This window comes from Microtus pennsylvanicus, chromosome 18 (assembly GCF_037038515.1).
Source record: "Microtus pennsylvanicus isolate mMicPen1 chromosome 18, mMicPen1.hap1, whole genome shotgun sequence".
Lineage (NCBI taxonomy): Eukaryota > Metazoa > Chordata > Mammalia > Rodentia > Cricetidae > Microtus > Microtus pennsylvanicus.
The window spans coordinates 34,379,270-34,523,448 of NC_134596.1; the positions used below are offsets into that span (position 1 = coordinate 34,379,270).

Genomic DNA, 144,179 nt, shown 5'->3' on the forward strand with positions numbered 1-144,179 from the left:
TTTGTGAGCCTAGTGACGATGAGATGGTAGGGAGCGGCAGGGGTCCCTTGAACTTGCTGGCCATGTAGCCTACTTGAAATGGCCTTTGCAAAATTGGGGAAGCTTTGAAAGTTATGGTCGCTTATCTGGTCTCAGTCTGCCCTGTGATGCCTTTTATAATAGGGACTTGCATGTTTCATTTAAAGCTGATACTTGTGACAAGGTTTTTTCTTATGCCCTGAAAAGTTAACAATAAATTGCAATCCAACTCTGAGGTTTTCCTAGACTAGGAACCTGGGCTAAATGGTAACAACATATAAAAATCTTGTCATAGCTGGGTGGTGGTGACTCGGGAGGCAGAGGCAGGCGGATCTCTGTGAGTTCGAAGCCAGACTGGACTACAAGAGCTAGTTTTAGCCTTTCAAACTTGGGCCTTTAGTGTACGGGAAAGTGTGACAGTCAGTCACTTGGTTTTTGTCTGCTCCTTTGCGTCTTGTGCTAATTTACTCCAGCAAACTAGAGAAGCAGAACTCAGCTGATGAAGAGAGTCCCAGTTTCTGAGAAAGTTGGAGAAAGGAGTTGGGGAGGGGACAACAATGACTGACTGGGTGTTTTCTTGGGCCTGTCTCATTGATTCTTTGTATTGTTTTCTTTGTTTCTATTTTGTTGATTTCAGCTCTCGATTTGATTATTTCCTGCCATGTAGTTCTCTTAGGTGAGTTTGCTTCTTTTTGTTCTAAAGTTTTCAAATGTTCTGTTAATTCACTAGTGTGGGATTTTTCCACCTTCCTTATGTAGGCATTTAGTACTATGAACTTGTCTCTTAACACTGCTTTCATTGTGTCCCATAAATTTGGATATGTTGTATGGTCATTTTAATTGAATTTTAGGAAGTCTTTAATTTCCCCTTTTATTTCTTCCTTGACCATTGATGATTCAGGTGAGCATTGTTTAATTTCCATGTGTTTGTGGGTTTTCTGAAATTAGTATTGCTGTTGACTTCTAGTGTTAAAGCATGGTGATCTGATAAGGAACATTGGGTTATTCCAATTTTTTCTATTTGTTGAGGTTTGTTTTGTTACTGAGTATGTGGTCAATTTTTGAGAAGGTTCCATGAGGTGCTGAAAAGAAGGTATATTCTTTTCTGTTTGGATGGAATATTCTATAGATGTCTGTTAAATCCATTTGATTCATAACATCTGTTAGTTCTTTTATTTCTCTGTTCATTTTTTTGTCTGATTGACTTGTCCAGTGGTGAGAAGGGAATGTTGACGTCTCCTACTATTAGTGTGTAGGGTTTAATATAGTCTCTCTGAGGTCCCAGACTCGTGCCTGGCCCCGCCGAGATCTCTGGTTCCTGCCTATTCCTTTGGAAGAACCAGGTTCACTCATGCCCAGGCTGACAGAGATCCTGGCTCTGGCTTTGGGAGGTTCTAGACCCACCAGGGTGTTGGCTTAGGTTTACTCCCTTGAAGGTCCCAGATTCACGTCCGGACCCTCAGCAGTCTCTGGCTCTGGCTCACTTGCTCAGCAGTTACTCCACCTGTTCTGGTGGAGATCCTTGACTCTGGATCTGGTCACTAGCTTAATCCTGATCCGCCCGTGTCCCAGGACTGGGTTTGCTCCTTGTGGAGCTTGTTCTCTCTGTGTCTTAGGTAACTGGTTCAGCCCCACTCTGGCTCCGGTGCAGGTCGCAGACTCTGAGTCAGGTCGTTGGCTCAGTCCTGGTCTGCCAGTGTCCCAGGACTGGGTTGGCTCCCAGGGCTGGATTTGCTCCTGGCTTCTGCTCCCAGTGGAGCTTGTTTCTTCTGTTTGTTTTTTATACAGCTCAGGATTTGTAGGGTTTCTTTTTCTTTTCTTTTTCTTGTTTGTTTTTCGAGACAGGGTTTCTCGCTGTAGCTTTAGTGCCTGTCCTGGAACTCACTCTATAGACCAGGCTGGCCTCACACTCACAGAGATCCACCTGCCTCTGCCTCCCAAGTGCTGGGATTAAAGGTGTGTGCCACCACTGCTGGCTTTGTGGGTTTTTCAAACTAGTAACATTTTGCTTTGCTGTTTAAACCAACCAAGTCAACTAAAGCAGCCCTGAATTGAATCAGTCCAATTTATCCAGCTGCAAGTCTGCAATCACTCTCCAATTCTCAAACTTGAAAGCCCCACCAGCCATGGCACCGTGGGTGGTGTAATGTCTGGAGTTCTAGTCGCTGTCCATCTGAATGAAGATGTGCATAGGCATACATGGGAAAAAGATGACATGCAGGGTCCCTTTGCGACCACACACGGTCAGCTTTTTCATTTCCAGGTGGATGTCTCGGACCCTAGTTTTTCTGTAAGCAGTATTAGAAGTCAAATACTTCTGGATGCTCTTCAGGTTCTCCACGGCTTCCTGTTCCTCTTCCATTCTTTGGTTCAAGTAAACAAATATAACCCGGGTTCTGCCAATATCTATGCCAAACCCTGGGAATGTTTGCTCTTTGCCATTTTTGCTCTTAGTGGCAGAGCTGTCTCTCAGGCCCCTCAGTTACCTTTCTAACTTCTGAGCTTTTTTTCTCTTTGCTACCCCCGTCTCTCCCTGTCTCCCTTTCTTCTTTCCTTCCAGATTCTTCTCTGTTGCAATTCTTTTTTCCCATTGATTTGTTCAACTCTTCCCACATTGCATTAGCCTATTTCTTATAGCTTTTTAATACCCACCAGGCAGTGGTGGCACACACCTTTAATCTCAGCACTCAGGAGGCAGAGACAGGTGGATCTCTGAGTTGGAGGTCAGCCAGGTCTACAGAGTGAAGTCCAGGAAAAAAGCTAGAGCTGTTACCCAGACAAACCCTGTCTTGAAAAGAAATCCTTGTATATTAACTTAACTTCTAAATTAATATCCTTATATGTTCATTTAACTTTTATCTACTATTATTGATTTTGTTTTTCTTCCAATTTGGGGTCACATTGCCTCTTTATGTCTTTTTTTCTTTTTCTTTTTGTTGATATTTTTGAGATAGGGACTTTCTACAGCAGCTCTGGCTGTCCAGGAATTTGCTTTATAGACCAAATTGGCTTCACAGAGATTCACCTGCCTCTGCCTCCTGAGTGCTGGGATTAAAGGTGTGTGCCACCATGCCTGGCATGTCTTCTTTTTTTAAGATTCGTTTTTTATTTGAATTATGTGTCTATCTCTGTATGTATATGTGTACTGTGTGTGTATTATGTGTCTATGTATGTATATGTGCACTGTGTGTGTATTATGTGTCTATGTATGTATATGTGCACTGTGTGTGTATTATGTGTCTCTGTATGTATATGTGCACCGTGTGTGTATTATGTGTCTATCTCTGTATGTATATGTGCACTGTGTGTGTATTATGTGTCTATGTATGTATATGTGCACCGTGTGTGTATTATGTGTCTATGTATGTATATGTGCACTGTGTGTGTATTATGTGTCTATGTATGTATATGTGCACCGTGTGTGTATTATGTGTCTCTGTATGTATATGTGCACCGTGTGTGTATTATGTGTCTATCTCTGTATGTATATGTGCACTGTGTGTGTATTATGTGTCTATGTATGTATATGTGCACCGTGTGTGTATTATGTGTCTATCTCTGTATGTATATGTGCACCGTGTGTGTATTATGTGTCTATGTATGTATATGTGTACCGTGTATTGTATTATGTGTCTATGTATGTATATGTGCACCGTGTGTGTGTTATGTGTCTATATCTGTATGTATATGTGCACTGTGTATGTATTATGTGTCTATGTATGTATATGTGCACTGTGTGTGTATTATGTGTCTATGTATGTATATGTGTACCGTGTGTGTATTATGTGTCTATGTATGTATATGTGCACCGTGTGTGTATTATGTGTCTATGTATGTATATGTGCACTGTGTGTGTATTATGTGTCTATGTATGTATATGTGCACTGTGTGTGTATTATGTGTCTATGTATGTATATGTGCACCGTGTGTGTATTATGTGTCTATCTATGTATGTATATGTGCACTGTGTGTGTATTATGTGTCTATCTCTGTATGTATATGTGCACCGTGTGTGTATTATGTGTCTATGTATGTATATGTGCACTGTGTGTTGTATTATGTGTCTATGTATGTATATGTGCACTGTGTGTGTATTATGTGTCTATGTATGTATATGTGTACCGTGTGTGTATTATGTGTCTATGTATGTATATGTGTACCGTGTGTTGTATTATGTGTCTATGTATGTATATGTGCACCGTGTGTGTATTATGTGTCTATGTATGTATATGTGCACCGTGTGTGTATTATGTGTCTATGTATGTATATGTGCACTGTGTGTGTATTATGTGTCTATGTATGTATATGTGCACCGTGTGTGTATTATGTGTCTATCTCTGTATGTATATGTGCACCGTGTGTGTATTATGTGTCTATCTCTGTATGTATATGTGCACTGTGTGTTGTATTATGTGTCTATGTATGTATACGTGCACCGTGTGTGTATTATGTGTCTATGTATGTATATGTGTACTGTGTGTGTATTATGTGTCTATGTATGTATATTTGTACCGTGTTTTGTATTATGTGTCTATGTATGTATATGTGCACTGTGTGTGTATTATGTGTCTATGTATGTATATGTGCACCGTGTGTGTTTTATGTGTCTATGTATGTATATGTGTACTGTGTGTTGTATTATGTGTCTATGTATGTATATGTGCACTGTGTGTGTATTATGTGTCTATGTATGTATATGAGTACTGTGTGTGTATTATGTGTCTATGTATGTATATGTGTACCGTGTGTTGTATTATGTGTCTATGTATGTATATGTGCACTGTGTGTGTATTATGTGTCTATGTATGTATATGTGCACCGTGTGTGTATTATGTGTCTATGTATGTATATGTGTACCGTGTGTTGTATTATGTGTCTATGTATGTATACGTGCACCGTGTGTGTATTATGTGTCTATGTATGTATATGTGTACTGTGTGTGTATTATGTGTCTATGTATGTATATGTGTACCGTGTGTTGTATTATGTGTCTATGTATGTATACGTGCACCGTGTGTGTATTATGTGTCTATGTATGTATATGTGTACCGTGTGTTGTATTATGTGTCTATGTATGTATATGTGCACTGTGTGTGTATTATGTGTCTATGTATGTATATGTGCACCGTGTGTGTATTATGTGTCTATGTATGTATATGTGTACCGTGTGTTGTATTATGTGTCTATGTATGTATATGTGCACCGTGTGTGTATTATGTGTCTATCTCTGTATGTATATGTGCACCGTGTGGGTATTATGTGTCTATGTATGTATATGTGTACTGTGTGTGTATTATGTGTCTATGTATGTATATGTGCACTGTGTGTGTATTATGTGTCTATGTATGTATATGTGCACCGTGTGTTGTATTATGTGTCTATGTATGTATATGTGCACTGTGTGTGTATTATGTGTCTATGTATGTATATGTGCACCGTGTGTGTATTATGTGTCTATCTCTGTATGTATATGTGCACCGTGTGTGTATTATGTGTCTATGTATGTATATGTGCACCGTGTGTTGTATTATGTGTCTATCTCTGTATGTATACGTGCACCGTGTGTGTATTATGTGTCTATGTATGTATATGTGTACTGTGTGTGTATTATGTGTCTATGTATGTATATGTGTACTGTGTGTATTATGTGTCTATGTATGTATATGTGCACTGTGTGTGTATTATGTGTCTATGTATGTATATGTGTACTGTGTGTGTATTATGTGTCTATGTATGTATATGTGCACCGTGTGTGTATTATGTGTCTATGTATGTATATGTGTACCGTGTGTGTATTATGTGTCTATGTATGTATATGTGTACTGTGTGTGTATTATGTGTCTATGTATGTATATGTGCACTGTGTGTGTATTATGTGTCTATCTCTGTATGTATATGTGCACTGTGTGTGTATTATGTGTCTATGTATGTATATGTGCACTGTGTGTGTATTATGTGTCTATGTATGTATATGTGCACCGTGTGTGTATTATGTGTCTATGTATGTATATGTGCACTGTGTGTGTATTATGTGTCTATGTATGTATATGTGCACCGTGTGTGTATTATGTGTCTATCTCTGTATGTATATGTGCACCGTGTGTGTATTATGTGTCTATCTCTGTATGTATATGTGCACTGTGTGTTGTATTATGTGTCTATGTATGTATACGTGCACCGTGTGTGTATTATGTGTCTATGTATGTATATGTGTACTGTGTGTGTATTATGTGTCTATGTATGTATATTTGTACCGTGTTTTGTATTATGTGTCTATGTATGTATATGTGCACTGTGTGTGTATTATGTGTCTATGTATGTATATGTGCACCGTGTGTGTTTTATGTGTCTATGTATGTATATGTGTACTGTGTGTTGTATTATGTGTCTATGTATGTATATGTGCACTGTGTGTGTATTATGTGTCTATGTATGTATATGAGTACTGTGTGTGTATTATGTGTCTATGTATGTATATGTGTACCGTGTGTTGTATTATGTGTCTATGTATGTATATGTGCACTGTGTGTGTATTATGTGTCTATGTATGTATATGTGCACCGTGTGTGTATTATGTGTCTATGTATGTATATGTGTACCGTGTGTTGTATTATGTGTCTATGTATGTATACGTGCACCGTGTGTGTATTATGTGTCTATGTATGTATATGTGTACTGTGTGTGTATTATGTGTCTATGTATGTATATGTGTACCGTGTGTTGTATTATGTGTCTATGTATGTATACGTGCACCGTGTGTGTATTATGTGTCTATGTATGTATATGTGTACCGTGTGTTGTATTATGTGTCTATGTATGTATATGTGCACTGTGTGTGTATTATGTGTCTATGTATGTATATGTGCACCGTGTGTGTATTATGTGTCTATGTATGTATATGTGTACCGTGTGTTGTATTATGTGTCTATGTATGTATATGTGCACCGTGTGTGTATTATGTGTCTATCTCTGTATGTATATGTGCACCGTGTGGGTATTATGTGTCTATGTATGTATATGTGTACTGTGTGTGTATTATGTGTCTATGTATGTATATGTGCACTGTGTGTGTATTATGTGTCTATGTATGTATATGTGCACCGTGTGTTGTATTATGTGTCTATGTATGTATATGTGCACTGTGTGTGTATTATGTGTCTATGTATGTATATGTGCACCGTGTGTGTATTATGTGTCTATCTCTGTATGTATATGTGCACCGTGTGTGTATTATGTGTCTATGTATGTATATGTGCACCGTGTGTTGTATTATGTGTCTATCTCTGTATGTATACGTGCACCGTGTGTGTATTATGTGTCTATGTATGTATATGTGTACTGTGTGTGTATTATGTGTCTATGTATGTATATGTGTACTGTGTGTATTATGTGTCTATGTATGTATATGTGCACTGTGTGTGTATTATGTGTCTATGTATGTATATGTGTACTGTGTGTGTATTATGTGTCTATGTATGTATATGTGCACCGTGTGTGTATTATGTGTCTATGTATGTATATGTGTACCGTGTGTGTATTATGTGTCTATGTATGTATATGTGTACTGTGTGTGTATTATGTGTCTATGTATGTATATGTGCACTGTGTGTGTATTATGTGTCTATCTCTGTATGTATATGTGCACTGTGTGTGTATTATGTGTCTATGTATGTATATGTGCACTGTGTGTGTATTATGTGTCTATGTATGTATATGTGCACTCTGTGTGTATTATGTGTCTCTGTATGTATATGTGCACCGTGTGTGTATTATGTGTCTATCTCTGTATGTGTATGTGCACTGTGTGTTGGTTCTGCAGGAGGGCAGAAGAGGGTTTTGGACCCTTTGTAGCTGGAGTTACAGGCAGTTGTAAGCTGCCTGACATAGGTCCTGGGAACCAAATTTGGGTCTTCCAGTTTAGCAGCAAGTGCTCTTAACTGCTGGGCCATCTCTCTAGTCCCTCATCATGTCTTTTAATATTTAGTTGATGGCTTCTGGACCTATCTTAAACAGCCAATGAGACTGGCAACTTAGCCTCACATAGTCTGTCCTGTGACGGAACTTACCATTTAATTCAATTAGTGAACTTAATTTGTCAAAGACAAGTGAATCTTAACCTTTGTTTCACCTGTGAACTCAAATGCTTTGAAGGATAGTTTCTGTGTATAATAGGGGTCTCTTCTGCCATCATGTTGAGGGATAGGTGCCTAAGATGCTGGCTTTGCCATGTGTCTAATCTTCAGTATTATGCTCCGCTATGGCAAAGATGCTACTGGTTGGGGCTGGAGCTGCGGCTTAGCTGGGAGAGCAATTGCTTAGTATGCATGAGGCCCTGAGTTCCATCCCCAGCACCCCAGAAAAACAGAACCAACCCTGCAAGTGGATCTTTCCATCTCCCATGATGACTGGATGTGCACTGGGAAAGGCACCTTGGGCTGTCACACTTACCAGGCTCATGCAGCCTGGAGTCAGGGACAAGGCCTAGCTCACCCTGTCACCAACCCCTTGCTGCTGCTAGTGTCTTGTGTCTTTCTCCTTCCAATACTGCCTTAAAGGCCAAATACATACATGTTTATCCAATAGGGGGCTGATTTGTGGCAATCTCTGTTTTTACCAGTCCCATGAGACCACAGCTAATTCTCACTCCCATCCCCTTCAGCTGAATGTTTTCGGACAAGAGTTTATTTCGTGGGATGCAAATACCCAGGGGCATAACTGTGAGAATGTTTAGATCTGTGGTAGATTAAATCACAAGTGCTTCGGGAATTCTCTTTAGTGGGATTCTGTATTTTGTCCTTATCATATAATCTCCTTGTTAGAGGACCATTCTCCCCTCTTCCCAAATATTGACACGTTTGGCCTTGGAATTTGTTTTGGACAAAGATACATGGATCAGCCGGTTGTGGTGGCGCACGCCGGTAGGATTTGCTGAAGGAGGCAGAGGCAGGAGGATCACGAGTTCGAGGCCAGCCTGGGCTACACATTAAAAAAAAAGAAAAAGATACATGGATCAAAGCAACACAAATGTCAGGTCAAGACCTGGAGGGCCATCTTATACTTCCACTTAATTTTTGAACTCCCCTGACTCTTTATGAGAAAAACAAGTCCCACATAGCCACTGGTCCAAGGAGTATGAGGAAATCTGTGGAGCACACCTGAACCTAATCAGCAGCCTGGAGTCGAGCCCATCTGATTCTAGCCCAGCCCAGCAGAACCACTGCAACCCACAAACCCAGAGAAGAAGAAACGTTGGTTATAAAGCCCTGAGAGTTTGAAGTTTATTGATAAGCAGCAAAACCCATTTCAAGGCCATGGTTACCATGAAAGTTTCTTTAAAAAGTTGATGCTGACTTGGCTTTATGGGTTCTGTAATTCTTCAGTGGACTGACTAGGTAGCTTGTCTCTCTACTGCCTGGTTGAAGTGGACATGTTTGAAGAATTACCTTTGCTTAGCTCCACAATTATCATCATTCCAATAAAAGGATCGAAAGTGATTCAGGCAGTGGTAGCACACACCTTTAATCCCGGGGAGACAGAGGCAGGAAAATCTGACTTTAAGGCCAGCCTGGTCTACAGAGCTAGTTCCAGGGTGGCCAGGGCTCACAGAGAAACTCTGTCTTGAAAAACAAAACAAAACAAATACTTAAAGTGATCTCAATAATAAGGAGCTTTACATCTTGTGTACTTAACCCTAAGACAGTTTAATAAGAATAAAAGATTTTCCTTTGCCTTATACTTTTCTGATGGTTAAAATTGCTTCTAAAGTAGCAATTTTTATCTCTGTGTAGAAAGGACCTATGTGAGCCAGGCGGTGGTGGTGCATGCCTTTAATCCCAGCACTTAGGAGACAGAGGCAGACAGATCTCTGTGAGTTCAACACCAGCTTGGTCTACAAGAGTTAGTCCCAGGACAGGCTCCAAAGCCACAGAGAAAACTGTGGTCTCGAAAAACCAAAAAAGAAAGAGAGAGAGAGAGAGAGAGAGAGAGAGAGAGAGAGAGAGAGAGAGAGAAAGGACCTATGTGAATTTTTTATTGAACACTGCCACACATATGGAAAGCATGCGCGTGTGCGCACACGCATAGGTGTGTATGTATGTGCATGCACATGTGTTTACTCTGTCTTTAAAAACAAACTTAACTTTTTTTTAGATTTCATACAGTTTTATTAATTTTGAATTTTCTAAATGCTAATGAGAAAGGAATGACAGCTGCCCAAAGACACTGGATAATAGGGAAAAAACTACAGAATAAATCAGCTGCTATACTTTCAAGATGTGTTGACCTCAGAATGGAAACCAGGACATGTGTTACGATGGGCAAGGAGTTTTGTTTTTATTTTCACAGGAGAAGAAAAAGCTATGGATACCATCAAAATTGATAAAGACTCAATTTGAACAAGAGAGACTTCTTAATTAGAAGAGATGATAGTTCATCAAACAACATGACCATTTAATCTAAACTAACCTATACAACTAACAAATGCTTTTCATTTGATCCAATATAACTTTAGGAAAATAAAAACAACCATCTTAAGGAATTTAAAGACCTTTGCACAAATAAGCATCCAAAGAAGAAGGGAGAACTACCTGGAAAAAAATACCAAGAAAAGGAATAATCTGACCTAATATGATCTCTGAAGTATTCAAAAAGACAATGGAATCCCACAATGATGATTTCAGCTGTACGATGATAACACCACTAAGCTGAAAAACGTCAACTAAAGATTGGCTTTGGACTACAAGCTGCTCAGGACAATTTCAAGGTTGCCAGCTGAGATGATCCAGTCTTATGGACTACTCTAGCCAGGGCTTGAGACAAGCCCTACACTTTCCCCTTACTCAAAGACTGGCCAAAAAATGATACAGCTACCTCTCCCAGGACTTATTAACCCAAATTTTTCTTTTCAGGATCCCCCTAAAGATGCCATTGCCCCTAGACAACAAAACAAACTTAACTTTTGATCAGTTAATACTTTTATAAGGTAGACTTTTCAAAGGCAAACAACAATGTCAACAGCAATGAGGAAAAAGTAACAGGATATTTTTCTCACTGCCTGGTCTAGAGGTAACTGTTACTAGTTTTGCTTTCTTTTTTTAAATTTTCTTAAAATATTTTTTGATTAATTGAATGTGTCTGGGTGCTCTACCTGCATGTATGCTTGGGCACCATGTATGTGCCTGGTATCCTCAGAGGTCAGGACAGGGTGCTGAATTTCCTAAGGCTGGAGTGAAAAAACGCGTGGTCCCCTGGAAGAACAGCCAGTGCTTTTTACAGCTGAGTCATTTCTCCAGTTCCTAATGACTTTTTTGTTGGCTTGTTTGCTTTCTAAATATACTCTTACAATAATGTTACAACACATTTATTTACCAGTTTTTGTGTATGATTTTAATATTATATGGATATTTTAAAATAATGTTATTTATATGTCCTTTGATTCTTTTTTTTTTTTGAGACAGGTTTTCTCTACATAGCCCTAGTTGTCTTGGCAGTCACTACGTAGATTAGGCTGGCCTCAGACTCACAGAGAGCCATGCTTCTGCTCTCTGAGGACTGGAACTGTCCCACTGCGCCCAACTCCTTCCCTGATTTTTGAAAGTGATACTGGGACTGTATCCAACACCCAGGGTTGTATGCCCTTTCCCCCAGCTAGCAATAAGTCTTAGAAATTCTTCTAGAATAGCACACAAAGCGCTTCTTTTTATTTTATGGTTGTTTTGTTTCTTTGCTTTCAAGACAGGGTTTCTCTGTGTATCCTTGGCTGTCCTGGAACTCACTCTGTAGACCAGGCTGAACTTAAACTCAGAGATCTGCCTGCCTCTGACTCCTGAGCTCTGTGATTGAAGACATGCACCACCAAGAACTTCTTAAATCTTAAAAAAAAAAGACACATAGCATTCCAATGTAATAGTTCTCAGAATGACAGGAGACCTGTAAGTCAGAATTATTTTCGCAAGAACTCTAAGTTATTTAACCTTTCTCTCTCCCTCACCACTGTGCACAGCTTGGCTGTGTTAACTGCAGTACAGGAAAAGCAGAAGTGGCTCTGGGAACTCAGCTGGCTTTTATTAAGCTAAACGTGAAAGAGATTTGCAAAAAACCAAAATCTGGGCAGCGGTGGCATGTATGCCTAAGAGGCAGGCAGATCTCAGTTCCAGGATAACTAGTGCTATGCTGAGAAGCCCTGTCCTAGTAATCCGGGGCAAATGAGAAACAAACAAAACTATGAGATGTTTCTTATTGATTTTTCTTGATCGTTTAGATTTGTTTTGTTTTGTTTTGTTTTGTTTTTGAGACAGGGTCTCACTATGTATCCTAGGCTTGCCTCCAACTCACAGAGTTCTGTCTGCCTGAGCCTCTCAAGTGCTGGGCCAAGTACAGTTTTTAAAAACAACATTTTTTTATATTAACATTCTAAATATTTATCACTTTTGTTTATTTTATTTTACATAAAGAGTGTTTTTGCCAAAATTTATGTCCTTGTACTTGCATGCCTGGTACCCATGGAGGTCAAAAGAGGGAGCTGGATCTCTTGAAACTGGAGTTAGGGATGTTTGTGAGCTACCATGTGGGTGCTGGGGATGAAATCCATGTCCTTTGTAAGAGCAACAAGTGTTTTTAACTGCTGAGCCATCTCTCCAGCCCTATTGTTCTAAGTTAACAAACATTTTCTGATGTTTAATTTTCAAAATGGTAAGCATTAGCAAAAGCAATCTATATAACTTAAAGCTATTTGGAGTTCTTAATAATGTTTAAGTGTAACACTGTCCTGAAACCAAAGGGCTTGACAGCCACAATTCAGTTGCATAACTTAAATTGTTCCTTACTAGCTGATGGTTACTTGATGTCAACTTGTTTTTACTTTAAATCATACTGAATGAATACGTTTATGTTTATGTGCATTTTATTTCTCATGTTTTTAATTAATTTTTTTTTTAAGCTTGAGGACCAATTTATTGAAGTGTGAGGGGAAAACTACTGAGACGGCAAGATGTAAATCCTGGCAGCACTTAGGAGGAGGGAGAAAGAGAGGAGAAACAGATAGCGTCACTTGTGAATCAGGGTCTGCGAAAGCAAACAAAACTAGCAGTGGAAGTCTTCAAGCAGCTGAGGAAAGTAGGAATTGCAAAACAGGGAGAAAGTCCGCAGTGTCAGGAAAGCAAGCTCAGGGCTTCAACTGGTATTCAAAGAAGAGGTGGAATGGGAAAAATACATGTTAGGCTTTTGGAGTTAAAACTTGAAAACCAGCCGGGCGGTCGTGGCACACGCCTTTAATTTCAGCACTCGGGAGGCAAACACAGGCAGATCTCTGTGAGTTCGAGGCCAGCCTGGTCTACAGAGCTAGTTCCAGGACAGGTTCCAAAGCTACAGAGAAACCCTCTCTTGAAAAACAAAACCAAAACAAAATAAAACTTGCAAACCAGGCAAGCTTAGCAACATGCTAACAATGGCCACAGTCTGTGTTACAGTGTTGGAAGTGGAGTTGTGGGTTCAAATACACTATTTCATCCCATCTTTTTAACACGTTATGAAAGTTATTTTCACATACTAGAAAGCAAACCTGACAGAAGTCAAACAACGCTTATTGATGAAGCTTGGAAGCTATGTTGTAGAAACTCTGTTCTTTGATGGAACTCTGAGCTAAGTATTCTTCATGCATCCCTCTCATCAGCAGTTTCATTCACTTACCTAAGGGGCTTTATTCTCGACTGCGTCTAGGTTATTTCCTGGGACGTCCAGGAAAGGGGTGAGTGAACTCAACCCCTCAAGCGAAGACTCGCTATTAGAAATAATAAGAGTGCTAACAAAGTTGTTTTACTGTGACGACTCATAATAATTTCAGCCCTCCAAACAAATTGAGAGGTAGATTTTACTTTTTAAAATTGATGATATGTATGCGTATTTTTCTTGCACATATGTACACACACCATGGCATGTTTGGTGCCCTCAGAGGCCAAAAGAGGGCATCAGATCCCCTGAAACTGGAGCTGGATATTTGTATGCTGCCTGGTGCGGGTAAGGTGCCTTGCGAGTGTTGGAAATTGAACTCTGGTTCTCTGGAAGAGCAGCCAGGGCTCTTAACCACCAAGCCATCTCTCCAGCCCTTGATTTTAGAATCCACTAGAGTTAAAACCAAATCACAAAATTTCTGGAATAAACTATCTGTGTAACTGTTGTGTAACAGTTTCCTCTGAGAGGGAAACATTCCATCTTACAGGGAAGCTCCTGAAGCAAAAAGGTAAACAACTCAAAACAGCTTCAGGAAGTCCCTGAAACTGACAAGATCTACTAAATCCTTCCCTGACAGAGTAAGTAACTGTTGAGCTGTCTGCAGGCTGTGCAGGGTGCTCCAGGTTCCCAGCTTTTCCTACATATCCCAGGGTGGCTATTTGGTAACGTAGTTCTCTAGAATTATTTCTGCTCCTTCAAGTAACCACCAAAACTCATTGGTTCACCAAGTCGGACTTTGGGGGTATCTGTTCTTTGGTCTGTTGTGGGATGAGCAAATTAGTGTGTTGAGTCTCCCCAGGAAAAGTTTTGTCATACAACAATAATCAAATCATGTTGAAATATATTTGACAAAGAGACCAAAAGACAGCACAAACCACGTTAGCCATTTGAAAAACAAACAACAACCACACACAAATATATTTTGATATGTCACCTGCCTCTGTCTCCTGGGTGCTGGGATTAAAAGCATACACCAACACTGCCCAGCCATATATATCTTTTTGTTAACTCATGAAGCTTACACTGTACTGCTGCTGCTTGTGACTTTTGCACACAAAAGAGATAATCCTAAGAATATGTCAAAAATATAACATGGACGTATTAAAGATGTAGCTTGGCAGTGCCATATTTGCTTAGCATGTTTGAAACCCCGGATTTGATGCCCAGCATTGGCGAGATAGAGAGAAGAAGGTAGGGAGGGGAGGAGGAAGGCAAGAGGGAAAGAGAATGGGGGAAGAGAGAGAATATATTTACCAAACCAAGGATCTTCTTTATTTCTCTTCCTTCCTTCCTTCCTTCCTTCCTTCCTTCCTTCCTTCCTTCCTTCCTTTCTTTCTTTCTTTCTTTCTTTCTTTCTTTCTTTCTTTCTTTCGTTTTTGAGACAGGGTTTCTCTGTGTAGCTTTGGAGCCTGTCCTGGAATTAGCTCTTGTAGACCAGGCTGGCCTCAAACTCACACAGATCCGCCTGACTCTGCCTCCATAGTGCTGGGATTAAAGGCGTGTGCTACCACCACCAGGCCTGGAATTATTTTAAATTAATTATTATTATTATTATTATTATTATTGGATTTTTCGTGACAGGGTTTCTCTGTAGCTTTTGGTTCCTGTCCTGGAACTAGCTCTTGTAGACCAGGCTGGCCTCGAACTCACAGAGATCCGCCTGCCTCTGCCTCCTGAGTGCTGGGATTAAGGCGTGCACCACCACCGCCCGGCTTTAAATTAATTATTTTAAAAAATAAAGTAAAAAAATAAAACAGTGAGGAACATGGTGTCACATGCCTTTAATCCCAGCAGAGGCATGCAAAACTCTGTGAGTAGAGTATAGCCTGGCCTACCTAGAGTGTTCTAGGTTAGCCCGGAATACAGTGAAACCTTCTCTCAAACAAAACAAAACACACAAAACACTCCAAACTGTCAAAAGAAACCCTAGCTCCTCAAACTCCAAAAGGCAGTCCAAATATCCAGAAATAGGCTCAATCTGGTCTAAAGAAGGATTTCTGCCCGTTAGATAAAAGCATCCCTCAGGAGCTTGTGAAGTCAGTCCCTCTCTACCAAAAGGGGTTATTATTCCCCTTGTCACGGGCAGAAGGGAGCGGTGGCTACCCGAGGCACCTATCAGCATATCAAAGCGCATGCTGAGTACCACAAGTACCTGCTACACATTTCAAAGTCTGCGCTAGCACCCTGCCCTTCTCACCTCCTCTCGCTACTCATTCTTTTCTAACCCTGCTACTCTTGCTACAGCTACAGAGTTTTCTCTCTTCTCCCTCTCTGCTGTCTGCTCCTGCTTCTCTGTTTTCTCTATGTCTATTCCCTGCTCATTCCCCTTTCTCGCAGATACTCCTGGTCATGTTTAGTCTGCTGGTCATTTTCCATTTTCTTTCTTTGGACTCTACCAGACGCCTCTGGCTGTTCTCTTATATATACAATAAAAACCTTTCCCTTAACCATGCCATGGAGTGTGGTCATGTCATCAGTTTATGCAAAAAGAACTAACTCTCTCTCTCTAGAGAGAGAAACTGAATATTTTTCCATAGCGCCTCATAGCTCACTCGAGCCCTGCCAAAGTAAATTGTTTGCTTTGTATATTTTGAAAACAGATCATAGAAACCTAAGATATTTTCCCGTATTTCTCAGAATCTGTATTTATTTTCTATTATTTTTTTGATTTTCAAAATAGGGTTTCTTTGTGTAACCTTCACTGTCCTGGAACAATCTCCGTAGACCCACCTGCCTCTGCCTCTCAAGAGCTGGGGTAAAGGTGTGTGCCTCACTACCGCTCGGTCAGATACTGTTTTTTGTTTACTTCTTTTGTTGTTGTTTTGTGATGTTTGTTTCTGCATCACGCTAGTTGTCCTGGAATTTACACTGTAGACTAGTCTGACTTCGAACTCAGCGATCAGACTGTTTCTACTTCCTGCGTGCGGGCATTAAATGCACGCTTGGTTTTTGCGGCTGTAACTTGGCTGGCCTCGAATTCATAGAGTTCTACCTTGCTCTGCCTCCTGAGTGCTGGTATTAAAAGATAGAGCCTGAATACAGGCTCAGACACTGTATTCTAATGCCATTTAGAAGTGCAGTCGATTAAGATAAAAGTTATTAGGCTCAGGGCTGGGTGTTGCTATTATGAATACCCTTCCCAAAACGTGAGCGACTTCGTCAAAATATTTCCAACTCCTTGGCGAGCGCGTTGCTCACACAGCACCTCTTAATCAAAGCATTTTCCAGGGAGACTCAACTCCTGCAAGGCTTCCTAGGTGTTTTTACGAGTGAAGCTGCGTGCAGGAGTTCCTCCCTCCCTTCTGGGTTCCGGGTAGGCCAGGCACCTCCTCCCTCGCCTCGAAGCCGAGGGACAGCTGGCCGGGCGAGCCCCGCCCAGGCTCCCGGGAGCACCTGAGACTGGGGCGGCGGGCCGGCCGGGGAGTGGAGGCCGGGGCTCCAGCAGCTCAGTCCAGCCCCGCCCGGCGGCAGGCGAAGGATGATTGACGGGGCCGCCCAAGGGTGGGAGGAGTGCAGAGGCGGGACGGAAGGGGCCCGGTGGAGCTTGGTGCAACCGGTTGGGCCGGTCCTGGAGAACAGCCGTCCTCTATTGGCTTCCCTGGGCGGGTTGTTATGGTAACACATGACCGAACAGTCGCTTACGAACTGGCCAATGAGAGCCGGCCGTCCTCGGCGCCACGCCTCCGAGCGGGAGGGGCGGCGACAGCCCGGTCGGGGCCGAGGAAGAAGGAGGCGCCAGGACGTCCTGCGGAAGAGCCGGGGGCGGGGCCCGTGACGCGCGCGCGGGCCAGCCAATCGCGCCGGGTGTTCCCAACGGCCCCGCCCCTTGACCGCATCTTCTCCCCGCCCCTAGCTCATTTCGCACGACGCAGCGGTTGGGCCCCCAGACATTTTCGGAGCTGGAGCCGCCGCCGCCGCCGCCATCTTGTGTGCGTGGAGAAAGAAGCCCCGGCGGCGGCTGGACGCGGACGGAGGTTCCCCCCCCGTGAGGCGGCGGCGGCGTTTCTTCCCCGAGGTTCCCCCTGGGTCGTCCCCCATCCCCCCTCCCTCCGCGGTCAGCATGTGGTGAAGCCGCAGCCGCCCGCCGGAGACCCGGGGAGCGAGGCCGAGGCGTCGCAGGCGAGCGAGCGAGCGAGGAAGGAAGGAAGCAAGGCAGGGAGGCGGGGTGTCGAGCGGCTGCGGCGGCGGCGGACCTCGGAGGGGGGCCGCGGCGCAATGTCAGAGCCGACGCCGGCCGAGGCCGGGGCTGCGGGGGCCCGGGAGGACGCCTGTCGGGATTATCAGTCGTCGCTGGAAGACCTGACCTTCAATAGCAAACCGCACATCAATATGCTGACCATTCTAGCCGAGGAGAACCTGCCCTTCGCCAAGGAGATCGTCTCTCTCATCGAGGCCCAAACCGCCAAGGTTTTTATACACCCCGCAGCCTCCTATTCTTCTCATACTCCTTGATTTTTAGGGTCAGCCTCATCCCAGGTCTCGCTTCCATCCGAAGGGGACGGACGGACGGAGTTTCCTCCTCTCCGACCTCCCCCCCACCCCACCCCCGACTCGGCTCGGTCTTTGGCCCCGGGCTGGGGAGCGTGGGCCTCTTTTTTTTCGGGGAGGGAGCGGGGAGGATGCAGGGTGGAGCCCCGTTTCCGCTCACCAACTCCCTATTTAGGCCACCTCGGAGGACGTCCCCACGCTCGCACGCTTCGGGGACAGCCCTTTCGGATCGGGGCGGGGGGGGAAGACTTAGAGGCAGTTTTGTGGTCTTGGGAGCGTGAGAGTTAAAACCAACCCTCTGAAGCCCCCGGGAAGGTGGGGAGGGGCCTCTCCCTCAGTGCCCTTTTGGGGAATTGTGCTCTGCGGGTTGGAAGGAGGTGAAGGGGGACCTGGGAGCGAGCTGTCTGGTGGGTTGGGTGTAGGGAATTGGCCCCGAGTGGAGCAGCGGCCTGTTAGCTCAACATGGCGCCTGCAAAGCACATGATGCGAAAGGGAAGAGCGGAGAATCCATTCCCTGCCAGCCAGGCAGCTGCTCACACCCGTCAGCCCCATTTTGGGGGTGGGGGATGTTAGATCAAACTTTTATTCTCCTCTCGGAGGGTCTGATTCGCCCCAGTGGTAGGGAAATTGGGCCGACGGTGGGGTTTGGATGTGTGTGTGGGGGGGGAAGATCTTATCCAACCTGTAGGTTGAGAATTGTCCCAGTGGGTAACAAATACTTGGAGGTTTTTTGTTTTATTTTGTTTTTTTTTAAATTTCAGCCCCTCCTTGTTCTTTCTCTTTTTTCTCCCTTCCCTGCTAGTGAAGGCTTTCTTTTCTTCACCCCTTGGCCGAAGTGGTCTTTGGCCACCTTCTGTTGCCCTCTTGTCTTTCTCTTCTGTGGATTCATGTGGGAGCGATATGTCATTTAAGCAAAGTTACTGTTAAACTTAGTTATAATGAGTCTTAGCCGCTTCCCAATTAATACGTTTTAAGTTACTTTTCAAATTTGTACTTAAGGTTTAGGTTTTTTTTTCCTAGTTGTTAGTGATTGCAGTTATCAGGATGAGCCTCCTTTTAGCAGAGTGAACCCCTTTTAAAAGGCCACTTTAACAACAACCACCAATACATTGTTTAGAGACGGTTTCTGTCTAGTGTAAAACTCAGTGGTCTGACTCTAATAAATGGTTTTGAAATGTGTGACTGGTATTATAAAATTTGTGAATAAAACATATAAAATATGTATTTGTCTTTTTTATTTACATTTGTAAGGTGTAGAATCTGTTTCCAAGAATTTTTACTTACGTGGTTGTGTGTTTTAAACAAAAGTCTTTAAGTGACTTGGGTTCATTCTTCTTTAGGTCCATCCACTCTTTTGGGTAAATCAGTTCACAAGATGCACGGTTTCACGTGGTCCTTTCAAACCTTTATTTAAAGAGGGGGAAAAGAGGTTTTTGTTTTTTAAGGGCTCAGCAGGTTTATCATGCGCATTTTGACAGCTAAACAACTCTCCATTCGCCTTTCCCACTGAGGCTGTGAAGCAGCTGCTCTTAAAGGGTGGGCTATAAGAAGACCTGGCTTAGCTCTTCGTTGACAACCATGCCTGTTGTCGGAGGAGAGGTAGCTTTGCCTTGTTGAAGACTTAAATACCTTTTTAAAGAGAACTGCACTTGGACTTCTGAGAACCAAAGTTTTCAAGCTATGTTTTGGGTATTGGTATTCACAGCACCTAATACTTAGCAGCTCAGATTGCCACTCAAAGGAGACAGCTTCCTTGCTGGTTTTTAATGGATCTACAAGACCTTGGAGAACTGAACTTTATGCAGAATATATTGACCACATAAAACTTGTATTTGTGTATTTGGTTACACAAAGTGGTGAAAATAGATGGAGTATTTGCTGGTAAAAGACAGCTCAAAGTTTTGGGCACATGCTTCCTGGTTATTTTTGTAAAGCCAGACTAGAAGTCACTTTGGGGGAAGAACCTTAACCTGGGTTGGGGGTGAGGGGAGGGTTTGCTGTCATTTGGTAGCAACTGGCTTGGTTTTTGTATTTCTGGAAGTGTATGCTTGTGTCCTTATTCTTTAGCAATACTAAACTAATGGACTCACAGTTTCGCCCTTCCCGTAAGATAGCAGTAGCAAAAAAGAGTCTCACATAGAAGGACTTCACTTGTACAACAAAACTAGCATATGGACAGATTGTGGTGTTAAAAGAGCCCATTTATCTTCCTAAGGAACAATAATTACTTAAATGGTATAAAACAAGACATGATAAGGTGAAGACACAGCAATAAAGCCTTTGACGAGTTGGTACTAAATAGTTTGCCCACACACAGTGGCTGTGTGACCCCTTTTAGTAGCACCTAAGTTTTTCATAGAGTTATCCAAACATTTCTTTAGTCAACTTTGGTTGTAAAGGTGTTATCAGAAGCAAGAGCATTTCCACACACTTGTCAGGGCAGTTGGTTTTGTGAAGCATGGCATTGCATACCCCAGGAGTATGAGCCTGCTCTAGCTACAGGTAGCTGTGGGTAACTGTCCAGTTAGGTTCATGTACACATGGGGTGGGTAGTTGGGGATTCACTTAATCAGTTTTGTTTTCTGAAGTCGTGGGTACGTGTGGAGTCAGAGTTAACAGCTTATGGCAAGTCTTAGTGCTCCTCAACAAGTCTGTGAACCTGCTGATGCTTTCTGGAAGCTTGCTGTGCCTTCTAAAAGCCAGTGGTGGGTAGGCTTTGCAGTTCACCCGGGGCGACTTTGCCTTGGGAGGGCTGCTACCTTTATCAGCGGCAGCACACTGGCTCAGCACAAACTTAGAATCCCTGGTTTGTGCATGTAAGAGGAGACGTATTTCGGCGACAGTCCATGCTGTGAAGAAAATCTCCAGGACATCCAGGTTTCCAGTCAAGTTGAACCTGACTTACATGACTCAGCGGCTCCTCTATCCAGTTTTTCTTGTATCAATAACAGGCTTGCACTTCTGCGTGTTCATGTGCAAGTTCTAAGCATCTTGCCATTGTCTTTGTATGTGAAGTGTGTTTAATTTCATTCTTAATTTGGATTATAGGAAAGTAACCAATGATTTTGTAGGTAACAGAGTTTCAAAGTCTTGAACATACAAAGTTAACCAGGGAAACCAGAGAGAGTACTTCGAGCGGAGGCACAACATAAGCACAGATCTCAAAGCTGACCCTTGGATTACAGAAACTATTTTCCCTCCCCTTTGAACACAGGCCTTTTTATTACATGCACCTGAAATCAGGTTGAGTATTAAGCACTAGAGGTTATGGTTGTTCTTGATAACAGCTTTTTTTTTTTTTTAAGTGCACAGCTTAAAACATTGTAAAAAGCAAGTACTTGATCGAACACTTAGGCTTATAAACTTAATCAAAAGCATTTTGTACCAACAAAGCTAGAGGTCTGTATTGTAGGTTTAAAAACACTTTTTAAACTAATTTCTTGGTGGCAATTTCCTATACTAAACTTCTCAGTTTCTTTTCATACTTAGGCTCCTTCTTCAGAGAAGCTTCCTGTTATGTACCTTATGGATTCTATCGTGAAAAACGTTGGAAGAGAGTATCTCACTGCCTTTACTAAAAACCTAGTTGCAACATTTATTTGTGTGTTTGAAAAGGTACATATATATATACATATATATTTAGAAACATTGAATTTTTATAACGTTCCAGATGAAATAAATACTTGTCTTGTGTTGGGTTTTCTTGGGTGGTGGAATGTTTCATTTTCCTGGACATTGATTGTCAAGTGCCTTTTCAAGGAAAGTGGCAAATGTTAGGTTTTTCTATTAGAGCCTTAAAACAGATGCTGCTTAATCACTCAAGATGCGAATATACTTTGATTAGCTTTTAGAATTGTGTATTTTCAAAATGTGAGTATGGGTCTCGTGAAGTTGTTTATAATGTGGGCAAAAAGTTGCAGCTTGCAGAGCATTCATCTAGATTTTGTGTTGTTGCAATGTCTAGTGCTGGGGAGCGGGAGGCATATTCCTCCAGGGTGCCTCAGTCTATGGTTCCTACTATTCATTCCCCCAAATGCCCTTTGGACATTGTTACATTGTTGAAGTGTAAGTTAACAGGGATGTGTGCTTGGTGGACCAGTTCATTGCTTTAGGTTCTTATGGAAATACTTCTATTCTTGTCTGGTGCTTGGGAGAAATGCTTGTTAGTGGCCATACCTAGAAATTGTATATACCGTTGTGACCATATAATTGGTAGTTTGGTTAAACAGGAGGGCTTTTCTGAGGTAATTCCATCACATTGAGCAGAAGGGCCCTTGAGGTATTTAGGTTTAAAGATTCTTTTCTGACAATCGCTTATAGTTTATGTTATGTTTTATTAGACACACTTCTTATAGGACATATTTTAACAGCTGCCTGAGTGCTAGAATTAGGCAGCAGTTTTTCTTTTAGTAAAAAAGCCACAATTAGATCTTGGGATAGAAATACATAGGAATAGTTTGGAGAGCTGTATTTCGGATATTACTAAAAAAGTATCAGCCCACTGTGCAGTAAGTAATTTAGAGCAACTTAACCTGGTTTCAATTTTGGCATGTTCCCATTATTTGGGGGTTTGGTATTATTTTTACTGAATCTAAATTTAGCTTTTTTTTTTGTTTTTGTTTTTTTGTTTTTTCGAGACAGGGCTTCTCTGTGGTTTTGTGAGCCTGTCCTGGAACTAGCTCTTGTAGACCAGGCTGGTCTCGAACTCACAGAGATCCGCCTGCCTCTGCCTCCCAAGTGCTGGGATTAAAGGTGTGCGCCACCACCGCCCGGCTAATTTTAGTTTTATTATATTTTATAAAAATTACCTTGTAAATACATTCTCTAAAGATATGAATATAGATAAGAAGATTGAAATTAAAAACTTGCCTTACTAAGTCCTGGGCTTTTCTGTTTTCTAAAAAATAATTTTATCCATTAAAATATGAGTAGGCAAGTTATATAATGCCCATCCTTGGCTAGGATTTTGTCAATTAAAATATGAGGGTGTTTTCTGTCCCAAAGTATAGCATTTCTTAGATAAAATAGTCATAGTGTGTTGTGTTAGATTGGCTAGATAATTTTATCTTTTATGACTGTATGTTACTAGCAAGTAACTTTAAGACATTGGCCATCAGGTAAACCATTTCTGGTTTTATGTTTATCCAGGGAGTTTATTAGAAATACTATATTAAGCCCTACTATATGGAGACTTTTTAAAAATGCAAAAAGTTGCTTGGGTTGCTTGCTTGAAGTCTGTTAGATAAGTACTTTTCTGATTTTTTTTTTTGAGGAGTAGCTTTATTAACTTTAATAATCAAATGTTTGATATTAATGTACAAATGGATACTATGTGTGAATTGGCAGGTAGCTTTCTACTTAGTATATGAAACATTCTATAGTAACTTAACAAGCCAGAGAATTGTTCTGTTGTTCTAGGTGGATGAAAATACTAGAAAAAGTTTATTTAAATTACGTTCCACATGGGATGAAATATTCCCTTTGAAGAAACTTTATGCTTTGGATGTCAGAGTCAATTCATTAGATCCTGCTTGGCCTATTAAACCTCTGCCCCCTAATGTGAATACATCTAGCATCCATGTGAATCCAAAATTTTTAAATAAATCGGTAAGTCTTTATATGAATGGCTTATATGCTAAACAATTTGACTATCAAGCGCTAACTTCTGTAAACTTTTCAAAAAGTAAAACTAGAATCATTTTGATTTGAAAAAGTAATACATGTATATAGTAATAAATGACTTACTATGTAACATTTGCCATTTTAAATGCCTAAGCATTTTTGTGTGTGTGTACTTTTAAGTGTGATTGAAGATTTGTGACTTTGAATAATAGTAAGGTAAAGTTGATAATTTTTAGTTTTAGCTATGATATGTTTTGCTTAAAAAGTATTTTTTTCTTATAGCCTGAGGAGTCTTCAACACCTGGCCCAGTGGTCAGTTCCCCCAGTATCTCCACTCCTCCAATTGTACCTGAAATACAAAAGAATCTTACTCAAGAACAACTAATAAGGCAGCAGTTACTCGCAAAACAAAAACAGTTATTAGAGCTTCAGCAGAAAAAGCTGGAGCTTGAGTTAGAACAAGCTAAGGCACAACTGGTAAGTAAGGGAGATTTGATGTTTAAATCTTTAAACATTCTAATAGGGAAGTAGTTATTTTGTATATGAATATTTTATTGATGTTTTTCCTACTTATTTTAAAAATTGTATTAAGCCAAAATTTTATAATCTTACTATAAAACACTTGGTTGTGAACTGTATTTTGTTCTCAGTATTTTCTACTAGATTGCTATCTTAGGATGTAAAATATATATATGGCTAGGCTAGTATTGGGTTCTCCTGTATAACAGCCAACCAGGTTTGATGGCACAAGTCTCTAATCTGCACTTGGGAACAAGAGGCAGGAGAATCAGAAGCTCAAGGTCATCCTTAGTCACACAGCAAGTTTGAGGCCAGCCAGGCAGAATGTCTCAAAACACTAGGGAAACAAACATTTATTTTATTTTTTTTTTAATATTTATTTATTATGTATACAATATTCTGTGTTTATGCCTGCAGGCCAGAAGGGAGCACCAGACCCCATTACAGATGGTTGTGAGCCACCATGTGGTTGCTGGGAATTGAACTCAGGACCTTTGGAAGAGCAGGCAATGCTCTTAACCTCTGAGCCATCTCTCCAGCCCCCAAACATTTATTCTTATCGAGGTAGCACTGTAGTTTGTTTCCCATTATCTTCATGGAGATTTAATATTTTAGTCCTAAGATAGTAAGTATATTGTAGTGAATGTCTTTAACATTCAGGAACAAATCATGTTTCTAAAAGTCTACAAAAGCTACAAATATAGAGACCCGAGAGTGTATGTATCTGTACTCATCAAACACTCTATTTTTTACTTAGCATCTAAGTTTGAGATTGAGGTATAGAAAGACGGAGTTTTTATGTAAGTTCATTAATGTTTTGAGAAACGCTTTTATGACGAAGTTTAATTAGAATCACCCTGTCTTTAGTACAGAGCAGTTGGAGTTTAGTCATGTAATTGTTTTTGAGTAACAGCATGGTTTACAATATTGGATAGTTTTGAAGAATTATTGTAGTAGAAATTATATTCTAAAATACAGGTTAAAGGCCTGGTAAGAAGCAAGATCGTTTAAGTGCTTGTACTCTCTCTCCTTGCATTTATTTTACCTTAGAAGTGTAGAGTATTGCCATGCTTGATGATGCTTGCCTTTAGTTCCAGCACTGGGAGCTAGAGATAGGCAAACGTCTATGTGACAAGTCCAGTCTGATCTGGGTTATATTGTTAAGACCCTTACCCTCTTTCTTTTCCCTCCCAAAAAAGTGTGTAGTGTTAATAATGCACTATCAAGCGAATAGATTTAGTGAAAATGTTCTAATTTTTACTATAGTCTATGTAATGACAAGGAAATAAAATAGTGTTCATGGGTTATAGTATTAACATGAACATTTTGTATTTCAGGCAGTATCTCTTAGCGTTCAACAAGAGACAGCCAACTTGGGTCCTGGATCAGGAACATCTAAGTTACATGTTTCACAGATTCCCACTATGACTGTTAAAACTCCACATCAGGTTCCTGTGCAATCTGACAAGAGCCGACCAGGTTCATCCTTACAAATTCAAGACTTGAAAGGAACTAACCGGGATCCTCGTCTTAACAGGATGAGCCAACATTCATCCCATGGCAAAGAACAGAGTCATAGGAAAGAATTTGTAATGAACACATTAAATCAGTCTGATATTAAAACAAGTAAAACTATACCCTCTGAAAAACTAAATTCCTCCAAGCAAGAAAAAAGTAAATCAAGTGAAAGAATAACCAAGAAGGAACTTGACCAATTAGATTCTAAATCTAAATCTAAATCACCATCACCTTTGAAAAACAAATTATCACACCCAAAAGACTTGAAAAATCAAGACTCTGAAAGTATGAGGTTGTCTGATATGAACAAGAGAGATCCACGATTAAAAAAGCATCTTCAGGATAAAACTGAGGGCAAAGATGAGGATGTAAAAGAAAAAAGAAAAACCACAGAAAAGAAGGATAAAGATGACCACATGAAATCATCTGAACACAGACTGATGGGAAGTAGAAATAAAATCATAAATGGCATTGTCCAAAAACCGGACATGGTTACAGAAGAATTGGATAAACAGGGGACAAAACCAGGGAGATCAAGTACTCGAAAGAGATCCAGATCAAGGTCACCTAAGTCTCGATCACCAATTATACATTCCCCAAAGAGAAGAGATAGACGGTCACCCAAACGAAGGCAAAGAAGTAGTATGTCTCCAACTTTGGCCCCCAAAGCTGGAAAGATGCGTCAGTCAGGACTTAAACAGTCACATATGGAAGAGTTCCCACCATCTTCCAGAGAAGAAAGAAATATTAAGAGAAGTACTAAGCAGGATGTTCGAGATCCCAGACGACTGAAAAAGATGGATGAGGAACGGCCGCAAGAAACTGCAAGTCAACATTCTATGAAGTCAGGTGCTGAGCCAAAGGAGAATATAGAGAATTGGCAAAGCTCTAAGTCTGCCAAAAGATGGAAATCTGGTTGGGAAGAAAATAAAAGGTATGTTGCTGATGTTTTTGGTAAAGTATGATTTTTATTTTGATGTTTTTACTTTATTAAGGCAAGGTTCTCACACTTTTATTCAGGCTAGCCTGAACTCACTGAGTAGCATAGGCTGACCTCCATCTCATGGCAGTTTTCCCACCTTCGCCACCCGAATGCTGGGATTATAGGTAGGATCCATTATTCCTGGCTTTAGAATATGCATTTTAAAGGTAGTTTAATTTAACATCAGAAGATACTAATTGAATGTTGTAATTGTTTTTCTAGTTGTGAAAAACAACCCAGTGGGTTAGATACTTCCTATTTCATAGAGACATGAAAGTTTAGAAAGGTTTCCTAATCTACTTGGTTTTATGTTTATGTAAGAAACAAAGTTACTTGGTTTTATTTTTGTTTTTAATTGATGTTCACAGGGTCGAGCTATGTAGTCCCACCTGGCCTGGAACATGCTTGCTAGCCCACTTTGTCCTTGAATTCATCATTTTATCCCATCAGCTTGTTTTCCTTTTTGACGGGGTTAGGGTGAGGATGGAATGGGGGTGGTGCTGCTATTGCTGCTGCCAGGGGTCAAACCTGGGATCTTGCACATACCAAACAGCCAACCATTCCCCCGAATCAAATCTTCAGCCTTTAAAAATCAGAATTCTTACTCTATTTGGCTTTTTCAAAAAAATTTTATGTACTTTTTTTTTTTTTTAAATCAGATCTTTAAAGCATTCTTAAGTACAGCCTGGGAGTTTTGTTTTTTAAATAAATACTTTGAAGTAACACTGCTTTTGTGGTTTTAGCTTACAGCAGGGTGATGAACATAGTAAACCTCCTCATCTAAGGCATAGGGAGAGCTGGTCAAGCACTAAAGGAATCTTGTCACCTCGAACCCCAAAGCAGCAACATCGATTAAGTGTTGATGCCAATCTTCAGATTCCTAAAGAGTTAACCGTTGCAAGCAAAAGAGAATTACTTCAAAAGGTAGTGACTATGTTTAATCTCATCTAGTCATTATGTTCTTTTGCCCATGTTTTTGTATTTTTAATATTTAAAATATTTCATTTCATTTTATCATCCCTATGCAGACGAGTGAACGTTTAGCTTCTGGTGAAATTACACAGGATGAGTTCCTTGTTGTTGTACATCAAATTCGACAGCTATTTCAGTATCAAGAAGGTAAACATAGATGCAATGTACGGGATAGTCCTACAGAAGAAAATAAAGGTGGATTAAAAAAGAAACCTCTCTTATCTGATGCTGAATTAACCTACTATGAACATAAAGCAAAACTGAAAAGGACACAGGTTCAGCATTCATTTCCAAGACTTGATCTCTTAGATCCTGATCTTTTTGACTACCCTTTGACTGATGCCTTGTTGTCTGGAATAGAATGTGAGCCATCCAAAAGTAAACATGCAAGTAGGAATAGTGGAGCACAGTTTGACAGAAAAGAACAATTTAGTGAAAGAACAAGACGTCTTTCTCCTGTATCTGGGAGTCGTACTTATGCTGAGAATCTTTCACCCCATGAGGGCCGGAGAAGACATGACGAGCAAGTCTCTGCTAAAGGTAGAAAAAGTTAAATGAGATTATGCCTATTGAATCACACAGCAGTGAAGGGAAAATGAACAAGCTAAGTGGGGCTGAATCTTACCACTGTTCAGACTTCTGTGTGTGTGTGTGTATGTGTGTGTGTATCTCTGTTTTGTCTTTCCTTCACGCTCCCATGGAAAGGGAAGGGACCTAATTTTTTTATATGTATATTTAATTTGATTAAGCCCCCACAAAACCCAAGCAAATATGTATTCTAATTTTACGACTAGGAAACAAAACTAGAGATGTTAAGTAACTTGCTCTCGAAGTCCTATGACAAGTACCTTGACAGGATGGGATTTTTTTTAACCCCAGGTATATCTGAATCAGAAGGGCATCTTCTTAACCTACTGTTGCTGTTTGTCCCTTCCCTACCCACTAATGTAATGAGATAATACATCTTTGGATAAGTTTTTAGATAACTATAAAAAGGAGTAATTTGATGTAAATTCAATTGTAGTGAAGATATATATTTTTCTTTTTAAAAGGTGTACGAGAGGAGCAGAGATCTCCATTCAATGATCGTTTTCCACTTAAGCGACCTAGATATGAAGATTCAGATAAAACATTTGTAGATGGCCCAACATCAAGATTTGCTGGCCTTGATACAAATCAGCGGCTTACAGCTTTAGCTGAAGACCGGCCATTATTTGATGGACCTGGTAGGCCATCTGTGACGAGAGATGGCCCGAGCAAGATGATTTTTGAAGGACCTAATAAATTAAGCCCTAGAATTGATGGACCTCCTGCACCAGGTTCTCTTCGGTTTGATGGGTCACCAGGACAAATGGGGGGAGGAGGCCCTATGAGGTTTGAAGGACCACAAGGTCAGTTAGGAGGTGGGTGCCCTTTGAGATTTGAAGGTCCTCCAGGACCAGTAGGAACACCTCTGCGGTTTGAAGGGCCAATTGGTCAAGGAGGAGGAGGTGGCTTTCGATTTGATGGTTCACCTAGTCTGAGGTTTGAGGGATCTGCAGGTGGTTTGCGATTTGAAGGGCCAGGGGGTCAGCCTGTGGGTGGTCTCAGGTTTGAAGGACATCGTGGTCAACCTGTGGGTGGTCTGAGGTTTGAGGGACCTCATGGACAGCCTGTGGGCAGTCTTAGATTTGAAAATCCTAGAGGTCAGCCTGTAGGCGGACTTAGATTTGAGGGGGGTCATGGGCCATCAGGGTCTGCAATTAGGTTTGATGGGCCTCATGGTCAGCCAGGTAGTGGTATCAGATTTGAGGGCCCTTTGCTGCAGCAAGGAGTTGGAATGAGGTTTGAGGGTCCCCATGGTCAGTCTGTAGCTGGTCTGAGATTTGAAGGACATAATCAACTAAGTGGGAACCTTAGGTTTGAGGGACCACATGGTCAGCCGGGGGTTGGCATCAGGTTTGAAGGACCTTTAGTTCAACAAGGAGGTGGAATGAGGTTTGAGGGTCCTGTACCAGGAGGTGGCATGAGAATTGAAGGGCCTCTGGGTCAAGGTGGTCCTAGATTCGAAGGTTGTCACTCTTTAAGGTTTGATGGACAGCCAGGTCAGCCATCCCTTTTACCAAGATTTGATGGATTACATGGCCAACCAGGTCCTAGATTTGAAAGAACTGGTCAGCCAGGTCCACAGAGATTTGATGGGCCACCTGGACAGCAGGTTCAACCAAGGTTTGATGGTGTACCTCAAAGATTTGATGGGCCACAACACCAGCAAGCATCAAGATTTGATATTCCTCTTGGCCTGCAAGGCAACCGATTTGACAATCATCCTTCACAAAGGCTTGAATCTGTACCTTTCAATCAGACTGGCCCATATAATGATCCACCTGGCAATGCTTTTAATGTTCCATCTCAAGGATTACAGTTCCAAAGACATGAGCAAATATTTGATACACCCCAAGGACCAAATTTTAATGGACCTCATGGCCCTGGAAACCAGAATTTCCCAAATCCCCTTAACAGAGCTTCGGGACACTATTTTGAGGAAAAGAATCTTCAGAGTTCTCAGTTTGGAAACTTTGGCAATTTACCTACTTCGATGTCAGCAGGAAATATCCAGACATCTCAACAGGTAAGCTATTTAGTTATTCTGAAATTATGTGGTAATTATATGTAGGTAAATAAATTTATTTTTGAGACAAAGTTCTGTAGTTCAGGCTACTCTCAAATTCTCTGTGTAGTCAAGGTTGAGTTAACTTTTTTCTTTTTAATTGTTTCTAGTATTTGGGAAAAGCTTTAAGAGTAATTTATGATGGGTTTTTGTTTTTATTTTATTTTTTTACGAGAGAGGGTTTCTCTGTAGCTTTTGGTGTACGTCCTCAAACTAGCTCTTGTAGACCAGGCTGGCCTTGAACTCACAGAGATCCTGCCTTCTGAATGCTGGGATTAAAGGCCTGTGCCACCACCGCCCAGCCTAGTGTGTACATTCTTAATGTACTTCCAACAATGTGTATATTAGGAAGTGGGATGAGAGGTTTTTTTGGGGTTGACATTTGCTACTCTTCAAGACACTGGGCCATTGCAGTCTTCCTCTTTATTTCTTCCTTTCTTCTCAGTGTACATGTACACTTATTTTGTTTTAAAAAGATTGTGTTTTAATTTATGTGTATGTTTGTGTGTATGTTTGCAAGTGTTTGTGACTGCCTGCAAAGGCTAAACACAGAACATTGGGGCACTGTGGACTGCTGGGAACTGAACTCAGGTCCTCTGGAACAACAGAGCAGGAAGTACTTCAAACCACTAAACTATCTCTCTAGGCCATTTTATTTTATTTTATTTAATTTTTTGTGACAAGGTCTCATTTCGCCTTGGCTGGTGTTGAGCTCTGTAGCAGGAGGAGACTTTGAACTTGCTTCTCCTGTCTCCACTTGTGGGGGGCTGGGGTTATAGCCATGCTCATTGTTTTCACTGCTGGGGATTCACACACAAGGGCTTCGTGTGTGATAGGCAAGTGCTCTACCTGCTACTGAACTATTTTTTACTTTTTTTAAAAAGGAAAAAAAAGCATTATTTTGTGTGTTTGTGGAAGTGGGAGGAAAAGTTATGAGACTCACTTCTCTCCTACCCCTGTGGGCACCAGGTCATTAGGCTCCCTGGCAAGCACCATTACCAGTGAGCCATCTTGCTGGCCTTACTGCACTTTTGTGGAGTTATTTTTTGTTTTTTAATGCTAATAATGTTTTTATAGACCTCCGTTACCTTGAACAGCATATTGAACTCTGTTTAAATGAACCCAGTAGAGCGGATTTTCTTGGACTGTTTTTTGACTGATATTTTCCTTAGTGTGAGATAAGAAATAAAGTTCTCCATACTTTTATTATTATTTTCTGTTTTCAGCACTCTCTTTAGCTAACTGGTTGCATACGATGAGTGGCATGACATTAATGTAAACAGAGCCAGCTTGTTGCTTGCCTTCTATTGTCATGTCAGTGTCTCCAGTCAGCCGCCCATTGACTGTGCGGTCTTCTTACTGCTCTGTGCAGCCTTCTCGTAGGTCAGCCTAGCTGGAGCTTACTGTGGAGTAGCTCAGGTTTGCCTTAAATTCTGCCTCTTTTTTTTTTGGGGGGGGGGGGGACACGTTTCTCTGTGTAGTCCTGGCTCTCCTGGAATTTGCTCTGTATTCCAGGCTGGCCTTGAACTCACAGAGATCTGCCTGCCTGCCTCTGCCTCCTCAGTGCTGTAAATTCTGTGAATTAAGTGTGCTCCAGTAGCCCACGCTTTGTTTTCGAGATCTGCAGCTCAACAAGACTGAGCTCATCTCAGATCCACTTGCCTCTGCCTCTCAGGAGCTGGGAGTCATGAGCCACCACACCCAGCTTCTGCACACATTTTAAAAAATGTGTATTAAAGTAGTGGGTTCATGGGATATTTTTAGTCTGTTGATTTCTGACTGCTTATATTTGCTTGTTGAACTTATCCTTGGTTAAATTTACTTTTCCAGTTGCTGATCCTTTACTAGGATAGATTCATTTTTACAGTAGTTGGATTACATTGAAAGAGATGGAAAAGAAGAATTTTTAAAGCATATTCCAAATTTGATTGCAAGTCTTCTGTTCATTTCCAATAATTTGGTTAAAAATATTTGTCCTGCCTGTTAAATTTGTACTTCCTTAAAAGAAATACTATTATTACCAGATTTTGTATAATTGTATTTTGTTTAATCTTTTTTCTGTGACGTTACTTTATTTGTGTGTGTGTGTGTGTGTGTGTTGTTTACACTATTAAGAAGTCACATGGATAGCGAACAAGATTTATTAATGAATATTTGTTTACGTAACGAAATCCCAAACACCAAGTTTGTATGTTAGTACAGTACTTATTTCATAACTTTATTGCAATCTTTATCTTTTATGGTTCTGAAGCTTGAACTGAGGGTTTCTCAGCAGATGATGTACCACTAAACCATATTTAACCCATGTAGCCCCTGCAGTCTTCCTCATTTTGTTCTTTTAGGTAGGGTCTTAATGCTAGTCCAGGCTGCCCCAGAACTCAAAATTGTAGAGTCAGAACAGTAGACCTGTCTTAATCTCTCAAGTGCTGGGATTACTGGTAGGAGCTACCATTACCAGCTGGTTTTTTCTTTGTTCTTTGGTTTTGTTTGCTTGTTTATAATTCTCTTTGACTTTTGTAATCTACTTTGAACTCAGCTATAACCTTATCCAAAAATGATGGCAAAGAAGGATAACTTCAAGTTCATGTTGTAATAAAAGTTTTTCTTTGCTTTTTTTCAAGAGTCTTGCTAGCATAGCTCAGGATTTTTAAATTTTCAGTCCTCCTGCCTCCGCCCCCAGGTTGCTAGTAGTGGGATTATAGTTGTGCCAACATACCTGGTTGAAACACTTCAGACTGGAAAAAGGCCAAGGTTAGGAATTCTGTCTTCAACCTTGCTAACTAGTCCCTGTTATTGTGTAAAGGTTTTATCTCTCTGTATGCCTATTCTATTTGTAAAATAAAGCACCCTTAGGGCCAAGTGATTTGTATAGCATAGGTCAGTCACACAGCTGGTTTGTGGGTCTTATATTTGCATGCTTTTTTTATTTTAAATACTTTTAAGGAAGTATCTCTCCCATCCCCTATAGGATTTCTCCATGCAGCTCTGACTGTCCTGGAATTCTCTTGTAGACCAGGCTGGCATTGAACTCACTTTTAAAGGAAGTTTTAACCTATTCTCCGATCCTTGTGACTCTGAAACAGATAGGAGAAGGCGTTCTAGTTTGTGGAAGTAAACCAGTTGTTACTCTCAAAATCTTTATTATCACAGACCTTAGACCTTAAGACATTTGTGAAAATTTGTATATGATTGATTAGAATGTTAAAATTGTACTTACAGAAAGATGTTCTTAAAATTAACAAACATTTTTATCTTAAAGGTTCTGACTGGCGTTGCTCAGCCAGTAGCGTTTGGCCAAGGACAACAATTTTTACCAGTTCATCCACAGAATCCTGGAGCTTTTATTCAAAATCCTTCAGGTATGTCCTTCTGAATTGTGATATTTTCAAAAGACATATAACTTTTGTTTTGTTGAATAGGTGTTGGTGTGGAAAATGGCATTTTTGAGAGATTGTGTTCAAGTTGTAGAAATGTAATCTGGCTGGAGAGTGTTTATCCTCCTTGTTTATGTTGTTTGGCAGATGGTCATGCAAACCTCATCTTACGGCTAGAGATGATTAGGCTGGCCATCAGGGAAGGAAACCTATTGAATAGAGGTTGGAAGTGGCTAGAGGAATGATAATATTGTTCTGATAAGCTGTTTATCATTTAGGAAGCAATAAATTGCAGAAATTTTGTAGCTTTTTTTTTTTTGGTTTTCCTCAATACTGTTGTGATACTTGTTTTAATTTCTAAATCATAAGGCCTAGGGATATAATATGGCTCGGTGTTAGAGCACACCAGGTACCTAGCATGAATGAAGCCCTGGATTCAAGTGTGAGCACTGCCAAACAAACATTTCTAAGCTTCTTCAAATATGTACTTGTGGCTGGGCAGTGGTGGCGCACGCCTTTAATCCCAGCACTCGGGAGGCAGAGGCAGGCGGATCTCTGTGAGTTCGAGGCCAGCCTGGTCTACAAGAGCTAGTTCCAGGACAGGAACCTAAAAAAACTACAGAGAAACCCTGTCTCGAAAAATCCAAAAAAAAAAAAAAAAAAAAATGTGGAGCTTAAATGTGGTTTTGGTCACTTGTGTGGCAAGTACAAAGCCAAGAGTTCCGTCCCAAGTACCCTATCACACACAAAAACATCCCAAACTAAAACCATAACTCCCCCAGGACAAAACAACAAACCCCCTCCAAACAAATGGTACTTTTAACATAGTATTGTTACTTACTTCACAAATTTTTAAAGAATTTTTCATAACTTACAAACTAGGGAGGTTTTCATGAAACTACATTTTATGAAGTTCTTAAAATTGTGTCAGTTTGAATTTATTACATAGTCTTTTAATTTCTAGATGGACAATTAGGATTAGGTAGTTTTTGTCGTCCCCCCCCGCCCCCCATTGTATAGTTGTGGTTGGGCCAGTCATAAACAAGTGTTGTTCCGACTATTCAGGTTATTTTCCTCTATAAAAAAGAGATAGTATCAGTATTTCTTGGAATTTTTCTTAAAAGAAAATAAAATGAGCAGAGGCAGGCGGATCTCTGTGAGTTCGAGACCAGCCTGGTCTACAAGAGCTAGTTCCAGGACAGGCTCCAAAACCACAGAGAAACCCTGTCTCAAAAAAACCAAAAAAAAAAAAAAAAAAAAGAAAAAGAAAATGAGGTGTGCAAAAGTACTTTGTAACTTTTAAATGTCATATGAATATATTTTTCTTTAGAAACTAGTTTTTCTTGTTGAATAAAGGATTTGTTGGGGCTGGAGAGATGGCTCAGCGGGCGGTTAAGAAACTGACTCCTCTTCCAGAGGACCTGGGTTCAATTCCCAGCACTCACATGGCAGTTCACAACTGTCTGAAAATCCAGTTCCAGGGGATCTGACACCTTCACACCAATGCACATAAAATTAAGTTAAATAAATCATAAAAAATTAAAAGAAAAGAATTTGTTGTGAGTCAGGTGGTGGTGGCCCAGACCATTAATCCCAGCACTTGGGGAGGTAGAGGCAGGCAAATCTCTATGTGTTCAAGGTCAGCCTGGTCTACAAATGCTAGTTCCAGGACAGGCTCCAAAGCTACAGAGAAATCCTATCTTGAAAAACAAAACAAAACCACAAAAGAATTTTTTTGTGGATAGAAATTTGTTGTGGATAGAAAGATGGCTTAGAATTTACGAATGCATTTTGACTTTGTGGAAGACCCAGGTTCAGTTCCCAGTACCCTCAGTTAGGCAGCTCATAACCACCTGTAGTGTTCAGCGATATCCAGTGCCTCTGGCCTCTGTGGACATTTGCACACAGGTATACACACACACACACACACACACACACATTCATTAGGAAAAGTTTGTTATACTGAGGTTAATGACATGTAAAAACTATGGCTTTTCTTCTGGCTTTCAGAGAGCTGTGGTATACATACAGTCAAGGGAGAGCAATGTTGCAGAGGAAATAATGCTTTGTTCCCCTGGGTTGGGAATACTGAATGAGGCATATGTGTATTCTTCTTAAGTTGTACTTGTTCTTGTTCTTTTAAGAAGCATGAACTATTATTAGGAAGCTGTCTCTCAGGTTTCTTTAATTGAAAGAAAAAGTGCCCTTTCCCTTTAGTTCTATTCTTACTTATTTGCTGCAGAAAGGCATTATGTATGCTAGGAGGAAGTTAGTAAGCTTCATCCTTGAAAGAACTTTTAAGTGTGGCAGATCTGCTGTATCCCCCATCCTCTGCCTCCACACCCTTGAATACTGTATACTGTGCCAAATAGTACCTCATTGCCTTACAAATAGTATTTATTTTAACTTCATATCAACCTTTGGCAGGTACTATTCTTTTATAAGCAGTAGAAATTTAGGCAGCCGTAAGCTCACGTCTCACCAATCCCAGGAGTTGGTATCAGAATGTTCTTTATCACTGCTGACCTCGGATACGTCCGACCAAGTCCATAGCTAATTCTCTCTCTTAGACATATAAATAGCTCCTTCTAATAGAATACAAATGTTGAACTAGTATGTAAATGCTATTGTAATTGATTAATTATTGAGATGGATTTATTCCTGCATTCAGATATTTGAGTAGACAGCTAAATACATATATATTTATAAAAGCACTGGGACGGGCATATATAACAGTTAAGGGTAGACTATATGCATTATGGATATGGATACAAATTGATTCCGCCATTAAGAAGAATGGAGGTATAGGCAGATGGGTAACAGTGGTAAACACTAAACATTTATTTATATAATTTATTTTGAAATGGGGTCTCACCATGTAGCCATGGCTGGCCTACAGCTTGCTGTGTAAGACCAGGCTGGCCTCAAACTAACAGATCTGCCTGCCTCTGAGTGCTGGGATTAAGGGGTGTGCCAACATGCCTGATAATAAATCTAGGGCTGTCGAGCATGCTAGGCAAGTACTCTGCTGCTGAGCTGCTGTCCTGTTTTTACAGTTGAGTTAAAGGATTAGTTTTTAAAATAGTGCTAGCAAAATAATGGGGGTGGTTTTAAGGAGAAAATTGCTGTCTTATTCAAATAAAAATAAAGCCTTGGTAAAGTTCATAGTACTTAGCAGTGGTTTGAATTCCTTTTCAAGTTCAATTCAACAAACATCAGAGGGGCAGGTGTTTTCTGGGCTGTAGGTCTCATACTCCTGTATCATCAGTTCCTGTGGTTGATCATGCTTGGGAACAATGCACTCAGCAGTACCACTGCTTTGACTTGAGTCTTTGTTTGTTTGTGTGTTTGTTTTTCGAGACAGGGTTTCTCTGTGTAACAGTCCTGACTGTCCAGGAACTCCCTTTGTAGACCAGGCTGGCCTCAAACTCACTGACATCTGCCTGCCTCTGCTTCCCGAATGCTGGTGTAAAGAGGTGTTTCGCTACTGCTTCATCCTTGGAGAGTTACTTTCTTGAGGTGGTTAGATCAGGACTAGCAGATTAGAAAGGTGGAAGTGGGAGTTAGGCATGATGTTACATGCATAAAAAGGATCATAAGGCTTATTGTCCTTTGTAGCCTGCTTTTATCTGGAGCAAAAGTAACTAGACAAGTAATTGACAAGCAATAACCTTTTCTTTAAATACATATAAATATTAAATATTTATATTTTAGAAGTTTTTCAAGTAATGATTTGTTAAAAAGAAAACTTGAGCTTTTCAAATAATTAAGCCCATAATTAAAAAGATTTATTGTTGGTGGAATATCTTGAAGAAAGCTTCAATTTTGAAAAAATGCTTAATATGAATCTTTATGTTCCCTTTAAAAAGTTTTTTTTTTTTAAAGGAGGTCTGCCTAAGTCATATCCTGATAATCATCTCAGTCAGGTGGATGTAAATGAATTGTTTTCAAAACTACTAAAAACAGGAATTATCAAATTGTCACAGCCTGATTCAGCTACAACACGTGAGTACGGTTGTATATTTCATATACAGCAAGCTTAATTTAGAGATACATTATAGGATATAATAAGTTATGGCAAATTTCCATACTTGAAATTTTAGGCATGTGGTATTGTTTGAAAACCAAATGTAATTTGGGTTATAATGAAAATTTTAACCATTTCTAAAGATTGGTCTGTCTTCATGGCCACAGTTGTTTTAGTTAAGATTACTACAAATATTATGTGTAATGGTCTATCTTTATTAGCTTGGGGTTTGAAAATAATTTGAATGTTGAAGAAACAAAATTTTAAGAATTTTTATTAAGTACCTCGGCCATTAAGCTTCATATCAAATGTACTTAATATCAGATAGATTTCTCTGTATATGCTTGTAACCAGTGTTTTGCTATAAAGAACACACGGAATGTAGTATTGAGAAACTTATCTTCTCAACTGCAGAGGTAAATGAGGCTGTTGCTCAACCTCCTCCTGAAGAAGAGGAGGATCAGAATGAAGATCAGGATGTTCCAGATCTTACGAATTTCACAATTGAGGAATTGAAACAGTATGTAATGTTTTTAAATTTTTACTATAAATGTGCATGTGTTTGTATAGATATATAATGTATATGTGTAAGAGTGGAGGTACATGCATGCCACAGTGTTTGTGCAGGTTAGAAGGTGACTCTTTGGGAGTTGGTTCTCCCTTCCACTGTGGGTTGTGGGGATTGAACTCAAACCATCTGTCTTGTGTGGTAAGTATCTCTTTATCTGTGAGCTGTCACACAGGTCTTTTAATCTAATATTGGAGTCAGTTATTTAGATAACAGTGGCTTGAATCCCACCTTTTAAATATATCTGCTGCTCAAGTTAAATGTTAGGCACTAATAATTATTCATATATTTATTTTATGTTTTTAATCTTTATTTTCTGTTATCATTTTCTTCTTTTTTTGAGATGTCTCTAGCTTAAGCTGACCTTGAACTCTTGCGTGTTGGGATTATGGGAGCCATAATGCTCTACTATCAGATAGCAAGGAAACAAATGTAAATAAATAAGAATGTAAACATTAGGGCCTGGAGAGATGACTCTCAGTGGTTTAGAGCACATACTGCTTTTCCAAAGTTCCTGAGTTGATTCCAGGTACCCACATCAGGTGGTTCATAACCTGAATCTCCATGGAATCTGATGTCCATGGCACTTGCACCCATGTGCACATATTTACATACACATTAAAAACAATAAACTTAAAAATTACAATTTTCTACTTTTTATGCATATATTATTACTTACGATTTAAACTAAAGTGGAACATTTGAATTATTCGGAACATTGAAATTGTAGGGAGCTGAAATTTCTTGCCATAACGCTACTGTCATGCCTTCTCCATAGTGACTCCACACTAAGCAGATGAATAGCTATTGCCTGTTAGTTAGCCTATAGTGCTATTCCATTTTTACCAAAATAAGGGGCCAGGTTTATAAGAAAGTAGGCTCTATGTTTCATCACCCTTAACCAGAGTTAAAGTCAAAAGGGTCAGGAACACATTAATCTCCACTTAAATCTTTCTCTTTGATTCCTGTTTAGATATGGAAAACTTAAGTATTTGTTATTTATTTTTAACCATTGCCATGTTTCAAAATTGACTTTGTTTTTCAAATAGACGTTATGACAGTGTTATAAACCGGCTGTACACTGGGATTCAGTGTTACTCCTGTGGAATGAGGTTTACGACGTCCCAGACAGATGTTTATGCAGATCACTTGGACTGGCATTATCGGCAAAATAGAACTGAGAAAGATGTTAGCAGAAAAGTCACTCACAGACGCTGGTACTACAGTTTAACAGTAAGTAACCCATGCTTCTGAGTTACCTAGATGTCAGCTATATTCTGAAGTAGATCAGTTTAGATAATTGCTGTAAAATTTGATCCATAGTGTAGGGTGGTTTTTTTTATATAGATTATTATTTTGTGTATGAGCATCTTGCCTGCACCTCCAGCTCCATGGATCTGACACCTCTAGCTTCCTTTGGTGCTGCACCCGTGTGCACATACACATTATTAAAAACAATAAACCTTTAGGAAGTGTATTTTTCTAATTTTTCCTTGTAATGCATACTATTATTACTAAGAGCTTTTAACTGTTTCTTAAACTGGAGTGGGACATGTTTACATGGTGTGCACTACATGCATGTAGTGCTTGAGGAAGGCCAAAAAAGGGTGTTAGAACCCATGGAACTGGAATTAACAGATGAACATGAGCTACCATGTTAGTGCTGAGAACTGAGTCCTAGTCCTGCAAAAGCAACAAATGCTCTGAGTCATCTCTTATACATGAAGTTTATCTTAAGTTAGTGGTGCCTATAGAATTAATAGGACATTATCATTAAGATCTCAGTCATATCCTGGTTTGGTGGCATATGGCTATAATCTTAGTAATTGGGAGGCTAAAGCAGGAGAATTGCCAATAGGCCAAGCATTGCTGTATGATTGAAGGCCAGTTTAGGCTATACATTAAGACCCTGTCGCAAAAAAAAAAAAGTTACAAGTCTTATAAAAAAGCATATTAAAATAACATCAGTGCATATTTGTATGAAAGTGTTCCCTTAACTTTTAGATGGATTACAGTGGAGACAAAATAGTAAAAGCTTGAACATTAATGAACATAATCTTTTATATTAATTCCTCTTAAGGACTGGATAGAATTTGAAGAAATAGCTGATCTGGAAGAACGTGCAAAAAGCCAGTTTTTTGAAAAGGTTCATGAAGAGGTTGTTCTTAAAACTCAGGAGGCAGCTAAAGAAAAGGAGTTCCAAAGTGTACCTGCTGGACCAGCTGGAGCAGTTGAGGTAATAGAATGGTATCTGAATTCCCTGGCAGTGTTCCTCTTCCTTTACATACATTTATTAATTCACCTATGGGAGCACAGAGGGTCAGGTGTTCAAGACCAGGCCCAGCATATGGAATTGGATGCCAGTCTGGGCTACATGAAACATTATATATATTTATATGTATGTATGTGTATATATATACACAAATATATTTGTTTAAAACAGAAATTTAAAGGAAAAAAACAACAAAAAACCAAAACCACTCATGACTGTTTCATGACCAATTTGGAGTAGATGCCATCGGTGACTAACAGTGGTTAAGATGATATTAACCTTTTATGTGGAAGGCTTGTATAATCCACAATCTCCATTAGCTGTTGAGCATTGCTTAAAATTCTCTTATTTTAAATTTCTTACTGAACTTAAAAGGTTTTTATTTTAATGGACAAATGTACATTTCAATTTTATATGATTTTATTTTAGAGTTGTGAAATTTGTCAAGAACAGTTTGAACAATACTGGGATGAAGAGGAGGAAGAATGGCACTTAAAAAATGCTATTAGAGTAGACGGAAAGGTAATTATTTTATATGGAAAGGTTAAGTTCATGTTTTGTTAGAGTAAACTCACCATTTTGAAGATGATGCATATATAAATTGTCCAGCTGAGGCAGGGCCTTTAGCTGCCATTTGGTTAATAAATACATTTTAGTATTTGCATTTCCTACTGCCTGCACAGTTTCAGGTGCTTGTTGTGTGGAAGTTCTGTAGATGAGTGCAAATTTAACAAAATGAAATTGTATGTGTAAAAATGTACGATTTTTGGTTAGTAAAAATGATACTGGACTTTAAAGTTAGAATGTTTCCTTTGGAGGTATCCTAGCAACCATATGCTTCTATGCTTACCCTTACATAGCAGGCCGTGAGTCTGATGCTAGACTTAGAAGTAGATTTCTGCCTAACCGCATTTCACCATTAAAACCATTATTCTCTTGAATACAAGGCTAGACATTTTGAGTGCACAAAGCCACGTTTAAAGAGAAATAATTTTTCATACTCAAATTAGATAAGTTTAAAATTTATGTTCTTATTTTTTTACCAAATGGTTTTTTCATCCTTCAATTTAAAATTTAAAGGAAAAATCACTTTAGAATAATGTATTAGAATTGAACATGCATGTGAACAGCTGCTTTTTTTTCTTTAGATTTATCATCCATCGTGTTATGAAGATTATCAAAATGTAAGTTCTTTTTGGATATTGTATATATTTATTTGTATTAAGAAATTTTAATACATATATTTTAAGAGGGTGTTCATTAACTATTGGCATTAGACAGGTTATGATGTACATTATTTATCACTAATATAAATACAAAAAATTAAAATTTGTTTGATGTTTACTTGAATCTTCATAATTTTTATTGGCCCGTCAGAGAATTGTTGAACTAAAGATGAGAAGGATCACAATGGCAGTAAATTTCTAGGGCTCTAGGAAGAATTTCCTGTTTTTTGTTTTTTTTTTTAATGTATTGTCTAGTCACCATATAGAGGAATGATACTTCAAGATTTATTGAATTGTTTACTGCTATGTTAGGTGTGGTGGCACATGCCTTTAATCCTAGCACTTGAGAGGCATAAGTAGGAGAATCTTTTGAATTTGAGGCCAGCCTGGTCTTGATAATGAGTTCCATGATAGCCAGGACCATATAGACACCACCTCAAAATTAAAAAAAAAAAAAAAAACAGCAAAATTTGTGTGTCTGCACATTCATGTATTTGAATGGTAGTCACACATTATGTGGAGGTCAGAGGACAGCCTTGGGTGTTAAGTCTCCGGCCTTCCTTGAGTCTTGTTTTTTTTTATTATACCAGGCTAGCTGGTCTACAGGTTCCTGATAATTCTCTTGTGTATCCAAATTTTATGTGTTGTGGAGATTTGAACTCAGGTTGCTTCCATCCATTGAGTCATCTCTTCTAAGCTCTAGTTATCTAAATGACCACATATAAAACTGTAAGCATAGCAGTCTAGTAGCCTTAGAAATTGAAATTGTTCCATTTGTAACTTGACTTTTCTAAACCAGTGGGGCATGTTGCCTGCTGATACTGGGTTTGATAGAGATTAGAGTATGCATTTAGATCACTAGATCAGTGCTTCCTAGGGTATATTTTTGATTTAAAAATTTCTTAAAATCCCCATGAGTATTTAAAATTAAATCTAGACACACAAAATCACAAAGTTCATCCAGGGTTGTCCTCTGTAGCAGTTCAATACTGAAGCCTGTCTAACTTTATGTTAATGTACTTCGTTGTTGAGTGCATACTGATCAATGTTATTAACTTGTGGGAAGCAAGCAATGTAGTTGAATGTGGCATGTTTCTTGTCTGAATAAAACTTAATGTTTGAACCTTCATTAGTACTTAATAGGGATTTTCATTTTGTAGACATCTTCTTTTGATTGTACACCATCTCCCAGCAAGACACCAGTTGAAAACCCTTTGAACATTATGTTGAACATTGTCAAAAATGAATTACAAGAACCCTGTGAAAGTCCCAAAGTTAAGGAAGAGCAAATTGATGCCCCACCAGCTTGCTCGGAAGAAAGTGTAGCAACACCCACTGAAATTAAAACAGAAAATGATACAGTTGAGTCAGTTTAAATAAAATGAGAAAGGTATGGTTTTCTTTTTTTAACACAAGCTGCTGTTGGATGTAGAAGGTGAAGTTTTTATGTATATAGAGACATATATCTATATAAATTGTCCAGCTGAGGCAGGGCCTTCAGCTGCCATTTGGTTAATAAATACATTTTAGTATTTGCATTTCCTACTGCCTGCACAGTTTCAGGTGCTTGTTGTGTGAAAGTTCTGTAGATGAGTGCAAATTTAACAAAATGAAATTGTATGTGTAAAAATGTACGATTTTTCACTTGTGAACTGTAAATTATAAATAAAAAATATTTTTGCTATCCATGGAGTGTAATATTTATGCACACCATCAAATAAAGACAGTGTTTCTATACTTGTATTGGGTAAGAATGGAACTCAACAGCATCCTTAATGTGAGATTTTTTTTCTAGTAGCTTCCCAGGACTTGAAACAAAGTTCAAACTTAGTTTTTCTCAAATAGAAAAGCCAAATTAAAAAAAAGGACATACGTGTTTACACATAGATATGTATCTCCAACTAGAATCATCCACCTATCCATTTTTTTGGAAAGTACGTAATGAAACAGTAATACTTACTTTTGAACTTGGACACTGATACCATCAAGCAGTTAACAAATATATTCAAGTACTAAAAGTGATTTTTTTCTTTAGAAAATATTTTTCGGATTGTCAATTTAATGCAAATGAACATATTTCAATTTTAAGTTACAGGGATTCTGTGTAAGAATGTTCATATGAAAAACATGGTTAACTTTTTCCTTTGTTGGTTTTGATTGAATTAGATGGATACCACGAGATGTTAATATTCATACATGTAATAAACTAAATGATGAAGAATCTTGGTTTGTATTTCTTGAGTGACTTTAGAATGTGACCCTTTCATGTGTTTTAAAACATGAGTGCAGTGCCACACTCCTAGATACAATATTTTACCATTTCTAGAATATAGGGACATAGGGGGCCGGAGAGATGTTTCAGTGGTTGAGAGCACTGGCTGTTCTTCCAGAGGATCTGGGCTCAGTTCCCAGTACCCACAGGGCAGCTCACAACTACCTGTGACTCTACCTTCAGGGGATTCTACACCCTCACACTGACAGGCATGCAGGCAAATAACAATGCACATGAAATAAAGTCATTGTTTAAAAAAAAGATTTGTTTTGTGGTCAGAATTGGCGGGCGTTCTTTGTATGATTTCTTTAGTTATAGCACCAAAGGTTACTCTTAATTTATGACTACAATTTAGCTACTCCAAAAGTACAGTGTGAAACCTGATTCTGTCTTACTTTATAACCAAAGTAGATAAAACTACCAAACATTGTTCAGGAATAGAATAGTTTAGAAGTGGCCTCAGAGGACAGCTAAGGATGGAATGCACAGAAATAGGGCCATAGCTGGAGCGTTCGGTTGGAAAATTACCTTTTCATAAATCTGTGTACGTGGTGTCCAAGGAGGCTAGACAAGGGCAGTAAACCCCTTGGAACTTAAGTTGCAGCCAGCTGTAAGCTGCTGTATGGATACTGGGACCCACACTGGGTTTTCTGCAAGAGCAGCCTGTGCTCTTAAACTTTTGCACACTCTGTCCAGCCCCTATTTCTTTTTTTCAAAATATTATACATGGCTAAACCACAGTATTCTTTTTTTGAGACTAAAAAGGCACACATGGTACATTTTCATGCAAGCAGACAAAACACCCATACACATTTAAAGAACAACAAAAAGGGCACAAAACCCTCAAATCTCCAGTTAAAAGCAAAATATAAGTGCATTATAGGACAGCACAAGTGATGCTATACATGAACTTTGCCATGAAAGAATTGTACTGTCCAATAACGAAGGCCATGTTTCCTGCTGCACATTCTTTTTTCTTGTAAGGTCACTGATAGCTACTACCAAATAATTATAAATAAGAAAATACTGGTAGGTAGGAAGATGATAAAGAATTACCAAAATGGAAAAATGCTGGTAAATTAAATTACAAAAATATAGTATGATTAAGACAGTACATGAGCCAGACATCATGTACACCCTTAATCCCAGTACTTGGAGGTGCCTGGAGGATCTCTATGAATGCAAGGCCAGCTGGGCGGTGGTAGCGCACGCCTTTAATCCCAGCACTAGGGAGGCAGAGGCAGGCGGATCTCTGTGAGTTCCAGACACAGCCTGGTCTACAAGAACTAGTTCCAGGACAGGCTCCAAAGCTACAGAGAAACCCAGTTTCGGAAAAAAAACAAAAAAACCTTCAAGGCCAGTAGGGACCACACAGTGAGGCACAACTAGTAAGTGGACATAGAGCTAATATGGGTGCTAGGTGCAACTGCTAGTATGGACAGGTGTAATATTAGAGGGCTGACACTGGAATCAAACTGAGCGGACAAATGGGTTTAAAACAAAGCCAATGAATGGTCAGAGACATTACTGCTGAGACCTAGGTTTTTTCTGGGATGACGAATGGTATTCACATTTTGGACTGTCAGTTTCTACTCTCTCTTTGTAAGAGGCCAAACGTGACATAGTGGGTCTTATTCAAGGCCATCTAATAAAAACCTCCAAGTTGACTCTTAGGAATGACCAGAATTAAGACTTCAGCTCCCAAAGATAGAAAATGTCTACCCTCAGCTTTGGAGGAAAAAGTATCAACTACTCTGCAAAACAACCACAATAAAACTAAAGCTTCAGAAGACTTTCTGAATTAAAAGTTTTGGGGGCTAGAGATGGTTTAGCCTTTAAGAGCACTTGGTGTTCCTGCAGAGAACCTGGGTTCATATCCCAGCACCCTCAATGAGTGGATGACAACTTCTGTAATCCAATTCTTGGGGATGTGATTCTTCTGGCCTCTGCAGACAACAGGCAGATATATGGTACACACATAATGGAGGCAATCACATAAGTTCCTTAAAAAGTTGAAATTTTTGAGACCACAGAAAAATAGTTCATCTCCTAAAGTGAGGTTTCAGGTTGACTTTACAATGTTAATTTTCCTATGTAAAAATTTTGAAGTTTGCTCTGGAAACTACAATCACTAAATCCTTTAAGCTACTCACTATACATACACACACACACTCATAGTGAATGCCTCAAAGAGAATTATATTCTACGTAATTTCTCATTGAGTAGCTGGCATTATAGCTGTATCAAAAAAAGAGGCTACTAAAAATTACTGAGGAAATTCTAAGGAAACTTCTAAGTATGGCTGCAAAGAGATAAACTGACCAGGTGTGGTATAATTCCAGTCCTTCTAAGACAGAGTTGGGAAGTTCAAAAGTTAAAGGCCAGTCTAAACTACATAAACTCATTATTGGATAGGGGCTGAGACTACACAGTGGTACAACATTTTTATACATGTAAGGCCCTGTGTTTGAGCTACAAAAAGAGAAAATGGGCAGGGAGAGGAATAGAAAATTAGCAGACTATTGTCAAGAATAGCTTCAATTTGTGGACCAGCGAGATGATCAGTAGGTAAAGGTGCTGCCAACCAAGTCTTAAGAGCTAGGTTTAAATACTAAAAAACCCATGTAATAGAAGGACTCCCACAAGTCCTCTGACTTCCACATGAGCACAGCAGCATGTATGATCCTCTACTACATTCACAGAAATAACGTGAAATTGAGAAAAAAAATGGTGGTCTCAATTCGGATGATGGTATCAGGTTAATAATTCAAAACAGGGTCAGTTCCTAGAGGTAGAATGTTATTCAAGAAACAAAGAGTAAACCAAGAGCCCAAAATTATCCATGGTACGTCCAAGGCAAGGACATGGTAGAGGGCATTAGGGAGAGGTGTCTAAGGGGAGTGCATAGGCACAGCAGGGTGTAATGGCAGGGTCTTCGCTACTTGGGAGACCAAGACAAAAAACCATCTGAGCCCAGAGAGTTTGGGCAAAATAGTGAAACTTCCTTAATTTTAAATAAACAAGTTGCCGGGCGGTGGTGGCACACGCCTTTAATCCCAGCACTCGGGAGGCAGAGGCAGGCGGATCTCTGTGAGTTCGAGACCAGCCTGGTCTACAGAGCTAGTTCCAGGACAGGCTCCAAAGCCACAGAGAAACCCTGTCTCGAAAAACCAAAAAAAAAAAAAAAAAGAATAAAATAAAATAAACAAGTTTATGGAGTGCATGAGGACAAAGGTATAGAGATAGTTGTCAACACCAAACTGCCCTAAGCTGGCCCTGCTCTGGAATAATGCCCAGAGCTGATTTGTGGGAGATTCGCATGTCTCATCACCTTACCATGTACACTGTGACACACAAAAATCCCACAAAGTTTTAAAAAGAAACCAATTAAAAACAAGCCAGGTGTGGACACCTAATAGTCATTAACTAGAGCTATAGTTTCCTATCTGAAAATAATTTCTATTCTCTGGAATGTTCCTATGTCCATTCTAGTAGGAATTTGCCTTGCTTCAATTGAGAAACTGATTTTACTGTCAACTTACCTTAAAATCCTATGCAATCCGATTTTGTATCTTGATGGTTTTATTAAAACTGCTGATGACTGCCAAAACCAGTGTGCTTTTCCTTAGCTTGTGAACCATTACCTTTAAAACTATCTTCCACTTTATATGTGGTACATGCTTTTATTTGCTTATTTTTCATCCTAAAGACTTGAATAACAAGTATAAAGATATTCCCTTCCATGCCACCCTTTTGTGGTCTATAATTAATCACTTGTTATAGGTTCTTTCCAAACTTAAAATTCCCTTAAGATTAATTTTTAAAAACGAAGTGAGATTACATGCACTTGCTCTATTTGTTCTCCATTGCGTCATAACATGAATTAATGCCTGTAGACCACATGTCTGCTATTTATTGTCTTTTCTATCCCTTTAATTAAAAAACCAAGCTCTGAGTGTGTGTTTACATCATGTGTGAATGCGTGTGTATGTGCCACAGCAAGTGTGCAGAGGGCACAGGACAACTTGCAGTAATCAGTTCTCTCCCACCATTCTGTGGGTTTGCAGGGCTCCAACACAGGTCATCAAGGACTTTTTACACGCTGAGTCACCTTCTTGTCTCTGTATACCGTCTTATAAATGTCCTTTAATTGTCAAGGGTTCCAGTGACTACAGTTATCTATCTGAGCAGTGCATTTAGAAGACTTTACATAGTCACTGTAATTTATATTTAAATTCTGAATTATGGGTATGTTAGCTTCATATCTGCCAAGGATAGATTACTTTGAGATATTCTTTTATGATTATATAGTTCTTGACTCAAGTTTTGGATATTTGTATTTTCCTAAAGTATCCAAGTCAATTTGCCAAATTATTAGTATATGTTATGTCAAATAATCATTTTCTTGATTTTTTTTTTAAAAAAGACCTCTATATCTATAACATGCTCCCCTTGTTTCCAAGACAGTTTTTTCTTCTCTTTCTCAGATTTGCGGTGTCCATTGTGTAGGTTTATCTATTCTATATAGCATAGCCCAGAAATTCAGCCTTTGCTATTTGAAGTAGCTAAAAGCACTCTGTTAGAGTTAGTTATAGTAGGTTCCAAATCCCCAACTCCTACTAATGTCATCCTGATCATATGTGACCTGTTTCTTCATCTGTAAGAAATAAACACAATACAGGTTAGGGTTAAAATCATTTGCAAATCAGTTCTCACAGGTACTGGTTTCTCAGTAAATACCTGTCCCACAAAAGGTTGCAACTGCCCCTGTTCTAAAAGGAAAAAGAAAACAAATTAGACTGGTACGAATAATTCCATATCCCCTTCCAACAGTGAAAAAGTCTGTCCGCAGCCATCAGTTCACTCACCCCACACCCTCACCAACACACTAGCGACCGCGCAGCCCTTCTCTTGAAGCAAATGTCCTAGGTACTGTTGCAGATAGACAGCTTACCTTCCAGAAGGTTCACCGCCTCTGGGAGGGGATGATAAAACCAAATGCTGAGTTGATTACAATGTCTGGTATTGTCTAAGAAAGGCTTAGAGAAATCAGGTTTTGAGAGGAATGTGCAAAAACAAACCAAGGATGTGGAAGGAATCCTAATGCAGGTACTTACTCCTTACTGTGTATCCTCAAGTAATTAACTTTGATGCTTCTTAAATTAAGTAGAATGACAAAAACGGCCAGGGTTTAGTAACGGAAATATGAATACAAAGTTAGACTGGTCATAAAAACTCGAGAAATGTCAGTTATTACTATTTAAAAAGCTATGTCAAAGAAAATCAATTTACCTCAAGAGAGAAGGTACATGGCCAGGAATTTTCCAAACGTTCAGGGAACATAACCATGGTGAGGGCAGAATAATTTCTGGAGGGCAAACAACATATTCAGAGACAGAGAAATGGAAAAATTTGCTTAGAGGGCCCCAACTCATTACTCTTGACAGGAGAACGCATGTGCACACAAAAATCCAACTGAGAAGTGCAAGCAAGTTGGATGAAGCTTACAGTTTGTATAGTCTCAGCGGCTAGCACAAAACTCGCTGACATTCCTAAAGCTGAAGTGGAGGAGTACACGTTGAGCAACGTTGTTGGAAAGGTTTGGTTCAGTTCAACACAATGTCACAGTGAAAGAAACGCTGCATTTAAAGTAGAAGGACCGGAGTCGTCTTTTGAGCCACCACTGCTGTTTTTAGAACTTACCCGCTATTTGGCTTGAGGAAACTACTGGCATCTTGATTGTCGACCTGTAAACTGGGTGAAGCCACCTAACAAGCGAACATCAAAGAACCCGACACCAAGCACGCACTCAATAATGGCCGGGGCTGCCCCTGCTATCGCCCCCGTTGCTCTCTTTGCGAAGCCAGAGGGTAAAAATGGGTTTTCCTGCAAACCAACACTGAAGTAGTACATCCGGCTTGCCAAGGACGAGGAGGCCCCGCAGGCGCGGCACCCAGGTCGGCCACGCGAACCGCAGTCCTGAGACCTCCACGTGGGGGCGAGGTCCAAGACAGGGAATTCCAGAGCCAGGTCCCGAAGGGCTCTTGGGAGACCGAGCAAACCAAACCAAACCAAAGAACACAAAAATCCACCAAAATAGACTCGGTACTAGCGTCCCGCGACTTCCCGCAAGCGAAGCCTCGGAAAAAAAAAAAAAAAGGTGAAAGGAAGGAAGGAAGCAGGAAGTGACGCCGGCATAAAGGATACGGAAGTGACCGCATGCCGGAAGTGTACTTGTTTCCAAGGCGACGGCTCCGCCAGCTCCCTCCGGGCTGCAGGAACGGAGACGCTGGCCAACGACTCCGAGCCGAGCGTTCCCGCGGACGGCGGCCGTCGCCACAGCCACCCGCTGCTCCCGGAGACCGAAGACGGCGGCCTCCGCGCCTCCCGCCGCGCGTGTGCGACCCGCACCCCGCACTGCTCCGGGGAGAGGGTGGTGGAAGAGCAGGCAGCCTGTCGCCTCCGCCACAGAGAAGGAAGCCTCGAAGAAGGTGACCGCCGCTCCAGGGCCTCCTCGTTCCGAGTCGGCGAGGACGGCGGCTTTTCCCGCAGGGACTCGAGAAGAGTCGGTGAAGACCTAGGCCAGCCCCGCAGTGTGTTTCAGGAGAGAGCCCGGGGACACGATGGTCCCCGGCCGAGCAGCCCATGGCTGGCCGTGAGAGGCGACTCGAGGGGAGCTGTCAGCGAAGACGCTTGGGGCGGCGTCCCCGAAGCCCGAGGGTCCCGAACCAGCGACTCGGGGGATCGAGGCAGTGACGGCCGCAGCGGTTCGAGCGAAGGAGCAAGCGTCGATGGCAGCCACTGCCCCAGTAGTTCTTGGGGAGGCGTAAGTGATGACCTGGGCTACGAGGCCAGTGACTCCTCCAGGGTGAGCATCCGCGAAGACGCCAGCCGTCGCCTCAGTGGCTTCTGGGAGAGAGAAAGCGAAGATTCCCGCTTCAGGGGCTCTTGGCAGAGAAGGGAGGATCAGGGGCCCAGCGCCAGCGACAAGGAATCCAGTTGCTGCAGCAGCAGTGACCCATGCGTGGGAGCTAGTGAAGACCGACGCAGCAGCAGGGGCCTGGGATCCACTCCTCCCCAGAGCCCAAGTCCGAGGGAGAAGGACCGTACCATGCCTGGTGTGGCCAATTCAGGCCCCTCCAAGTCCTCTAGGGAGGCTGCAGACTCATGTGAGTCTCTTGTTGTCATCCCTTGTCGTGGCCACAACACTTTTCCTACTTGAGGGACATCAGCCTTGCTGACATGTTCATGCATCCATTCCCCTTTATTTTCACCGATTGCCTCTATCCCCTTATTTGAGCTTTCCTTATGTCTACCTCACATGTCTGACGGACATCTTACTCAGATCAAACATCATTTCTGAAATATTAGGATTTTTGTAAGTTCTTTTCTGCAGTATTTGATACTGTGGAGATGACAAATTAGATCTACCTAGTTTTCTAATTTTCATTCTGTGGGAACTTCCTTTATGACCTGTTCTTTTCCCTCCTCCTTTTTGCGAGGATGGGTGTTGTGTGGTAAACCTTTTCCTGGGGATACGCAACACATGTCTACTCACCCCAGACAGGGCTCCCACAACAGACCCAAGTGCTGGATAACACCACACTCCAGCTTCGTGAACCAGTGCGTTTTATTGGGGTTACGTACAGGAATATGGGTGAGAAGTTACAGGAGCCGAAAAGACTCAGAGACAGTTGCATCACCAACCTCCCTCCCCAGCACAGGTGACTGTTCAGAAAAATCTGGGAAACTTGGAGAGCCCTGCACAGCCTGCAGGCAGCTCAGTAGGTTAGAGACTATGGCTTCCCAGAGACGCTGGTCTGAACCTCTTCTCCAGGCTGCTGGTCCCAGAGGCTTTGCAGGTTTTTCCTCTTAGAGTCTTTTTTCAGCTCAGATTGTCTGAGAATCTTCTTTGCGGCTCAGCTCCCTTCGGTCTGAGAGGGACTCTCAACTTTGTTTAACAGGGAGAAGCCCAGTGAGTCTGGTCAGTTTTAGGGACTTCCTAAAATGATATAAAAAAAAATTAAAGCTATTGTGAGTTGTGTGCCTTCCTGCTTAAGGAGCTTCCTGTAGGATGAAATCTTTCAATCTCTCACTCCATCCTCTACTTCTTAGGTTCTTTCCATACCCTCTTTCCCAGTGATCCCTGAACCTTGGGAGGGTGACTGTTAGATATATACCTCTGATTAAGAAAAAGGCTACTCTGCCAGAGTAACAGTTGCCTGTTCAGGAGCTTTACCAGCGGTTATGAGGTGAGGCTGACAACCACGATCTACGGGCACAAACATGTTGAGAGGACAATTTGACAGGCACATCACATCCATCTAGAAAAACCAAAGAAGTTTCTTCTCCTTTTGGACATGACCTGCCAAGCCATAGGTTTTGTCCTGGCTTGCAGTACCAGACACTAACTCCCTCTTGGGGAATGGGCCTTAAATCCAGCTGGAAGGCTGTTGGTTTTGCCCATGATAGCAGAGCTGCTATTTCATATGCAGGCACACCCTGCCTTGGGTATCAGTATTTTAACATCCAGGATTCCTAGCCAAGCAGGAAGGTGGGTAGCAGGTCTCTGTCAGCAGCCTGCCTGGCCGCCTCTGGCCCTCCGAAAGCCAGCATCAGGGTGGGAGTTTTTCAGTTCAGCCTAAGCTTTGTTTCTCTGCATCCGACAGTAAAAGCATGCACATGCTGTGCCTTCAGCAATGGGGTCTTCTTGTCTAGTTCTGGCAAACAGCCAATAGCAATAGCAATAGCCTTTATGGTTTATGGAGCCTCAGGGGCTTCCCTGGACAACAACTCCCTAGGAGGTTCCCCAACCCAGGCACTGGAGTTTTTATTTAATAATTTTATTGCTTCTGGGAATGCCCTTTCTCACCCATTTAGGGTATACCTTTTGGACTTAAACTCTACAGCTGTTATTCTAACAACCCACTTTTCCTTTAAATTCACTCAGCCCCAGCATGATGGTAAGGTGGGTGGAAGTACCATTGTACATGGTTGTCTCTCCAGTGGCTTTCTGTAAAACGTGCAGAGTTAGCACTACGTATGTATACAAAACCTTTCCAGGGGACAGGCAGGGCAAGGCAACCTCTGCCTCATACCAAAGATAACCTTGGTGAAGCGCTCTGAAAGTCTCTGTTCTCAGGGGTCATGTGATCCCAGAAATTAACAAGTCAAACACAAACAAGGTCCAATACAGCACGGAAAGACCCCATCACTTGTACTAGTGTTCAGTTGAACAATGTTTAGCACAACTGCATGGATAGGGAGAGCTACCTCATATAATTCTCAGTCATTCTCAAGGAGCAAGCTGGCTTCTTTACAGGCCACATTGGGCTCTTAAAATGCCTTGATCTCTACCCTCTCTAATTCTCTAAAGGTTTTTGTAACTTCACCGTGGCCCCTGGGCAGTCCCCCTGGGTGTCTGGCCTCCACCACCCTCAAGAGTGGGCTAATTTCCATGTTGCCGTCTGGCCTGACTACACATGACTGGTCTTCACTGTGTGGACTCTTGGGTAATACTCCCCCAGAGTGTTATACCCGGCAATGCATCCATCCCCAGAATGTTCTCTTGCAGTGGCGAAATACACGCCCTATACTCATGGGAGGAATAACTCCCTGCCAAGAATTAGCTCAATCCCTTTTCTCTGTACTGTCTTATTACCACATCTATCTACTGTTGCCCAAATCTCCCTTATGCTTTTGGGGATTGCCGTGAATTAAGGTAAACTGAACTCTAGTACCCACCAAATCCCCCAAGTAATATGAACTTTACTGGGGGACCAATAGATCATAGCTCCACGTGAGGCCTCTGGTCATTACACATGGTCCTCACTTGTAGGTAACCTTGGCCTCTCCATCAGAGGAGTGGCTTGGTGGCTCACCCTCTGAGACACCTTTTTAATAAGAGGTACTGTGGGGACCTTCTGTACTTCCCTGTCTTTTGTTTTTAACCCTTTGGTGGACTGCTAGTCAGGCTTGTTTAAGGCAGTGGGTCTCACCTGTCCTAATGCTGTGCCCCTTTAATACAGGTCCTCATGTCGTAGTGACCCACAACCATAAGACTATATTTGTTCTACTTCCTAAGTGTAATTGAAATGTAAATGTCTGTGTTTTCCAGTGGTCTTAGGTGATCCCTGTGAAAGGGGCATTAGACCTTTAAAGGGGTTGCGACCCATAGATTGAGAACCACTGCTGTAAGGCCCTTCAAAGACTCACAAGTATAGCAAGTTGACTTGTTATCAATATTTTCCCTAGGAACTCTGGCTTGACACATCTGCTTTGGGTGATTCAGACTGGACCCTGCCTGTTCACTCTTCTCACCTCCTCCTACACAGTGGTCTAGATTGCCAGGTGCCAAAGCCTCTCCTTCAGAAAGATTCTGTCCCACCATGGGACCCAGCAAATCCACTATGTTCCATTAGGATAAACACAGTTCTGTCTGGCCTAGAATTGAGGTCCATGCACGGCTTCTCTCGTTCCTACTTTTCTCAGCAGTGCCTGTCTGGACATTTCTGGGGACTTCAGCTGGAGATAGCCAAATGTTCCTAATGGCTCTGATAAGCCAGTCTGTTAGGGGTGATTTCCCTTGTACTGCCTCAGGCTATGCCGTTTTTCCCTTAGGAGGGATAGGGGAGTTATGGTCTTCAGTTTTTCTGCCTCCACAGCGGTCAGACTGATGGGTTCACTCCCATGTCCCACAGCCTCACAGTTCAGGCTGCGACAGGCACTTTCATTGCTTGTAAGAGTTTTCCCCAATTCCAGCGGCTTAGGCACAGAATAATTCCCTGATTACCATAGTTTCTTGCACTAGACCATTATTGAAACCCCTCTCTTCATGCTATACTATAGATTTCCCCTTTTATTCTAATAGAGATGGAACCCGTGCATTATCTTCTATTGCTTTTACCATCTTTTCCTCACTCTTGGAATCTTCCCATGGGTTCCATGTTCACGGAGCCCACAAAGGGCCTTTGAGCACAGATCTAACTTGTACTCTTTTCCTTCCGGCTCCCAAACCTGAAGAGGCAAGCCAATACCTCTATCGCATCTTCATGTTTATTTCTTTTACATGCCAAATCAGAGCCTAACATGGAGGGTGCTAGCTGCATCCCCCTTTCTTGTGGCAATCGCTCCTTTACACAAACAAGTCCCTGCTTGGCCACCACCACCCCACAGAGGCCAGGAAACCTCCGCTGCTGCTGCTGGCAATCTTGACCCTTGTGCTTGGGTGCTAATCTCAAAAATGGCAAAATTCCCTCTAAACCTTTAGCTGTTTTTTAGAGCATCTCCACATCCCTCATCAAGCAGGCTTGCTGCCCCACGGCACATAGACAAAGGCTGCAGCCCTAGGATTTCTCCCACAGACACTCTCAATCCTGATGGCTCAGCCATAACTGTGTGTCTCACTACCTATTGCAAGAACCGTGTAACTGCTCTCACAGCATAAAGACATACTGATACACACATACAGGAAAGGACAACTCTCGGAATTTCCTCCAAGATGCTGTCCCGCCCAGGCTTCTCAGCCTTAGTTGCATTCCTTGGTGCCCATAGCCAGGATCATGTACTCTCTCTTCTCCAACTCATCTTTGGTTCTTTTGTGTCCCTGTTCCGGTGCTGGTTCTTTGCAACTTGGCTTTTTGTTGTTGTTGGAGAGCGACTTCCCTTCATGGTGGGTTGTGACTGGGACATGTAAACTGAAATAAGTCCTTTCCTTCCCAAGTTGCTTTTGCTTATGGTATTTCATCACAGTAATGGGAACCCTAACTATGATACTGAGCCTGGGCAAGTCGTCAGAATTATCTTTCAAGTGTAAGCTGAACTCAATTCTATTTCTCTGTATATGCTCGTTTCTCTAGATTTAGAATGCCAGTTTTTCCTGACATTTAAGTTGTCTGTTAGGACCAAGAAAGGCTAATTCTTCCCTCCCTCCCTCCCTCCCTGACAGAGTCTTACTATATAGCCTTGGCTGGTTTGGAGCTCACTTTATAGACCAAACTGACCTCAGATTTATAGAGACATGCCTGCCTCTGTCTCCCAAGTGTCTCCCATCGTGGCTGTATTGAATTTTTGATATAGCCAGCTCCTTTGTTGGAAGGATGGTGGGTCAGTGGTCATGCTGTATAACTCAGGACTAGCACCTAATGTCTGATTAAGATATACTTAGTTGGTTTCAATTTTTAGTTTATACAAACGGTGCTTAGTAAATGTTTCATATAGATCTTATTCTTGAGATGTATACCAGGGCAACTGGGATTTCTCATGTTTCAAGGCTGCATGGTTATATTGGTGGCTATGATCTTTCCCTAGTCACAAAGCTCTCTGTCTTATCTAGCTCCAACACACATGCATATAAACATTTTTCTGTGAACATGGCTGTTTGTATGATTTGGTTTTTCTTTACTCTAGTTTAGATTAATCTAAATTTTGTAGTAAATTATTCAGAAGCTAAAGTGATATGCTTTCTTTTGGTTCAATGCTGTAATCTTTTTTTCGCAGTTTTGTAAGATTTGTGAAGAAACGTGATTTTCCCGTAGGTTCCAGGAAGAAGGTGCATTTTGGTAGCATACACGATGCGGTGCGGGCTGGGGATGTTAAGCAGCTTTCAGACATAGTGGAACGCGGTGCCAACCTTAACGAAGCAGACGCTCTCCATCAGTTCACCCCTCTACACTGGGCAGCGCATTCTGGGAGTCTGGAGGTAAGAAACTCTAACTGCTTTTAAAGTAAAATAATTGACAATGATAGTTTTATAAGTTTAGTAGATAGGGATAAGACTTCATGCTTGACACTCAAAATAATCTTCTTTTCAGTTTCATCTGTTACCTGAGTGCTTTTTAGGAGGGCTTACTAATGAATTACCCCAAACTGTAGTGTTGTAAAGTAGCCATTTTTAATGCTTGTGAGTGAACTAAGACGCTGAGTGGCGGTGACAGCTTGTCTTTGCTCCATGACGTCTGGGGTTTTCGTTAGAAGACTTGAAGACTGCACAGGGGATTTAGCTCAATGGTAGAGTCCCTGCCTCGTGTTCGTGAGACCCTGGGTTCAGTCTCCAGCATTGAGCTAGTGTGCCGAGGCTAGACTCCCCTGAGGTCTCATTCACTCAGATAGCTAGTGGTCCATGCTAGATGTAGACTGAGTACCTTATTTCCTAGTAGATGTTTTGCTGACTTCTCTCTGCTGGGACTAGTTTGTGCTTCTTTACAATGTGGTGACTAGGTTCTAAAGACAAGCAGAGAAGCTAACCTGTAGAGTGTGACAATGACACCATGCTCATGTTTTGCATAAAAATTAAAGTCCTGCAGAACACTTAGGATCATTCCTCTCCAGAAAGTTAAATATTGTACAGGTTTGGCATTTATTAAGCTCATTAATGTTTTAGGGAATTATTGTACATCAGTATGCATTTGCTTTGACTGCTATACAGATACCACATTCTGTGGGTATCATCCCTCCATTTTGCTCCAACAATTCGCTTTTGAGATTGATGTGCTTTCATACATGTATTCTAGCCCATTTGTTTCAGTCTTATGGTAATGGCTCACTCTTAGAGTAATAGAATTTATTCACTTTCCATAATTCTTAGTTGGTTTCAATTTTTAATTTGTACAAACAATGCTAAGTGAATATCTTCTACAGGTCTTATTCTTGGGATCTGTTCAGGGGCAACTGGAGTTTCTCATGTTTCAAGGTTGTATGCTCACTTAGCTCTAATCTTTTACTGTCTGTAGGCTCTAGCAGGTCCAATTATAAATCTCTCTGCTAATGGGCAAACGTTAATAGCCATTTTCTCAGAGAGAATGTGCGAATGGATGGCAATTGAGCCTTGTGAAAGGTTCAGCATCATTAGCCACTAGAGAAACCCAATTAAAATCACAGTGAGAAGCTACCGGTACATAATAGCTATGAATGAGACAGTAAGAAAGTCTCCAGATGACAGTACCTTGGCTAAGAATGTGGAGAACCAGAGACACTCATGCATTTCTGGGGAGAAGGTAAAATAAAATAGACACTCCAGCCGACATTTGGGTACTTTGTGATAATGTAAAACATGCGTTCTTCCTGTGCTACAGCAGTTTCATTACATTTTTATCCAGAGATGCTGAAGCACCATGTGGGGGGGGGAGCTCTAATTTCGAGGTGCTAACAGTGCTAACACAGAGGGGTTTCTCCACAGATATTTGCTGAGTGAATGAATGACTTGTGAAGCTCAGTCAGGTTGAGCTTCTTAAAAGAAATGGGCCAGCAAGAGGGCTCAGCAAGTCAAGGTGCCCGTTGCCAAACGTGGCAGTCTGAGTTGGAGCCCTGGAGCCCACGCGGTGGAAGGGAAGAGCTAGTTCCCACACTTGTCCTTGACTTCCGTGTGGGGGCATGTGAGAACCATGCAGACAAAATAATAAATAGAATAAAAAACAACAAAAAAGAGAGTGGTGACCAAAACACCCACACTTTTCTAAATAAACATGTAAAAGGTGACAAACATTTTGTTGGTCATTAATTTTGGTGGTAGACAAATGATACCTAAATGATAATAAGTCTTTTAGCAAATGACAGGTCATGAGTGGTGTAGAAACGAGTCATGGGCAGTCAATTCTGTTAAGAAGAAGACGTTTCTTAGACATAAAGGGGCAAAGATCAGTCTTTAAAGATTAAACACCAGATGCAGCACAGACTCCAGGTGCAGTAGGAAAGTGAGGTTTTGGTTGGTTTAAAAAGGCTCAGGTCTCATTTCACTGGCTGCCCTTCCTTTTTAAAAGTCCCTAGTAGCTGTATTTTAGAGATACTATCAGAGTAACAGTGTTTGCTTCCATACAGAAGTTTCTGGATCCATTTAAATATTTGTGGTAGAAGTTAGGCATAGTGTTGGGGTTAGCATGTCCTCCCAGCTACTCAGAAGAACAAGGCGGGGAATCATTTGAATCCAGGAGTTTAAGGCTGTCTTGGAGAACATCGCAATATCACAACTCTTAAAAAAATATTTATTTTAATTAGATGTGTGTGTGTGTGTGTGTGTGTGTGTGTGTATGTGCATGTCTGAGGCCAGAAGAGAATGTTGGATTCTCCTGGAGATGCAGATAGAGGTTGTGAGCTACCTGACATTGGTGGTGGGAACTGAACTCCTGTCTCTAGGAAGAGCAGCAAGTTCTCTTAACTGCTGAGCCATTTCTAGCTCTAGAAGAGAAGAACAGAAAAGATAGTAGCAACAGCAGACCGGCAGCTCTTGAGGAAACTCGGCTCGCAGATTAGTTTTGCTTGGCATGTACAATATTCGCCAAGTAGTATATTTATTGGGCTAGCATTTATTTAACTCACAGCAAGAAATGCCTGCAGTTTTTCATGCTACAGTGGGAGTCTCATGATAGCAGACTAAATTTAGAAATTATAAAAACACTGAAAGTGTCTACTGTACTACCCATTAATGCTATTATCCTCTTAGTGCCTTCACTGGCTACTCTGGCATGGCGCTGATACCACACAAGGAACTCCAAGAGGATGGACCCCGGCTCACATAGCTGCAATCCGGGGCCAGGATGCCTGTATGCAGGTAATAATTTTGGTTACTGTTTTTTCTTTTTAATTAAGTGAGTTCAGTTATTTTAACACAGTTCTGTTGGAGTCTTGCCATTATTCTATCTGATCCAACATATACGGTTATATGCTGTAAAGAAGGAATGACAGATACCAGCTAACCACATGAATATGTGGCTGGAGACTGTTTAGTCTCTGAAGTAGTTGGGTTGTCTTGAGTGAGATCACAGTCGTGCCCAGAGTGTCTTCTTTGTAGTTCAGGCTGTGGTGTAGATGTCTGTATTGGGCTAATATAAGTCTTTTCAAATCTTAACTCTCAAAGTGATGGGTGCTACCTTGAGAAGTAGGCAATAAAAGGGAAGAGAAATACAGTAGTAACTTTTGGGGAAGTTGGGTCAAGAGAAGCTTTACCCATGTGTTCCTCCAACAAGCATTAGTTCAAGCTGCTCCTCGGACCTTGATTCTCTTCCCTGCCCCACAGTGGTCTCTTCCTTCTTAGAGTTTTTATGCTGCATATTTTGGTACTATGCTGTCTGCTTGCTCCTCATCAAGGTCTTCTTTGTGTAGATGATTACCTGTCCCCACAAATGTCCCGATTCCCTGAGTTGATAAGTTTTATTATTGTTGTTGTGATCCTTAAGGCACAGTAAGTACTCAGCATATCATTTATGACTGTTATTAACTGGTTAGATTAGACAAGGTCATGAAGATGATTCTTTTTAAAGCCCTAGATAGGTATTATGACTGAGTAATCCTTTGCTAAGGTACTGGTGGAGACTGGCCAATGTTGAGTGAGAAATAACAATTAAAAACATTGACTAGGAGGGAGTGGGGGTGTAGCTGCATGGCACAGGGCAGGGGTAGCATGGCCAAGGTTCCGTCTGGGTCCAGTCCTCAGTGCCAAGAAAGAAAAAGGTACAAGTTCATTTGTAAAAACAGATTTTAACTTGTGGAACTGTTGTAGGTTCAGCAACATTGAGCAGAAGGTACACAGATTTCAAATTGTTAGATTGTTTTCCCACCAGTGAATCTCCGGTGGTACAGCATAATCACCTGACACCTGCGGATTGTACTGGGGTTCACGCCTGGTGTTGTACAGACTGCGTTTTGAGCAGGTGTATAACCACACAGTGCTTGACTTGTTTGCTTGTTTTAGTGATAATGTCTTGAACTTGTGATCCTCCTGCTTCAGCCTCCCAAGTTCTAGGATTAGAGACCCTAGCATACCTGAATATCACTAACTTTTTCATTCTTCTCTCATGTATTACATCCTGACTGCAGTTTCCCCTCCTCCCCACCCCAGCCTCTCCTGCTACTTCCCTCTTCTCCAGACTCCCACTGTTGGGAGTCTCACAAGAACACGGAGCTCTTTAGCCATGATGTATATGCAGAGGACCTAGGTCAGCCCGCTAAGGCTCCCCAATCTCTTTGAGCCCCCACGAGGCCTGGTCCCTTGATTCTGGATCGCTCACCATCTCCTTGTCTGAGTGTTTGTTAGTCTCACCCACTCAAGGGCTCTACTGTTTCCAGTCCCGGCCATGCGAGTGAAGCTGGTAAACGTTCAGCTAGGTTTTCATCGGACGGAAGTTTTCACTTTTGTTAGGTGTTTACCTAATACCAAGGAGCGTATGATTGTTGCATTACGGTAAGATATGCTTTAGCCTCATAGGAGGCTCTGCCCTCCTGTCTTCTGAAGTACTCTGGTTCCTCATCTTTGTCGGCTTTTGTGTTGTTAGTGCTCTGGGTTTTGACCATTCTAATAGGTAGATAGTGGCATTTTACTGTTGTTTAAATTTGCATTTTTCTGGTGGCCTTTGATACAGAGTGACTTTTCATATGGTTATCTTCTCTGGTCAGTGTTGCTCTGAGCACTCTTTGGTAGTAGAGGACACTGGTCTCAGGGTCTGCTGCAGGTTAAGAAACTTACCACTGAGTTACAGCTACACTCTGACCAATGTTTACATTGATTTTTTTCTCATTGTTTAGGGAATTTGTTTTGTATCTTGGGTAATAGTCCCTTATCGAGTATGTCTTTAACAAATATTTTCTCTGTGTGTGAACTATCTTTTATATTCTCTTTCTCTTTCTAGTATCTCTTTAGAGTAGCGGTGTTTAATTTCAGTGAAGCCTAGTTTATCAACTCTTTCTTTCACAGTTTGTACATTTGGTATTGTATCTAAAACACTGTAGCCTATCTCGCAGCCCCTAGTTTTCTAGATTTTTCGTCTAGGGGTTTTATAGTTTTATATTTCCTATGTGTGATTCGGTACATCTCTCTCTCTCTCTCTCTCTCTCTCTCTCTTTTGAGACAGAGTCTCTCTATAGAGCCCTGGCTGTCCTGGAACTCACTGTGTAGACCAGGCTTGCATCAAACTCACAGAGTTCCTCTACTTCTGCTTCCCAAATGCTGGGATTAGAGGTGTGTACCACCATTCCTGGCCTAGTTAATGTTTTGTCGGTGTTTGTAAGGTTTGTGCTTAGTTCAGTGTTTTTACATGTGAATCCCCCGTTGTTTGAGCACCTGTATGTTGAAAGGACAAATCTTCATTGTACTGTCTTTTCTCCTTTGTTAGTGGTGATTGTGTTTATGCGGATCTATTCCCACATGCTCTCCTCAGTTTCATTGCAATGTCTGTCTGTTCTTTGGTCAATGCCAGTTTGTCTTGCTTTCTGAAGTGAGTCTTGAAGTAGGATAGTGTCTGCCCTCCAACTTCGTTCTTCTCTTTTAATATCGTCTTGGTTATTCTGGTTCTTTTGCCTCTCTGTAAACTTTGAAATCTGTTTGTTGATATCCAGAAAGCACATCATGGGTTTTGAATGGGACTGATAGATTTGTGAAATTAATTCTCTGTCTGTTATGTAGGAAGAAATCCTATAGCCCATAACCTATATGGACATTGGCTCAGTTGCACATTGGACGAAACCGTCTTAGAAGATTGACCAGGAATTTAGAGCTAGGCAATTAAGGTCTCACAGGCAATGTTAAAGAAGACCTCAGCCCCATTTCGGGTTACCTAAGGAATGTATCATATTTTGCCTGTAGGTCATACATAGTAGTTTTGTCATAGGTTAACTAACTGCTTACCTTTACTCTGTATTGGAATTCGTCGTTTAACACCTGTTCTCATGCACGCTTATTCCCATTTGTCTTTCTAGGCTCTTATAATCAACGGAGCCAACCTGGCCGCTCGGGATGACCGTGGATGCACCCCTGTACACCTCGCTGCCACTCACGGGCACTCTTTTACTTTACAGATAATGCTGCGAAGTGGAGTGGTGAGGGACTCCTCTTACCTAGTGGTCGTGTGTGATCATGTAGATGGACTAGAACTTGGTAGTCTGGTTGTTTCGCCCCAACTCTTAAAATCCTTCCTATGACTTGGGGAAGTATTTTTTTCCTTTAGCTTTCCCATTTTTAAACATGGGTGCAGTAATTGAGACTTATCTCCCAAATGAACAGTAATACAAACTGTTTCAGAGGGTTTGTGTTTGGCTGCTGGTTCAGAGCTTAACTGGGAAGACTCTGAAGCTCTTAAACAAATCTTCACCAGGTAACTATGCCTTTATGAATTTGTGTGTATCTATAAAATGCTTAAAAAACCCTTTTTATTTTGTACATCAGTTTAGGAAGTGATTGATTTTTCCAGGTTTTAATTTATTTATCCTCTGGTTAACATTTTTAAAAAATATTTTTAAACTATATGTATGTGCATATGACTACAGGAGCTGGCAGAGGCCAGAGACCTCAGATTCTCACAGACATCTCCCTGCCTATACTTCCTGCTTGGCTACTGACCAATCAGCATTTTATTAAACCAATACAACTGACAAGGCTTTGCAGGGTACAAGACCATTGTCCCATAGCAAGGTCCTCTCTGTGTTTAACTGCTGAGCCAAACCTCCAGTTCCATAATGTTTATTTTTGATAGTGCTCACTGGTTGTATAACTTTGTAAAGAGCAGAGCTTCTACTGAGTATGATAGCTCCTGCCTGTAATCTCAGTCTTTGAGAGGCTGAGACAAGAACACGCCTGAGGCCAGCCTGGGCTACAGTGTTTCAACATCCCTCCAAAGAGAGGGCTGAGGGAAGAAACACACTGTCAATAAGGAAGATATTATAGTAAGAATGTTTTCTAGGAAATAGAAACACGAAACACTTTTTCTTTTGGTTAATTCTTTATGTGTGCAGTGATGAGACATCATTTAAAGCCATCCCTGTCCTTTTGATTTCGTGGAGTGGGACTGTGAGACAGTTCCTTTACTTTCTTTGAAAGCATTGCTTCAGCTAGGTGGTGGTGGTGCACGCCTTTAATCCCAGCACTCGGGAGGCAGAGGCACGAGAATCTCTGTGAGTTCGAGGCCAGCCTGGTCTACAAGAGCTAGTTCCAGGACAGACACCAAAGCTACAGAGAAACCCTGTCTTGAAAAAAACCAATAAATAAATATAAAAAAAAGCATTGCTTCATGCGATTGTAGTTTTCTTTTTAAAATGCTGTTTTATCACAGTTCATTGAAACCTTCATTGCTTCTGTGTTCAGGTCAGTGGGTGCAGCCAAGGTTTTGTTAGATTGAATGTTTGCTGTTTAATTTTAAGAACAGCTTCTAATTTCCAGTTGCAGAATCAAGCTTCTAGACTTACTGCTTTTCTTACAAAATGGCAAGAAACTGAGCTCTTGCGAATTTCACTGTAGGATCCCAGTGTGACTGACAAGAGAGAGTGGAGACCTGTGCATTATGCAGCTTTTCACGGGCGCCTGGGCTGTCTGCAGCTGCTGGTCAAATGGGGGTGTGGCATAGAAGATGTGGACTACAATGGGAACCTTCCAGGTATTGAGCTAAAGTGAACATTCTAGTCTTTCAGTGATAAAATGTTTAATACATTTAAGAAACTTAAACTGTTGCTTCCTCACGAAGTTAAATAGTGATCACCTGATCCTCTTTACTGTCGTGCCTGTTTTATACATCCATTATGATTTCTTTTCCAGAGCCATCCCAGCAGTAGAGAAACTGGCTCCTTCTTCTCTTTTGCCTCTCTCTCCTTCCCTTCTTCAGTATTCGTGTGGGATCCAGCAGAGGCCCTTAAGTTAAGCAGGTGCCTGGTCACTGGGCTACATCCCCAGGGTTTGTGCTTTCAACTATGTTACTATTTAGGTAGCAGACCAGGCTGGCCTCCAGCTCACAGAGATCCACCTGCCTCTGCTTCTCAATTTCTGTGCAAAATTACCACTGACTAAAGTTATTTCCAAAATAGTTTTAGACATTGTCTCTCTATGCAGTCACAGGCTGGCCTGGAACTCACTACACAGCCCAAGATGGCCTGGAAATCAGCAATCCTTTTGCCTCTCCCATTAGGAGTTCTTGTATTAGAACCAGGTGCCCCGACACCCAGCTTTTTGAGGTATCGTATTATGATTTTGGGTCTAACGCCACCTGTTTTGTCCTCTCTACAGTTCACTTAGCTGCCATGGAAGGCCACCTTCATTGTTTTAAATTCCTACTGAGTCGAATGACCCGTGGAACACAAGCTTTAAAAGCCTTCAACGATAATGGAGAAAATGTATTGGACCTAGCCCAGCGCTTCTTGAAGCAGAACATCTTACAGTTTATCCAGGGGGCTGAGTATGAAGGAAGCAATCCAGATGATCGGGACAGTAAGTAATTAACCCCACATGCTTTGGCAGAGAATGATAATATTAAATGGAACCCAAAGACAAAGACTTTGTATTCAAATGTTACATCAAAATCTATAGATTACTATCCAAATGCATCCAGATTCTTTATTATGAAACATTTTGGACAAATCACGTAGACAGTAGCATAAAGGACACTGCGGCTGTGCTGGCTAGTCTTGTCATCTTGACACAGGCATGTCATTAGACAGGAGGGAGCCTCCGCTGAGAAAATGCCTCTATAAAATCTGACTGTAGGAAGCCTGTAAGGTATCTTTTTTTAATAATTTATTTATTTTTATTTTATTTGCATTGATGTTTTGCCTGCATGTATGTCTATCTGAGGATGTCAGATCTTGGAGTTACAGACAGCTGTTAACTGCCATGTGGGTGGTAGGAATTGAACCTGGGTCCTCTGGAAGAGCAGTCAGCACTCTTAACCACTGAGCCATCTCTCCAGCCCCAGGCATTTTTTTTTTAAAATTAGTGATCACCGCCCAGCCATATTGCTTCCTGATTGTACAGACCTCCAGGCCTGTAGGAGAGAAAGTGATAAGGCAGGAGGAGACAGGAGCTCCCTCTCTTTGCACCTGGGAAATTGAGTAGGTAGGTGGCTGTGGTTTGCTCCTTCGTCTCTCTGGTCTCTCAGCATTTCCCCCTATATTCAACTCTGGACTTTTAGACCTCTTAGAGCTCATACTTCAAGTAACCCTCACGAAGACAGTGACATCGAACTTAAGAACAAAATACTACAGAGCTGAAGCTTTCTCTCTCTTTCCTCGAGGGGGTTGTCCTAGGGTTACCACTGCTGTGATGAAACTCCACGAACAAAAGCAGTTTGGGAGGAAAGGATTTTGCTTTACACTTCCAAAGTCAGTGCAGGAACTCAAACAGGGGAGGAACATGAAGTCGAGCTAATGCTGAGGCTATGGAGGGGTAGTGCTTACAGACTTATAGAACCCAGGGCCGCAGCCTACAGATGGTCCCACCCACAATGTGCTGAACTCTCCCGCATCAATAACAAATTAATTAAGAAAATGCTATCAATAACAAATTAATTAAGAAAATGCTCTGCAGGCTTGCCTACAGCCTGATCTTATAGGAGATTTTCTCAGTTGAGATTCCCTCCTCTCAGATGACTTTAGTTTATGACAAGTTGACATAAATAATAGCTAGGACAAGGGAATGATGTTCTTTGGGATTTATCGGTCCATTCTATGGTTTTGTATCTTAGTTACAATTCTGTATATATATATATATAATGCATTCACAAACTATATAAAACTATATTGTGTATTTGTTATAGTAAGAAATTATTGCAGCATATAGTAATATGTCTGTCTTCCCCAGGCCTTTAAGTTGTTTGTGGTTTCTTGCTAAAACTGTGGCCATGTAATAAATATGTTTGTACGCGTCTCCCTGTGTACATGGTCAGAGTTTCTTTAGAGAATCGACTCCTTGTCTATGTTGTACGTAGCCCACTCTGAATGTGAACACTGTCCTGCACTCTGGCATCATTGGATAAAGGCTAAGGAGCTTAACGAGCTGCCTGTTCGTCTGGGCCACCTGGCTAGCTTAGCCTCGAAATAACCACAAAGAGACTGTATTAATTAAGTCACTGCTTGGCCCATTAGCTCTAGTTTCTTATTGGCTCATTCTTACATCTTAATTTAACCCATTTTTATTAATCTGTGTATTGCCATGTGGCAGTGGCTTACCGGGTAAAATTCCCAGTGTCTGTCTCCTGTGAATCCATGGTATCTCTCCAACTCTGCCCTTCTTTCTCCCAGCATTTAGTTCTGTCTTCCCTGCCTACCTAAGTTCTGCCTTATCAACATGCCCAAAGCAGTTTCTTTATTAACCAATGAAAGCAACACAAAGACAGAAGGACCTCCTACACCATTAAGGTCTTGGCCATTCTGGGAAAACTCATAACTAGCAGGTTCTGCTTGTGGGGACATGGTGCTATGTATGTGCTCTGTGTTCCTATGGATAGATACATATGCGACATATGCCTATATTTCCCCTCTTGAAAATTGCACTTCATTTCTCTTTCTAATTTGAATTCTCTGTATTTTTGGTATGAATCATTTATTTTTATCATATATAATTTTCTCTCACAAGTGGGTTGTTCTTTCTCTTTGATTATGATTCCCTTAAATATCAGTTTTTAATTTACTTCAGTTAGAGTGCATTCAAATATATATACAATTTTATGATTTTTTAATTTATGTATGCACTCTGATCCCATCCTAACAATTAAGATACAGACATTTCCATCACACCTGGGTTTCCCAGACTTCTTCCAGCCTGCTGCTCCTTTCACTCTGTCCCCATGCAGTCACTGACATGCTTTGTGTTAATACAGATTAGCTTGCCATGTCTAGAGCTTTGTGTATTGAGTCATTTTGAGAATCCGTACATGTTATGTGTATTTATAGTTTATTTCTTTTTATTGCTATGTCACATTCTGTGAAGAATTGAGTAGAGGTGAGCATTTGGATTGCTTTCAGTTTGGATTTGTCTATCAATAAGAGTAGCTAATATGTTTACGTAGACCATGATTCTCAACCTTTCTGATGCCGCAACCCTTTGTTACAGTTCCTACTATTATGACTAGGTGACCCCTAATCATAAAATTATTGTTATTGCTACTTTGTAACTGTAATTTTGCTACTGTTATGAATCATAATGTAAATATTGGATATGCAGGGTATGTAATATGCGTCCCTTAATAAAGAGCCCTTCAACCCTCAAAGGGGTCAGAATCCACAGGTTGAGAACCACTGGCATAGCTATCTGTTTCTGTCCCTCTTTGGTAAGTACTTAGGCGTGAAACATATGATGGCACATGTCTAGCTTCAGGAGCTACCTTTCAAACTCTTTTCCAAAGTGCTCTGTATCCTTGTCAACACAGGTCATCACCAGTCTGTTCTGTTGTAGCCATTTTAATGGTGTGATGTTTGCTTGAGCATCTTTTCCTGCACTGGCCATTTATATCACTCCTGTAGTGAAATGTCTTTTTAGTTTCTGACATCTTAAAGATAAAGCTTTTCTAATTTTTTTTCTTTTTTTGATTTTTGAGACAGGGTGTCTCTGTAGTTTTTGGTGCCTGTCCTGGAACTTGTTCTTGTAGACCAAGCTGGCCTCGAACTCACAGAGACTGGCCTGCCTCTGCCTCCCGAGTGCTGGGATTAAAGGTGTGTGACACTACCACCCAGCGCTTTTCTAATTTTTGGATGCTTGAGATGTTTTACAGATTCTGGACGTCATCTATCGGGTGTGAATTGCCAACACTTTCTCCCACTCACAGTCTTGTTTTCAAAAAGCAAAAAAATTAAATTTTATTTAGTTATAATTTGTAATTGTCTCTTTTAGATAGTGAAGTACATTTAGTAGTATTGTATTTTATAATTCTTTTTGTCAGTATGTCAGTTGAACTCACCTGAGTAGCATCATACTTGAGATAATATTGAAATCTGAATTATATGACAGCTTGAGGTAGGGAAAAGAACAAATCCCTGTGTTTACTAAAATGCTGACTTCTTGTTTAGATTTAGCGTTTCCAGGTCATGTGGCTGCCTTTAATGGTGATTTAGAAGTGCTTAAGAAATTGATCGGAGATGGAGTAATCAATCTGAATGAGCGTGATGATAATGGATCGACTCCTATGCACAAAGGTGAGCTTGCTTCGTTTTTACAGTTTCTCGTGAGTTATTCAGCTTTTAAAGCAGTTATGTTTTTTTTTTTTTTGGTTTTTTGAGACAGGGTTTCTCTGTAGCTTTGGTGCCTGTCCCGGAACTAGCTCTTGTAGACAGGGCTGGCCTGGAACTCCCAGAGATCCGCCTGCTTCTGCCTCCCTAGTGCTGGGATTAAAGGCGTGCGCCACCACCGCCCAGCTGTTAAAGCAGTTATGGATCAGAATTCTTCCCTAGTGGGTATTAGTGAGTGGTGTGTGAATATACAGTGCCTGATTCCTAATTCAAGTGCCCTTTACGAGGCCAGATTGTATACCTGTGAGGGTAATGCCAGTCAGGTTTCTTGGTGACATTGCGCTTATGGTAACGCGTGAAATACACTGCTGAGAAAACCTCTTACAACAATGTTTTAAAGAGATTTATATTATTTATTCATTGATTTGTTTTGTTTTTCAAGACAGAGCTTCTTTGTGTAGGCCTGGCTGTCCTGGAACTAGCTCTTGTAGACCAGGGTGGCCTTGAACTCACAGAAGTCCACCTGCCTCTGCTTCCTGAGTGCTGGGATTAAAGCCATGTGCCAACACCACCTGGAAGATTTATGTTATTTTTCCTCTTTCTTTCATTTTTACTTTTATTTTGGGAAAAGGATCCCTGGCTATATATGTAAAGCAGGCTGGCCTCGAACTCTGAGATCCACCTGGCTCTGTTCTGTCCTGGCTGCTGGGATTAAAGGCGTGTACCACCATGCCCTGCTCTTTTCTCTTTCTTTAAAAAATACTCATTTTATTTAATGTGCATGAGTGTTTGCCGGCATGTATGGATATGCACCATGTGCATGCCTGGTACCTGAACGAACTCGAGGAGAGCATCAGATCCCGATACTGGACTTACAGATGGTTGTGAGCTGCCATGTGGTGCTGGGAACTGCATTCAGCTCCTCCTGCTAGAGCAAATGCTCTTAATGGCTGAGCTCTCCCTCTAGCTCAGAATACTTGCCTTATATTCTATTTTAGATAAATTATTTATCCTTCCTCTTCCCTGTATATTGCCTGTGATAGAAATATCAGGCTAAACTAATTATTTTCAACCATACCATTATTCATGATCATAAATAATATTTTTGATCACATTTAAGAACAGAATATGTTACTGTGTTTGTCTAATGAGTATTTACTTACAGAGCTTTGGCCAATCCTGTAGCATTTTTTTTTTTTTTGGTCAGCTGGTTCTGGGTAGAAGAGAGAGAAAGAAGGAAAGGGAGTAGGAATTGGGGGAACAGAACAAGTTGCTAAAGACCAAAGTGATGCTGTGTTTATGGGCCTTAGTAGCCGTCATATATTTATGACACTTAACAGTACCTATCTCCCAGTACATTCATTGAGTATTGAGACCCCGTCTGTCTGTCTGTCTACCTACGCTACAGTATGATTGTGTGTGTGTGTGTGGGGGGGTGTCAGTGATACTGTTCAGTGGGTAAAGGTACTTGCTGCCAAACCTGCTGATGTGAGTCTAGAATCTACATGATAGATGCACCTGGAAGTTGTCCTTTGCCCTCCACTTTGACACTGTTCAGGCATAAATGTGTGCAGGTACAGACATAAAGTAAATGAAAAGATGTAAAATTTTTGAGAAGAGATTTGTTTTGTGTGTGATTTTCATGTGCAGTAAGTAGGCATAGAATAAGATTTTGATATCCCTGAGGCCCTTGTGTTGGATTGTACAATGTTGTTTGGTGTGTGGCACGAGACTTCTACTTAGGAGTTATGCAGTATGACATAGCACTTGGGTAGGGGTGGAAAGAATGGATCCTAGTTTTAAATCTGTGACTTGCTTGTTTGAATTGTGAGCTCCAATTTTTATATCTGTACCCAAAATTATCTGAACACAACAGATGTTTGATTTATTGTCTAATAAATGTACAAGTGAAAAAGAAAATATTTGCACAGCCTACTTTTATTAGTTACTACAATATCAAAAATTCAGAAAGCTGTTTCCAATAACCTCTTTCTCTATACGTGTTATGTGTTTTCTTGTTTTTTTCTTTTTAAAAAGCTGCTGGACAAGGCCACCTAGAGTGTTTGCAGTGGTTAATTGAGATGGGAGCCAACAGCAATATTACCAACAAGGCAGGAGAGAGACCCAGCGATGTGGCTAAGAGGTATAAACTCCTGTCTGCTGTGCTCCTGACTTGGACTTTAAGGCTGTGCATTTGCTTTCCTGTGCTTCGAAATTTCTGATATTTTAACACAAGTTTGGGGGACTCACTGAGATGCTGATGGAATCACAGTTTTTAAGTTGATCTGCGTTCTTTAAAGCAATTATTATCAGCTGTACGGTCATGTTAGTTCTCTCTCCTCTGGGGAAGGGACATTTAGAAATAAGAGCAAAAGTCATAAGGAGGTCAGGTTGAGGACTCCTAGGCCTTCTGCAGTACTCTAATAGTGTGCACAATGCATTCCTTCACCCAGATATCCTTGATACTTTGTGGAGAAACACTGGCAAAAAGCAAAAATCACAGTGATAATAGAGAAGTAATTCTAAGGGGTTTAAATCATATTTAGAAATTTATGTGAGAAATGAATGTAGCCTTATCACGAAACTCTATGAGCTCCTTCAGGTCAGGCCCTCGAGGAATAGTTACTGTGTATCTGTGTTCTCATTTGATTGTTGTTTATTTAGTGGGTTCTGTGTAGTTGCTATGGTCCAGGTACTGTGACTGTAAATCTAGGAATACACAGTGTCTGCCAACAAGGAGCTTATGATCATGGGAGCCCTAGAAGCTTATACTTCAAAGAAAATGAATATATAAACAAAAGTCCTTAATAATTATAATCATTGTTCCACCCATATTACATGCTATCTATAAATAAGGAAAACTCCCTACTCTTTCTCTTCATCAATGGTGTGGGTTTGGAAATGGTATAGATGATAGTAAGAGATATAAAAGAAATCACAGCCGATAGAATTTGGATGGTTGTCAAGAACATTTTCTGAAGAAGCAGTATTTAAATTGATGCTTGGAGGAGATGCTGTAACATATCTTACATTTTAGTTGTTCAGAACTGCTTGAATTTATATCATGAGTATGGGCTACAGTGGCCCATGAGGCTTGATTTGATGTCTGGCTGGGCCCAGTCACCCACTTAACTTCGTGTGTAGCTCAGGATCGCCATCAACTTGCATTCCTGTCTCAGCCTTCCTGGTGCTGGCATTAGAGGTCTATGCCACACTATCCTCAGTTTGGATTGTTTTCTTTTTGTTGAGTTTTAAGGACTCTTTATATATTTTAGAATAGCTCTTTCTCAGAAAATAACCTTTGTAAGATTTTTGTCTCACTTTGAGATATTTTTCATCCCCTTAAAATATCTTTGGAAGTGAGTCTCAACCAAGTTTTCCTTTTTTGAATTGTGCTTTTGGTGTTTGATCTTGAAATTTTTTTCACTCTATATTTTCTTCTAGAAGTTGTATAGTTTTTGGCTGTGATGTCCATGGTCCTCTGTGATTTCATTTTTGTGTTATATTAGGTGTGCAACCAAGTTCATTCTTTTGCATATAGATATCAATTATAGTATTATTTATTGAAAATGTTATACTTTCTTCATTCTTTTGTGACTTTGTCAAGAACAACTTTATTTGCTTGTTTGAGACAGGGTCTTTCTCCATATTCCAGGCTGGCTTTAAGTTGCCATATAATCCAAACTAGCCTGCAATCTGCCTGTATCAACTTCCTACGTGCCAGGATTGTGGGCATGTGCCATCATAACCTAAGCTAATACTTAAACATAGTAAAATACAAAAAAGAAAATAAGAAATATATCCCCAAGAAGAATAAAAAGGGACAAATAAAGTAATTTATAGGGTAAATTAGGATATTAAATTTTAATTCAGGTAAAATACTAGTAAAATGAGTAATATGGATAAGGGAAAAGCAGCAGGAAGATAGGCAAGAGAGGAAAGGTATGTGTAATTAAGGGTTAGGAAGTAACAGGGAAAAGAAAATAAAGCAGTTAAAAAAACAAAGATGGGCATAGCAGACATGCCCACTGTTCTGAAGGCAAGGATGGGAAACGTGTAGAGCTCGAGACCAGCTGTTCTATTCCATGTAGTTCATAGTGTAAGGTACAATGTTTCTGGATCTGACCTGATCACTAACTGTTGCACACACCTGCAGCCACACCCCGTGTTCAATCTGGTACAGATACAGGAGTGTTCTGGCTGTCTCCAGTCTCCCATAGTCCCTTGCTCTCTCCTTTGGTCAGCTGCACAACTCTATATAGACTCATCACCTGGGTACTTGTACATGCTAGGCAAGTGCGGTGCCACCCAGCCATATTGATATGGTGTTAATAATGTGCTTGCTGTACCTGATAAAAATAAGAATGTAATATGCATAAATATGTAGTTTAAAATATGAGTATATTATTATTATTGTTGTTGTTATTTGCATTGCTGTAACCAAAATACATAACCAACAACTTGAGAGGAGAAAAATTTATTTGGCTCATGGTTTCAGAGAATTTCAGCTGATCCCAGGGAAGGCTTGGCAGCCAAGGCATGGTAGTGAGAGTATGTGATAGTTATACACATGCTGGAAAGAAGGAAGCAGACAGTTCTGCCTCTCCAGGGGTGGATATAATCTACAAAGCCTTATCCCAAGCAGCCTATTTCTGTCAGCCAGGCTTCATCTGCTCAAGGCCTTCCACACAGCACCACAAGCTGGGGATCTGACCTGGTGTTCAAAATACGAGTGTATGGAAAAATTGGAACAACTATAACAATGTGGAAAATAGTGTTTGGCGTTTGGTGATTCTTTATGTCCTAGAAGAAAGTGTTACATATTTCAGTTAACAGCATTGTGGGGAAATATGCTTGTTTTATTTATTCACAACAGAAAAATCTCTAAGAGAAACAATTTATTAGTAGAGGCTTAATGAAATGTGAGAAAGAACAAAGAGAATAGAAAACAGAAGGAAAGGGCATTAATTGTTTCTTTAAATTTCGAAACTGAGCTAGGTGCTTTGGATTGAAGGACGAAGAGTAAGTATGGTAAGAAGTACAGTTAACTGAATCAATGTATGGTAAGAAGTACAGTTAACTGAATCAATGTATGGTAAGAAGTATAGTTAACTGAATCAATGTATGGTAAGAAGTACAGTTAACTGAATCAATGTATGGTAAGAAGTACAGTTAACTGAATCAATGTATGGTAAGAAGTATAGTTAACTGAATCAATGTATGGTAAGAAGTATAGTTAACTGAATCAATGTATGGTAAGAAGTATAGTTAACTGAATCAATGTATGGTAAGAAGTATAGTTAACTGAATCAATGTATGGTAAGAAGTATAGTTAACTGAATCAATGTATGGTAAGAAGTATAGTTAACTGAATCAATGTATGGTAAGAAGTACAGTTAACTGAATCAATGTATGGTAAGAAGTATAGTTAACTGAATCAATGTATGGTAAGAAGTATAGTTAACTGAATCAATGTATGGTAAGAAGTATAGTTAACTGAATCAATGTATGGTAAGAAGTATAGTTAACTGAATCAATGTATGGTAAGAAGTATAGTTAACTGAATCAATGTATGGTAAGAAGTATAGTTAACTGAATCAATGTATGGTAAGAAGTATAGTTAACTGAATCAATGTATGGTAAGAAGTATAGTTAACTGAATCAATGTATGGTAAGAAGTATAGTTAACTGAATCAATGAAACAAAAAGCTGGTTCTTGGAGAAAATCAACAAGATTGACAAACCCCTATCCAAACTAATTAAACGACAGAGAGAGAACACGCAAATAAATAAGATCAGAAATGAAAAGGGGGACATAACCACAGACACAGAGGAAATTCAGAGAATCATTAGACCTTACTACAAAAGCCTGTATAACACAAAACTGGAAAATGTAAAAGAAATGGACACTTTTTTAGATAAATACCATATACCAAAGTTAAACCAGGACCAGGTGAACAATCTAAACAGACCTGTTGGTCGCGAAGAATTAGAAGCTGTTATCAAAAACCTCCCTACCAAGAAAAGCCCAGGACCAGATGGTTTCAATGCGGAATTCTACCAGAACTTCCAAGAAGAGCTAATACCTATACTCCTTAATGTATTCCACAATATAGAAACAGAAGGGTCATTACCAAATTCCTTTTATGAAGCTACAGTTACTCTGATACCAAAACCACACAAAGACTCAACCAGGAAAGAGAATTACAGGCCAATCTCACTCATGAACATCGACGCAAAAATCCTCAACAAAATACTGGCAAACCGAATCCAAGAACACATTAGAAAAATTATCCATTATGATCAAGTAGGCTTCATCCCAGAGATGCAGGGCTGGTTCAACATACACAAATCTATCAATGTAATCCACCATATAAATAAACTGAAAGAAAAAAACCATATGATCATTTCATTAGATGCTGAAAAAGCATTCGACAAAATTCAACACCCCTTTATGATAAAGGTCTTGGAGAGAGTAGGGATACAAGGGTCCTACCTAAATATAATAAAAGCTATTTACAGCAAGCCGACAGCTAACATTAAATTGAATGGAGAAAAACTCAAAGCCATCCCACTAAAATCAGGAACACGACAAGGATGTCCACTCTCTCCATACCTCTTCAATATAGTGCTTGAAGTTCTAGCAATAGCAATAAGACAACAAAAGGAGATCAAGGGGATTCGAATTGGAAAGGAAGAAGTTAAGCTTTCGTTATTTGCAGATGATATGATAGTATACATAAGTGACCCCAAAAATTCTACCAAAGAACTCCTACAGCTGATAAACACCTTTAGTAATGTGGCAGGATACAAGATCAACTCCAAAAAATCAGTTGCCTTCCTTTACACTAAGGATAAGGAAGCAGAGAGGGAAATCAGAGAAGCATCACCTTTCACAATAGCCACAAATAGCATAAAATATCTTGGGGTAACCCTGACCAAGGAAGTGAAAGATCTATTTGACAAGAACTATAAGTCTTTGAAGAAAGAAATTGAAGAAGACACCAGAAAATGGAAGGATCTCCCTTGCTCTTGGATTGGGAGGATCAACATAGTAAAAATGGCAATTCTACCAAAAGCAATCTATAGATTCAATGCAATCCCCATCAAAATCCCATCAAAACTCTTCACAGATCTGGAGAAGACAATAATCAACTTTATATGGAAGAACAAAAAACCCAGGATAGCCAGAACAATCTTATACAATAAAGGATTGTCTGGAGGCATTACCATCCCTGACTTCAAACTCTATTACAGAGCTACAGTATTGAAAACAGCTTGGTATTGGCATAAAAACAGAGAAGTCGACCAATGGAATTGAATAGAAGACCCTGACTTTAACCCACAAACCTATGAACACCTGATTTTCGATAAAGGAGCTAAAAGTATACAATGGAAAAAAGAGAGCATCTTCAACAAATTGTGCTGGCAAAACTGGATGTCAATCTGTAGAAGAATGAAAATAGATCCATATCTATCACCATGCACAAAACTCAAGTCCAAGTGGATTAAAGACCTCAATATCAGTCCGAACACTGAACCTGATAGAAGAGAAAGCAGGAAGTACTCTACAACACATGGGCACAGGAGACCACTTCCTACGTATAACCCCAGCAGCACAGACACTAAGGGCATGATTGAATAAATGGGACCTCCTGAGACTGAGAAGCTTCTGTAAAGCAAAGGACACTGTCACTAAGACACAAAGGCAACCCACTTACTGGGAGAAGATTTTCACCAACCCCGCAACTGACAAAGGTCTGATCTCCAAAATATATAAAGAAATCAAGAAACTAGACCGTAAAAGGCTAATCAACCCAATTATAAAATGGGGCACTGAGCTGAATAGAGAATTCTCAACAGAAGAACTTCAAATGGCCAAAAGACACTTAAGGTCATGCTCAACTTCCTTAGCGATCAGGGAAATGCAAATCAAAACAACTTTAAGATACCATCTTACACCTGTCAGAATGGCTAAAATAAAAAACACCAATGATAGCCTTTGCTGGAGAGGTTGTGGAGAAAGGGGTACACTCATCCATTGCTGGTGAGAATGCAAACTTGTGCAACCACTCTGGGAAGCAATGTTTCGGTTTCTCAGGAAATTCGGGATCAACCTACCCCTGGATCCAGCAATACCACTCTTGGGAATATACCCAAGAGAGGCCCTATCATACAACAAAAGTATATGCTCAACTATGTTCATAGCAGCATTGTGTGTAATAGCCAGAACCTGGAAACAACCTAGATGCCCCTCAATGGAAGAATGGATGAAGAAAGTATGGAATATATACATATTAGAGTATTACTCAGCAGTAAAAAACAAGGACTTCTTGAATTTTGCATACAAATGGATGGAAATAGAAAACACTATCCTGAGTGAGGTAAGCCAGACCCAAAAAGAGGAACATGGGATGTACTCACTCATATTTGGTTTCTAGCCATAAATCAAGGACATTGAGCTTATAATTCATGTTCCTAGAGAAGCTAAATAAGAAGGTGAATCCAAAGACAAACACATAGGCATCCTCATGAATATTAACCTTCATCAGGCGATGAAAGGAGACAGAGACAGAGACCCACACTGGAGCACCGGACAGAAATCTCAAGGTCCAAATCAGGAGCAGAAGGAGACGGAGCACGAGCAAGGAACTCAGGACCGCGAGGGGTGCACCCACACACTGAGACAATGGGGATGTTCTATCGGGAACTCACTAAGGCCAGCTGGCCTGGGTCTGAAAAAGCATGGGATAAATCCGGACTAGCTGAACATAGCGGACAATGAGGAAGAATGGGAACTCAAGAACAATCGCAGTGGGTTTTTGATCCTACTGCACGTACTGGCTTTGGGGGAGCCTAGACAGTTTGGATGCTCACCTTATGAGACCTGGATAGAGGTGGGCGGTCCTTGGGCTTCCCACAGGTCAGGGAACCCTGATTGCTCTTCGAGCAGAGGAGGGAGGGGGACTTGATCGGGGGAGGGGGAGGGAAATAGGAGGCGGTGGCGGGGAGGAGGCAGAAATCCTTAATAAATAAATAAATTAAAAAAAAAGTAACAGCCAATGGCTGGCTGCTTTGCTTTTCTGGTCTTCAGGTTGAATCCCCCCTCCCCCCCCAAAAAATATAGTTAACTGTAAAACTGGAACCACACTCAATTCACCTGTCTCGGGCTAACAAAAGGCGATAGAATAGGGAATCAAGAAGGATGGTTCTAGGTTCTATATTCACTAGAGTGATTCTGTTTGAAGGCGATCTATGCGATTTCTTCTCCCAGTGGAGTTTTAGCAATCCTTCACAGCGGTCAGTAACGGAGATTCCCACAGAGCTGAGTGTGCGTCAGATTTCCCTGCCCTTCAGGGACAGGTTCGCATCCTCGCTTGCTGGTGGGTTACTAGAAGTGCATATATGGCGAAGTTTTCGAAATTCAGTATGAAACTGAAGTTTAACTATATGGAAGTTTGTGGGTCCAGTTGATTATTAATTCCTTTTTACAGATTTGCCCATTTGGCAGCAGTGAAGCTGCTAGAGGGGCTGCAGAAATACGAGATGGATGACGAGGTTGGAATTGACGACAGTCACACACAGTTCTTCATAAGGCATGGTGTTGAGGGCAGCACCGATGCCAAGAGTGACTTGTGTCTTAGTGATGCAGACAAAGCAAACGCCAGAAGTGAGTATGCTGTCTCTGTCATGAACTAGCCATTCAGAAACGCTGTGTCCATGAGCTGGGGAGATGACTCGGTGGGGGAGAGCACGTGCTGTGCACTGGTGAGGACCTGAGTTTAATCCCTAGCACTCATATGAAGGTGGCATAGCGGCATGCTTCAGTAATCACAGTGCTCTCAAGGCATGATGGGAGGAAAGTCAGGAGAAATCCTTGAAGCTCGAGGACCAGATAACCTGGAGTGTGCATCCATGCACAACGAAGAGATCATGTCTCAAGTAAGGTGGAAAGCAAGGACCAACCCCAGAGTTGTCCTTTGAACTCCAAACATGTGTTATAGCATATGCTTGCCTGAGTGCACATAAAAGATCATGTGAACATATGATTGTGTGCACACAGACAACACATATCATACGCACACACTGCCAAAAAAGAAAGAAAGAAAAAAAATCCACTGGGGCTGGTGAGATGGCTCTTGCTGCTCATTTAGAGGCTGATTTCCCAGCACCGCTTCTAGTGTAACCCCAGCTCCAGGGGACGCCTCTCCCAACAGACACAGACATAAAAATGAACAGGAAGGCCTACACTTTGCTATAAGTTTGGAAATTATTCAAATGACACTGTCTACAGAGAAAAGTAATTTGGTATTTTTGTCCTAAGAGTTATTGATAATATAAACAAGAACATGATGCGGCCTTTGGAATGGAAGAATGCAATATGGAAGCTCAAGAGGTTAAGTGAGACAGACATACTTAAGTGGATCACAAACATGGGAAAGGACAACTCAGGAGTGCTAAGCCTAGTGCTTGGGGCTGGGTAGGGGGACGACAAGTTTGAGGCTAGTCCAGACTATAGAGTGAGCTCAGAGCAAGCATGGGCTACATAGAAAGACTGCAACTCCTTCCTGCTCCAGCGTGAGCACACACACGCATACACACACACATGCATGCACACACATGCACGCACACACACATCACATGCACACACACACACATGCACGCACATGCACGCACACACACATGCCTCTCAGTGATTTCTAAGGTGTGTTGGTAATGATATTTTTAAAGACTTATTTTAATATGCATGGGAGTTTTGCTTGTATACATGTCTGTGCACTGCATGCATGCCTGCTGTTCACAGAGTCCAGAAGGAGTCAGCATATCCTCAGGAGCTACTGTTAGGCACCACATGGTACTGGGAATCAAACCTCAAGAACTACTTTTAACCACTGAGCCATCTCTCCAGCACCAGTAATTATTTTATTTTTGAGATTATAATTACAACATTTCTCCTTTTCTTTCCTCCCTCTAAACCCTCCTATATACTCCTTCCCATTCTCTTTTAAATTCATGGCAGATTCTTTTTGTCACTAATTGTTATTGCATATATTCTCAAAGTTTACCGATAGTCTACTGAGCTGTCAGTTGTTGTTATTGGAGAAAGTGGATCAATTCAAAGGAACCTCTGGTGATGGCAGTCAAGGGGAGGATAATAAACAATTGGTAAGAAAACAGGAGTATAAGGAAAATGAAGTGGTGGTATAGGTAACGGTTAGGACTCTGTGGTGACATTCCAGAAGAGACCTGAGTGATGAGAAGGAACTGTACCGAGATCTTAGGAGAAAATCCTGAACAGCATGTGCAAAGGCTGAGAGGACTCACTAGGGAGAAGTTAACAAGACGGTTGAGAGCTGAGTGGGCCCAGTAGGAATCATATGAAGAATTTAGCTTTAGGTTTTCTTCCAAGCCATTGGGGGAGTTTGGGGCAGAGGTGATGTTATTTGAGTTATGTGAAAGACTATTATTCTACTACTGGGGATGTAACAGACAAACTCTGAGGAGAGTATGCCAGTTCAGATGGGTCGTTAATTAGGAGAGATGGTTTCTAATGTAAGAATGTGTCAAGGACACTCATTTAGAATTGTGCAAGATGTGGTAGTATCTGTGTAGTTCCCTGGCCTACATTCTGTGAAGGAGGCCCGTGACTACCAGAGATACATGGCCTACATTCTGTGAAGGAGGCCTGTGACTACCAGAGATACATGGCCTACATTCTGTGAAGGAGACCCGTGACTACCAGAGACACATGGTCCTACAGTCTGTGATGGAGGCCTGTGACTACCAGAGACACATGGTCCTACATTCTGTGAAGGAGGCCCATGACTACCAGAGACACATGGCCTACATTCTGTGAAGGAGGCCCATGACTACCAGAGATACATGGCCTACATTCTGTGAAGGAGGCCCGTGACTACCAGAGACACATGGTCCTACATTCTGTAAAGGGGGCCCGTGACTACCAGAGACACATGGCCTACATTCTGTGAAGGAGGCCGTGACTACCAGAGATACATGGCCTACATTCTGTGAAGGAGGCCTGTGACTACCAGAGACACATGGTCCTACATTCTGTAAAGGGGGCCGTGACTACCAGAGACACATGGCCTACATTCTGTGAAGGAGGCCCATGACTACCAGAGACACATGGCCTACATTCTGTGAAGGAGGCCTGTGACTACCAGAGATACATGGCCTACATTCTGTGAAGGAGGCCCATGACTACCAGAGACACATGGTCCTACATTCTGTGAAGGAGGCCCATGACTACCAGAGACACATGGTCCTACATTCTGTGAAGGAGGCCCATGACTACCAGAGACACATGGCCTACATTCTGTGAAGGAGGCCCATAACTACCAGAGACACATGGTCCTACATTCTGTGAAGGGGGCCCGTGACTACCAGAGACACATGGTCCTACATTCTGTGAAGGGGGCCCGTGACTACCAGAGACACATGGTCCTACATTCTGTGAAGGAGGCCCATGACTACCAGAGACACATGGCCTACATTCTGTGAAGGAGGCCCGTGACTACCAGAGACACATGGTCCTACATTCTGTGAAGGAGGCCTGTGACTACCAGAGACACATGGCCTACATTCTGTGAAGGAGGCCCGTGACTACCAGAGACACATGGTCCTACATTCTGTGAAGGAGGCCCGTGACTACCAGAGACACATGGCCTACATTCTGTGAAGGAGGCCCGTGACTACCAGAGACACATGGCCTACATTCTGTGAAGGAGGCCTGTGACTACCAGAGACACATGGCCTACATTCTGTGAAGGAGGCCTGTGACTACCAGAGACACATGGCCTACATTCTGTGAAGGAGGCCTGTGACTACCAGAGACACATGGTCCTACATTCTGTGAAGGAGGCCCATGACTACCAGAGACACATGGCCTACATTCTGTGAAGGAGGCCTGTGACTACCAGAGACACATGGCCTACATTCTGTGAAGGAGGTCTGTGACTACCAGAGACACATGGCCTACATTCTGTGAAGGAGGCCTGTGACTACCAGAGACACATGGCCTACATTCTGTGAAGGAGGCCTGTGACTACCAGAGACACATGGCCTACATTCTGTGAAGGAGGCCCATGACTACCAGAGACACATGGCCTACATTCTGTGAAGGAGGCCTGTGACTACCAGAGACACATGGCCTACATTCTGTGAAGGAGGCCTGTGACTACCAGAGACACATGGCCTACATTCTGTGAAGGAGGCCTGTGACTACCAGAGACACATGGCCTACATTCTGTGAAGGAGGCCTGTGACTACCAGAGACACATGGCCTACATTCTGTGAAGGAGGCCTGTGACTACCAGAGACACATTCTTGTTTTGCTCCAGGCTCTTTGTACTAGAAATTTTCACTCCAGCAGACCTTGCATTAGTACTATGCTTTTCCCATTAAGATATTACACACACACACACACACACACACACACACACACACACACACACACACACATTTTGAGGTTTTAACCAGATAGCAGGAGTAAGGCCATACAGTGTCTAGAGGTTGGCTGTGGAGAAAACCAGTATCTGACCAGTTCTGCTTGTTTATGTATCTAGATTTCCAGAGAGTAGAAAGGCCATTTCTCTGAAGTCAACATAGCACTACGAGATGTTCCTGAGACTGGTTTCTCAGATTCTCTTCTATCATCCAGCATGGTTTCCTGAATAATTTGGTGTCAGGCTGTGTATAAGCACTAGAGTTACACTGATGAACATAAACCATTCTCCTTGCTTTGGAACTGATTTTTCTATAACCATGGAAGTGTTTGTCATTTTCTTTCAAGAATATTTTTATTTTCTATTTTAAGTTATGTGTGTATGTAGTGTGTATGTATGTGTGTGTGTGTGCATGTGTGTGTGCATGTGTGTGTCTGTGCACATGAGTACAGGTGTCCTTGGAAGCCTTTGGAGGTGGAGTTGCAGGTTGTGAGCCACTAAATGTGGGTGCTGGGATCCGAACTTGAATCCTCTGGAAGAGCAGCAAGTGCTCCTAACAGCTGAGAGCATGTATTAATTACTTTTCTGTTGCTAAATACCCCGACCAAACATTTCAGAGAAGGAGTGGGAATGTTTATCCTGGTAGGGTGTAGTTAGAGTAGCAAGCTGCAAGCCAAGCGTGGCAGCCGGAGCAGGAAGCTGAGAGCGCATGTCATCAAACCCAAGCAAGGAGAGCAAGCGCAAACTCAACGTGATGGGAGGCTTTTTGCTCTCAAGAGTCCAACTCAAGTGAATTCCTCCAGCAAGGATACACAGCTGGATTTCTTCAAGCAACAATTAGGGACCTTGTGTTCAAATACCAGAGCCTCCTAGGGACACTGTCATTTAAACCATGGCAACCATGCTAATTGGTTTGTGGTTAAAGACTATCTTTCTCACTACTGGGGATATAGTAGACTGGAGGATGAGAAAGAATATAACATTCCTAGCCTCTCAGTTATTTTCATGATGACCACTTGGAGGATAATCTGATTCCATTTAATGATGTCTTAATGTGCTCAGGCCGTTGTAATTAAACACGAGAAAGTTAAACAACAGAAATTTATCTCTTACCATTAGGGACTGGATCCTAGATCAAAGTCTAACATGACTGTTTTATGGAGAAGGGTCCACTTTGACTTTGATGTGACTGTGTACTCAAAGTGGAAGAGTGAGGAGCATCTAGAGAACATGGATGCGATTGAAGCCCTAAAGTGTTTTTCTCTAGTGATATCAATCTCATGAGAACAGTACCCTTGCTTGTAGTAGTAGTATGATGTTTTTGCTCTTTTAGGCTCTTGTGGGTCACCACCCAGCTCCCAAATGATTCACAAAAAAGGCTCATTCTTACTTAGAAACGCCTGGCCTTAGCCTGGCTTGTGTCCAGCCGGCTTTCTTACATTATCCCGCTACCTTTTGCCTCTGGGCTTTCCCCATTCTCTTCCTTCTGTAAATCCTACTCTGGATTGCTGTGTGGCTGGAGGGCTGGCCCCCTGATGTCCTCCTCCTTTTCTGGCTACTTCTCCTTTTCTCCCAGATTTTCCTCTCTATTCTCTCTACCTGCTGGCCTGCCTCTTCCTTTCTCCTGCCTGCCTCTCTATTGACCGTTCAGCTCTTTATTAGACCAGATGTTCTAGATAGGCAAAGAATCACAGCTTTACAGAGTTAAACAAATGCAGCATAAACAAACGCAACACACCTTAACATAATATTCCCTAACACTTGCTGTCATGCCCTTTAACCCCAGCACCTTCTAAAGCCCTGTCTCCACGTAACATCACACTGGAGTACAGAGCTTGAACGTGAGTTTGAGAGAGACTCAGTCTCTAGCAAATGGATAACTACTCAAACATTCTAAGTTAGGTTAGAGTGCCCCTTCCTCCCGCAGAATACATGTTGGTACAAATAGACACCCAGAGGCCAATGGGGCTGTGGTTTCTATTGGTGCTATGCTTTAAAAAAATTGAATTAAACCGAAGTCTGGTAATTAGAGCAAATTGTGTTTCTGTGGCATTTCTGCTGATGGTATAGAACTCTTCTGCCAGAAATTTGACTCCAGTGAAAGGTTTGCATTTCTGTAGAACTTTACAGTTATTGATCACAGTAAGTGTATGGGAATGATAATATCTGTGTTCTCTCTTAAGAAACACTAATAGACTATCATATTATCTGATTTATAAAACGGCCTGGGTTTAGAGATGCTAAGTTACTTGTCTAAAGCCACCTGGTAAGTGGACATAAGGCTTTAGACTTTTTTTTTCTTTTGGTTTTTCGAGACAGGGTTTCTCTGTGGTTTTGGAGCCTGTCCTGGAACTAGCTCTGTAGACCAGGCTGGTTTCGAACTCACAGAGATCCGCCTGCCTCTGCCTCCCGAGTGCTGGGATTAAAGGCCTGCGCCACCACCGCCCGGCCTAGACTTTTTTTATATAACACCCTTGTCACCACACCCATTGATTACTGTAGAGAGTATTTCATGTGATGTAACCTTGATGTCTGTGTTTGGTCAGGGAGCGGTCGTTTGTTCTAGTGAAGGAGACAGATGCTTTCTGTGGCTCTCTGAATGTTTGAGTTGAGACCAATCGAAGCACAAGCAGCCATGGAGGGCGTGAACAGTAGGTCTTAGGCAGGGAATTCAAACACTAGAGCTTCACCACTTTTAGCTCTCTCTGTTGCTCTCAGAGCTTAAGCTTAGTTTCCTCATCTAGGAAAATCAACAACGTTGCCATTGCTACCCCTACAGAATTGTTATAAGGCTTAATTTCATACACTAAAGAATAGGAGCTGCCTAGCTTGTGGCAGAGGCTCAGAAAAATGTCAGTTCCCCTTTCTTTTGATCTTTGGAGGGCGCTTTTGTTATTTTGGTTGGAATATATAATTGTGCTTAAACTATTTTCTAAGAAAAATTTGAAATTCATGTCTAGATTTATTTTTTCCTTTAAAAAGATTTAAAACCTTCCAGTACAGTCTTAGGCTTATTTTCCAGGGACCTGTGAGATCCTTCCATTGTGAATTCAACTAAGAGAGAGCCTAAAGATCCTGGCATTGGTTTTCTCCAATTTTTGAACATGCAGTGGATAATGCATAGTCTGGTACTTTTCATCTTAAAACACTGGTAAGCTTCTTTAAGCCATCTTGCCTATAGCATCAGTATCAGCATCTGATGCATGTTCTAATGGCAGGTAAAGAATCCTCCCACTGGCACTTCATTGCTTGAATCACTGATATTCATTCACCCTTGTACATATGTATGGCACTCCCATCAGTTCCCTCCATAAACAGCAGAAGTAAATAGGGCTGAAGAGATGGAGATGGCTCAATGGTTAAGAGCACTTTTTGCTCTTGAAGAGGACCTGGGTTTGGTTCCTAGCATCCACACAGTGGCTCTCAACCATCTGTTCTCTAGTTCTGGGGTGTCCAAGGCCCTCTTCTGACCTCCATAGGTACCGGGCACAAATGTGGTCCATAGACATACATGCAGGCAACACACTCATATACATAAAAGAAAATTAATAGCTATTTTATAAGGCTGTTGCACACAAAAAGGAAGCAGATGTTGGGAGGGAGTCACCATCCTGTAAGCATATATCCTGTCATCTAAATTCAGTTCCTACTCAACTGTCTTTCAGTGAGAGCCCACAAGAAGATTGTGGAATTGAGACAACTTCTGGAGATCGCGGAGAGCAACTTCAAACACTTGGGTGGGATAACAGAGGAGGATCTCCAGCAGAAGAAAGAACAGCTGGAGTCTGAGAAGTAATGTCCTTAAACCCGTGCTTTGTATTTCAGCACCTGTGAATTCCACGTGAGGCTTTCTGCCTGGAAATATGCGCGTCCATCCTGCCATAGAGTTAGGTCCCATCCTCTCCCCCCCTAAATCCTTTGAGATGTTTTCAAGTCGTGAAATCATAGACTTCACATACCATCAGCCAAGTGTTGAACACACTCAGGCCATTGTGATTCCAGTCTTCTAGACTATTTTCATCTTGTAAAGTTGACTTTATTTCTGGAGTTTTTGACACCACAGCTATTTTAAATCATTTAGCCAGTATAGGTAACATGATCTGTAAATATTCTTATTAGACTGAACTTCCCACTCAGAAAATGATGAAATTCATTTCTTTGTTCACTAAATTATAGGCCCAGCATGGCTACCACTGTGCAGTCCTCACCGTTGAGTTACAGAGACAAAATCTCTAGCTCTAGCCACAGCACTGTTATCTGGATAGCTGTCATGTTTTCTTCATAGCTCTCTCAGCCTGCTGACCCTGCTCTTACCCATATTCCTTACCCTGTAGTTTGTTCTTAACTCAGCATCAGAAAAATTATTCGGAAGCTTAAATGAGACCATGATGGTGCAGTGTATGCCCTGTCCTGGCCGCCTGCTTTACTCCTAAAAGCCGTCTTTCCTATGACCGATGGGGCTGTCTGTTCTGGCTCTCTTTACCGCTAATGTACATCACTGTCTTACTCAACTGTTCCAGTCATGCTGGCCCAGTAGAGTCTCTGCTTCTTTCAGAAACTTTACAGATCACCCTACACCTCTCAGAATTCTTCCTTCTGAACTCCCACAACAGCTCACGAAGCTTTTAGTACTTAGAGCCTAAAGTTCCAGAAACTTCCACGATCCTCCCAAGAACAACATGGCCAGGTCTGTCACAGTGCTGTGGGTCCAAGGCTCTGAGTCAACCCAAGCAGACACAGGTTCTGCAGAGCAAGATTTACTGTGGGCAGTACTAGACGTGGGATCTACTGTGTTCCCCATGGTCATTTCAGCAAGTACTTAAGAGACATCTGTGCCAAAATACAGTTCATTTTCCCACCAATCGGGATTCAAAGATTAGGGGTTTTCCCTTCGTGTTCCATCATTGTCAAGCAATGTAGAATGTAAGCTTTTCAGTCCAACCAATCAGATTCACTTGTTCCTTCTGTTAGGAACAGCTATAACGTGTCTAGAGCACTAAAGATGCATAACAGAATGTTTCTATTGTTTAAGGAGGAGATGGGTCATCTTTTGGAAGGTCCCCAGCTCCCCTAGGGGTGGGGAAGGGGGACTTCGTTTTACCCTGCAGGTAAAATGGAATATGAAACCAAAATGGCAGCACTGGGGACAAGGCACTCTTGCCTGTTGCCAACAGCAGCGACAGTCAGTGTCTGGTACCATTTTCTGTCCTAGTTGGCCTTTCTGTTGCTGTGGTGAAACATTGACCAGAACCAGTCTGGGGGACTTCCAAGCACACCTGTCTTTACGTCAGGGCAAGAATTCATGGCAAGAACCCAGAGCAGGAACTGAAGCTGCTTCCTGACTGGCTTTTCATAGCTCGCTCAACCAGTTTCCTTATTCCCTAAGGACCATCTGTCGGTGACTCTGGCTGGGCCTTCCCATACCATTCATTTTAATCAGGAAAAAATGTCCCATAGGCATGTCCCCAGGTCAGTCTAGTGGGAGGACTTTCTCATTTGGGACTCCCTCCTCCCACGTGACTCTAGCTTGTGTCAAATTGACAAAAACTAACCAGCACAGACGTGTTAATCACCTGCTTCACATTTTATATTACTGTTTCCTGCTTTATTTTATTTCCCTCTTAGTACTTGTTACCTTCCTGCATACCATGTGTTTTGCTTATTTATTTGTTGGTCGCTATTTGTCCCTAGTACTTAAATTACTGCTGATTCTTATAAGACCCTAAATACAGTTTACAAATAAATAATTTTATTTTCTTTAAAGTATAGATGCTTCCCACAGTTAACTCAAATAGTTCTTAGGTATATGGGGATTGACTGAAGAAACATTTTTGATAGGACCATCAAAGAGCTGCAGGACCAGCTGGCCTATGAGCGACTCCGCAGAGAAAAGTTAGAGTGTCAGCTGGACGAATGTCGAGCAGAGATGGATCAACTCAAGGAAACACTGGAGAAAGTCCAGGTCCCCACTGTCGTGGTTACGGTGGGTGTTCTTAATACATTCATCCTTGTTGATAAATAGTGTTATCATTTATAAAGATATGGTGGGGGACCCATGTGTCCTGGCGGGTGGCCTGAGGCCTCTGCGGGAGAGGGACAGATACCCGTGCTGAGGGAAAGTTTGGGTATAGAGTTTATTTAGTGGGTAATGGAGGGGAAAGTGAAGGAGAAGGAGAGAAGGGGGGAAAGGGGAAGGGAGAGGGGATAGAGGCAGAAGTTGCCTCTCCAAAAGAAGGGGTCGGGGAGGACTGAAGAGAGATTTGCTTGCCTGGGGGTGGGGAAGGTGGGAAGTTGGGAGTGGGCAGAGCTTGTCTATTAAAAGGGACAGGGTACCCAGGTGACAGACCAGGCCAGGAGATTACAACAAATAGAACATAGAAAAGGCTGAGATTGTCAGCTTTGGGTTGGGGCTGAATTTGAATCTTGTCTATAATCTTTTTTGATGTGGGTAAGCTTTTGGCCTATTAGAGCTTGTGTTGCAAACTAGAGCTAATAATGCTTTCTAGAACTCCCATCAAGATTGTGAATTTGACATTCTTTGCCACTGTGAATAAGCATTATTTTTTACTTTCTGGAGCTGTATTTTGAGTTTCAAATATATACATTTTTGTTATGAAAAAAAAGCCAAAATCAAAAGGACAAGAATCTAAATAGTGATTCCACCCAGTGTTAGTTTTTCTAGTAGAAGAAACAACCTCCCAACAAAACCCATATCAGCAACACAAGAAACATAGGATGAGAACAAAAAAATAGTTTCTCTGTCAGCAGGGGACTTAGAGCCATTCAGTCTCATGAGACTAGACTTGGACTCCCAGTCTTCCGTAAGAAAAGACGCTGTGACCTGGGCGAGGTGGCGCATGTCTTTAATCCCAGCACTTGGGAGGCAGAGGCAGGCAGATCTATGAGTCTGAGTCCAGGCTGGTCTACAGAGTGAGTTCCAGAACAGCTAAGGCTACACAGAGAAGCCGTGTCTCAAAAACCACTGTGATGTGGCCCTGGGGACAGCTTATCCTGACATCATGTGGACTGAGAAACATTAACATTTTCATCTTTTAGAGTTTCTGTCTTCAGTCATCATGGATAAATTGTTTCAGACTTCTGCTACCTTGTCTGATCTATAACAAAACTCCCTGGCTTTTTATTTTATCCAAACTAATCGTTAGCCCCTTAATCACTTCAGAGAATATGACACAATATTGCAAAATGTTGAAACCAGATAAATGTTCTCCAGATGAAGCCTACCAACATGAGCTAAACTACCAACAGTTTAGTTCATGAGACATAGAAACATTTCCACTTATCTATGAATACGTCTCCGTATGTGTCTTCCTCCCTCTTCTCCCCTTTATTCTTTCCTTGAGACCGGGTCTTAGAGCACAAACCTGAAGTGCACTGGGTAGACCGGGTCTTAGAGCACAAACCTGAAGTGACTGGGTAGCCCAGGCTGCTGTCGTTCAGTTTCCAGCCTCAGTCTTCCGTGTGTTGTGCCCGCAGGTCTGTGCCACAGTGTCAGGCCAGGTTGAGTGGTGTGTTGGTCACACAGCTGGAGTGAAGCGGGGACAAACTCAGACCCTGCCGTGTGGCCGCAGCTCTAGTTCTGTAGACAAAGACTCTAACTGGTACTTTTAGTATAATGCTAGGGCTCCTTTCTTTGTTCTGATGAATATTTCTACCTGAAATTCCCAGCAGTGTCTAACTCAAAACTGAATGAAACCAAAATTAACATCAAGATTTTTATCCCCAGATCTTGTTTCTTAACTGCCTAGTTTTGGGTTCTTTTCTTTTTCTTCTTTTGCTACAGGTTCTCTCTGTAGCCTTGGCAGGCCCAGGACTCATTAGATAGATCAGACTGGTCCCTGCCTCCCAGGTGCTGGGATAAAGGTGGACCTTATGCCTGGCCAGTTTGGGATTCTTGAGGCTTTCCTTACATAACTTTCCCTCCAACCATGAACTGTGGCTCACCAGCATGGTCTACCTTTTGCTGCTGCCCTGAAACATGAACTCTTAGTACAGCATTTACGTATCCAGTCCAGTCCATTTGAGTGACCAGTCAGCTTGGTTTCCTGTCATTTCTTCTTCTGAAAATCTTTGCCTGAACGAAGTGGATTCCTCAGTGTGGATTCAGTTCTAACTTTCCTATCAGCCCTGCATCTGTTAGTGCTTATGTAGGCGAGCCTTCTCAAACCTCGTGCACTTTCCTGCACCAAGCCTTTGTTCATTTCATGTATATCACAGGGTCCCCCATCAAATCCTCCTGCTCCAGGGTATTAGGCCCTTCCTTCTGCTTTGAGGGAGTCTTTCTTCCTGAGGTTGATGCTTTACCCACAGTACTGAAGTTTGAATTTCATGAGATCATTTAACACACTTTGAGATCTTGGGCATCATCAATATTAGGCATTATTACTTGCTTAAATATTAGGCTTAAGGTCAAGGCTTTTTGTTTCGCATACACTTTCATAAACAGTAACTGAGAAACACAGCGCCAGATAAGTTTGTAGTTATAGCAGTTTGTTAGAGGTGTGATTTTAATCTGCCCAGCTCCAAATCCACCACACACCATCACTGTTCTTGCCTTTAGAAGCCATTAGCTCTCATTTTCTTATTGAACTTGTGAGAAATTCTGACAAACTCTACCTTGAAGAACTTGTATGATTCCAAGTTGAGTTTCAGAAACAGAGCAGAGGGAAGGGTGTGGGGCCATGGTTTTGTTTTTCCAGACTGTATTAGATAGTAGCAGCTTCCATTTCATGTGCTGGGTAAAAGAGTTAACTCTTGAGCACATGAGCAATGGCAGGGCAGGAATGCCTTTGGAAGTAACTCTGGCCATGAGCTCTCCCTAAGGACACATGCCGGAAGACTGTTTTAGGAACACCTGTGTTCATATTTGTCTTGCCTAAATAAGGCATTTTCTTTTTTAAACTTCATTTAAAAATTTTTATGCATTTTGGTCATATTCTTCCCCACGCCCCAACTCTTTCCAGACCTCCCCCTTCTTCATATGAACCAAACACACATCACACATACGCACACACCCCCAAAACCAGGCAAACAAAGAATAAGACAAAAAAAGAGACAAAACCAAAACATGGAGTCTGTTTAGCGCTGGCCAACTATTCCTGAGCATGCAGCCTGCCCAGGGCAAATGGCACGCACAGCATTTTTTTTTACTAGAATTATTCTGCAGTGATTAACATCGAGTGAACACCTGTTGTGCTCCTGTCTCCTCCTCTGCTCCTTCCTATCTGCTTGTTGGTTCTTCTGTGTTAGGTCTTGTGAATACCAAGATGATGAGAAAGTCAGGAACAGTGGAGAAAGGCACCGTGGAAAATGAAAAATGTCGTAAAGAATACTGCACACACAAACTCAGGAATGGAGAAGTCAACAGAAATCCTAGCTCTGTGGGGCTCCCAAAACAGTACAAACGACGTCATATTAGCACATTCTACCCTGCAGTGATGTATGGAATGTTAGCCAAGATAGAGGCAGGAGTGACAAGTTGTTCCCTTTGAGGTTGTATCAAGCAGAGATGGCACTGAATGACTTTCCAGGGTGTCGCCCAGCCGTATGATCCGGCACAACACGAAGCACACATAGTTTGGATCTGGGGATGTGGTTATACAAAGTCCTAAAGGAATTTAATCAGAGAGGAAAGTACTTAGCATGGCTTGTTTGTCCTTCATGGACACTGTAGAAGAATGTTAGCAGGCTTTGACTCTTCTCCTCTGTGTTTCTAGGAAGACACCTGCTGTGAGTCCAACAGAGAGCCCAGGAGAGCAAGAAAGAAAGGGTCTCCTGGGGGCGCGTTTGTGAGAAGGTGCTAGTCCATGCAGGAAGGTCAGATAAACGCTTGATTTCCTTTACTTAAACATGATATAAATGTAAATCTATAGAGCTCCTTCCATTCTGAAGGTGAAAGGGATTATAAAAAAAACATGGACTCAGGATACTTTTTATATACATATACATGCAAGCCATCATTTATGAGTAATAATTTCACAAGTATTCATGTAACCTGTTAAATTTAAGATGGTACAATCTAATAGTCAAAGGAAATCCAATTCTAGATAATAAAATTATTAAAATGACACTATGGCTTCACAATAAAGTTGTATTTCTTCTCTCTCTCTCTCTCTCTCTCTCTCTCTCTCTCTCTCTCTCTCTCTCTCTCTCTCTCTCTGTTTTTCAAGACAGGGTTTCTTTATTTACCAGCCCTGGGAGCAACAAACAAACAGAATTGTTGTGGACTATTCCTTTACACTGTAAAGAGGTTTCACTCTGATTGGTTAATACAGAGCTGAATGGCCATAAGCTGGACAGGAAGAGGGTAGGAGGGACTTCTGGGGTCAGAGAGGACTCGGAGAGGAAAACAGCAGGGGTGCCAGCCAACTGGGAGAAGAAGCAGGGTGGGCAGTACAGAGTCAAGGTTAACCGAGCCACGTAAAAGAGTGTACATTCAAAGATAGGGCTTAATTTAAGTTCTAAGAACTAGTTAGGGACAAGTGTAAGCTAAGGCCAAGCGTTCATAATTAATAATAAGTCTGTATCATTTTTTGTGAAAGGAGGCCCAAAGAAAAATCTGTCTACACAAAACAAAACACAAAAACCCACCCCTCAAACTGCTGTACATATGTGAAAAGTTAAAAAAGGCATATACATAAAAATCAGAGTATCTCTATATATTTCATATTAAATATAACACATTTGTAATAGGGTACACATTTTAAAATTTATTATTCACTACAAAAAAACTCCACTTACATAGGAAGTTACTTAGAAAATCCAACCAACTTCACTGTAGTCTTTTATTTTATATAAAAAAACTAACTGCAATAATCAGCAGGGACATAAAATCCAGTAAGTATGTAGAATATAGAATTGTTTTCAAGTATGCAATCTGATAACAAATCCTACTTCATTTGCAAAGCTGCAAAACTCAAATGTAAAAACTGTTTCTGTTGCTGTAGTTACCAAAAGGACAAAATGTTCTTCTATCTCAAACCAGGCTTTGGGAGACAGCTCTTCAATACGATAACGTCATACAACACAAAAATAAAATACCAAAATCCTGCTATTTAGTCCATAGGCACTTTGAAGAATTTGTAGTGGTACACGCTAAGGCGGGATGGGCGGCAACAGCAGGGGCGTCGGTTTTACTTCCAGAATCTATAAAACCCCAATGCTATTGCCAAGCAAGTGAACACTGAGGCTGTGGAAGAAGAGAAGCTATGTTACAAGTTATAGTTTAATTAATTTCAGGTCATAAAATAATAATTAAATAAACAGAAACAAAATCAGATTTATAGCCCATGTTCTTTATTCCCTAGAAAACTAAACTAAGTATAAAAGGCATTTGTAAAGCAAGATTTATATCAATAGCCTCCTGTATTACAGAGAGTAAAAATAAAAATAATTTTAAAATATAGTTATGTGAGCAGTACTTCAAAGTTGCTAGCGTTGTGTCTTAGGGTTTCTACTGCTGTGATAAACACTATAGCTAAGCAGCCTGGGGAGGAAAGGGTCTATGTTATCTTACACTCTGAGGTCACACTCCATTACTGAGGGAGGTCAGGACATGCAGCAGGCACTGAAGCAGAACCAGCTTGCTCACTGGCATACTCGGCCTGCCTTCAGCCTGCCCAGAGGTCAGGGGTACCCACCCACAGTGGGCTGAGCTCTCTCACATCAAACATCAAAATATGCGAACAGATTTATTGGCCAATTCTTAGCTTAGCTCATCTTCATGAGTCTGATTACATATTCAGGGTTTCTCTTAAGGGTCCATAGAATCCAACTCCAGAAGTGTACACGATGGGGCTATTCCACACACCGTATCTTAAGGAATTCACCCACACTGCTGATAGCCTGCCCAAGACTTCCCTTCAAGGACTGGCACTTTAAATTTACATAGGGAAGGCGAATGTCCTGGACCAGTCCTCACACTGCCATCATTGCCAGGGAGTCCCATGCCTACCACACAACAATTAATATTTGTCATTATAGAATGCAGTTATAATAAAGTCTTTCTAAAATGGATCTCAACCACCAAAAAAAAAAAAAAATCCCTACAGGCTTGGCTGACCTTATGGAGGTATTTTCTCAGTCAAGGTTGAGGTTTCTGGGCACAGACTTGTGCCCCATACTTCCAGATACTTGGGAGGCTAAGCCAAGAAGTTTTGGGCAAATTGACAGCCAAATCCTACAGTGTTTGTGAACCTTCAGTAAATGGGACCTTATTGTTTTATTAGCAACATCTCAGGTATTCTAGGGAAACTAGGTCCACTTATGCCGTATCTTCCTACTTATTTAAAAATACGTAATTGTGGCTTCCTAAAATGCTTGCCAGTAACAACAGTACTAAGACATATTTAAAGAAGGAAGGAGAAAATGCCTCAGTATTACTGATTTCAAATCCTCAGTGAAGAAAACAAAGGAAGAATGACCAGGAGAGTCTTTATTTTCGTGTGTATGTGTATTTTACATGTATGGCTGTGAACCATGTGTGTCTTTATTTTTGTGTGTATGTGTATTTTACATGTATGGCTGTGAACCATGTGTGTGACCTGTGCCTATCGAGACCAGAAAAGAACACAGCATCCCCTAGGACTGGAGTTACAGAAGGTTGTGAGCCACCATGTGGGTATTGGGAATCAAACCCTGGTCCTTGAAAAGAACAACCAATGCCCTTAACCACTGAGCCTTCTCTCTAGACCCAGGAAAATCTTTTTTAAAACAATTGCTAATTTGCCTTTCTCTTTTGCTACCACTAAGCATATTAGATTTACCCTGGAGATCTAAACTGCTAAATGAAAGCTTTTTAGAAAATGTCACCATCTTCAACTTGGAGGGTAAAAGGGGATTTGTTTTTAACTGTGGTATTCTGTAAGTAAATATGCAAGAGACTACTGGAAAATGCCAGCTCCAATCGAAACCACTCCTTTGTTGCTGGGACTGATTTTGGAAGAGGATGAGCATCCCAAAGACTGTTTGGAATTAGATAGCATTACAGTTAAGCTCAAGGCCTTTGGTTTTTCTAGAGTAGGGGTCTTCAAAGCCTAGCTTTAGAATTATTATTATTGTTTTTTGGAGACAGGGTTTCTCTGCATAACAGCCCTGGCTGTCATGGAACTCAATTTTTTTAGGCCAGGCTGGCCTCGAACTCACAGAGATCCGCCTGCCTCTGCCTCCCGAGTGCCACCACTGCTGTCTTAGAACTATTTTTTAATCTGAATTTTAAGAAGGAACCTAATGTTAAGGAGATAAAAAAAAACAGAGCTCTCATAGTTAAGAAAGAAGTTGCTGGGCTGGAGAGATGACTCAGTGGTTAAGAGCACGGACTGCTCTTCCAGAGGACCCAGATTCAATTCCTAACACCCACATGGCAGCTCAAAATTGTCTGTAACTCCAGTTCCAGGGGTCCCAACACCCATGGCAAAACATCAGTGCACATAAAATAAAAATAAAATTAAAAAAAATTAAGAAGAAAGAAAGAAGGTGCTTTTTAAAAAATTTTTAATTTTAAAAACTTAGAAGAAACATCAGCTGAGGGCTGACTCCATCCTCTAACTGGTGACATCACCACAGTCAGGGGCTGGCTGGAAAACCACTATGATCAGGGTTTTTATAGTAATTTGTTAATGCACACATTTAAAACAGGTGTATCTTCTGACTCCAAGTTTTTAAGCGTATAGCAACAAGGGTATAGCAGTATGTGTCCTCAGAAAGCATGCACATACATGGATGTGCAGACTAGACTGCTCTTCAGGACGAAGAATTGAAAGCAACGTTGTTGGGGAAATTATAACATTTTGAACAACAGAAATACTATCTTATATAATAAAAAGATGTGTGTTAATGTTAAAATATACTTAAGACATTTAGTTACATTTGAACACACAGAGTTAATTATAATGTGTAATTCCTTTCTATAAGTAGACATATAACTTGTATATAGCAGACAAGATATAAACTGCAAATAGTAAATAAAGAAGGTGAGGGAATTTTCATTGCTCTTGAATTATATGGATAATTTAAATAAAAACACACTGCTTTTATGAAAAAGGAGAAAGACAAGTAATACGTAACCAGTGCATTCTCCTATTACACGGGGCCGTGAAATCTTAGGTCAGATTGAAGCTGTGGAGCTCAAAAGGAGACAATCTAATTTTGGGATGGTATCTGTGTGCTCAGTTGGTTTGGGGTAAGATGTTTCCGGACCCTCCACTCCTCTCTGCTGTGTTTTTTTTTTTTTTAACAGCCTGCAACTACTTCAGTGATCTTTCTAATGCCATTCAAACTATAAAATTATTTTTTTTCCACTGTGGAACTTACCCAATTAATTTTACCACTTTGTTCTTGGGTTTATTTTCTCAATAGCCAGACACCCTTTTCTCTAACTGAATTGCCCAGTTGCCTGATAAACTTCAATCTTGAAACTGAAACCTTCTTCAAGCAAAGCAGGGTATCAATCAGTAAAGAGTATTTTGGCTCCTTTTTCTCTCTCCCGGAATGGTTATCCAGACACATAGGAACCAACAGATCCAAAAACTGTCAGCAGCAGTTCCTTTCTGACAGACTTACCTGCAAGATAACGAATGGTCTCAAGTTTGTTCGATTCCATCAGTGTTTTTAAGGAAGCAATTTCAGTGTCAATTTTATTACTGGTCTCTGAAATAATACTTTTGGTTTGGGTATCCTATAGCAAATCAGAATAAACAGAATTATATTTTTGTCCCTATGTAATATGAACAAAACATTTATATTAAAACCTTCAATTGTGTGCTAACTGTGCATCTAATAAAGTCTTAATAGTAAATGAAAACTGCCAAGTAACAAAAAATTCCTCTAATTTCGTATCTGAAGGTAATTTCCTCGAATTATTCAATCCTGGGCATAGCCTACTAAAAATCTCCTAAGATATTTGAGACTTAAATATATACGATAAACTAAGAAGTAAACATTTTAGTCACACCTATTGTTTTATAGGTAAAGTCCTTGGAATATTATTAATACTTTAAACATAAGGACATATTTTAAATACATCTTGCCAAAAAATCATCCAAGTTTATAATATGAACGGAAATGAATATACAAGGAACTGGCATACACCTGGTGGGTAACTTCTGCAGTACAGGGAACAGCGCTCAGAAATTAGCTGAGAGAATTTGCTCATTTTCTTAATTATCTACTTTCTTTGGCTAAGAAGTGCAAGAAAACGGATTCTTGAAAGAGCACAGGTGATCTTTCCTTCTCCCAAGTTCCGAGCAAGAGAACTTTTAAAGAAAAGGATGAGGCTAAATCAGAAGGCTACAGTTTACTTATTGTTTAATTAATATATTCAGGATTAATGAGAATGTAAACAGACCTCCAAGTATAGGGTTCAGAGTCTGGATTCTTTATTTGAGACAGGATATTGCATAGTAATCTAGCCTGGCTTCAAACTCATGGCAGTCCTGAATTCTGGGATTACATACCACACCTGGATTAGAATCTGAGTTCTTTTTTTTTTTTAAATTATTTGTATTTCATGTGCATTAGTGTTTTGCCTGTATATGTCTGTACAAGGGTGTCAGGTCCCCTGGAACTGGAGTTACAGACAGTTGTAAGCTGCCACGTGGGTACTTGGAATTGAACTTGGGTTCTGGAAGAGAAGCCTGTGCTCTTAACTCCAGCACCATGTTCTTTTCTCAACTCTATCAACGACTGGCTGTGCGATTTTAACCTTTTCGTGAACGGTTTTCCAAACTGTAAAGTAGAAATAATACTCAATATAGAGGCTGGCCTGAAGATTAAATGCGTAGCAGACACAAGTATATGTATAATGGCAGCTAGTATATAATAAATAGCAAATATTTACTATGAGTTAAAATTTTTAAAGATAATTGTTTATTTAAATCTAGACATTTACTTAAACAATAATGAATTTCTTTTTATAAAAGTAGCTATTGTCTATATAAAAAGTTAAAATTTGAAAAGTATGTCATGAAAAAGTTAATTCTTTGGGAGGGGGCATTATTTTCAGAACAGAGTTGCACTGTGTAGCTCTGGTTGACCTTGACTTGGCTATGTAGAGATCAGGCTAGCCTTGAACTCACAGAAATCCACCTCTGTCTCCCAAGTGTTGAGATTAAAAGCAGTGCTACCATGCCCAATCCGTACTTCAGTTTTCAAAGTATTTGTTTTATTTTAGATTGCGTCTGTGTGGATATGTGATCCCCTGGAACAGGAAGTACAGGTGGTTGTGAGTGCTGGGAACCAAACTCTAGTCCCTGCGAGTGTAGCATGCTGAGGGGCCGCTGTAGCCCTGGGAGGCTTTCATTCTTACTCCAAGGGTGCAGCTCATGTAGCCCCGCTTTAGAGGGCAGCTTCCCCAGAGGCTGGCGGGCTGAAAGAGCTGCGATGAAACCAGATCCTACAGGCTCGGTATGTGAAGTCCAAGCTTACAAACTGATGCACACCAAAGTGTCACACAAACAAGGAACATGACATAAGGGGAGGGGAACTTCTGCATATTAACCTTACCTTTTTGGTAAATTCATTGGTTGCTTCCATAAGTTGCTTTTCTTGATCTGTGAACTAAAGGATATAGAGGCAGAAGGTTAAAAGAAAGAGGGGCAGCAAGATGTCGCAGTGGGGAGAGACACTTGCCACACAGGCCTGCAACCCGAGGGTCCCGGGAGCCCACAGGCGGGTGAAGGACAGACTGACTCTGTGACGTCATCCCTCACCTTCCATGTGTCACAACGACAGCAGGAAAAGGTTACACATAATTTAAAAGGGTAAAAAATAAAAAATTCATTTAAAAGCACATTGTTGGAGGTGCTGGGAGGATGACTCAGTCATCAAGAGTGCTTGCTGCTTTTCCTGGGGACTTCAGTTTGATCTCTGGCACCCTCATGGTGCAGTTGACAGCCGTTCTAACAGCAGCTCCAGGGGACCTGACACTTGTGGCCTCCTAGGGTATCTGCACTCACGCAGACAGCCACATGTGGTCACACAACATCCTCACATCTACGCATAACTAAAAAAATATTAAAAAGCAAAACAAAACAAAAGCACATTACTGGGCTGGTGAGATGGTGGCTCAGTAGCTAAAGACACCTGCCACCAAGCCTGACAACCTGAGTTCTATCCCTAGGATCTACATGATGGAAGGAGAAACCTAACTCCTGAGTTCTATCCCTAGGATCCACATGGTGGAAGGAGAAACCTAACTCCTGAGTTCTATCCCTAGGATCCACATGGTGGAAGGAGAAACCTAACTCCTGAGTTCTATCCCTAGGATCCACATGGTGGAAGGAGAAACCTGAGTTCTATCCCTAGGATCCACATGGTGGAAGGAGAAACCTAACTCCCATAAGTCAGTCTTCTGACCTTCACCAGTGTGCCCACACAAATCACATACACAAAATGAATAAAATGTAATTAATTTTTTAAAAAGCACATTACCATGTCTGTTACTCGGCTCCTTTCCAGGTTGATGTCCAGCTTATTGTCTGCTCTGATCCGACTGGTTTCATGCTTTAAATAAAAATCAGTATTTTTAACAATTATCTTGTAGTGGGTATTTGTTATAAAACCAGTGAAATAAATTTCACTTACGGTCAGCTGCTGCTTAACTTGATCTAATTCAATTTTCATTTTCTAGGTGTAAAAGAGGTGACAATTAGCATCAATCCAAAAGTCCCGAGTGTTACTTTAAAAGTTTGAAAACTAATATAAAGGAATACATATTACATTTGTATTTTGGGGTCTGAGTTACCTCACTCGGGATTATTTTCTCTGGCTCCACCCATTTGCCTATAAATTTTATGATTTCCTTTTTTTTTAAATGCTGAGAATATTCCTTTGTATAAATTTACCCCATTTCTGTCTATTTGTCTGTTGATGAACATCTAGGCTGTTTTTAATTTCTAGCAATTATAAATAAAGCAGCAATAAACATGAAAAAAAGTTTGAAAACTTAGATTAGCAGAATTTGTACCTCTATGGATTTTTAATACAGGATTATGATTTAAAAAGCAAAGCACTAACAGATGACTGTAGTCATTAAATAAACATCAGGTAGAAAACATTTAGTCCTGGTATTAGATTCTACCTTTAAAATGATTTGCTTTTTTAAAAAAAAGATTTATTTTATGTACATTGGTGTTTTGCGCGAGCGCGTGTACACACACACACAGGCTGCCATGTGGCTACTGAAAATTGAACCTGGGTCCTCTGGAAGAACAGCCAGTGCTCTTAACCTCTCAGCCATTTCTCCAACCCCATGTTGTTTTCAATTCTAAAATATTTAAGCTAGGGCTGGAGACGTGGCTCAGTGGTTAAGACTGCACGCTCCTAGTTCAGAGGACTGAGTTTAAAGTTCTCAACACCAACGTCTGATAGGGGCCAGCTGACTGTAACTCTGATACCCTCTTCTGACCTCTGTAGGTATCATAGGGTATATCTCTCTCTACGGTCCCCCTCCTCTTCCCTCCCAACCCTCTCCAAATTGATCTTAAACTTTGGCTAGTAAAGAACTCAATTTCTGACTTAAGCACAGAGATACATTTGGGGTCTACAGAGACGGCTAGTGGTAGCTTGGTTTCTAGCAATCAAGCCCAGTTGCTCACAACTGCCCGTTACTCCAACTCCACAGCATCTGATGCCCTCTTCTGGCGCCTGCACCCATACACATACAACCACATACATAAAAACAGAATTTAAAAATAATAAATATTTAAAATACATTTTTCTCATGCTGTCAAACAACAGCATTAAATAAAATGGAGAATATCATAGTACTTTCAGTTTAAAGAACAATATACGATAAGCTATACTAGAAAATTTATATTGGCGCTCAAATTTTTCTCCTTTTATAAAAACAACTTATAATATGTATGCAAAAAATGGTTTACAGATAAAGATTAGCTAAGGTTAAACAGTGAATTTTGTTTTTGGTTTCTGTGACAGGATCTCACTTTGTAGCCCTAGCTGGCCTAGAATGTGCTATGTAGACCAGGCTGGCCTAAACCACACGGAGATCCCCCTGCCTCTGCCACCTAAGGGCTGGAATTAAAGGTGTGCATCACCATGGCCAGCTTTAAACAGTGAAATTTTAATCTAAAAACTTGTAGTACATAATATTTTTGGGTCTTTCTATTTAATAAAGTAGCATAATTGTGAGATCAGTTACTTTTTTTATCACTAGTAGTAAGTTAAAAGTTCTATCACCTCATTCTCTGCTCTCAGATTCGCGAATTCACTCTTCTCTAGGATGACCATGTCTTTCCTGATGGAATCCAAGTGAGCCATTAGCTGCTGGACTGTTATTTCCTAGAACATAAAATGAAAACAATGTATGGAATGGCGGCATCCTTCTATTTTTGAATTGCCTTATGGAACTGTAAAAGAGTATGCCAACATGCAAACATGTAATTACTACACATGGAACCCACCTGTCTGAAGTGGCAAAGGAAAAATGAGGAAAGTCAAGGAAAAAACTCACTTTCTTGCAGTGAAGAGCAGTACCTATGTCTTTTCATGAAGAGAATCCTAAGAAAAGTGCTTACATTCCTCAACAAATGGTGTTTCACGGATGTTTTAGGTTAACTTATGTGTTTTATGTATATGAGTGCTCCGTCTCCATGCAGGCCAGAGGCAGAAATCAGATCCCATCACAGATGGTTGTGAGCCACCATGTGGGAGCTGGGAATTGAACTCAGGTCCTCTGGAAGAACAGCCAGTGCTCTTAACTGCTGAGCCATCTCTCCAGCCCCTTGGTTCTGTTTTTTTTTAATATTTGTTGTTTTGATTTTGAGAGACTTTTCTACCACATGAAAATACTAAGATATCAAACAGGAGTCAGAGGTATGGTTTTAAAGAAAATTAAGCTATATATTTCCCTTTATCAGGACAGCATATTTAGTTTTGTTTAAATTTCCTGGACTCTCCTATATTTGACACTACAGAGAAAATATGAAAGAAAAGGTAACTCCTACAGGAAAGAATCATATGCATTTGCTTTATAAAGAACTTTAAATGTGATTTTTGGAGAAAAGGTCCTGCTCTACGTAACTTTAAAAAATACTTAGAGAATACTTTATTAGTTTCTATAATAAACCCTGTACAAATGGGTAAAATTAAGTTTAACATTTTCAAATTACAATTTAAAAAAACCCAAAACATTAACATATCCTGACCAATTGCTTAAAATGGTGTCAGGTTGTTTTACTATCAAAAAGCTAGGTGACCACCTTCTGTGTGACAGGTGCAAATTGTGACTGCCACACAATATAAAAATATGGCTGTATAATTCGGTCCCTACAAGCTAGTTCCAGATAGGCACCAAAACTACACAGAGAAATCCTGTCTGGAAAAACAAACAAACAAAAATTTCAACTTCATATCCACTCAGATTTAAACATTTTAGCCAGGTAATTTATAAAGTCTTTTCTAGCAATGTTAGTCCCTCCTAGCTTTCGAAGTTTGTGAAGATTAGCCACGCATACATAAAAACAGTAAATGTGTCACGTAAAAAGGTTAGCTCTTCTATTTTGGAGGGTTTTCCAAAGGAAAAGGTGTTTCACCATCTCCTGACTGAAACACTACATTTATCTCGCTCAAGGGAAGATGGCCAGATTCCACACTTGGTACACCGTACTCTTGTGAGGGACACTCCAGTCCTGTTTCTAGACAGACTGTGAAAGGCCTTTCCAATTCTTCCTTTCCTCCTTCCCTGGAAACGGCAGGAGCGATAAGACAAAGAATGTATTACCTGCTGGGCTTTAGTCACCATCTCTTTATAGATGGTGTCCAGGCTGACATTCGATAGCGTACTTAGGACCGACACAATCGTCTGCGCCTGCATCTTGTCAAACCCTGTATACAAGGAAACCTACAATTTAAACATGGCATGACTAGCAGAAGAGATAGCTAACACCCTTTCAGCACCCCAACTGTTATACTTAAAGCAGTTACAGTGGAAATATGACAGACGATGCTATCTTATCTAATAGTGCTCTAGTTCCCAACAGAGCTAGATCGACAGCAAAACCGAGCATGTCTAGTCTCTTTTGATAGATTATATAACTGGCAATACGTGGTATGACTTTCATTTGTACTTTGTGGATGGTGCGGCTAACACTTTCATGTACATTTTTAGTTAATTTTTGGTGTACTGTTTTACGTGGCCTTTGCCTAGTTTTCTATGAAATTACTAATCTTTCTTTTGTTGATTCCTAAGAACTCGTTACCAGTTAGGCTTATCTAGAATTTCAGTAAGCAAATTTAATGGTTTCAAATACCAATCTGCAGTATTAATCACTTGTTCACTTGTAATACATTACCATATCTGGAAATATTAAATTCTTCAATTTTTTATTCTTCAACATTTATACTTCCATCCAGACTTTAGCATTAGCCTTTTAAAAGTTTTTGTTGTTTTTTACTTCAATTAACTTATTTTGTGCATATAATATCATACAGTGCCTCTCGTCACAGTATGCCTTTTCCCAACATTGTGATTCTAAGTGACTATAAAATACTGTGTGTACAGTGGCCACCTCTCTTTCGAAAATCCCCCTTCACTGTTGGTAATGGTGCCACTGTCTTGACTTGGGAATTTATTATATGGGTGCTGCTTTCCTTTTTCGAGTACTCATTTCTCACCGTGCGTTTCCAAGTCCTGCACCAGCGCGTGGGTATCAAAAGTTAATTTTCGTTGTTCTAGAGGAGTTATGTCCACTGGCCTCCTGTCATAACTTGCCTTAGTTATGGTTGTCAAGAAACCTGAAAAGAGGAGACAGTGTCATCCTGTAATAATGTATAGTGATATCACACTTAGGCTTCTAAAGAGCTCTCTTCACCTACATAAATACAGTCCTGTAATCTCACCCAGATTAACTGGTGCTTCTGTGGTATAGTCTGTATGCTGTCAATTTTATTTTAAATAAACGCTGATTGGCCAGTAGCCAGGCAGGAAGTATAGGCAGGACAACCAGACAGGAAGTAGAGGCAGGCCAATGAGAACAGGAGAATTCTGGGAAGAAAGAAGTCCTAGTGTGCAGCCCTGACCCAGCCACAGAGCAAGCAAGATGTAACTGCCTCAGTGAAAAAGGTACCAAGTCACATGGCTAACACAGACAAGAATAATGAGCTAATATAAGTTATAAGAGTTAATAAGAAGCCTGAGCTAATGGGCCAATCAGTTTATAGTTAATGTAGACCTCTGTGTGATTTCTTTGGGACTTAACGACTGCAGGAACAAGCAGGACAGAAAACTCAGTCAACACTTCTGAACCCTTTTCATCTGAAAAGTCTCTGATGTATTCTGTGCATAGCAAACATGTAACATGTTCATCATTCAGAAGTGTTTTCAGAGTTGGTCTAGATTTTAACGTGACATATTCTAATTACCAAAAGTATCCCCACTTTCTGCGGTGCCTGCAAGTTTCTTAGTGCTGCGAAACTTTTCTATGTGTATGTTCTTATCTAACGTAACCTCTGTTCTCTCATGGACCCATATCACCTACTTCCTACGTGTTCAGCTCAGATACAGTTAGCACGTTGGCTGTTCGTTCTGACCTAGACTATGAGCCCTGTGCTGCTGTGGGCTGTACTTTTTGTTACTCAGTCTTTAGGACCCCTAAGGACACTTGTGCAGCAGTTTCCTCTGAGACTGGAACATTCCATCTTGTAGAGAAGCTTCTTAAACAGGAAGGTAAAATAACTCAAAATACCTTCAGGAAGTCCCTGAAACTGACCAGATTCACTAGGCCCCCCCTCCTGCCAGGGTAAATGAATGATATAACCTGAGAGTCCCCCTGGAATGGAAGGAAGTTGTGTAGACGGTTCTAGGAGAAGTCAAATTGCCAAGAAGGCTCGGACAAACAAGACTGAAAGAGGAGAAAAGCTCCAAAGATGATTCAGACCAGAACAGCTGCCCCAAAGAAGCAGAGACCAGCTGAGTTGCCTGGAGGAGTTTAGACCAACCGAGGCACTGGGAAAGGACACTCTCCAACCTGTTGAGCTGCCTGAAGGCTGTGCAGTGTGTTCTAAGTCCCCAGCTTTGTCCACTGTCACCCAGGCTGGGGTGGGGGTGGGACAGCTGCTGATACAGTTGTCTCTGAGTCATTTCTGCTCCTATAAGCAAGCCCTCACCCATCCTGTAAGTAACCACAATAAAACTCATGGGTCACCAAGTTGGACTTCGGTATTATCTGTACTTTGGTCTGTCATGGGCTCTCTAACTGGGGTGAGTAGATGTGTGTGTTGTGTCTACCCAGGAAAAGTTCTGTCATACAGCACTTTGATACACAGGTGAGTCATGATCAATGAATCTGATTTTAAGTCCTGGAGCATTTACTGGTCAGTTCTGAAGTCTTTTGGTCCTGCTCCATTTAATTCCCAAAACTTCACTCAGACACAGATTAGTCCTTTTCTCTGTTACTGATTAATTTTATTATAAAGTATTTCCTCTGAAGATGAATTCTGCACATATAAAACTATTAGGATACATTAAGATAATAACTGTCAGTGTAATAGTCAAATGCAGGGTATTATAGCAGATAACTTATATGCTGCCAAGGCAAGGTAGTATTATTCACTTCTTTAAATTAAAAACAAAACAAAATACTTATTAGAGTTGGATATGGTATCTCACGCTGGATATGGTGATTCTAGCACAGAGACTGAGGCAGAAGGACCGTTATGTAGCTATCCTGGGCTACCTAATGGAACCAGATCAAACTAGACCAAACCATACCTCGCTTAGGAAAGGCAAAGGAATTTGCTTAGGTTAAAGACCCCATGGCAGGTAATAGGATTTCAATTTGGGTTCTTTTGACTACAAAGCTCACATTTCATCACCTTGTATGGTCTGCCTCATTTATCCCAAGGTACTTATATATCTAGGTACTTAAATGACAGCCTCAATTTCAGGCATTACTTTATGCTAGTGATTTATAGGGCATATGTGATTTCTTCTTAAATACCTTTATAGTCAACAAATGTAGACTAAGCACTAGGTCTGTGCCACACAGGGCAATACACACTGAAGCCAGGCGTTCCTGCCGTCTTCACTGATTTTATCGACTGGAAGGCAGGAAATAGGCGTTATTAAGAAAAATGAAAGCTTCACATCTGAATTCTGTTTAACCAATAAAAGCAGCAGCTGGAAAAGGTGGACCTATGCTTTAAAAATAGACTAGCACAGTCAGCCTTCTTTTGGCTGAGTGCCATCTAGGAAAGGGGTAAAAAATGTGCTTTTGTGTGTCACACCCAAAGGAGAGAAAAATAAAAACCAGACCTGTAGATTTCAGTAGCTGCCCTATACAGCTACGTTAGGAGTAATGCTTGTTACCCTTAATTACCGCTTCCTCACTAGAAGTTCATTCTAGTTTAGAAAGAATTAGGAATACCTACATCACACTTTAATGTTTTCATGCTTACTACCAAATTCTTAAAATTCTCATTTTATTGATGGAGGAAAGTGATGCTCAGAGTCTAGTATGATATCTTAGGTTTTAGGTCTCATGGGTAGTCAAACTGGTACAGTTCCTGATTTCAGTCAACAAATAATGAATGCTCATACAAACATTAGCTCCTTGGGATAGAGACCAAATACCTTAACATTGCCAACAACTCTCCGCAGGGCACAGCTAATCTCACGTCCTCTTATGCACGCTGGCTCCTAGACTTTAACTCTACAAGCATGCCATCTGCTTGCTTTCCCTTCTTGGGGCCTTTGCCCAGTCTGTGTTCCGAAAGCTCTCGTTTGCCTGTTCCTATTTACTCTTCAGAGCCGTGCACAAATGTCTGTTCTGGTGGGACCTGTGCAAGGATTCCCGAGGTCAGGTCTCTCCTAGTGGGTTTAAAAGTACCTTGTAACATTCTCTCATAACGCCATTCACAATTTTCATATGATGAAACTACTGATTTGTAAGTTCCCCCATTCAACCAGGCATTAGTGAGCTGCTGCTATCAGGCTACCAACACCCAGTCTTCAAAGCTGTCTCCATAAATAAAACTTTATTGGAACTCTTATCTATGACTGCTCTCAACAACAGAGAAGTGGTATTCAACCATATCAGCTACACAGCCTAAAGTATTTACTATTTGCCTCTTTTACAGAAAGTAAGCTAACCACGGAAGTAAACCTTGAGAGCAGGGGACACATCTGTTCTTGGTCTCTATTGAGTTCCGAGTGCCCGACAATTCTAGGTGCCCTAAAGCTATGTGCTGGATGAAAAGGGCTGTGTTTGCATTTTATGTGCAATGTGGGTCAGAGACTTGTTCACGTTGCCTCAGATTGCTGGGCTGCAGGGTATTGATCACACTGTGAACCTCGAGATTGCGATATGTACTGGGAAAACCTGTCTCCCGTTGTGGTGTGGCTCAGCCCTAGCACACACCTTTAATTCAAGAGCTTTCTTGTAAACAGGATTTAAGGCAGTCAGTCATAGGTCAAGAGGTGGAGCAAGCAACCCGCAGACAGGAAGTGAACAGAGGCTTATTAAGGAAAAGAAAAGAGAATATGAGTGAGTCAGGATGATGGATACAGAGATGCACAGGAAGTAGAAGGGAGGGACAATGGAGTTTGAGGAGGTTTTGTTTGAGGAGGTAGGAGAGAGAAGGCTTCTGGGACATCAGAGGAGGAGGAAGGCCATCTCTGCCTCTCTGAACTAGCAGGCTTTCACCCCAGCATTGGCTCCTGAGTCTTTACTGGTAAAATCGACCGATGGGGATTTTGTTAAAAGCAACAGCTGGGCTCAGATGATTCCATTTTAGCCCTGTGTACTTCTGCTCTGGACTTTTGAGGTTGTGTTTTTTTGTGATGTGATTTCAAAATATATCCACCGGGGAAGAGAGACATTTGATCCTTTGTGGGAATAAAGATTATCTGGAAATAACATGAGAGTTACAGAAAATCTTAAAGAAGTAAACTAGATAAGCCTTGTGGGCGGGGCCCGGCAGGGGGCGTGTCCTCTCGAGTACGCCCACCCCGCCCCGCCCGAATCGTTTCCCTGAACGATTCCTTCTCTCACCTCTCCGCAGGGCGGGCGACAGACGCCCGCGGGGCGTTGAAGTCCAGCCGCCTCGACTGCCGTCAGGGCGTAGGAGCCGCCAAAGCCAGCGGCTCCTCATATTCCCGGAGATCCGCGTCAGTAAGCGGAAACGGAATACAGATGAATCCCGCAGAGGCTTTCTGACAATGTAGTTCTCTCACCGTAAGAATGCTGGGAAATATAGTTTCCGTTCTCTTAATAAAAACATCTGTTTGCGGGGTCTCCAACGTGAGTCTGAGCCTCGTCACAGTCACACTTCACGAACGACTCCGAGCGTACCCCTTTAGCCTGTCGCCCCTTCCCCAGCCCTCTCCGGGCACCCATTTGCCGGCGTTGAGCTCCAATCCCACAGCAACCTCTCCGGAGACTGTGTAGCCGCAGAGCATCCTGGGATTTGCAGTCCTCGCTCCTCAGCCTTGGAGGGAGGGACCGCGCTGTAACCTCCTCCAGGAGACTTGTGCAAGTCCATCCCGCAACGCCGTTTTGCAGTTTCCCGTCTTTCTACTTGGCCCTCTGGTGCCTTGGAGGACCAACTGTTTTAGGCCCTTTCTTCAAGGGAAACGAAAATTCTCCTCTTACTGGGTCGGTAGGTTCACGATTTAAGCCTCTCCCACTTCAATTACCATAGTAATGGCTCCATTTGGTAAAAATCTTGAAAATCACGTTATCAGCGGCTTCCTTAGATTTCAACTTTGTGAGAATCAGCTACCTACCGGTCACCATTCCAAGCACTGAAGTTCATTAAAAACAAAACTTGTTTTCCATCAGCAAGCGCTTCAGTAGACCCCACATAGAAAACAAACGGTTCTGTCGGCGGTTATAGGAACAGAGGAAGGAGGCACATCTGCCGTCTGCTGCACAGTAGCACACCCGAGGGACTCAAAGTAGACTTTAAATTTTAATTTTTCAATTTCATTCTCAGAAATATGCGAATGCCAGCTAGGTTAAGGATCAATATTGCGAAGAACATAAAATTAAATCAGTTCCAAATTCTTATTGTACAGGAATTTTTTGCTAGGCTGTGTGGGGGTTACAAGGGTTTCCGCTCCTTCAGAGTGTATAATGGAGAGACTAGAGCAGGAGAATGGAGAAAATAGACTTCCATAGAAAACAGTAATATATGAGCATCGTGAGCGTTTGAACAACAGCTTCTCTCGCCCCGCCCAGAGCGAGATATTGGCAGTATCTGCAATAGCCAAGCTGTGGAAGAAGCCCACGAGTCCATCAACTACAAGAATGTATCATATGCACAATTTGTTTTATTCAGCCACCAAGAAAATCAAACTCATGACATCTGTGGGGAAAATAAGATAGCAGCATAATAAACAAAGTGAGCCAGACCCACAAACACAAAAACCCATGCTTTTCCTTACATATGCAGTCTAGGGGGTGTGTATATGTATGGCACGAAATTGAAGGGAAGGGCTATTTGGAGAGCGCCAGGGGAGAGGAAAAGAAACAGTTATTGGGGGAGTAAAGAAGCACAAAGTATATTGTCCTCTTGAGTAAGAATGCTATTTATTATTAAAGTCACCCCTTGTACAGTGAATATACACAATGACTTAGAAAAGAGAGATGAGGTAGGATTTAGACTTTTTTTTTAAAGGATTTTTTATTAAGTAGAGCACGGGGTCCTGGGGAGAGGGCCGGAGTGAGCAAGCACACTTTGTTAATCTCACCTCTTACTCGTGGCCTTTGCGTTTGATGCTTTCTCAACCTGGAGAACGTTCTCTGGTGAATTACACCACTGTCTTCATGTTCTTCAGATCCCAGCTGAACTGCTACCTTGCAAACTATCGCTACACACACACCATGTGCACATTTGGTACTTTGGTTAAGAACCCAACCTTTTCAGGAGCTTATCTATGTCCTTCACAGCGCTGACGGCCACGGTTATTGCTCTGTTCCCTAGCACTTGGCATAGTGCCTGGCCCATAGCGAGCCTTGATAAATAGATGTTAAGTGAATGTGTGAGTGTTCAAAACATAGTCACAACTTGGTAAGGAAACCTTAGATGGGAGCAAAAGAATACACGGATCTTGGGTAGAATGAGAACAAATCAAGGTACAAACTGACTAAAAATGAGTAAAGAATTGGAGTTTCATCCAGTGGACTTAAAAGACATTTTTTATGTTTCCAAGCCAGATTAATTTCAAGTCCATTGAAGTTCCTTTCCAGGAAGGAACTACTTGCCATTCTCCAGTTCAGGCAAATGGCTCTTTTCTCGTGCCCTGGTGTGGAGCGCTGCAGCTACTCGGAAGTAACCCAGTTGGTCCATTACTCAAAGGCCGGCGAGCGAGCCGGACTAGTGAGTCTCCGTTTCTCATCACGGAGGACAACTTTTATTATTTGCTATTTGTATGCACCCCAGATTTAGATAAGCATTACTGTTTGCCAGCCACTGTTTGCCGTTACTTCTTTTCCAGTTTGCAGGTAATTTGTGCTAAATTACCTAATTGGGCGAGTGGGAGGAAAGGAGCGCTGGCTCAGCCTCAAAGTGATAAATCCCTAGCAGAAGGCAAAGAGACTTGCTGGTTTCTTCGGTGGGCTTCTGGTTTCATCGCTAGTGACGAAACGACGTCTTTAAGCATGTAAAATGCCCACACTCTCTCAAAGACCCAGATGTCTGAGGACCAGAGCTAAGGCTGGCATAATTGGCGGGGATGACCAGAAGCTCCAGGCACAGGAAGTGCAGTTTGGGTGACGGAGATGAAAGAGAATGCACCACGGTGCCCGCACACAGCCGCTCCTTTTCTCTACCCTAGCCGATTCCAGTGCTTTTAAAAAGAGGTCAATGAAGTAGCTTTGGCTCCGGCTTTAATTTTCTACCTTAGCGTACTTGTTCGTTCATGACACAAGGGGGCGTATGAGAGCCAGGACAGAGGACAGTCCTTTGTTCTTTCTGAAGCCTGTTTCACAGACCTTTGTGTAATTCCGGAGACAGATGAGCCCACTGTCACCAAAGCTTGGGGGAACTATGATAACGTGACATTGCTTTCTTTCATGGCTTAAAGGTGGCATCCGCTCCTTACCTTTGCAAATTAGGGGACTTTTTTTTTCTGAGTGTATCAGAAAGTCAACAATGACTCTCAGTTACGAGTCTGCCAGTTACAGTAAATCAGAATAAAACAACAATGAAATAAAATTAAAACAAAATAACAAAAAAAAGACATGTCCAAGAATTGTATACTTTACAGTGGTATATCATCTCCTGATGTCTCTCACAAATTATTTATTCATTCTTTCAAAAAGGTCATGGCTTATGGTGCTAAGTACTGTGATAGCCTATGGGAAGACATACACAGAGCACAGTACTGGCCTCAGGTTGGTTGTGAGTTTAAGAACTGCCAGACTGAAGGGAAGCGTGGCTGCCAAGGAAACCCATAGGAGAGGTGTCTACTGCTGGGCATGAAGCTCTGAGGAGGTTCCTTTGGAAGAACAGGTAAAAGGTAGAGGTGAACTTGGCAGAAGGTAGTGTAGGCAATGGTGTGTGTAGAAGGCCATAGCGTATGTGAAAATTGGGGTGTACTCGTGAGAAAGCCTTAGTCATTCAGACGCAGGGACAAAGGCTGTAGCCGTGAATTGAGCATAGGTTTAGAAGATGAGGTCAGGAAACGTGGGCCTGACCCTCAGTGAGTAAGATGCACCCTGGGCCAGATGACAGTGACACAAACCTTTAATCCCAGCACTTGGGAGGCGGAGCCAGGCAAATCTTTGAGTTCAAGGCCAGTCTGGTCTACAGGTCAAGTTCCTCCAGGACAGCCAGGACTACAACGAAACTTGTCTTACGATGACCTGTCCTTCACCAAACAATAAAGGAAGCACCGTTGGGAGCTTGGGGCATGGCACTGAGAAAGTCTTTGGTCAGTCTTCATACCTGGGCTTCTCTGTTAGCATTCAGGGCTTACTTGTTTCAGCAAGGTTCCCTGCTGTACACACTGACTTAGTGATTTCTCCTTTTCTGGGCAAGGATAAACTCTTCCTCTGTAGAGACTGAGCCCCAGTTCAGGAAGGATAACATCCTCATTGTGCGGCTTGGTTGCCTCAGACGATTCGCGGGATTTAATTTCTGCAACTCCTGCTTCTGTCAAGTTCCAGCCCTGTGGATACTTTTCCTCAGGCAGCCAGCCTACAGTAATGACAGGGAGACTTATTAACTATGAAAGCCTGGCCTTAGCTTAGGCTTGTTCCTAACTAGCTCTTATAACAAATTAACCCATTCTTTTAAATCTACATTCTGTCACGTGACTTGTTACATCATCTCTCCGCACCGCCCATCCTGCTTCCTCTCTGTCTTTCTTCCCAGAGTCTTCTCTGTCCCTGCAAGTTCCACCTAACCTCTTCCTGCCTAGCTAATGGTTACTCAGCTCTCTATTAAACCAATCAGAAGGTGCCTTAACAAAGATACATATTTCTGCCAACTAAAACCCCTTATCTATTAAGTAAGTTTCTCCTTTTCCAATCTCTGGCTAAGCCAGTCTGTATTCTGTCCTTAGGAATTTATCTGTTCTGTTTATACCACACGACTGGAACCACCGGTAGGTGACATTTTTGGCATACCTTTTTCATTTTGCAAAAATGTTTCGAGTGTTGATCTGTGCTTCAGCATGTATCAGTATTTCATGCCAAATATTCTTTTGCATGCATATTCTATTATATGCTTTCCCATTCGTTTATTGATGAGTGCCTGCTAGATTTTCATTTTGGCTGTTGTATAGGGCCTGATATGAGTATGCATGTGCACACTCTCCTTTATCTTTCTTCAGTCTTTTGGGTACACGTCCACTTAAGAGTGTAATCGTGGGGTTATAGGATAATTCTGTCCAACTTTTTGAGGAAAGATCCAGCTCTCTTTGCTGTTGCTATTGGGGATATATGGATATTAGATAATGAAAAAAAACCCAATCCTTTATTGGGTAATTTATTTTTCGTTTTGGTGTACGTATGTGCGCGTGTGCTTCATGTGCCATGACGTATGCTGTCAAAGGACAACTTTGTGAGTGGTCCTCTCGTTCCACCATGGGATCCAGGATGAAACTCAGGTCAGAGGTTTGCACAGCAAGTGCTTTTCTTTGCTGAGTTGTCTCACTGGCCCCAAACTAGCCTTTTCTTAGCCGCATAGTTTGTACGGTTTTAGCTTTATTTTGCAAACTTTAAAACCTACCTCACCAATCACAGTTACCTCACTAATTATAGTCACCCCACCTATTAGAGTTACCTCTCAAACTCTGGTTACCCCACTGGGACAAATATTGACATGGGGATTTAACGGAATAGAAGCTGGGAACTCTTGGAATATGGATTCTTATCTCCAGGACAGCAATGCCTAGTAGCCAGGATTTCTCCCACTCTATAGATGTATAAACTGTGTTTCCCAGTGTGTGCCGCAGCTGAGCTGCCTGGAAGCCTGGAGGAAAGACATGAGAAAACTCAAGCTTCTTTATACAGCAATGGTTCCTGGAGGAATTGTGGTATTTAGGGTCTGAGCCAGGAGTCCCTGCACTTGGGGACACTGGTAGGTCTTCAAAATAACCCAGGGGTGGTTAGAAGGAAAATGCCATTCTTGTCTCAGGACAAGTAGCTTTATAGACTAGGCAAGGATGATGTTTCAAGTAGGAGTCAAGTGGTACTCTCGGTCTCCATCACTGGGAAACAGGCAAATGGCATTCGGTGGTGAGTGATGAGGGGCCAAGGATGTAACTTTATCATTTAAACAGGTAACATTATTCTGTCTGTCTGTCTGTCTGTCTGTCTGTCTGTCTGTCTGTCTCTCTCTCTCTCTCCTTCCTCCCCTTCTTTCCTTTCCTTCCTTCCCTTCCCCTTCTTTCCTTCCTTCCTTCCTTCCTTCCTTCCTTCCTTCCTTCCTTCTTTCCTTCCTTCCTTCCTTTCCTTTCTTTTGACAGGGTTGCTTCTTTTAGCCTTAGCAGTTGCAGAACTTGATAGGTAGACTAGGCTGGCTTTGAACTCACAGAGGTCTACCTGGCTCAGCCTCCCAAGTGCTTGGATTAAAGGTGTGCACCACCGCTCAGGGCCTTCCAAAGATTCTTAAAGCTAGAAAGAACTGAGAAGGTAGCTAGTCCCCCTGTGATGACGAAATTCCTCTCAACAGTTATTGAAATTATTTTTAGCTTTATCCAGATTCTTAGTTTATTTTTTAGTTTTGGGTTCTCATTTTCCAGGTCAATGCTCAGTGGCAGGTTGCCTTCCAGATAAAATATGCGAACAGGTGTAAGAATAGAAAATTTAGTAACAGTGGAGTTTAAAAATGTTAATGAAATCAGGACACAAAAGAATCATAGGAGTTTGGTTCTTTCAGAAGTTTAGTCTGTGTGTCAAGTATGCGAGGCTGTGGAAAAATATGACTCTGAAAGACATTACAGGGAGAGTTCTCTTCATAGGAAGAGGAACAGTGAGGCTACACCTTACATCACAAGAGGAGGTTGTAAGAGATTCCTTTATAATAAAGGGATATATAGTGCCCCTCCTTCATTTGTTTTGCCTAACTGGAGATTCTGAAGTGTCTCTGGGTTGACAGTTGAGTCCATATCCGAAGAGAGAGCTCCTCTCTTCCTTTGGATGGAGGTGAACACCAGGCTGATGCAGGCTGCGATGAAGCGGCCTTCCCGAATGGTGCGGCAGCTCTGTAGGCCATGACCAAGAGTAAGCACCTGCCTGCTGGCCTCAAGCCATGGCAGGTGCTGTGAGAACGAGAGAACAGGAATTTGAGAAAAAGAAAGAAACATGGTCTTGTGATGTAGTGTTGGTGGGCCTCAAACTCACTCCCCTCCTGCTTAATCTAAGTGTTGGGATTACAGGTATGTGCCTCCATGCCAAGGTATCATGGGACATTTATGGAAGAGAGATGTGACCAGAAGGAAAACAGCTGTATAGTAATCTCAGCTCTGGAGTCCAGGGGGATCTTAAAAGATAAGACACGACGTTGTAAAGAGAGAGATTTATCAGTAGGATAGAGTTGAAATACGGAGATTGGGAGACTCCAATGCCTCAGGAGACAGGCTTTGTTACACCACTGAAGTTGACTTTTCCCTGTCTCTTTGTGTTTGGATCAGTTTAGATCCCAATAGCATTCCTTAGCTGGGACTTTTATAGATTATTTTATGTGTGTACATGTGAGTAGTAAGGCTGAACCACAGTCCCATATTCTCCCCGCAAAGAATGGATAAGGAAAATGTGGTACATTTACACAATGAGTACTACACAGCAGAAAAAAAATGACATCTTGAATTTTGCAGGAAAATGGATGGAGCTAGAAAACATCATTTTGAGTGAGGTAACCCAGACCCAGAAAGACAATTATGATATGTACTCACTCATAAGTAGATTTTAGACATAAAGCAAAGAAAACCAGCCCACAAATCACAATCACAGAGAACCTAGACAACAAATTGAGTACCTTAAAAGAAACAGACATGGATCTAATCTACATGGGAAGTAGTAAAAGACAAGATCTCCTGAGTAAATTGGGAGCATGGGGACCATGGGAGAGGATTGAAGGGGAGGAAAGGGGGAGGGGAGCAGAGAAAATGTATAGTTCAATAATATCAATAAAAAAATATGGAAAGTTCCCCAAGTTGGTCCTACAGAACTCTATCAACTTATGAGGAAGAAATCCTTTTATCCCTCTTGCTCAATCAAACACAAATGATGTTCGAGGAATGAAAAGGATCACAGGCCTGCTAGGAATCTGACAGAGTCTGTATTAGTTGATTTTCTCGTATTGTGATAAAACACCACGACCAAAGCAACTTACCAAAGAAAGAGTTAATTTGGGCTTATAGGACTGTTGAGGACTACAGTCAATGATGGCGAGGAAGCACGGTGGCAGGCGTTGGCGGCTGAAGCAGCAAGCTGAGAGCTCACATTGTGACCTCAACCGTGTAGCAGAGTGAACTGGCAGTGGCAGAGAATGTTTTACTTTCAAAGCCCACCCTCAGTGATAGACTTCCTCCAAGGCCACATCTCTTAAAATGCTCCATTCAGTGCCACCAGCTGGGGACCAAATATTCAACGCCAAAGGATATGGGAGACATTTCTCACTCAAACCACCACAGAGCCCATGACCTGTTCCACAGGAAAAATACATATACAGCTGCCCTAGAGAAGTTCAGTGAGTTTGTGAAGGCCTGGTTAAAATTTTCTCCTTGCCTGGAAAAAAAAAACAAAAACAACAACAACAAAACAAATATGTTGGGTCTTCAAATTTAGTCGGTAAAAGAATGGAGTTGTATGTATTTAGAACCCTTCCTTACCCTTTTCTCCATCTTGTCCTCCCCATACTTGCTGATGCTGATGGCTTGTGTGCCGTTCTTGTTCCCAGCTGACCTCCAGCTCATCCGCATTCAGCCCCTGACTGATGAGCAGAACGTCCCTATGAATAGCACAAGATGTGATCTATCCTAAGCTTTCTGGGGGGAGAATATGGGACTGTGGTTCAGCCTTACTACTCACGAACTTTTTGGCTATGGAAAAATCATTTCGCCTTTCTCATTAATCACAGCTCTTGTTCTGCTGTCCTCCTGAGATGCTTGGAAGACTCGGTAGGATGTGGCTATGCTTTGAAAAGTGTTGAATGCCATATGAAAGCAAGAGCCTGTAATTATTCCCTGTGCTCTCTGTTGCTTAGAGACGGGACCTGGGTGATTATTATCACATGGTGTTCACAATCCACAGGCATCTTCTTTTTTGCTCCCTCTCTAGAGGGAGTGATCATATCAAACCTTGGTCACCTCCTCCTATTCTAAGGTGATAGACTTTGGTTAATGAGGGAGAACTAATTTCCTTCTAGAAGGTATGTGTGAAGGTCAAAAAGGGTGAGATTTTAAAAGGAATCAATAAAGCTCTCTATGGAGGTTGCATGATAGGAGTGAATTTTCATGAACAAAACTAACAGATCAGTTACTTATCAGAAAGAATAAACCAGGTTTAAAGGAACCAGTGGCCTGAACTATGTGACAATAGAATAGTTAATAAGAGTTGAATGTGGTTTATTGTGAACAATTATGTGATTTCAGCAAATTTCCAAGGTCACTAAGTTTTCCTTTCCTTTCCTTTCCTTTCCTTTCCTTTCCTTTCCTTTCCTTTCCTTTCCTTTCCTTTCCTTTCCTTTCCTCTCCTCTCCTCTCCTCTCCTCTCCTCTCCTCTCCTCTCCTCTCCTCTCCTCTCCTCTCTTCTCCTCTCCTCTCTGCTCCTCTCCTCTCCTCTCTTCCCCTCCTCTCCCTCTACCCCCCCCCCCCCTTCTTTGACAGAATATCTCCATTGTACAGCTCTGGCTGTCCTGGAACTCACTCTGTAGACCATGTTGGCCTCAGACTCACAGAGATCCACCTTCCTCCGCCTCCCAAGTGCTGGGATTAAAGGCATGCACCACCACCCCTGTAAAGTTATCATATTTTATGTAGCTAAGGGTCTCTAATTTAGTAGCTCTGGGATGGTGTGTGAGTTTTGAGTTCCAATAAGTTCTCAGATGAAATTGAGGCTGCTGGCCATGGGCCCACTTGAAGGAGTAGGGAAATTGATGTGCGACAGATTCTACACAAAAGAAAGTCTAAAGTATAGTATCTTAGTGCCGTTTAGTGGCATCTACACTGTGGTGTTATCACATTGGTAACAGATGTTTGAATTTGGTGATGTAGCTCTGTGGTAGAGCATTTGCCCAGCATGAGCAAGACCCTGGTTCCATCCTTAATACCAAAGCAAATGAACAAATGAATGGATGGATGAATGGATGAACCAACCAACAACCAAAAAAATGACAGTGGAAGACAGAGTCATATTAGTTACTCTTCTATTGCTGTGATACATCATGAACCAGGCAGCTTGTGAAAGGAAGGGTTTATTCGGGCTTACACTTGAGGGTTAGGATTCATAACCGCGGGGACAGCATAGCAGCAGGTGGCAGACATGATAGTTGGAGTTGGAAGCCGGAAGCTGAGGGATCACATCTTGACCATAAACACAAGCAAAAAGAGTGAACTGTGAGTAGACTTGGCTCTGAAACATCAATGGCTCTTTTCGGTGACATCTTTCTCCAGCAAAGCCACCCCTCCTAAACCTGCTCACTGGGGGCAAAATATTCAAATGCTAAAGACTGTGGGGGACATCTCATTCAAACCAACACACTCCCAAAGCCTAAAAGAAAAAGAAATAAATACCTGTTTGTCATTGTCTGGTGTTATGACCATCTGGCTGTGACAGCTATACCATTCTGTCAAGCTTTTTGTGCTCTCTGAATCTCAGTTTCTTTTGGTATACAAATTTGGGTTAAATTACATGATGTTTAAGGTCTTTGAATACCATGCTGAATTATGAAAAGCAAAGTAAGGATGAAGGCAGGAATGTTATAGAAAATATTTTCATGGCACAGGAAGATAGGGAGAAAGAATTGACCTTAGACCATTTTTACAAGTACCCACTGACCGGAATCAATAGAGAAACCATTTTCTCTTTGAGAAAAGTAACGGTTAATGTCACGACGGTCCTCCCTGAGTATCGACCTTTCCAAAGATTGTGATTTATCACTAGAAACCTTGAGAAGACTCTCCAGGCTGTCATCTAAACAACAGCGAGAGAATGGCCACTAGATATCGATCAATCCTGGATTTCAGCTCTGTTTATGAGGGGATAGCTCCATCTGTCGTATCAAGGTAGGGACCACATCCTGCAGTCAAGAGCCCTAAGGTGAAATAGCGCGCTCAGAGAGGAAGACACAAGTGCCCAAGCTCTTGAAACTCTCTTGTGTGTAATGCAACGCTGCTCTCTGAGGAGTCAATAAGGACCCAAGCTAAGCACTTTCCAGTCTGAGCGGTGATACCGTGGAGGGTGTGGTTGACTTTCTGGGACAGATGGGGAAAGAGGATGAACGATACTGATAACACTACTCTTTTTTTTTTTAAAGACTCCTTTAATAGACAAAACTACCTCTTTGGGTTAGATACTAAACCCATTAAGAAACAGAGGCTTAGAGATTTGAGCCGCTTGTCCAAGGCAACTCAGCTGGTGAGTGGGACTCACGTTCTGGCCTGACAACGGCAAAGCCTGTGCTCTTCCATCCTGCCCTACTGGTTATTCAGGAAAGCCAAGAGGAACTGAAGGTCACCCTGGAAACCACACTTGTTCCTCAGTCTTAGACAGTTGATCTTGGATTTAAAGGCAAGTTACTGTCAAAGGGAAAGGAGAAATAAGACTTGAAGGTGAAAATAAGCTGTGGGAATTGCTGAGTCCCACCTGGCACATCTGTCTGTGCTTGCGGGGAAGAGTGTGGATCAAGAAAGAGATAGACACCAGACAGAATCGGGATGGTGTCCAGTAAATACTGCCATCGGCCTCGTGATTATTTCTCATGCCTTTATATACCCCAATCCAAAAAGGAGGGGCAGGCAAAAGACTTCTTTACCAAAATACAAACGACAAAGTAATTACCTTCTGAATACCCAAAACATCAAGTAACCATAGCCTAGGTCAAAACATCCTATTAATAGCCACACCCTGGGCCAAACCTCCTGTCATAACCTTGAAGGAGCAAGAATAGGGCTGAACTCTCCGACCTTTACTCAAGGTGGAACAGATCCACTTCAGTGGACTTCACAGGGAATTTCTGGCTTTAACTGTGAATAGAGCCCAGAACTCTGTGTAAAGATCTCTGATGTAAAGGCGCTTCTCACTTAACAGGCACTCGTGAGCTTTTAGCTCAGTGTGAGCTGTTGCTTCTTGGTTGTGGAGGAAAACCACAGTTTCTCTTGACTTAAATCATCCCAGCGAGTTCTGGCTTCACTCCCATCTCACAGGACACTGTGGACTTCTGACTTCAGGATTCGCTTTCCTCCACCTAACGCATCTGTGCTCATCCGTCTTCTGATCATCGGGCTGAAGTATAATCCCCCTGGAGAGTGTGGATGCGTGCCTGCCTGAGATGGATGCAGGTTAATCACAGAAGACAAGCGCTCCATTGCCCCTGGGCAGAGTCGACCCAGATTTGCTCTGCGTGATTTTCACGGTTCACTACAGCAGGGTTAGGGAGAAGTCTGGACACGGCAAAGCTTTGATTCAGATTTTTAGAACCTTACAAGTAACAGAACCTAGTTATTACCGGGCTAAGCGCTGAGATCAGGCTGAGTCCTGTTGTGCTTAAAGGTGGTGTTCCAGCCTGAGCTTACTCTGGGACTCCATTTTATAAGCAGCTTTGACTACATTTTGAAGATAGGGAATGGCTCTGGACGACAGGTAATTGGCATCACCTGACTGGTCCCCAACCCCCCCCGTATATCACGGACTGATAAATGACTTATTTCTAGGAGCAGAAAGTGTGTCACTCTATAAATTTATCATGGAAAATTGGAATTGTAGGGGCATATTGTCGTGGGAAAAAAGTGCCAAGGAAATCAGGTATAAGAGCTTATCGGATACTCCAGACCAAGAAAAGGCAGTAAGGATACCTAATTGTGATATAATGATGGCCACTACCAACCTGCCACCTGACCCCCTGGCATATGCATCAAGAAACCTACAACAGAGAATTCTGACTCTCCCAGGTGCTCAGCTTGGCTTGGTTACTGTCTGAGTTGCTATCTGCCAGTCTTCCTATTTGCCAGTCTGGAGCTGCTATTGTTGGTCCTCCGACTAGTTTGTCCACACCTAGTCTTCTTTCCTTCTTTGCTTCACTTTGATCCTCCAGCTTAGCTTTATGGCAGGGCTGCAGCAACTTCCTCGGCAAAGTACTCAGTTCCCTGTGGTTCCCAATCTTAGCAATATAAACTCTCACTGTATTTCTGTCATCCTCCCTAATTCTCAGGACCTCTAAAACCTCTCCAAGTCTGTGGTAGCCTCTTAACCCCTTAGAGCCATTCTGCAACCCCCCGCCCCGACACACACACTCAGATTTACTATGTGATATGTCATGTGTGATCTCAGTGTTATTATTAGTAATTAAGACTGGCATAAAAGAACCTGTTTGTCTTGGGCCGATTCAGAGTCCCAAGGAAAGTGAAGAGTACCTGGCAAATTGCTGAGTTCGAAGCTATGATGCATTGTGAATTTATTGTTACTCAGCAGATTCGGACACACTAGTAAGACACAAATGTGTTTGTCTAAGTTTCTGATGTGACGCACTCACAACACTAGTGTTAGGGTAGGGATGGTTGTGGAGGAAAGGAAGTATTTAAAAGTAGAAGATTGTGCCGAGGAAAACTTATCTACCTAGGTGAAAACCTTAAGTACAAGAAAAATGGAGAGGATGTTTGACGTTGTGCTGATCAAGTTTAATGGCTTAAATGATAATTTATGCAACAGATCTTCAGACTGGCTGCCCCATCCATGTCAGGTACTATGGAAGGTAGCTGTTAGTCAGCAATTTCTGCCAAGATGAAACAACCCAGCTTGGTGAGAGGCTGGTTAAGGCTCAGGAAATACTAAGTTAAAATATTCCACTGAAGGGAGGCTTGTTAAAACTCAGGAAGGAAACAACTCAGAAGTCTCAGGAAGTCCCTAAAACCATCCATTCACAAGGCTCCTTCTCCCCAAAGGCTATGTAAGTGATGAGGACTGCTGGGGAGAAAAGACTCTCTGGCCTGTTGAGCTGCTGCAAGTCCTGCAGAGAGCTCCAGGGTTACATGGAGGCAGAACTTTGCATACATAATAAATAAATATCTTTAAAAGAAATGTTTGTCAATATTTTCAGGACTTGGTATGGTAGGTGAAGAAGGAAAAAGATCTAGAAGTGTCTGCATTTTTTACTGGGGCACAAGTGAGGACAAACTGTCCCCTATTGAGATTTACAGTATAGAGAGTAAGTAAGTTTAATCAATTCACTTAGTCCAACTGTAGTGTCTAGCTGTTGGTCAAATACTAATATGCATATTTCTGGGAAGGAGCATCCTGCCCCCCCTTTCTATTGATGAATGTTTTCCCTTTGAAACAGGGTCTCACTGTGGCCTGGAACTCTCTGTGTAGATCAGGCTGACCTAGAACTCACAGAGATCCTCCTCTCTGTACCTCCCAAGTCCAGTGATTAAGAGGCCTGTGCCTCCATGCTGGCCCTTGTCCAGGGTCAGACATTAGCATATTAATTATATATGACAGGGATTTCATTATGACATACACATATATTTTTAAACATTCATATCTTTTTACCCTACTGTCCCTCTCCACTATCACTAACCCATTTCCTTGTCCCAACTAGAACCCTTCTGTTTTCATGCATTCTTTCTTTGATTTTTGGCTTTTGACCCAAAAATCTATAGGGTAGCTTGTAGGAGTGAATGAGAGATTATTCACAGGAATACGGGCAATTTACTAGAGGCCACACACACCATGAAGCAATGACTCCAACACTAACTGCGTATGGATCTTTAGAAAGGAGTGAGAGCTTGTGTGTCCCTTCAAGGGAAGATACTTTTTAGATGTGAGTAGCATTTAAGTCAGTCGATTTAGAGTACAGGTTGCCTTTCACAGTGCGAGAAACTCATCTAATCTGTTGGAGGCCATGAGGGAAATGGCAGCCATTCCACAAAGAAACAGGATGTCCACCTTCCAATCCCTTTCTTAAGTATTTTCCAACCACCTTCCAATGATCACTCAAGTCTGCTGCGTCAATTCTGGTTTCCAGCCTGCTGGTCTCACACATTCTTTAAAATAAATCTCTCTTTATGGGTATCCGTTTGGGAGGGTGTGTTCTTGTCCAAGCTTGCACTTCAGAGTTCCTTTTGCTGGAGTTCAGGGTGTTTGTTTGTTTGTTTTAGAGTTTCTTTCAGGAGAGGAGGAAGCAGGCTCCTGTCCAGCGCCATGATGAACTGAACAATGGGGCAAAGAGACCCATACAAAGGCCTGCCCGGTGCTTGGAGAAGAAAACATAGACCTTCCTGGTGTCATAAGGTACCAAGGCAGACAGGGCACTATTATAGTGAACAAATGTGCAAATGTACAGCAGATTATGGGACAGAGAGAGAGGAGAGAGGAGAGAATGATAGAGAGAAAGAGAGAGAGGGAGGGAGGGAGAGAGAGAGAGAGAGAGAGAGAGAGAGAGAGAGAGAGAGAGAGATTCATTTCCTTTAGACAGAGGCATATCTGAAGAGGTGGAAGCAGCGACGAGCAGGCTGAGGTGGGTGGCTTGATTGCTCCCCAGGGCCATAGTGATGTGTGGGCTTGGGCTGCTGCAGGGCCCATGTCTGGGATCAAGGCCCTGATGCAGGCATGATCTGTGTTGATGTCGGAGGCTCCTGATACCACCAAAGGCACAGGGGACTGGGCTGTACAGAGTTAGCCCCCGCACCACTGACTACTCTACTAGGAAGAACTCGTCTTGAGGCACTCTGGAGAGAGGTTCCCACACCTCGCCTGGGCAGGACAATATAGGTGATCCTGTCCGGAGGGGCATGGGCATGCTAGTCCTGCGGGTATCATGTGCTGCTGGTGGGGGAGGGAAAGATGCCCTCCTCCCCTTGTCACTCAACACCTGCACCACGTGGGGGACCTGACCCAACCCCTCACCAGCTGCAGCGCTCAGGAGAATGGGCCCTGCGCCTCTCCTGGGCCGCCCAGTAGAGTTGACCCTGTAGACAGGGCATGGGCGAGCTGGCACTGAGGAGTGAAAGGGTATAGCTGGTACCTGCCTCCCTCATCTGTGGTGCTGGGGGCGAGGGTACGTTGACGTCCCCCCTTGCCCCTAATGTCTCTGGCTAGCGAGGAAGCTGTCCCTCCCCCTTTCCAGGGCAGAGCTCCGAAAAGCAGGTCCCGCCTGGGCAGCACAATGGAGCTGACCTTATTGAAGGGGGCGCCGGTGAGCAGGGCCGGAGAACAAAAGCATGGGAGATCTGGCCCCATTCCTTATCTGCCATAGGGTGGCATTGGCAGGAGAGAGATGCCTCCCCTACCCCCAATGCCTGAGGCAGGTGGGAGAGCTGCCCCTGCCCTATGCCAGCTGCAGCCCTCGGGAAAGCAGGCCCTGCATCTCGTCTGAGCAGCACAATAGAACCAACCCTGTTGATAGAGGTGTAGTACGGATTCTAACAGGTATTAATAATAAAAACCCAGAGTCAGGTATTAGGGGTGAAAGCTGAGAGATCAGAGAAGCTGTTCAGTCAGTCACTAGAGAGACCTTTTGCCTCTACCGAATCCTAAGACTGATGCAGACTGCACCTCAGACAGCATTTTCAGTCTGCAAATGTCTCCCTCAAACCTCAGACTACATCTGAGCTTCTCTCTCCTCCCGCTTTACAGTCCTTCCTGACTCCACCTCCCTTGTACTGGGATTAAAGGTGTGGGACTCCCAAGTACTGGGATTAAAGGTATGAGCCACCACGTGTCTGGCCTCTAGTGGCTTATTAGGTCTGCGCTCTGATCTTCAAGCAAGCTTTATTTGTTAAAACACAAACAATATGTCACTACACGGAAGTATGGGTCAGCCAGCTTCAAAGCTGTGAGCATGCGAGAGATGCGCCCTTACCCTTTGCCTCCTCTCGGACCCGCCCCTTAGCCAGCCACAGCACTCAGGAAAGCGGACCCTGCTCCTCTCTCAGGCAGCAGGGTAGAGCTGATCCTGTCGGCAGAGGTTCAGGTGAGGGGCCCCAGGGTCTGAGAATGGGATAACTGGCCACACTCCCTTTATCTGCCATGTGCTGGTGAGGGTGAGGGAAAGATGCCCTCCCCCCATGTGAGTGGACCATGGTGTTGACCCTTCCCCTTGCCAGCTTCAGCACCGGGGAAAGTGGACAAAGAGACTTATTATTAGTAACGAATGCTTAATTTTATATTATGCTCCTTTCTTGCTAGCTCTTATAGCTTAAATTGACCTGTTTCTCTTGGTCTACATTTTGCCTGGGGGCTCTTTCCCTTTCTTTCATTCTGAATGGCCCACTTTCCCTGCTTGCTCTGTGTCTGGCTGACTGTGGCTGGCTAGCCCCAGGCCTCCCTCTCTTCCTCTCTTGTCCGCTTCTCTCTTCTCCTACTTATTCTTTCTGCCTGCCAGCCCCACCTATCCCTGTACTGCCTAGCTATTGGCTGTTCAGTTTTTTATTAGCCCAATCAGGTGCCTTAGGCAGACAAGGTGAAAAAGCAACAGATCGTTACATAATTAAACAAAGGTAGCATAAACAAAAGCGGCACACCTTTACATAATTTAAGCAATATCCTGCAACATAAACAAATGTAACACATATTTGCCTAGTTAAAGTAATATTCCACAACACCTACAGCTTGCCTGAGCTACACAGTGGAGCTGGCCCTGAATTTGTAAGTGTGGGAGAGTGCCCTCCCACAAGGACATAAAAGCCAGAGAACCGGCCTCTCCCCTTGCTCTTCTCTGCAAGGGGTGAACTAGCAAGCACGATGCAGGAGAGATCACCTTGGTGGTGAAGACAGGGGAGAGCTGACTGACTGACCAACCCTGCAACTACCCAGGTCCTGGACTGTGAGTTGGCCCACCCCAACATCCACCCCATCTGTGATCTTTTGGAGCGTATGAAGGGGCTGGTCCTACACATCCCAAACTGTAGGATCTCCATGACACAGGGCAGCAACAGGATAACCAAGAGGAGTCCAGATGAGGGCCCTGCACCAACCGTGCAGCAGAAACCAGAGGCTGAACCAGACCAATGACTGCAATGAACACTTGCGCATAAAGATATATAGATAAAAGGGTTTGTGCTGCGTGACTCACTGAGTCACACTGCAGCTTCCATGACATTTTTCCTTTTTATCCCTTTCTTTTTTTCTCTCTCAGATTTTATTTTATTTTACTTTTTTTGTGGGGGGGAAGGTTGCAAGGTCAGAGGGCAGACATGAAGGGACAAACAATAAATGGGATTGAGATGCATGATGTGAAAGACACAAAGAATAAATAAAAAAAAGGTTAAAAAAGAGTTTCCTTTAGTTGTTTCTGCCAGGAGGTGTTGTGGTTCAATACAAAGGTTATTATATTATTCACGCCTTTGAATTGTGGAACTGTATGTCAGAGAAAGTGAGATATACTTGTGTAATTCTTACCAGTAGTAAAATTCATCACATGAGTGTGTGTCTGTGTGTGTGGTGTTGGAAATGTGTCCAGGAAATGTGCCTCATGGACAGGCATGGGAGGACCCAAGTTCAGGGCTGCGGTTTCATTTCTTCTGGGGAAAGTGGGAGTTTCCACAGTGGCAATTGGACCCCGGGAGTTAGAGGAGCCTCTCCTGCAGAACCAGTAGAAGAGAGGCCAGAAAGCTTAGCACAATTTCTCAAAGTTTTACTGCCTTTTTTTTTTTTGTCGTTGTTGTTGGTTCATTTCCTCAAGCCAAAGCCTTTTTATTAGACAGACACAAGTCTTCTATCTACTGTCATTGTGACTCAGGGCAGGAAAACTCGTCTGCCTCTCCTGTACATATAAACACCAATGAGGTTTTTCTAGGGACTCATTATGACATTACTTATAAAGTACCTTGTCCAGGACGGTCATGGAAGCCATATTTGTGATTCTTAAGATGGATTTGTTCTCACCTATACTTCCAGTCTGTAGATTCCGCAGGATGAATACAGTACAAGTGTTCCATTTATTGAGATTCATGAAAATTTCTCTTCACTAAATTGAGTTTCCTTAATATCTTAAAAAATGATATCTAATATTTAGATATCAAATATTTAGATCTAAATATAAAACCTAAAATAATATCTAAAAAGAATGAAGGGCACTGACAGAAAGTAGACATAGCATGTTTGTGATTAAGTAATTCTAGCTGAAGAATAAATCTTGTTTAATGATGATCAAAACGTCTCCAATGGAGTTCATCTCTCTCTCTCCTTCCTCCATTCAGACAGCTCTACTTGTTTTCCAAAACCCAGGTTAACGTCATCTTCTAAAGGAGTCTTTTCTGTCTGTGAACAAGTCTTCCCTGACAACATCAGCACCATCGCGGCTGCTGAAGGACATCTCCAGGAACAGCTGTCATGTTTCACCTGTCCCACTGGCTGGGGGCTCTAGAGTTGTCCGGTAGGTGACACTTTTTCTTTATTGTGGTCTGTATGACATTGCATGTAGCCATTGGTTCTTTTCTTCATATCTTTTGTACCAAGAGTGAGAGCCACATTGAATCTTTTCCCTCTAGTGCCTACCATCTAGTCCTTAAATGTTGTCAAGGGAATGAGCAGGTGGACGGATGAATAAAAACAGGCCGCGAATAAAATCACAACCATGTGATTAAATGTTTTTCTCCCATCAACTGCTTATTTTTGTCATACCTCCATTTTTCTAAATACTGAAAGTGGTATCGCTTACCATGTAAGTGTGGAACTTAAGACACTCCGAATTCCGCAACTCTATCTTCAAGATGTGTTTATTAGAGTCATAGCAACAAGGCAGACAGTGACTTTGCCTTCTCATTGGCATTTTCCATAAGTTGTTTGATAGGCTCACAAAGCCAGGATTGCAAACTTAGATGAATCGGTAATATCTCGACTTCCTGTTGAGTGGAGATTATTCATTGCATCCTTCCTATCAGAGTGCCCATGTAGTTTTTATAGGGTAGCCTATAGCTTTAACCCTCTCCCTACTGGCAGCTCCTATGCGGGCATGTGGCTAGCAGAAGGTAACTTTTGTTCAGTCTGTTCTCTCTACTTTGCATAGATGCAGAGTCTCTCTTGTTTCTGACATTGTACTGTGCATCTGAGCTTCTAGCTGATTTGTCTGTCTCTGCTTCCCATATTGCCTGTAGCTGGGATGACAGATGTGTGCCAGGACATCTGGCTTTTTTATGTAGGTTCCAGAGATCACACTTAGGTCATCAGGTGTGCAGCAAGTACTTGCATCTCTCAGTTCTTTATTTTTCTTTTCATGTTTTTTTTTCCTTAGCTATCCCCCCACAACGGTCCCACATTATTTATCCATTACTCTCTAAATAGAACATCAGCACCGTTTTACCAGCTTTCATATTTACACTGACAAATCAAGAAAGAAAACTCCCAGGCCATACCAGACTAGACGCTTCAAGTCCTCCAGGGATGCTTCTGTATTTATTGAACATCATTCATTCAACAGCTCCTACTTTAACTAAGTCTTTCCTGGGTGCTGAGGATGTCAGGAGCAAAGAGATAAAGCCCACAGTATGGCTCTTTTGTGTCAACTGTAGGTGGGTCACAGTGTCCACATATTTGACCAAACACTATTTTGGGTATTTCGGTAAGAGTGTTTCTTGACATAATTTATCTTTAAATAAATGGACTTTGGGTAAAACAGGTTATCCTCTATAATGTGTGTGGATCTCTTATACAAGTTGAGGGCCTGAAGAGAGTGAAGGAAGGCTGCCAGCAGATAGCCTCAGGGTGGGGATGTCAACCGTTCTGAGACCAGCCTGCTGGGCTTCATCAGCAGATCTCGGGTTCAGCAACCCTCCACGATGGTGTGAACAGGTTGCTTGAATAAATGAGTGCACACACACACACACACACACACACACACAGTATCTGACATGATAGCTTGCTTTACAATTTCTCAGTCCTGTGATGATCTGAAGGAGATCCACATTCAATTCAAATGCACTTTGAACTTTGCTCCTTTCCCAGGCTACTGATATAAACCACACTGTTCTCACTGCTGTCCAAGTGTGTGTGGTTGCCATACATAACTGTTACTTATACAGTCACAAGGGTAAACAACCAACACAGTGTACTGCGCACGCTGGAAAACGAATTACATTGCTAAGTTATGCGATTTGGAAGGCGAGGTGTGTTGAGTTCACTTTGATTTACGGTATTTTCATTTATAACAGATTTATTGGGATGTAGCCTCATCATAAGTTGAGGACCACCTCTTTGTCTTCTTGGTTTTATTTTGGGAAAGCTTTGTTCTCAGCATCTCAGGACCCTGAAAACAGACGTGCAAGCAATTAGAATCCAGTGGGGAAATTGCCCTCAGTGGCAAGTTTACATCTGTCTTCCTTCGCCACAGGGGAATATGTCCTAAGAGCCGGTGGACGCCAGAAACTGGAGAGTACCAAACCCTAAGCTTGCTTCTCTATAAAATGTTTGATATGAACATTAGGCATAGTAACAGGTTATCAGCAACAGTAATAAAACAATTATAATAGACTGTAGTAAAAACCTATATAAATACCTCTTTCAAAATGTTTTATTGGACTTACAGCTTTTCACCAAAAGGAGGCGCTTTTTAACATCAGCTCAGCAGAACCGAGTTAGCAGCGTGACTGCTCCTGCACAGCAGAACTTGGTTAACTGCATTACTGCTCCTGCCCTTGGGGGCTGTTGCTAAGTAAGATAGGGATGTTTGAACACAAGCAGTGTGTGCAGATCACTACTGTGCAGATGAGAGGGGGGCTATGTTCAGAGTGAATGTGCTTGATAAAGTGGTGATTCACTCCTGGGCGTGACAAAGCGCTACCGTGTGAGATCGCGTTACCATGTTTGAGAGAGTTTAAAACTAGTGAATGAATCTTTTCCCTGCAATTTTCCGTTTATTATTTTCAGATTGTGGTTGAACATGGTCAGCTAGAACTGTAGACCTGTGCATAAGGAGGGACTAAGTAAAGTGTGGTTAGGGGCTGGGGCGGTGACTCAGAGTCAAGGTGTTTGCTGCCAGCCTTGATGACCTTAGCTGGATTCCCAAGACCACACAGGGGAAAGAGAGAACCTAGTCTTACTGTCTTTTGATGTCCAGATTCACACACACACACACACACACACACAGAGAGAGAGAGAGAGAGAGAGAGAGAGAGAGAGAGAGAGAGAGAGAGAGAGAGAGAGAGAGATATGCAACACACACACAGAAACACAAAACACATACACGGAGACACACACGCACATACAGACACACACATGCACAGTCACATAGACAATGTGTAAAACAAAGCAAAAAACCCCTGTGGTTAGATCATTGACAAGAAAGCATTTATCCCTCTGGGGATACTTATAGAAACTTTGGGGTATATTCGAAGCAGCCTTTGCTTCAAACCCAGATGAAGCTAACCTGATCTGAATGTGAGAACCGGAGCGAGTCACGGGTGAGGGTACCGCCCTCACACAAACACCCAGGCCTAGAATAGCCCGCGCAGGGGAGCATCCCGGGGGACTGTCTCATGCTGTCTGTTTGTTAAAAACAACTGACACTTGATATGCGCTGCTCGGTGTCTTAAATTCATTGTTATTCGGAAAGAGGGGTTTACTCTGATAGCTATGATTGCATAATGACAAGGACCGGGCTGCTTGAAAAGGAAGAGAACCAGCGGCCATTAAAATAGGGAGTCATTTGAGAGCGCTGCTCCATTTTCTGAAAGAAGTTTCGGAGACAAAGGTTAAAAATAGATCCCGAGAAACAAACGGTAGGTGAACAAAAAGAAAAAAAAAACCTACACCTGCGGCCTAGAGGCTGATTACAATAGAAAGAGGACGCTCTTAACCTAATTGTGCCGCTCGAACCGTAATTAGGCTAAGAGAAACGTAGAGTGCTATCGTTTCGAGGACAGCTAGGTCTGTATGAGGTTTCAAAGTGGAGATGTTAACGGGGCGCGAGCATCACGTGGAGAGACTCAGTCGTCCTGAGGCTGATGGACCGCATAGCGTGAGGTTGAAGGAGCGCTTCTGTTAGCTGGCCTCCCTTTGAGCGCGTGCCGCTCCACTCAGGTGCCCCGTATCTCGCTCACATGAAGTGTTTTCTTTTGCTGGGCTCCGTTTCATCTGGTTTTGTTCTATGGCCTCTAGCAAAGATTGCCTGGAAACTCTAGAGAGACCCTTTAAGCCAAACCCTTGAAGACCTGAACTCACAAAGAAGCCATTTTTAATACTTCAAAATATATTGAATGAAACTTATAGCCGCAAATTTACACGATTTTGCCTTACATTATGTGGCTGTGTCCTCAGAGCCTGTGGCTTTGGAAAAGAACTTTGCTCAGCAACCCACTGTCAGGTCCAAAAGAAACCCGGGACAAATGGCTCCCTGTGGTACTTATTAGCATACCAAAGCGTGTGGCTTCTTGGTTCCCCCAGTTTCTCAACTACCTGTTACAGAGTCCACACTGGCTTCCTGGCTTCTCTCAGATCCTCTAATCCCATCCTGTCCCCTAAACTTCACCTCACAGGCTTCCCTCCCCCCTTTCCTATCTACAGAACCCTGCCAATTTGGCCATACACTCTCTTGCCCTCTCTTCTCTTTGCTTTCTCTCTCCTCTTCCTCTCTTGTTCTTCCCTTCACCATGACTCAGTTTAGCCTGCTGGCTTAGTCTACTGCTTTCTCTCCCTGCTCTGGACTCTTGCAGACACCTCTGGTTGTAGTATCCCTCATATCTAGAATAAAAACTTCCCTTCATCATGCCTTGGAGTGCTTATGTCCTCACTTCATATGTCTGGTGCTGAAACCCTCACTTTATACACCTCCGTCCTGTGGAGACTGAAGGGAGATTCGGTTTACTTCAACTGTTGAAACTAGGAGTATCTCTTATGTCTATTAAGCAAGTAACTCAGGGTGTGGGATGAGGCTGTAAATGCCTGGTATGTGGAAAGCAACTTGGTCATCAACTCTGAGTTCATTTTATCAGTGTGAAGATTTAGACTTGATGGCAACAAAATGTGCAACCAACTGGCTGTTGGCCACGGGCACTTAAAAAATCATATCTAGTTTTCTTCTCCTGAAAATATTTCTTCAGAGCTCTGACTTTCTATCTGATTCCCTCTCAGGTCATTTGGTATGTCTGCTGTGTCTGCATAAAGGCTCGGCTTTTTATGATAACTTCTAGAGGGGCACACTCCCTCTGCTGTGCGTCTCTCAGACAAACAACTCCCTCACCATCCGCTGGCTTTATTCTCTCTTCCAGGAGGCCTGCCGTCATGAAATTCTTCTCTGATCCTTCCAGATTCCTCTCCTGAAATGACAAAATTCTCAAAGCTCTCCTGAAAAACACAATTTTCAAAACTGCTTTCAGTGACCCGTTGCTGACCCTGAGAGCCCACATGCTCACTGAGGACTGTTTGATGCTGGAGCTTTGGCTTCTTAATCAACGAATCACCACACTAATGCATTAATTAATATAGACTTTGTTTGCTTGTCTGAACGCTGGATAAGTTCTAGCTGTTTTTGACACATTCCCAAGGCCTAGATAAAAGAAAGTTTAAAATGGTAATTTGGAAGGACAAGCTTCCAACCTCTATAAACAGGCAAGACGGTGCACAGGCTATTATTACGTTTCATTGTGACCAGTGCTGTAAAATAGACTGCACAATTGAGCCTCCAGGGACACACTCAGCCAGCTCATCCTTCGACTCAGAACAACTGAATCAATATTCAGGGAAGTTCTACATTAGTCTGCAATTTAGGGGCTACTGATGCTGAGCTCAGAAATCTATTTAGTGGTTTACTATTCATGGACTTACAGTGACTCATTCCACTTCCAGTTCACCTGTGTCTGGGTTCAGTTCTCAGTCTTGATTTCTACCCTGACCATAGCACTCGGCTGTTGGGCTCCATGATGAAATGTACCAGAAACAGAGGGCACAAAGAACTCAAAATGACTTTTAAGTAAAATGCTTAGGTCCCTACATTGTCACTAAAAAGGTGCCAATAGAATTCATTGTCAATAGTTAGGGAGCCATGTACTTTTCCAGGGGCTTCTCTCATCCCTGGCTCCAAGTGGCTATCATGACTATGAGATATAAAATGCCATTGCTACATTGCTCTTGAGTCATGGGAAGTCCGGATGATATAACGTGACTACTCGAAATCAGGTCTCAGGGGGACGAAGGTTGATGTCCATGGTTGTTTTGCAGCCTCTTTCTTAATCCATTTATCCATATGAGATCGTTTTTAAGACTGAAATTTCTGACATAACTAGGAATAAAGTCAGCAAGAACAGGAAGTTTTCATCTTAATAGTTCTGTACATCGTGTGGCCATCTACTGTGTAGGCCTGTATTGTTGCCTGTGAAACACATTACAATGTCTGTGCACCCAGGCAATTGGGCATTGAAAATGCTGGGCATATACTTTTGAATTGTGCAGCTACGTGTGTTTGCAAATGATTCAATCTCGGTGACTGCATTGCTGTCTTTGTACTAACAATTCAGTCTATAATACACTTAATGGTCTATTTATGTGTTTAAATGCTTGTGCTAGCTTCCTGTTGCTGTGACAAAACACACCAGAGAATCCCATTAAGGAAGAAAACTATGTTTTAGCTCACCCTCTCAGAGGCTTCAGTCAGTTTCAGTGTTTCACAGTAAGACAGACTATCACGGTAAGGGGCATTTTGTTGGAGAGAGATCTCATATCATAGGGATCAGGAAACAGAAAGAACATGGGAGAAAGGGATCAGAGATACGCTGTAACCTTCAAAGGCATGCTCACAGAGACCTGCTTCCTCTAACTCGGCCCAAGAGCCTGACATGGTGACAAATGCCTGTAATCCAAGTACTTGGGAGATAGAAGTGGAGATCATGAATTTGAGGTCATTCTTGGCTACATAGCCAATATGAAGCTATCTTGGGCTAAGGAAGAGCTTAAAGGAAGAAACAGAGAAAGAATGAGAGAAAGAAAGAAAAGCAGACAGAAAGAAAAGCTAAGTTTAATCTTAAGCACAACACAGTGAAGATCAGGAGACGGAGATAAAGATCTTTAGAGCTCCAAGTTCTGTGCTTAGAGTTAAGTTTTCACTGGGGATTTAGGGGGAAATTCTCAAATAAAGGCTGAGAAAATTTACCAGTCATGGACCCCCTGTAAAAGACCTTCAAAGGAGGGGCTTAAATTGAATTTAGGAAAGAAATGTAATACAGGAAGCAAATGACCCCAAATTATACTTTGATGTTCAAGTAAGTTAATAATATGAAATTTATAGAATTAAAATATACTCATTCATTCATTTGCCTGTTTGTCTTTTGAGACAAAGTCTGTCTGTATAGCCCAGGCAGACACAAAATTTGTTATACATTGTGGGCTAGTATTGAACTCATGATCCACCATCTGTCTTAGCTTTATGAATGCTTGGATGACAGGCATGTGGTCCCATGGTCTGATTCTATAGTGTTAAACTTTGTAATGTAGCTGCGGAAGTTTGAGTGAGAAATGTTTCCCATAGTCTTGGGCATTTAAACACTTGGTTCCCCCTCCCCCGCCCCTGCAAACAACAAAACACTTGGTGCCCAGTAGGTGGTGCTGTTTGGGGGAGGTTTAAGATGAATTGTTGGAACTTTGAGAGTTTAAAGTTCTCTCTCTCTCTCTCTCTCTCTCTCTCTCTCTCTCTTTCTCTCTCTCTTTCTCTCTCTCTCTCTCTCACTCTCCCTCCCCCCTCCCCCCTCTCTGCTTAGCACCTGTAGAATAGAACAAAGCTCGACTTTCAGCTTTCTGCTCTTGGGACCAAGCCTGCTGCTTGCTGTCACGCTGCCATTAGGGATGCTGATTCTCCTGGAGCCATAAGCTAAAATAAACTCCTTATTCTGAGAGTTGCCTTGGTGAAGGTGTTCTATTGCAGCAACAGAAAAGCAATGAACACAGAGAGAGACCACTTAATGAATTAGTGTCTGATTTTTAAGCCAAGGCACAGCAGAAGAAATTAAATGAAATCTCTTATAAAACGTAGAAGAACAGGTGAAGGGGAGTTTGCTATAGCTGTCAGAACTGTAAACACACAATGTCAAAGAAAGGGTTTCTAGTTCTGCAGGTCTGGGATATGAAAATTCAGGGACATACAATAATGTATTAAGGTCTTTATAACCATCTAGTGACACCGTTCTGCCTTTTTTTTTTTTATCATTGACCTTGCAAATACATATGTCTGAGAGAGGGATCTGGGTGTCTGAAGCCTTCCCCACTTGTTAAGGACTCGGCATGAGTAGTCTTTTGATGGAGGAATTAGCCAGCCCCAGGTCCTTTTGATGCACAGCTTCGATGGTTGGTCTTTGTTGAAGGAAGGCTTCAGGTCCAGAGACATTCCGTAAATAAGATGGTTCACAGAGAGCAAGGAGCTGAGAGGGACCGTGTTCCGTACAGTCAGCCGCAGCTGTCGTTACCCGGGGAGTCTGAGAAGAGCTGGCTTGAGTAGTGGCAGAAATGATACGGCTTCTTCCAGAAATAGGAGTGCTGTCATTACCAACAGCCACGTGGGGGTCTGGCTCTCAGAATTTTCCTTAGGGGTCTTTAATGGAACACAACGGGTAGCACTATTGAGCAGCTGTTAATGCCCGTCGCTGCTGCTCTGACTCCTAAGGCAGCCTATAAAACCAGCCACTCAGAGAGACCGCACTTAAGTTCACTGGTTTACAGAGGGACGAAATGCTGAGCATCCGAGTCTTCTTGCTGAGACCGTAAGATCTGGTGAGCAATGGGCCATAGCTAATTAAATCTGGTACCACCTACAGCTTTGAGCTCCCCAGGTCTGATGTGTTCCTCAGTTCTGAGAGTCTCATCCTTGCTTTCCTACATCCAGGACCTCCCCACTAGTGAAGAACTCTCTAGAGCCCTGGAAACCCAGGACCCCAGAACCCTGCGCTCCAGTGGTTCCGCTCCTGCATGGACATCCTCTCAGGCCTATGCTCTGGTCTATGGTGCGGTCAGTGTGTGCTATTTGAGGGCTGAGAGATGGGTGCTTTCACAAAGGAGAGGACAGAGGAGCTTAGGCAGGAGGACCATCATATCTGTTGTCAGAGGTCCCTCAAAGTGTGTCCCATGGGTCAGGACGCACTGAGGGTTGGTTGGCATGTTGGGATAAGTGGGGACAGTGTTTAGATATATCATGTTTAAGAAAAAATAATTTGACTGATATCTGGTTATTTCTAAGTTGCCCTATTGTGAATAAAACTGCCATGAACACTCATTCATGTTCTATTGCTTAATATTCCAAAATATGAATGAATCAGAATCCATCTATCGCCTATGGAGAGAAACACAACTCTTTATTTCTCCTTATTATCTTAAATTTGCCATTAAAATCCATCTTCTTGGGCACAATTGCAGAGTAGCGCCTTTTAAATAAAGAAGAGTAATAGTATTTGATTGTGGTAAAAAAAAAAAAGCCACAGAACTTTTTCAATTTGTTTTAACCTGAGAGATAACTTTACTTTTAAAAACCATATAATTTATTTATTAGTACTGTGTATGCATGTAATCTTGGAAATGTGTTACTGCAGGCTAAGCTTTGAAATTGTTAAGAGGACAACTTTTCAGCCAGCGAGGTGGCGTAGAGGGTAAAGGTGCTGGTCGCACAAGACAGACTAACTTTAGTCTCATCCACAGAACCTAAGTAAGATAGGAGAGAATCAACTCCACAAAGTTGTCCAGACTTCTGCAATGCACCATGACGTGTGTGCCCCCAATTATATAATGAATGAAAAACTGTTTTTTTTTTCTTTGTCAAAAACTGTGATCCAGTGTTCAAAAGGAGTAGCTTCCCGTCTCTCTCTTTTCTTTGGTCCTGAAAACCACTTTTTGCTGTCTTCCTTAGTGGACTTGCCCATTTTGTGTGGTTCATAGAAACAGAATCATATACTATGTGGTCTTCTATTTATGGCTCCTTTCTTAGCCTGATGTTGGCAAGGTTCATTTCCAGTGTCACTGGTATTCCCAGTGGTGGAGTATTAACATACATATTAAATCTTTTGAACCTCCATCCTCTGCAAACCCTAGTGTTGAAGCCCAACTTCTTAGTGTGATGGAACTATGGAGGAGCTGGAGGGGGAAGAGAAGGGGCAAGATGATCATAAAAATGTATGATACATTGTATGCATGTATGAAATTCTCAAAGAACAAATAAAACCTATAAAACACAGCTCTAGAGAGAAAGGAATAATAGTTTATTTTGAGCCAAACATGAGTGATAGTGGCCTGAGAACATGAATTTAGACTGCCCTAAAGAATATATCTTATGGTAGAAGTGGTCACTTAAGCTTTTAAAGCCACAGAGCAAAAATATATCAGTACATTAAGTAAACACATTGGTGAGAATTCTGCCAGGTAGGTGGGTTACAACCAATCAGAAACCTCTGCTATAGGTCTGATACCTTCTGGGGACATCCTTAGCTTTTGGGATGGTGGAAACTAGTGGTTTGACAATAATTAATACACCGCAGAAGATTTACTTGCTCTTCAAAAGTTCTTAGTTCAGATACAGGAAGCTACAAAGGGAATTGATGGAAGATGGCCCAAGATGACGTTGGTTCTGGATTTGTAACCATGTAACCATTCATCTCTCCATGAAAGATGAACCATGTAACTTCATCTCCATGGCCATGAAGTTTGAATCAATCAGTCTGCAGAACTTCTTCAGATAACATCTGAATACACATATGAAAACATCTCTGGGAGAGGAAGTATCCTTAGTCAGTGGTCCTCAACCTTCCTAATGCGATGGCCTTTTCCATACAGTTCCTCATGTTGTGGTGACTCCAACCATAAAACTATTTTCGTCGCCACTTCATAACTGTAATTTTGCTACCATTATGAATTATAGTGTAAACTATGCAAGGCCGTCTTAGGTGATCCCGTGAAAAGGTCCTTTGACCCACAGGTTGAGAACGTCTCCCTTAGACTTTGCCCAGCAGACTCGTTGGTTGAAGTTGGACTTCCTGCTTCTCCCAGAGGCTACATTCTCTGGAGTGCGGTGTGGAGACAAATGAAGAGAGGCTTCTTAAGAGTCAGCATGAGGGACGTGGAGAGAGCCCACAGCCCTCAGCGTTTCACGTTTGTAGTCTGTCACTGAACCAGTCTCCAGCTGTCGGTCCTTAGGCGGTGTAATTTTAAATACACTTCATTTCGCCAAGCCTTGGCTTTTCACATCCACTGCACGTGGAATAAGCATGCTACCTTTATTACACGGTTGTTGTGAGACTTAGAAGTAAGGGACGTGGGACACCTGCACACAACAGCAAACCATCTTTATAACTACAGTGGTCCCTAAAACACCCACCCGGCTCAGCTCTGGTTCTTCAAGGGAAGGGGCCACTTCAGATGCCCCTCCGTGCTCCAGTCCCGCGAAGTGGCACGTATCTGTGAAAAGATAACTGTGCCGCACTTGTGATTACTTTCTACCTGGCTTGAGTTCAGAGTTTTCTGGTGTGGTACTTCTGCGCTGGGATCTGCGCAGAAGGGATTTCAGTGGTTGGCATCCCAGCTTGCTTTCCTTAGGGAGCTCCTCTTTACCCACTTTCCCCATCTGCTCTTTCCCACGGCAGAAGCGTTTCAGGGCGTATGTTGCTCAACTGGAACCGGAGCGCATGGCTTGGGTAAATGCAATCAGCACGCTCCTAAGAAAACACACTGAGCCTTAGGAATCCAAGTGCTCGCCATTTTTAGAGAAACTTGGATGTGTGCTTTAGCCCTCTCCCTCAGGGAAAAGCCAAATAAAAGGCAGGTGGAAGTTATGGGAGTTACAATGTAGAATCACCGGCCGCTGTGATGGGTCAGAGGGCAAAGGTGCTTGCTGCTAAGCCTGATGACCTGGATTCAATCTTGAGGACATCTCTGGGGTTGCTAGCTGGAACATGGCACTGTGTGAACTGTTGGGGGGAGCTTACCTGTGTGAGCTATATCATCCTCCTACCTCAGAATAACGAGCTCAGAATAAAGACAATATTCAATAGCCAACTCAGAAGAAAGGTGCACTCTGTGACTATGGAAAGTTACCTTCACTCCTAGTCTGGGTTACTTTGTAAAATTTGAATAAGAATTTTTAAAGACTCTTAATGGTTTGTACTTGTCTTAAACTGAACGGGACAGCAGAGGGATAATCACAGCTATTAAATCACAACTATTAAAAATTTTAGATACATTGTTTCCTTCTTTCTTCTTCTTCTTCCTCCATCTCCTTATTGTGGAATATTTGTAAACAAATAGGTAAAACTATGCCAAGATATGGTGCATTTGTTTATGCTACAAAATATTTGTTTAGTTATGTAAGGATATGTTGTATTTGTTTAATTATGTAAAAATGTGTTGCTGTTTTACCTTGCTTGCGTGAGGCACCTGACTAGTTCAATAAAAAGTTGGACAGCCAATAGTGAGGGAGGAGTAGGTGGGACGTTCAGGCAGGAGAGTAAGTAGGAGGGGAAGAAAGGAAAGGAGCTGCCAGGGGCCAGACAGACAGACACAGAGGAAGCAGAAAACTAGGACATACAGAATGAAAGACAGACAGACAAAAAGGCCCGAGGCAAAATTTAGATGAATAGAAATAGGTTAAATTAAGTTAGGAGAGTTAGTGGGACAAACTGAAGCTAAGGCCGAACATTCGTAATTAATAACAAGGCCCCATGTCTTTATTTGGAAGCTGGTTGGCAGCCCAAAGAAAATTCCAACTCTACGTCCTTCTTTCCCTCCTCCTCCTCTGCAATTAGGGACAATAAGGGACTGTCAGTCTCACATTCTCCAGTGGATAGGAAGGGTCCCCACATTATTCACTGAATTGGCCTGGATTTGAACCAGATGTGTCTGACTCCAGTATCTGTATCCAGGCAACTGGATTAATACGCAGGTAGGTATAAGAGGCCATGTGGGCTGAGTAGTTCAGTGTGCTAGACTGTAGGGAGCTTGGGCTAAGGCTCAATTCTCCACTCACTGGCTCTGCAGGTTGGTATTCTCATCCACCGAACTAGGGAAGTGCTCGGAGGCTGCCCCTATCTTCCACATTTAGAAGTGAAGTCCTCTCATTGTATTTCTCCTTGGCGAGGGGCTTTGAGTTTGAACTAAAACAATATCATTAATCCTAGTACTTACTTTGGCCTTTCTGACGTTGCTTTCTCATCTATATAGGTGGATAACTACTCTTCTTGCTAATTTACAGAGGCCAGGGGGAAGATCACATAACATTTTTGACAGCAAGATGTCCTATAAATTGCATAGCCTTAATTCAGTACATACAAACATCTGTGTATGTACTGGTCCCTAAGAACGTAAGACAATGATTCAATCCCTGCCTTAGAGGACCTTCCAGTTTTAAGTGGACAAGGTCAAGCCCGTGATAAAATTGCTGTGGCACAGCATAGCTATGGGATCACATGGTTACTCTCAAGGGCAATCCGGCACACTCACCTAACAGGACAGTCACGTATTTATCTAGTTCACAGACATCCAGAAAAAGCCTGCTCAGTACACGCGTTTGTTGTCTCCCCAGCGAGGCATGAGCTTCCTTGGGTCTTCGGTTGTTGATGCCTTGTTTGGGGGAAGCGGACACTGGGCTCTACCTTCCCAGGAAAGTGTATGCTGGTTAACCAGGTGAATCGAGGGCCAGCCTCCTCTCCTAAGCGTCCTTGGGAGAGCAGAGATCTTACAGCTGTCTTACGATTCTTGTCTGTGCACAGACTGTTACTTCAGATGATTAAAGTACTTTTCTTTGCTGCAAAGAAGTAGACGTGTTTGTAGCTCCATGGCAAAATATTGATCCAACATGCCCAAAGTTCTGGGTTCAATTCCCTAGTACTACAGGAAAAAGAGAGAGAGAGAGAGAGAGAGAGAGAGAGAGAGAGAGAGAGAGAGAGAGAGAGAGAAAGGAGAGAGCTAGATTTATTTGATACTACGATTCCAGTTGGAGTTGCTACTTATGTTTCCATGTGTGTGCATTATATGTGTGGAAGTGTACATGCCGTGGCATGTGTGTACAGACTGGAGAAGAGTTTGCTGGAGTCCGTTCTCTCCTTCCACCACGTGGGTCCTGGGCTGAAAACTCAGGGAATCAGAAGTGGGAGCCAGTGTCTCTATTCACGGAGCCATCTAGCTGGCCTGCCCCTGGTATTACTAACTTACTTCAGTGCCATAGATAATGAAATGCTAATGAGATTTTCCATAAAAGCTGACTTGCGTTTTTGCAAAACCATAACAAAAATGAGTAGCTTACGAAACATTTGATATGAAAAGTGTATCTATGACATTCTGAATACAGGACGCAGAGAAGCTAAGCTGGAACTGAGCTAGAAGTTTTCTCCCTGCCGGGTAGTGTTGATAATGCTAGTCGCCAACAGTGGCATCCAGCTGTAGATCCTGCATGCTGCTACACCAAACTGCCTGGCAACACATGCACACCGGTACAATAGTGGCGGGAAATGTTCTGGGGGGAACTAACCAGGTCATGATTGAATGTGAAGCCATAGGGAAAAAACAAACCATGCTTGGCGCTTTCGAGCTGGCTAGGCAGTTCACAGGCCCTATAAAGTAATCTGCTAGAGAGGTTTTGATAAATGCATATGCCGTTAAACTGCCCGCAACATACACTGCATTGATAAACCGTCATGTGGTGCTTAATTTTGTTGTGATCGGAATGGGAGCAAAGAGGGTCTTCTTTTCCCTCACTCTAGTGCGTTGAATTCAAGTGTTATCTAAGTGCTCTTAAGTCATTTTTCCCTGCAGAGTGCCGGCCGGTCTCCTCACTCGACGGCAGGGAGGGCCGAGTGAAAAACGTTTGTCCCCAAGAACAGGTAGACGCTTAGGCATTTCCAGCAGGTAATACTATTTTTTATCTCGTGATATAAAAATGCCTGCCCTGGTGATGGGAAGCTAGAAACTTAACCACGTGGAAACACAGCGGTGGAAAGAATGGAGAGGAGCCTCCACCGAGCGTCTCTCAACTGGGAACTCCAGCTGGCTACCTCCACGTCTACAGTTGGTTTTGATTGGATAATTTTAAGTGAGAGACTTGATGTCAACTCTCTGCTGTTCTTCCTCTTTTACTTGAAAGCCCCACAGGAATGGCCCCTGTTCTTCTTGGGACTATTAATCAGGAACCTATCTGGTTGCCTAAATGGGGCTAACCCGTTTGATTTCTGGGGCTGGCTGTTAGCTTGTGAGTTAATGTTGTCTTTTGTTTGCCTCCCAGCCTGGCTATGCCAGTCATCTCTGCTGGGTATTTTGAGTACCCAGACTAGTGCTGCTTTACTCCCTAGCTACTGTTTCTTTCTATCTGCTACTTGGTTTTTATTTTTTACTTTGGGTTGTTTGCTATATAGTTAACAAACTCAGTTATTCAAAACGAAACCAAAAAAAAAAAAAGTAAAGAAAAGTGTATATACGAAACAAATTAACATAATGACTGGGTTCATACCTGTGACTTTGTCATATCCCATTGGCTAGAACATTGTTTTATAGTTTTGTACTGGCTGAAAAAATGTAATCTTTTATTTAAAAAATCTATGTGTCATGATCATATATATATATATATATATATATATATATATATATATAAAATACTTGGTGCTAAAAACCTAGCCAAACACCAAGCACTAGAGAAGTCATAGATCTTAGTTTTGGTCAGTGTTTTCTCACAGTTACCATGAAGCAAACTAGAACACATCTGGAGCAACAACAGCTCAGTGAACCCCTGGCAGGTAGAGCCAGAGAGATGACTTTTGCATCTGGCCCAGCATTTTGTCATTGAGTCATTGCTGAGGGTTCAACAACGTCTGGAGAAACTGCAGAGTTTGGACTACACTTAACTTAACACACTGCATGCCACTGGGCATCTCGGTTCTTAGGTCTGGAGCTTAGTTCCCCATCTGGAGTGGTTGGAGTGTTTGTGTCCTTCCAAATCCATGCGACAGTTTTCTCCAGTGCAGAAGCATTCTGATGTGGGACCTAAGGTAGAGTCCTGCCCTTTTTAAAGGCTGCAGAGAACTACCTGGGACCTCTTGTCCTTCCCATCTTTTTGCCATGTGAAAATACAATATTCATTTCCCTGGAGGATACAGCACCAAAGCTTTATCCTAGAAGCAGAGACAGGGCCCTATTGGATAGTAAATCTTGGTGATTTGCATTTGTAATTTCCAGGATTATGAGGAATGAGTCATTATTCTTTATGAATGGCAAAGTCTTAGGCATCAAATGATGATAGCTCAGATGGAGACACCCACTATAAAATGAGAAAGTTGTATTTAATAACTTAAAATTTAATGAACATTACTAAACCACAATGCGCCATGCTTACCAATTCCACAGTCACTATCATCCCATGGCAGAAAGCGATGGGTTTTGAATCATGTGATCTTGCAGCTGTGTTCCTAAGTAGGGACAGAATGTGACAGAGGCTAGTCCTCTGGAAGTGACCTGGTCTTAAGGCTGTGCTTTGAAAGAAAAGCCCTGATCAAGTAATTGTACCAATCACATCCTTTCTGCCAAGGAACGTGAGGGCACGTGGTGAGGTACAGATGGCGGTAGCTCAGAGAAGATACAGAGAAGCCATCAACAGAGACACGAGGCTGACATAGGCGTGATGTGTCAGGGCGTTGCCAGAATAACAGCAAGAAGAGAGCAAGGGTAGTGGGCCATTCGAAGAGTGGTACACCATGAGCATCTTTGACTGAGACGGCTCTTTCTGCTTTCTTACCTCCCATGTCTGGTTTAGATAGTGTGTGAGCTCTTTGCAATACATTTTACAAACTCTTACATAGTTACATGATGTCAGATCCTGTTCTATAATCATTAGAATGCAGACATCACCATTATCCGTGCAGAAGCATAGCAAAGAGGATAATGGGCTTGAGTGTGAGCACACTAGTAAATAGTTGAGCCAGGACTTAGACCCAGGTTACCAGTTCAGAGTTCAGGCTCTTAGCCTTTAGACCACAATGATTTTCACAG

At 41.9% G+C, this 144,179-nt stretch overlaps 3 protein-coding genes across 5 annotated transcripts; 2 read left to right on the forward strand and 1 right to left on the reverse strand.

Annotated features, from left to right (window-relative positions):
• The first annotated feature begins 17,620 nt into the window (after positions 1–17,620).
• Pcf11 (PCF11 cleavage and polyadenylation factor subunit) lies at positions 17,621–43,648 on the forward strand. 2 transcript variants are annotated; one of them, XM_075953093.1, is made up of 16 exons: positions 17,621–18,153; positions 21,724–21,849; positions 23,653–23,841; positions 24,139–24,333; positions 25,713–26,827; positions 27,619–27,799; positions 27,904–28,387; positions 28,900–30,458; positions 33,757–33,856; positions 37,757–37,876; positions 38,313–38,418; positions 39,516–39,699; positions 40,547–40,702; positions 41,168–41,260; positions 41,887–41,922; positions 43,125–43,648. In XM_075953093.1, exons 1-16 carry the CDS (start codon positions 17,962–17,964, stop codon positions 43,338–43,340), a joined length of 5,052 nt encoding a protein of 1,683 aa, XP_075809208.1. In that variant the 5' UTR covers positions 17,621–17,961; the 3' UTR covers positions 43,341–43,648. The 2 variants fall into 2 exon arrangements, with proteins under 2 accessions (XP_075809208.1, XP_075809209.1); XM_075953094.1 differs by having other exon boundaries at positions 27,904–27,994.
• Positions 43,649–50,051: 6,403 nt separating this feature from the next.
• Ankrd42 (ankyrin repeat domain 42) lies at positions 50,052–92,710 on the forward strand. Its single transcript, XM_075952549.1, has 14 exons — positions 50,052–50,106; positions 50,163–50,396; positions 50,482–51,405; positions 56,773–56,936; positions 59,673–59,780; positions 62,921–63,040; positions 64,455–64,590; positions 65,214–65,414; positions 68,987–69,112; positions 71,183–71,288; positions 78,640–78,815; positions 86,277–86,403; positions 88,450–88,594; positions 92,346–92,710. The coding sequence occupies exons 1-14, from the start codon at positions 50,052–50,054 to the stop codon at positions 92,430–92,432; spliced, it is 2,709 nt and encodes a 902-aa protein (XP_075808664.1). The 3' UTR covers positions 92,433–92,710.
• Positions 92,711–93,318: 608 nt separating this feature from the next.
• On the reverse strand, positions 93,319–109,027 carry Ccdc90b (coiled-coil domain containing 90B). Of its 2 annotated transcripts, XM_075952379.1 has the most exons (9): positions 108,636–109,027; positions 104,260–104,379; positions 103,367–103,470; positions 101,824–101,925; positions 100,210–100,251; positions 100,057–100,128; positions 99,130–99,183; positions 97,189–97,303; positions 93,319–93,817 (listed from the first exon to the last, which is right to left on the reverse strand). In XM_075952379.1, the coding sequence occupies exons 1-9, from the start codon at positions 108,733–108,735 to the stop codon at positions 93,762–93,764; spliced, it is 765 nt and encodes a 254-aa protein (XP_075808494.1). In that variant the 5' UTR covers positions 108,736–109,027; the 3' UTR covers positions 93,319–93,761. The 2 variants fall into 2 exon arrangements, with proteins under 2 accessions (XP_075808494.1, XP_075808495.1); XM_075952380.1 differs by lacking the exon at positions 108,636–109,027 and having other exon boundaries at positions 103,367–103,486; positions 104,260–104,380.
• Between the last annotated feature and the right edge of the window lie 35,152 nt (positions 109,028–144,179).

What these genes read in the sequence shown, in the direction of transcription:
- Ankrd42 (XM_075952549.1), top strand. Translation starts at nt 50,052, where the DNA reads ATGGCCGGGGCTGCCCCTGCTATCGCCCCCGTTGCTCTCTTTGCGAAG. An exon ending in TAGGGAGGCTGCAGACTCAT is followed by an intron (nt 51,406 to 56,772) that starts GTGAGTCTCTTG and finishes ATTTTCCCGTAG; the next exon opens with GTTCCAGGAAGAAGGTGCAT. An exon ending in TCCCCACTGTCGTGGTTACG is followed by an intron (nt 88,595 to 92,345) that starts GTGGGTGTTCTT and finishes CTGTGTTTCTAG; the next exon opens with GAAGACACCTGCTGTGAGTC.
- Pcf11 (XM_075953093.1), top strand. Translation starts at nt 17,962, where the DNA reads ATGTCAGAGCCGACGCCGGCCGAGGCCGGGGCTGCGGGGGCCCGGGAG. An exon ending in CAAAATTTTTAAATAAATCG is followed by an intron (nt 23,842 to 24,138) that starts GTAAGTCTTTAT and finishes TTTTTCTTATAG; the next exon opens with CCTGAGGAGTCTTCAACACC. An exon ending in GCCTGATTCAGCTACAACAC is followed by an intron (nt 37,877 to 38,312) that starts GTGAGTACGGTT and finishes TCTCAACTGCAG; the next exon opens with AGGTAAATGAGGCTGTTGCT.
- Ccdc90b (XM_075952379.1), bottom strand. Translation starts at nt 108,735, where the DNA reads ATGAGGAGCCGCTGGCTTTGGCGGCTCCTACGCCCTGACGGCAGTCGA. An exon ending in TGGTGACTAAAGCCCAGCAG is followed by an intron (nt 101,926 to 103,366) that starts GTAATACATTCT and finishes TTTATGTTCTAG; the next exon opens with GAAATAACAGTCCAGCAGCT. An exon ending in AAGTTAAGCAGCAGCTGACC is followed by an intron (nt 100,129 to 100,209) that starts GTAAGTGAAATT and finishes TTTTATTTAAAG; the next exon opens with CATGAAACCAGTCGGATCAG.